Genomic DNA, 144179 nt, shown 5'->3' with positions numbered 1-144179 from the left:
AGAGCTTATCACACTAGATCATCACGTGGTGTCTCGGCACGACGAACTATAGCAACGGTGCATACTTAGGGAGAACACTTATACCTTGAAATGTAATGAGGGATCATCTTATAATGCTACCGCCGTACTAAGCAAAATAAGATGCATAAAAGATAAACATCACATGCAATCAAAATATGTGAGATGATATGGCCATCATCATCTTGTGCCTTTGATCTCCATATCCAAAGCACCGTCATGATCTCCATCGTCACCGGCTTGACATCTTGATCTCCATCGTAGCTTCGTTGTCGTCTCGCCAACTATTGCTTCTATGACTATCGCTACCGCTTAGTGATAAAGTAAAGCAATTACATGGCGATTGCATTTCATACGATAAAGCGACAACCATAAGGCTCATGCCAGTTGCCGATAACTTTTACAAAATATGATCATCTCATACAACAATTTATATCTCATCACGTCTTGATCATATCACATCACAACATGCCCTGCAAAATCAAGTTAGACGTCCACTACTTTGTTGTTGCAAGTTTTACGTGGCTGCTATGGGCTTCTAGCAAGAACCGTTCTTACCTATGCATCAAAACCACAACGATTTTTCGTCAAGTGTGCTGTTTTAACCTTCAACAAGGACTTGCCGTAGTCAAACTCGATTCAACTAAAGTTGGAGAAACAGACACCCGCAAGCCACCTGTGTGCAAAGCACGTCAGTAGAACCGGTCTCCTGAACGTGGTCATGTAATTTTGGTCCAGGCCGCTTCATCCAACAATACCGCTGAATCAAAGTAAGATGTTGGTGGTAAGCAGTATGACTATTATCGCCCACAACACTTTGTGTTCTACTCGTACTTATCATCTACGCATAGACCTGGCTCGGATGCCTGATACGTCCATTTTGCATCATGCTTTTATATCGAAATTTATTGCATTATGGGCTGTTATTACACGTTATGTCACAATACTTATGCCTATTCTCTCTTATTTTACAAGGTTTACATGAAGAGGGAGAATGCCGGCAGCTGGAATTCTGGGCTGGAAAAGGAGCAAATATTAGAGACCTATTCTGCACAACTCCAAAAGTCCTGAGACTCCACGGAAGTCATTTTTGGAAATAATAAAAAATACCGAGCGAAGAAAATACCAGGGGGGCCCACACCCTGGCCACGAGGGTGGGGGCGCGCCCTACCCCCCTGGGCGCGCCCCCCTGCCTCGTGGGCCCCATGGCAGGCCTCCGGTGCCCATCTTCTGCTATATGAAGTATTTTACCCTGGAAAAAAAATCAGAAGCAAGCTTTCGGGAAGAAACTCCGCCACCACGAGGCAGAACCTTGGCGGAACCAATCTAGGGCTCCAGCAGAACTGTTCTGCCGGGGAAACTTCCCTCCGGGAGGGGGAAATCATCGCCATCGTCATCACCAATGATCCTCTCATCGGGAGGGGGTCAATCTCCATCAACATGTTCACCAGCACCATCTCCTCTAAAACCATAGTTCATCTCTTGTATCCAATCTTTGTCCCAAAGCCTCAGATTGGTACATGTGGGTTGCTAGTAGTGTTGATTACTCATTGTAGTTGATGCTAGTTGGTTTATTTGGTGGAAGATCATATGTTCAGATCCATTATGCATATTAATACCCCTCTGATTATGAACATGAATATGCTTTGTGAGTAGTTACGTTTGTTCCTGAGGACATGGGAGAAGTCTTGCTATTAGTAGTCATGTGAATTTGGTATTCATTTGATATTTTGATGAGATGTATGTTGTCTTTCCTCTAGTGGTGTCGTGTGAATGTCGACTACATGACACTTCACCATTGTTTGGGCCTAGAGGAAGGCATTGGGAAGTAATAAGTAGATGATGGGTTGCTAGAGTGACAGAAGCTTAAACCCTAGTTTATGCGTTGCTTCGTAAGGGGCTGATTTGGATCCATATGTTTCATCCTATGGTTAGGTTTACCTTAATACTTCTTTTGTAGTTGCGGATGCTTGCAATAGGAGTTAATCATAAGTGGGATGATTGTCCAAGAAAGGACAGCACCCAAGCACCGGTCCACCCACATATCAAATTATCAAAGTACCGGACGCGAATCATATGAGCGTGATGAAAACTAGCTTGACGATAATTCCCATGTGTCCTCGGGAGCGCTTTTCTCTATATAAGAGTTTGTCCAGGCTTGTCCTTTCCTACAAAAAGGATTCGGCCACCTTGCTGCACTTTATTTACACTTGTTACTTGTTACAAATTACTTTATCACAAAACTATCTGTTACCTATAATTTCAGTGCTTGCAGAAAACACCTTGCTGAAAACCGCTTGTCATTTCCTTCTGCTCCTCGTTGGGTTCGAAACTCTTACTTATCGAAAGGACTACGATAGATCCCCTATACTTGTCGGTCATCAAGACTCTTTTCTGGCGCCGTTGCTGGGGAGAGAAGCGGCTTTGGTAAGTGGAATTTGGTAAGGAAAAATTTATATAGTGTGCTGAAATTTACTATCACTTGCTACTATGGAAAGTAATCCTTTGAGGGGCTTGTTCGGGGTATCTTCACCCCGACCAGTAGAGCAAATAGTTGCTCCTCAACCTACTGAACCTACTGAAAATGTTTACTTTGAAATTCCTTCGGGTATGATAGAGAAACTGCTGGCTAATCCTTTTACCGGAGATGGAACATTGCATCCCGATTTACACTTAATCTATGTGGATGAAGTGTGTGGATTATTTAAGCTTGTAGGTATGCCCGATGATGTTATCAAGAAGAGGGTATTCCCTTTATCTTTGAAGGGAGATGCATTGACATGGTATAGGCTATGTGATGATATGGGATCATGGAACTACAAACAATTGAAATTGGAATTTCATCAGAAGTTTTATCCTATGCATCTTGTTCATCGTGATCGTAATTATATATATAATTTTTGGCCTCGCGAAGGAGAAAGCATCGCTCAAGGTTGGGGGAGGCTTAAGTCAATCTTATATTCATGCCCCAATCACGAGCTCTCAAGAGAAATGATTATTCAAAAAAAATATGCTCGGCTTTCTCGTAATAATCAATCCGTGCTCGATACTTCTTATACTGGCTCCTTTATGATGAAGACTATTGAATTCAAATGGGATTTATTGGAAAGAATTAAACGCAACTCTAAAGATTGGGACCTCGACTACAGTCAGGTATAACACCTAAGTTTGATTGTGTTAAATCTTTTATGGATACCGATGCTTTCCGTGAATTTAGCACTAAATATGGACTTGACTCTGAGATAGTAGCTTCTTTCTATGAATCATTTGCTACTCATGTTGATCTCCCTAAGGAGAAGTGGTTTAAATATAATCCTCCCATTGAAGTAAAAGTAGTTGCACCTATTAAAGTTGAAGAAAAGACTATCACTTAATGATCCTATTGTTCCTACTGCTTATGCTGAGAAACCACCTTTCCCTATTAGAATAAAGGATCATGCTATAGCTTCAACTATTGTCAACAAAAGTAATATTAGGACACACAAACCCCCTGAGCAAGTTAAAGTTGAACCTAATATTGCTATGGTTAAAGATCTCTTAGCTGATAATATTGATGGGCATGCTATTTATTTCTGTGAGGAAACTGCTAGAATTGCTAAGCCTGGTGCTAAAGATAAACATAGACCTGTTGTAGGCATGCCTTTTATTTCCGTTAAAATAGGAGATCATTATTATCATGGTTTATGTGATATGGGTGCTAGTGCTAGTACAATACCTCATTCCTTATACAAAGAAATTATGCATGATATTGCACCTGCTGAGATAGAAGAAATTTATGTCACAATTAAGCTTGCCAATAGAGATACTATATCACCGATTGGGATTGTTAGAGATGTTGAAGTCTTGTGTGGGAAGGTTAAATATCCTGCTGATTTTCTTGTTCTTGGTTCCCCACAAGATAGCTTTTGTCCCATTATATTTGGTAGACCCTTCTTGAACACTTTTAATGCTAGGATAGACTGTGAAAATGATGTTGTTACTATTGGTCTGGGTGATATGTCTCATGAGTTTAATTTTGCTAAATTTCGTAGACAACACCATGATGAGGAATTGCCTAATAAATTTGGAGAAATACGCCAAACTAGTTATTGATCACCAATGACGTCTAAATCCTAAGATGAAAGAAGTGGTAAGAAAGGAAATATTAAAGCTCCTTGAAGCAGGTATAATTTATCCCGTTGCTGATAGTCAGTGGGTAAGTCCTGTCCATTGTGTCCCTCAGAAGGGAGGTATCACTGTCGTTCCTAATGATAAAGATGAATTGATCCCGCAAAGAATTATTACAGGTTATAGGATGGTAATTGATTTCCGCAAACTAAATAAAGCTACTAAAAAGATCATTACCCTTTGCCTTTTATTGATCAAATGCTAGAAAGATTATCCAAACATATACATTTTTGCTTACTAGATGGTTACTCTGGTTTCTCTCAAATACCTGTGTCAGCTGAGATCAAGAAAAGACCACTTTTACTTGCCCTTTTGGTACCTTTGCTTATAGACGTATGCCTTTTGGTTTATGTAATGGACCTGCTACCTTTCAAAGATGCATGATGGCTATATTCTCTGACTTTTGTGAAAAGATTTGTGAGGTTTTCATGGACAATTTCTCCGTTTATGGATCCTCTTTGGATGATTGCTTAAGCAACCTTGATCGAGTTTTGCAGAGATGTGAAGAAACTAATCTTGTCTTGAATTGGGAGAAATGCCACTTTATGGTAATGAAGGCATTGTCTTGAGACATAAAATTTCTGAAAGAGGTATTGAACTTGATAAAGCTAAAGTTGATGCTATTGAAAAGATGCCGTGTCCTAAGGACATCAAAGGTATAAGAAGTTTTCTTGGTCATGCCGGTTTTTATAGGAGGTTCATTAAGGACTTCTCAAAAATTTCTCGGCCTCTGACTAATATCTTACAAAAAGATATTCCTTTTGTCTTTGATGATGATTGTGTAGAAGCATTTGAAATACTTAAGAAAGCATTGATTTCTGCACCTATTGTTCGGCCACCTGATTGGAATTTACCTTTTGAAATCATGTGTGATGCTAGTGATTATGCTGTAGGTGCTGTTTTAGGGCAAAGAGTTGATAAGAAATTAAATGTCATTCAATATGCTAGTAAAACTCTAGACAATGCCCAGAGAAATTATGCTACTACTGAAAAAGAATTTTTAGCAGTTGTTTTTGCTTGTGATAAGTTCAGACCTTATATTGTTGATTCTAAAGTAACTATTCACACTGATCATGCTGCTCTTAAATACCTTATGGAAAGAAAGATGCTAAACCTAGACTTATTAGATGGGTTCTCTGGCTACAAGAATTTGATTTACATATTATTGATAGAAAGGGAGCTGAGAACCCCGTTGCAGACAACTTGTCTAGGTTAGAGAATGATCTTGATGACCCACTTCCTATTGATGATAGCTTTCCCGATGAACAATTAGCTGTCATAAATGCTTCTCGTACTGCTCCATGGTATGCTGATTATGCTAATTACATTGTTGCTAAATTTATACCACCTAGTTTCACATACCAGCAAAAGAAAAAGTTTTTCTATGATTTGAGACATTACTTTTGGGATGACCCACATCTTTATAAAGAAGGAGTAGATGGTGTTATTAGACGTTGTGTACCTGAGCATGAACAGGAACAGATCCTACGCAAGTGTCACTCCGAGGCTTATGGAGGACACCACGCTGGAGATAGAACTGCACATAAGGTATTGCAATCCGATTTTTATTGGCCTACTCTCTTCAAGGATGCCCGTAAGTTTGTCTTGTCTTGTGATGAATGTCAAAGAATTGGTAATATTAGTAGACGTCAAGAAATGCCTATGAATTATTCACTTGTATTGAACTATTTGATGTTTGGGGCTTCGATTATATGGGACCGTTTCCTTCCTCTAATGGGTATACACATATTTTACTTGCTGTTGGTTACGTTACTAAGTGGGTAGAGGCTATTCCAACTAGTAGTGTTGATCATAACACCTCTATTAAGATGCTTAAAGAAGTTATTTTTTCGAGGTTTGGAGTCCCTAGATATTTAATGACTGATGGTGGTTCACACTTTGTTCATGGTGCTTTTCGTAAAATGCTTGCTAAGTATGATGTTAATCATAGAATTGCATCTCCGTATCACCCGCAGTCTAGTGGTCAAGTAGAGTTGAGTAATAGAGAGCTCAAATTAATTTTGCAAAAGACTGTTAATAGATCTAGAAAGAATTGGTCCAAGAAACTTGATGATGCATTATGGGCCTATAGAACTGCATATAAAAATCCTATGGGTATGTCTCCGTATAAAATGGTTTATGGAAAAGCATGTCAGTTACCTCTCGAACTAGAACATAAGGCATATTGGGCCATTAAAGAGCTTAACTATGATTTCAAACTTGCCGGTGAGAAGAGGTTATTTGACATTAGCTCACTTGATGAATGGAGAACCCAAGCCTATGAAAATGCCAAATTGTTTAAAGAAAAGGTTAAAAGATGGCATGACAAAAGGATACAAAAGTGTGAGTTTAATATAGGTGATTATGTGTTGCTATACAACTCTCGTTTAAGATTTTTTGCAGGAAAACTTCTCTCTAAATGGGAAGGTCCTTACGTTATCGAGGAGGTCTATCGTTCCGGTGCCATAAAAATCAACAACTCAAAGGCACAAATCCTAAGGTGGTGAACGGTCAAGGAATCAAACATTATATCTCAGGTAATACTATAAATGTTGAAACTAATGTTATTGAAACCGTAACCTCGGAGGAATACATAAGAGACACTTTCCAGAACGTTTCAGACTCTAAAAAGGAATAGGTACGTGGTACGGTAAGTAAACCGACTCCAAAACAGTTCTAATGGCAATTTTTCTCCGTTTTGGAATATTTAAGAAAATAGGAAAATAAGAAGTAGTCCGGGAAGGACACAAGGCTCCCACAAGGGTGGGAGGCGCGCCCTACCCCCCTGGGCGCGCCCCCTGCCTCGTGGGCACCTCGTGCCCTTTCTGGACTCCGTTTTCTTGCACGATACTTCTTTTGGTCGGTAAAAAATCATTATATAATCTCCCGAAGGTTTTGACCACCGTACCACGCAAATATCCTCTGTTTTTGTTTCGAGTTGTTTCTGCTGCAGATTAGAGCAAAATGTCTTCTCAAGAGTCAGTCGGGGAGAGTCGTGTCTCATCCGACACCAGGTCCAGGGGCAAACAGCGATGCCTATCACTTTGGGCCCTCAACGGAGGAAGAGATGGAAGCTGACTTGAAAAGGATAGATGCCATGGAAGAGGATCAAGAAGTTACTTCTCATTTCCGGGTAGGATTCACGATGGGGGAACTACAGAGCCCAGCTATCCCAAACTCGGTCATCCCCTCCAATGTTAAATTTCTTCTTATGAAAATTTGAAAAGGAGTGTTACTTGTTCTCCCGCGGCTATGCAGCATCCATGGGTGCAAGGAGCTTTAACCGTCACGGGTAAGCTCCGGAAGGAAATAATGGATCTTAAGCGGCAAGTAAACAAGCTCGAGGAGGAGAATCATATCTTGAGGGGTATCATAGCTAAGAATATCACATCACCACCCCCGGAGAAGGATACATAATCACATGGGTATGGGCACTCCCCTTGGCAATTGCCAAGCTTGGGGGAGGTGCCCCGATATCGTATCACCATCACACTCCTATCTTTACCGTTTTTCTTAGTTCGATCCTATTAGTAATATCTTGATCTAGTAGAATAAAGTTTTAGTGTGATTTAGTTTTGAGTTTTGCTTTATGATCCCTCTATGTAATCGAGTCCGTGAGCTATATAATAAAGATTAGTGTTGAGTCAAGGGCTTGATTATCTTGCTATGATCTTGAGGGAATAAAAGAAAAAGAAAGAATAAAAAGGAACAAAGAGATCATATTTATCTTATGGGGAGTAATGACTTCACATATAAAGAGTATGATGATTAAAAGTTGTTGAGAGTTGACAAACATAGTTTTGGTCATCATTGCAATTAATAGGAAGTAATAAAGAAAGAGAGGTTTCACATATAAATATACTATCTTGGACATCTTTTATGATTGTGAGCACTCATTAAAATATGACATGCTAAAGAGTTTATGTTGGACAAGGAAGACAACGTAATGGGTTATGTTTTCTTATATCCAAAATAAAGTATATTGTCATGGATCATCCAACATGTTGAGCTTGCCTTTCTCCCTCATGCTAGCCAAATTCTTTGCACCAAGTAGAGATACTACTTATGCTTCCAAATACCTTTAAACCCAGTTTTTCCATGAGAGTCCACCATACCTACCTATGGATTGAGTAAGATCCTTCAAGTAAGTTGTCATCGTTGCATGCAATAAAAATTGCTCACTAAATATGTATGATTTATTAGTGTGGAGAAAATAAGCTTTATACGATCTTGTGATGTGGAAGAAATAAAAGCGACGGACTGCATAATAAAGGTCCATATCACAAGTGGCAATATAAAGTGACGTTCTTTTGCATTAAGATTTCGTGCATCCAACCATGAAAGCGCATGACAACCTATGCTTCCCTCTGCGAAGGGCCTATCTTTTACTTTTTTCTTATTCCTTATGCAAGAGTCATGGTGATCTTCACCTTTCCTTTTTACATTTTATCCTTTGGAAAGCACATTGTGTTGGAAAGATCCTGATATATATATCCAATTGGATGTAAGTTAACATGAGTCATTATTGTTGACATTACCCTTAAGGTAAAAGGTTGGGAGGCAACACTATAAGCCCCTATCTTTCTCTGTGTCCGATTAAAACTCCATACCCATAAGTATTGCATGAGTGTTAGCAATTGTGAAAGACTAAATGATAGTTGAGTATGTGGACTTGCTGAAAAGCTCTTATATTAACTCTTTCCAATGTTATGATAAATTGCAATTGCTTCAATGACTGAGATTATAGTTTGTTAGTTCTTAATGAAGTTTCTGATTCATACTTTACATTGTGAATAGATTATTACTTGAGCATAAGAAATCATATGAAAATATCTATATATGTTGCTGTTATAAGAATGATCATGATGCCCTCATGTCCGTATTTTATTTTATCAACACCTCTATCTCTAAACATGTGGACATATTTATCGTTATCGGCTTCCGCTTGAGGACAAGAGAGGTCTAAGCTTGGGGGAGTTGATACGTCCATTTTGCATCATGCTTTTATATAGATATTTATTGCATTATGGGATGTTATTACACGTTATGTCACAATACTTATGCCTATTCTCTCTTATTTACAAGGTTTACATGAAGAGGGAGAATGCCGGCAAATGGAATGCTGGGCTGGAAAAGGAGCAAATATTAGAGACCTATTCTGCACAACTCCAAAAGTCCTGAAACTCCACGAAAGTCATTTTTGGAAATAATAAAAAGTATTGAGCAAAGAAAATACCAGAGGGGGCCCACACCCTGGCCACGAGGGTGGGGGGCGTGCCCTACCCTCTGGGCGCGCCTCCCTGCCTCGTGGGCCCCCTGGCAGGCCTCCGGTGCCCATCTTCCGCTATATGAAGTCTTTTACCCTGGAAAAAAATCAGAAGCAAGCTTTCGGGAAGAAACTCCGCCGCCACGAGGCGGAACCAATCTAGGGCTCCGGCGGAACTGTTCTGCCAGGGAAACTTCCCTCCGGGAGGGGGAAATCATTGCCATCGTCATCACCAATGATCCTCTCATCGGGAGGGGGTCAATCTCCATCAACATCTTCACCAGAACCATCTCCTCTAAAACCCTAGTTCATCTCTTGTATCCAATCTTTGTCCCAAAGCATCAGATTGGTACCTGTGGGTTGCTAGTAGTGTTGATTACTCCTTGTAGTTGATGCTAGTTGGTTTATTTGGTGGAAGATCATATGTTCAGATCCATTATGCATATTAATACCCCTCTGATTATGAACATGAATATGCTTTGTGAGTAGTTACATTTGTTCCCGAGGACATGGGAGAAGTCTTGCTATTAGTAGTCATGTGAATTTGGTATTCGTTCGATATTTTGATGAGATGTATGTTGTCTTTCCTCTAGTGGTGTCGTGTGAACGTCGACTACATGACACTTCACCATTGTTTGGGCCTAGAGGAAGGCATTGGGAAGTAATAAGTAGATGATGGGTTGCTAGAGTGACAGAAGCTTAAACCCTAGTTTATGCGTTGCTTCGTAAGGGGCTGATTTGGATCCATATGTTTCATCCTATGGTTAGGTTTACCTTAATACTTCTTTTTTAGTTGCGGATGCTTGCAATAGGAGTTAATCATAAGTGGGATGCTTGTCCAAGAAAGGACAGCACCCAAGCACCGGTCCACCCACATATCAAATTATCAAAAGTACCGAACGCGAGTCATATGAGCGTGGTGAAAACTAGCTTGACGATAATTCCCATGTGTCCTCGGGAGTGCTTTTCTCTATATAAGAGTTTTTCCAGGCTTGTCCTTTGCTAAAAAAAGGATTGGGCCACCTTGCTGCACTTTATTTACACTTGTTACTTGTTACTCGTTACAAATTACTTTATCACACAACTATCTGTTACCTATAATTTCAGTGCTTGCAGAAAATGCCTTGCTGAAAACCGCTTGTCCTTTCCTTCTGCTCCTCGTTGGGTTCGACTCGCTTACTTATCGAAAGGGCTACGTTAGATCCCCTATACTTGTGGGTCATCAATGCCACTGTTGGGGAACGTAGCATGCAATTTCAAAAAAATTCCTACGATCACGCAAGATCTATCTAGGAGATGCATAGCAACAAGAGGGGGAGAGTGTGTCCACGTACCCTCGTAGACCGAAAGCGGAAGCGTTAGGTTAGCGTGGTTGATGTAGTCGAACGTCTTCATGATCCAATCGATCCAAGTACCGAATGTACGGCACCTCCGCATCGCGGGATATCCGTCGCGTGGCACAAAGAGCAGATCAGCACACGGCAGCACGTCAGAGAGCACACAAGCAATTTACCCAGGTTCGGGCCGCCGCGAGGTGTAGGACCCTACTCCTGCTTTGGTGGATTGATGGTGGATTGAGCATGGTGATGCATAGTACACTTGCCCGGCAGGGTTTGCCTTGGGGGCCGTAGCGACTACGCGCATATGGTGCCTTGGGTTCATCAACTTTCCAACCTTCTCACGCCTCCTACGAGTGCCATGGGCCTCCTTTTATAGATTAAGGGTCGCCACAGTGGCAAAGTGGTCATTATCCACTGATATGATAGCAAATAGTGCTATCATACCTAACTCTGCGGGCTGACAGGGTGCATTAAATGCGCTGCTTAGTGTCACATCACTGGTTGCCCGGCAAGACCTGCCGGGCTATCTTGCCAGCTCCATGCCTGTTCCCTTGACACGTCGTAGGACGGGTGTCATCTATGGGTTTCTTCTGTAGGAAATGGCTGCCATGTGGCGAATGGCTGCCACTTAATCATCTTGCGGCTTGACACTGCACTGATTGACGACGTGGGTCGTGCTTGAGTGGTTGGTGGGGTGGTCTAGCCCCCGCGACCCCCGGCAGGCTCTGCCGGGGAGCCTTGATTGCTTGCTTCTGGTGGTGGCCTCGCCCCTTGCCGGGCTCGCCTGCCCGGCAAGGGAGTCCCTTCTCTTGCCGATATCTTGCTCCTCTGGCTTGATCTTGGTCCCTCTGGGCTGCATGTTGGTTCTTCAAATCTCTTGGTTCTTCAATCTCTGACTTAAGTTGGTGCTTCAATCTTGATCTTGCACCTGTGCACAGTTGGGCAACAGAACCAGGGTTTGTTGCACCGACAGAAGCCCACGGGCCTGCCCCGAACGCGCTGCTGAGCGTCGTCCGGGTAGGGCCTAATAAGTGCACATGCAGAATAGCTGAAGGGGTTGGCCCCTTGAGGTTTCCTTTGCTTCTTCATTTTAGGCCAGTTTCCGGTTTCCCCGCGCGTTGTGCATGGCGTCGTGGAAGAACTTGGATCGTGGCCCGCAGATTCTCCTCACCCCAAGATCACGGGGTGGAAACTGCCACCCCACTCGCCCACATTCCGCACACACTCCGCCACGTGTCCTGCATGCATCGGGCGTGGTAGGTGGTAGATGCGGAGGACATGGGGGAGAGTGCCATGGCTGAAATCCGAGCATCGACGGTTGGAGCAGAAGGGCGGCTTCGAGCCTTAGAGTCACAGTGGGTGCAGTGAGGCCGTATTGGAGGAGAGGGGCGGCCGTTTCCCGTAGGAGGAACCAGCCACCTGCCCCGTTTCCCTATAAAAAGGGGTCGGGGCAGTGTTCTCCTGCACACACTTCTCCTTCTCCTTCATGATCTTTCTCATCCGGCCATGGTGCGAGGGCGAGGGCGTGGTGGAGTTCCGGTGGCGGTGATGAGGGCTTCTTCTCGACAGCGCACCCCTCCTCCCCGGACCCAGGGGCAGCATAATCGTCCGCAAGGAGAGGAGGAAGGGGGCGTGATCATGGTTGTCGCGGTGCTTGAGGAGGAGGAGGACGGGGCGGTGCCCTGGTGGCGCCTCCGCCGGTGGCTCCACCCCCGATGGAAGGCCATGTAGGCGACCAACCCCGGGAGTTCGTCATCAGGTTGTACAAGCCCGTGTGTGGTCACCTTCGCCTCCCAACTCCCTTTGCGCGGGAGATGGAACCTGAACAACCACGCGCTCTGTGGTTGCACATGAGGGGCTGCGGGAATGGAGGTATGAGAGTCGATGTCGACTTCCCCACTCCTCATGTGATGTATCTTCGCCGCGGCTGGAAGACCTTTACCCGTGCCCACGACTTCTCGGGGGGGGGGGCACGTTCTCCAGTTCAAATTAATGGAGAACGGCCTGCTCTCCGTCAAGATCTTCGGGCGCTCGGCTGGCCGCTTAGGGTGCTGCGCGGAGAGCTTGACCAATGACGAAAGCTCCTCCTCGAGCGAAAGCGACGAGGAGGACAGTGATGGTGATGACGATGGCAGCGGGCGGAGGAGCGACGACTCTGACTCCGGCTGATCGTCATCCGCACCATCTTCATCAGGCGGCAGCACCATCATCTGCATGTGCATCTCCTCCCTGGCAGTGCAATCTACCGGGGAGTTGGATGCAGAGGTGCGGATGGTGCTGCCGGGCTCCTCCAGCAGTCTTCCAGCTGGACCCTGACATGCTTCCTCTTGGGTTGTAGCTCCGTTAGCCCTGCCGGGTCCTACTGACCCTAGTGATGGTGGCCAACGGGGTCGTCTTCCATCGTGGTCTCCATCGAGGCGCTTCCGTTCCCCCCGGGCTACCTCTCCTGGAGCCCGATGAGAGCGGTCCGGGCCTCCACCCAGGCGCTGCTTTTGCCCTCCTCGCCTTCGACGGCTGCACCTAGGAGGAGAGGGACAAGAAAGGGCATCACAGAGCACTTATCTTTTTTCAATCTTAAATCCGTAAGCAATCGCCAAATTTTAATTCAAATAATGTAATCTCTCGAGTCCATCTTGCCGGGAATCTGTAATGCTTGTACTTGTGTTAGCATATGCATGAAAAAGAGGAACCTAGCCGGGAACCCGTGCATGTGTATGTCCATGCAGAGGAGGAGTGCCTCTTTAATAAAAATAAATGAGTTTTCCTCGGCAGGGTATCCTGCCGGCGCCCTCTTTGTCTGCCGGAGAGCTCCGTCTGCCGGGGAACAAACAGAGGGGCCAACCCCCCGCCAACTCCTTTTTACCAAAGGCTACTGCGACCATCCTGACTGAAGCAATGTTCGAGTCATAGATGGGAGCACCTAAGTATCAAAAAGAGAGGCGAGGTTTTCTCATGCAAAGTTATAGCTTTACAGAACACTAATGGACAAGAGGTAAACTTATCTGTTTGGCTTGTCGGGGATCACTGTGCTGTGCAATCTTCTCATCCCTTGTCGAAGTCAAGTTCATGGCAAGAACCTGCAACTCCATGTAGATGAGAATGAATGCAGGATGCAATCCTATCTATATGCATATGCAAATGCTCATGAAATGCTTATGCAGTGATCTGGGTGTGCTCGTGCATGCATGCAATCTTAGTTGGGGCCCCCTACAACGCTTCTTTATTTTCTCTTGCACGGGGTCATCGCCCCGGCTTCGTACAAGGGGTTACATGCAGCTGAGGCAAGGCCTGTACAAAAGGGTGGTTGCCAAGCAGTGCCCGACAGCCTCGCGCCTTACGGGTAGTACTTACGGCGATGCTCAATATTCCATGAGTTTTGCAACTGAGTGCCATCCCCGGTCTCCAGATGGACTGCGCCAGGTCTGGTGACTCGTACCACCTGGTAAGGGCCTTCCCACTTTGGTGATATCTTGTTTGTACCCTTGGCGGACTGAACGCGCCTATGGACAAGGTCACCTTCCTCAAAACACCGGGCATGAACCCTGCGGATATGATAGCAACGCAGGGCTTGCTGGTAGCATGCAGCACGTGTAGCAGCCCGGAGACGGTTCTCCTCGAGTAGCACAGTGTCGTCATGTCGGTTCTAATCTTGCGCTACTTCATCGTAGGCAAGCACTCGAGGGGACCCGTAAATGAGTTCCGTGGGGATAACTGCTTCTACCCCGTAGAACAGGGAGAAGGGAGTCTGCCTGGTAGCTCGGTTAGGTGTTGTTCTGAGGGACCAGAGAACTACCGACAGCTCCTCGATCCACCGCCTGCCATGCTTCTGCAGCGTATCGAAAGTTCTTGTCTTGAGTCCACGAAGCACTTCAGCGTTCGCCCTCTCAGCTTGTCCATTGCTCCGGGGGTATGCCACAGAAGCGAATGAAATCTTGCATATGAGGGCATTAACGTATTGCATGAAGGCGTGGCTCGTGAACTGGGTGCCGTTGTCAGTGATCATCCATGCCGGAACTCCGAAACGACACACCAATTCTTTCAAGAACTTGATAGCTGACTGAGCAGTCACCTTTCTCACGGCAGTCACTTCCGGCCACTTTGTAAACTTGTTGATGGCAACGAACAAGAATTCAAAGCCCCCAATTGCTCGGGGGAAGGGGTCGAGGATATCGAGACCGAAAATGGCCATGATAGAGGGATTGGCCGAAGGGCTTGGGCAGGCAGGTGTGTTCTCTTGTAATGGAACTGGCAAGCTTCACATGTCGTGACGATCTTGACTGCATCTTGGAGGGCTGTGGGCCAATAGAATCCTTGCCGGAATACTTTCCCAACTAATGCCCTTGATCCAATGTGTGAGCCGCACATTCCTCTATGAATCTCAGCCAGCAGTTCCTTTCCATCCTCCCGGCAGACACACCTCAATTTCACACCGTTGGGCCTCCTTCTGTACAGAGTGTCATCGACAAATTGATACATACTAGCCCTCCGGGCTACTTTCTCAGCTTCATCTTGGTCGCCGGGAAGTTCTCCGGTTTGGAGGAAGTGGACAATGTGCCTTGATCAAGTTGGAGCCTGGGGCTCGACAACGAGGACTAGTGGCACCTCCTATGCTGTGGGAGCACCAGCCTCGTTCGCGGGGTTTGTAGGCCTGGCTGGAGGGGGTGGTCCGGCAAGCTGTGAGGAGTTGTTTCCGGCAGGGTCTCTGCCGGGAGCGGACGACTCGACCGTGAGAGGCTTACCGTAGTCCAACTTTCTCCTTTTCTGGGCCATTGTGGCTAGTGATACGGAGGGCTGAGAGAGATGGAGAACAAAATTTCCTGGTTCCACAGGAAGCTTCTGCGCAGCACACTTTGACAGGTGATCAGCTATGTTGTTTTCCACACGGGGTACGTGCTCTGTTTGCAACCCATCAAAGTGCTCCTTCAGTCTCCTCACTTCCTCGACATATGCTTCCATCAATGGGATTTGATAATCCTTGTTGACTTGTCTCACCACAAGCTGTGAAGCTCCTCGAATGATCATCTTCTTAATTCCCAATTCTGCTGCAATCCTGAGCCCGGCAAGGAGCCCTTCATACTTAGCTGTATTGTTGGTGGCTTCTTCCCGAGCAAAGTGCATTTGGACGACATACTTCAAGTGCTCCCCGGAGGGTGCAACAAGAAGCACGCCAGCCCCCGCACCTTGTAGGGAAAAAGCACCATCAAAATACATAATCCATTCCTGGGGTGATGCCTTGTCAGGGAGAGCTGTTTTTGTCACTTCCTCATCAGGGGTTGGCGTCCATTCTGCAATAAACTCTGCCAGTGCCCTGCTCTAAATAGTTGATGTGCTCTCAAACTTCAAACCAAATCTGGATAACTCCAAAGCCCATTCCACTATTCTGCCGGTGGCCTCAAGGTTTCGAAGTATCCTTTGCAACAAAAAACGAGTGACAACCGTGATCTCATGGGCTTGGAAGTAGTGTTGTAGTTTCCTTGAGGCCATGATGAGGCCAAAGATCAACTTTTGCACGCCACAGTACCTCGATCTAGCCCCTTGTAACAAGGAGCTGACAAAGTACATAGGGCGCTGCACCACTTTCTTCCTTGCCGCGTCCTTGGGGTTGCTCTTGTTGCCGTGCTCATTGCTATTATGATCCTTTTCTGACTCTGCCGCGATCTGGCCACTCTCTGCCTCATCCACCTCCCGCTGTGCTACCAAGGCCACACTGACCACTTGGTTGGTTGCCGCCAAGTAAAGCAATAATGGCTCTTGGGGTTTGGGTGCAACCAAGGTAGGCACAGACGATAGATAGACCTTCAATTCCTGTAAAGTTGCATCTGCTTCTAGGGTCCACTTCATAGGCCCTGCTTTCTTCAAAATTTTAAAGAACGGCAGGCCACGCTCGGCTAACATGGAAATGAATCTGCTTAGCGCGGCAACCCATCCAGTCAAGCGCCTTACATCCTTAACTATCCTTGGGGCTTGGATCTGCTCAATGGCCTTGATCTAGTCGGGGTTGGCTTCGATCCCCCGATGGGACACGAAAAATCCAAGTAGCTTGCCGGAGGGAACACCGAATACACATTTCTCCGGATTAAGCTTCAAGTTGATCTCGCGCAGATTAACAAATGTCTCCTCCAAATCCGGGATAAGGGTGGCCTTATCCTTGGTTTTGACCATGCTGTCATCCATATAGGCTTCTATATTCTTGTGCAACTGTGGCTCAAAACAGCGTGGCAAGGGAAATGGGTCCTTCAGGCAAGCCTTGTTGAGATCTGTGAAATCAATGCAAAGCCTCCATTTCCTATTCGCCTTACGGACCACCACTGGATTTGCTAACCATGTAGGATGCAGTACTCCTCTGACCAAACCAGCTACCTCTAGTTTCTTGATTTCTTCGGCAATGAACTACTGCCGCTTGAAGGCCTACTTCCGAACTTTCTGCTTGACGGGTCAGGCATGTGGGCAGACAGCAAGGTGGTGCTTGATTACCTTCCTGGGAACACCGGGGATATCAGATGGTTGCCAGGCAAACACATTGATATTCGCCCGCAGGAAGGAAACGAGCGTGCTTTCCTATTTGTCATCAAGGGTGCCATTGATAGTGAAGGTACTGTCAGCGCCAGCCAGCCCTGTCGGGACCTTCTTCACTTGGGGTGCAGCAACCTTGGATCTCTTGCTGTTGGAACACTCCCTCTTGTCGTCAACGGGTGCTGTGCACTCGGAGGGGGCACATTTCTCGGACTCCTTGCCGGAGGCCCTACAATCCTTCTTCTTTCCTTTGCCTTCCTTGGCGGGAGCTACTGTTGCCGCAGCCTCTGCCGCGACTGCATCCTGGTACATCTTGTCCACGCAGATAATTGCATCCTTCTCATCTGACGGGATAGTGATGACTCCCAGTGACCCAGGCATCTTCAAAGTGTTATAATCATAGTGGGATGCTGCCATGAACTTAGCCAGGGCCGGGCATCCCAGAATCCCATTGTATGGCAGGGAGATCAACTACATTAAACTCAATCTTCTCAGTCCGATAGTTCAGTTCTCCCCAAAATGTCACCGGCAACATAATCTTCCCCTTAGGATGGCTCCTGCCGGCATTGACTCCTTGAAACGTGCCGGTAACCTCTAGCTCTTCTTCTCCTATCTGAAGCTTGTTGATGACTACCGGGGAAATCAGATTCAACCCGGCCCCGCCATCCACTAACATCTTTGTGACCTTGAGGTTGCGAATTGTTGGGGAGACCAACAATGGCAAACACCCTACCGCTATAGTGCGGCAAGGGTGATCCTCCTCATCAAAGATGATGGGCGTACGGGACCACTTGAGCGGCTTCCGGGCCTCTGGCACTGGTTCCACAGCATTGACCTCTTGTGCCCATCGCTTGAGTTGGCGATGGGAGGTGTGCAAAGATGCACCTCCGTCAATACATAGGGCGTCAGTGGCCTTCTGAAATTCCTGCTCACTGGTTCGCTCTTCATTCCCTTCATCACTCACATCATCATAGGCTTCCTTCTCTTGGCCCCTGGCGGGTTTTCCTTGGTTCTTCACCGCGTCGGCCCTTACCGCCAGCGGCATTCTGACCTTTTTCCTTATCACACTTATCATACTCCGCCCTCTGTTTCTTGACAAGCTGCTCAACCTGATAACACTCCTGAAGGTTGTGGCCTTTGGTCCGGTGGATCTTGCAGTACGGCCCATCACCTTTCCCGACTTTTTCCGCGGCACTGGCTTCCCAGCAGGCAGTGCACGCGGCACTTCCTTGCCGGGGGCCTCAGCCTTGGCCTTCTTGACGGTACTAGGTGTGCCCAAACCTTCTACAGTCATCACTGCCTTATCTTTTGGCTTCTTACTGTGCTTCTTGCCCTTTCTCTGACTAGTTGATTCATCCTCATCCTCTGAATCAACATTCATGCAATCCTCCTCTCCGGGAAACTTCCTTCCTTCCTCCATCCGAGCACACTTATCCACCAGTGTGTATAGCTCCTTCACAGTTTTGGGCAACCGCACATTCATCTTAGAACGAATGCGATGGTAGCGCACATTGGACTGGAAGGCGGCTATAACGGCTGCCGGATGGATATTTGGAATATTTCTATGAACTTTGCTGAATCTCTGTAAATACTTACGGAGGGTTTCTCCTTCCTTCTGCTGGAGAATCTGCAGGTCGCTGGGCCTGCCGGGCTCTTGGTGGCCACCGGTGAAGGCATCGATGAACTCGTGGCACAGATCTGCCCATGACGAAATGGAGTTCTCTGGTAGGTGCATCAGCCAAGACCTCACATTGGACTTGAGGGCCAAAGGGAAGTAATTGGCGAACACCTTCTCGTCTCTTCCCCCGGCAGCCTGAACAGCAATGGTGTAGATGCCCAGGAACTCTGCCGGGTTCAGCCTCCCGTCGTACTTCTCAGGTATCTCTGGCTTGAACGTGCGAACGGACGACCAATGGACTTGCCGCAGCTCTCGTGTAAAGGCAGGGTAGTCGACCTCGAAAGGTAGGCACCCGCCAACACCGAGCACAGGCTCATCGACGTTGAGGCCGCCGCACCCGTCGGTCTGGCGGAGGTCGTCGTGGCGCCGATCCACGACAACTCGCGCGTCTCCCTGCCGCCTATCCTCCGGGGCTTGACGTTGGCCTGGACGTGCTCGAGGGTCGGAAGAGGCCATCGAGACGTCGTCGTGGTCTTGATTCAGCTGCGCCCGCGTCGGCTGCCGCAGTGGGGACTGCATGGTGGGGACGGGCCCCTCCGTTCGGCCAGCAGTACGGGCTGTTGCTATCGCTTGGGGAGGTCGTGGCGGGCCAGCCCGCCGTGAGCCCCCAGCCTCGGTGAAACCGAGCAGGCTCTAGATAGTGGCACGCCATTCATCCATCTGCTCGGCCGCTAGCGAAAACCTCAGCAGCAACTAAGCTCGCACCATAGCCTCCGTGGCCGTGCTTGGCATAGGTGTTGATGACGTCGACCGCACTGCCACCCGGCTCCTGATGGTGCAAGCGTCGGCGACGGTGGGGGTGCCGCACCCATGCAGCTGTGGGACGACCACCTGGGCAGCGGGGTCGCACGGCGGGGTGCTCGAGGGTCAGCGGTTCCGTCGAGCGTAGCAGTCTGGTCGGCTTGTTCGGGAGGAGACACACGGGCCGCGGTCGCTCCCGTGGTGGGGGCGGCCGGAGGGTGATGGTTCACCCCAGACCGAGCGTCGTTGCTACGGCTGTGCTCGTCGGTGGGGGGAGAGGGTGCAGAGAGAGTGACTCCCTCGCCCGCAGCTTGCGGAGCATGACCGCCAAGGCGTTCCTGATCTTGTCCTCCTCCGACGTCTTCAGCCCCCGTGTTGGCCGCAGGGGGAGTGGCGACGGCGCCACCTGCTCCAACCACGCCCCTAGCAGCGTTCACGTCCTCGCTCGCCCCCGCATCCTCCGAGCCACCAGAGGCCGCGGGCGGCGGAGCCTTCGAGGTGGACGGGTGGGCCGAAGGGCCGGACTTCTTCTTCTTAGGCGCTATGGTCGATGGCGTCGTCGAAGATGAAGATGGCGATGAAGATGATTTGTTGTGCACGCTTTCAGGTTTGCAAGCGGGCCCCCTACCCGGCGCGCCAAAGATGTCGCGGGATATCCGCGGCCACCTATGGGACCAGGTGGCCCCTTGCTGGTTCGGTGGGGGGACGTCGTGTTGCACAAAGAGCAGATCAGTGCACGGCAGCACGGCAGAGAGCACACAAGCAATTTACCCAGGTTTGGGCCGCCGCGAGGCGTAAGACCCTACTCCTGCTTTGGTGGATTGATGGTGGAATGAGCATGGTGATGCGTACTACACTTGCCCGGCAGGGTTTGCCTTGGGGTCGTAGCGACTACGCGCGTATGGTGGCTTGGGTTCATCAACTTTCCAACCTTCTCACCCCTCCTATGAGTGCCATGGGCCTCCTTTTATAGATTAAGGGGTCACCACAGTAGCAAAGTGGTCATTATCCACTCATATGATAGCAAACATTGCTATCATACCTAACTCTGCAGGCTGACAGGGTGCATTAAATGCGCCACTTAGTGTCACATCACTGGTTGCCCGGCAAGGCCTGTCGGGCTATCTTGCCAGCTTGGCGCCTGTTCCCTTGACACGTCGTAGGACAGTTGTCATCTGCGGATTTCTTCTGTAGGAAATGGCTGCCATGTGGTGAATGGCTGCCACTTAATCATCTTGTGGCTTGGCACCGCACTGATTGACGGCGTGGGTCGTGCTTGAGTGGTTGGTGGGGTGGTCTAGCCCCCGCGACCCCCGGCAGGCTCTGCCGGGGAGCCTTGATTGCTTGCTTCTGGTGGTGGCCTCGCCCCTTGCCGGGCTCGCCTGCCCGGCAAGGGAGGACCTTCTCTTGCCGATATCTTGCTCCTCTGGCTTGATCTTGGTCCCTCTGGGCTACATGTTGGTTCTTCAAATCTCTTGGTTCTTCAATCTCTGACTTAAGCTGGTGCTTCAATCTTGATCTTGCGCCTGTGCACAGTTGGGCAACAGACCCAGGGTTTGTTGCACCGACACTCCGTGTTCAGCACACGTTCAACTCGATGACGTCCCTCGAACTCTTGATCTAGCAGAGGGTCGAGGGAGAGTTCCCTCAGCATTACGGCATGGTGATGGTGATGTGATCCGCGCAGGGCTTCACCTAAGCACTATGACGCTATGACCGGAGGAGTAAACTGTGGAGGGGGCACCGCACACGGCTAAGAAAAATTGATGTGCTATGGGGTGCCCCCTGCCCCTGTATATAAAGGAGGAGAGGGAGGAGGCCGTCCAAGGGGCGCGCCATAGGGGGGAACCGACTAGGACTCCTAGTCCTATTTCCCCCCTTCCTTTCAACGAAGGGGGAAAGGGGGAAGGAGAGGAGAGGAAGAGGGAAAGGGGGGCCGCGCCCCCTCCCCTTCCTATTCAGACTCCCCTTGGGGGGCGCCTCTCCCTTGTGGGATGTCCCCACTTCTCTCCCATGGCCCATGAGGCCCATGATTTCCCCCGGGGGGTTCCGGTAACCCCTCAGTACTCCGAAAAAATACCCGAATCAATCGGAACCATTTAGATGTCCGAATACAACATTCCAATATACGAATCTTTACCTCTCGACTATTTCGAGACTCCTCGTCATGTCCGTGATCACATCTGGGACTCCGAAAAAACTTCAGTCACCAAAACACATAACTCATAATACAAATCGTCATCAAACGTTAAGCGTGCGGACGATACGGGTTCGAGAACTATGTAGACATGACCAAGACACATCTCCGGTCAATAACCAATAGTGGAACCTGGATGCTCATATTGATTCCTACATATTCTACGAAGATCTTTATCGGTCAAACCGCATAACAACATACGTCATTCCCTTAGTCATCGGTATGTTACTTGCCTGAGATTCGATCATTGGTATCATCATACCTAGTTCAATCTTGTTACTGTCAAGTCTCTTTACTCGTTCCGTAATGCATCATCCCGCAACTAACTCATTAGTCACATTGCTTGCAAGGCTTATAGTGATGTGCATTACCAAGAGGGCCCAGAGATACCTCTCCAATACACGGAGTGACAAATCCTAATCTTGATCTATGCCAACACAACAAACACCTTCGGAGACACCTGTAGAGCATCTTTATAATCATCCAGTTATGTTGTGACGTTTGATAGCACACAAAGTGCTCCTCCGGTATTCGGGAGTTGCAAAATCTCATAGTCAGAGGAATATGTATAAGTCATGAAGAAAGAAATAGCAATAAAACTAAACGACCATAATGCTAAGATAACAGATGGGTCTTGTCCATCACATCATTCTCTAATGATGTGATCATGTTCATCAAATGACAACACATGTCTATGGTCACGAAACTTAACCATCTTTGATAAACGAGCTAGTCAAGTAGAGTCATACAAGGGACACTCTGTTTTGTCTATGTATTCACACATGTACTAAGTTTCCGGTTAATACAATTCTAGCATGAATAATAAACATTTATCATGATATAAGGAAATATAAATAACAACTTTATTATTGCCTCTAGGGCATATTTCCTTCACAACGTATATCGCATCATGTCTTGACCATATCAAATCACAACATGCCCTGCAAAAACAAGTTAGACGTCCTCTACTTTGTTGTTGCAAGTTTTATGTGGCTGCTACGGGCTTCTAGTAAGAACGGTTCTTACCTATGCATCAAAACCACGACGGTGTTTCGTCAAGTTTGCTGTTTTAACCTTCAACAAGGACCGGCCGCAGTCAAATTCAATTCAACTAAAGTTGGAGAAACATACACCCGCCAGGCACCTTTATTTAAAACTAGTTGCATGTCTGTCGGTGGAACCGGTATCATGAACGTGGTCATGTAAGGTTGGTCCGGGCCGCTTCATCCAATAATACCGCCGAATCAAAATAAGACATTGGTGGTAAGCAGTATGATGATCACCACCCACGACTCTTTGTGTTCTACTCATGCATATCGTCTACGCATAAACCTGACTCGGATGCCACTGTTGGGAAATGTAGCATGCGATTTCAAAAAAATTCCTACGCTCATGCAAGATCTATCTAGGAGACGCATAGCAACGAGAGGGGGAGAGTGTGTCCACGTACCCTCATAGACCGAAAGCGGAAGCATTTGACAACACAGTTGATGTAGTCGAACTTCTTCTCGTTCTAACCGATCAAGCACCGAACGTACGGCACCTCCGAGTTCTGCACACGTTCAGCTCGATGACGTCCCTCGAACTCTTGATCCAGCAAAGTGTCGAGGGAGAGTTTCGTCAGCATGACGGCGTGGTGAGGGTGATAGTGAAGTGATCCGCGCAGGGCTTCGCTTAAGCACTACGTGAATATGACCAGAGGCGTAAACTGTGGAGGGGGCGCCGCACACGGCTAACAACTGTTGATGTGTGTTCTAGAGGTGCCCCCCTCATATGTATAGGTTGGAGGGGAGGAGAGGCAGCCAAGGGGGCACCCCAAGTAGGAGGAATCCTACTTGGGCGCCTCCCTATTCGGCTCCCCCCTTCCATATCCATCCGAAGGGGGAAGGAAGGAGGAGGGAGGAGAGAAGGAAGGGGGGGCTGATACGTCTCCAACGTATCTACTTTTCCTAACGCTTTTCCTCTTGTTTTGGACTCTAATTTGCATGATTGGAATGAAACTAACCCCGGACTGACGTTGTTTTCAGCAGAACTACCATGGTGTTGTTTTTGTGCAGAAATAAAAGTTCTCGGAATGGAACAAAACTTCACGAGGAATTTTTATATAATAAAAGAGAATTTCTGGAGCCAAGACCAGCCGGAGAGGGGAACCTGAGTGGGCACAACCCACCAGGGCACGCCCCCTCTCCTGGCGCGCCCAGGTGGGTTGTCCCCACATGGTGGCCCCGCTGACCCTGAAAGCAACGCTATAAAATCCTATTTTCGGAGAAAAAATCAGGGAGAAAGAATTATCGTGATCCACGAGATGGAGCCGCCACCAAGCCCTGTTCTTCCTCGGGAGGGTAGATCTAGAGTCCGTTTGGGGCTCCGGAGAGGGGGGTCTTCGTTCTTCGTCATCACCAACCCTTCTCCATCGCCAATTCCATGATGCTCCCCACCGGGAGTGAGTAATTCCTTCGTAGGCTCGCTGGTCGGTGACGAGTTGGATGAGATTCATCATGTAATCGAGTTAGTTTTGTTAGGGCTTGATCCCTAGTATCCACTATGTTCTTAGATTGATGTTGCTATGACTTTGATATGCTTAATGCTTGTCACTTTGGGCCCGGGTGCCATGAACTCGGATCTGAACCGTTTATGTTATCATCATTATATCCATGTTTTATATTCGATCTTGCAAGTTATAGTCACCTACTATGTGTTATGATCCGGCAACCCCGGAGTGACAACAACCGGGTCCACTCCCGGCGATGACCGTAGTTTGAGGAGTTCATGTATTCACTATGTGTTAATGCTCTGTTCCAGTTCTCTATTAAAAGGAGGCCTTAATATCCCATAGTTTCCATTATGGACCCCGCTGCTAAGGGAGTCCTGGACTAAGGGGTCCTCGGGCGTCTGACCTGTTAGACATGGGCCGGACTGATGGGCTGTGGAGATGCGAAGACCGAAGGCTTTCTCCTGTGTCCGGATGGGACTCTCCTTGGCGTGGAAGGCAAGCTTGGTGTCCAAATATGAAGATTCCTTTCTCTGTAACCAACTTTGTACAACCCTAGTCCCCTCCGGTGTCTATATAAACCGGGGGGTTTAGTCAGTAGAGGATGAATGATCATAATCATAGTCATACAGGCTAGACTTCTAGGGTTTTAGCCATTACGATCTCGTGGTAGATCAACTCTTGTAATACTCATATTCATCAAGATTAATCAAGCAGGAAGTAGGGTATTACCTCCATAGAGAGGGCCCAAACCTGGGTAAACATTGTGTCCCCTGTCTCCTGTTACCATCAACCTTAGACGCACAGTTCGGGACTCCCTACCCGAGATCCGCGGTTTTGACACCAACATTGGTGCTTTCATTGAGAGTACCACTGTGCTGTCGTCAAAAGGCTTGATGGCTCCTTCGATCATCTACAACGATGTTGTCCAAGGGGTGTCGGATCACGGGTTCTAGCAAAACCCTTGAGGTTCGAACTCTGGGGTGCGCGCGAAGTTCTTTCCCCCCTATCGATCCACGCCCTAGCTGGCTAAGATCTCGCGGATGAACTCAATGAAATCACAACACAAGAGACACAAGATTTATACTGGTTCGGGCCACCATTGTGGTGTAATACCCTACTCCAGTGTGGTGTGGTGGATTGTCTCTTGGGCTGATGATGAACAGTACAAGGAGAAGAACAGCCTCCTGAGGTTGAGGTGTTCTTATGCTTGGTGTGTGGCTAAGGATCAGATGAGATGCCTCTGAATGATTTATCCCCTACGGTGGTGGCTAGTTCTACTTATATAGGCCCTGGTCATCTTCCCAAATATTGAGCGGGAAGGGAGCCAACAATGACCAATTTGAAAGGGGACAACTAGTACAACTTATCCTAACAAAAGCGGTCTTCGCCTGCAAAAGGCTCTGGTGGTGACGCCGCCTTGGGATCCATGGTGACCTCCGTCTTGCCGTCCTGCTGGTCCTGGTCTCGTTGCACCGATATGGAAACCTTTGCTTGACGCCTCGGTACTCCGCGCCTGCGCTTGCCTCCTTAGCACCAAAGAGGAAACAAGGACGCTGCGCGCGCTGGCGCCCGCCTGGCGCCCGCCTGATCTTGATCGTCATGGCTCACGTCACGAGAACCTCGCGAGGTTTGCCTTGCCTTGATCTCTCCGCCCCTCGCGAGCCAACCTGGTGAGGCCGCTCCTAAGGAGGTCTTGTGTCGTCCGCCTCGCGAGGCTTGGCCCCTCGCGAGGGTCTTGAATGCCTTGTTGATGAAGATGGGCCGTACAGGCCTGCTAGCACAGCCACGCTGTGGGCCGCAGGCAGGCAAGTCTAGGGACCCCCGTTCCCAGAACGCCAACAGTAGCCCCCGGGCCCAAGGCGCGCTCGGGCTTGGCTTCAAGGCAAAGCCAATGGTCAAGTGCGGAGCGCCGCGGGCCCCCAAAGCCTGCGGCCTTGGTCGATGTGTGGCGGTTGATTGGACGTGGGCGTCTCCGCTTCCCCACGCTGCCTCGGCAACCGCCCAACTTGACAAGTCCCTGCGACATGCAAGGGAAAACCATCATTACCTGTGATCGTGGGAGGCGTCGGTTGGCCTTCTCCCGCTAGAAATGGGGAGGGGGCAAAGCCCCCATCGTCCATCTCTTCCCAGTCCGCTTGCTTCTTCCTCCTTGCTCCCTTGCTAGCAACAATGGCGTCGATCCGAAGGTTCTCCGCCGAGGAGAAATGAAAGGCTCCCTGCGATGAGCCGGGGCTGCTTCCGCCGAAGAAGAGGTCGGTTTACCGCCGCGACGCAGCAGCGATGCGGGTGGTGACGAGGCCTTGGTGTGAGCGGCCTCCTCCTGGGTATCCGCCACCCCTGTACGCCCAAGCCGGTGGCTCAGGAGGAAGGAGCGACGAGCGGCGCCGCCCGCGGCGTGACCGCGGCCGCCGCGCGATGGCGATACGCGTCGTCGCCCCTGGAACCCATGCTGCGGACTCCTCTTGCGAGCTCGTGTTGTGGGCGGCGATGCCCCCAAGCACCTGGATCCGCTTCCCGTGGTTCTTCTCCGACGTGATGCCGCCGAGGGGACCCCTCGAGCTCTGGTTGCAGCATGCTGACTGCGACGCCCCAGCAGTCGGAGCAGAGGTTGAAGCGGTCTCCTCCGGCAAGATCTTCATGACCCACGGCTGGGGTGAGGTTGCGCGGGTTTGCCGTGCTGAGGGCGCCCTCGCGATCCACTTCGACTATGACAGCGCTTCCATGCTGTTCTTCAAGTTCTTCGATGCGGAGGGCCGCCGCCTGGAGTGCTGCCCTGGAGGGGTGCGCCAGGACGACACACGCTCGGCCCGCAACACCTCCAGCAGCAACGACTCTTGGGCATCCAGCGGTTCTCCCGAGCTCTACGAGACTCCGGAGACTAGCGACGACAGCTATGTGCCCCCAGCTCTCGCCGCGCCCGGAGCAGGGCTGCGACGTCCAGCCGCCGCCGTCGCTGATCTGGATGGGGTTGGCGCCGGCCTCCCGCGGCTCACTGTTGATGATGGGGTCGGCCACGGGAGGGTGTAGATAGGATTCTCCTAGGTTCTCGTCTTTTGTTCCCTTGGAGGTTTGGGGTCGATTCCTCGCGATGCGCCGCATTAATGCGTAGCTAGGCCAGGCCCGTGCGAGCCTCCCCCTCTTCTCCACGCTCTCCTTTATGCTCTACGTCCTTAGGTCCCGGCCCTCGAGCGAGCTCAGCCGCCGCTGGTATGCCAGGTCACGTGCCGTGGTCAAGGCTAGGGGTGAGGGCTCGAGAGCCAGTAGGAGCTCCTGAGTCGCGATGCTCAGGAGCCCCCCTTTTAACGCGCAAGCGGATCGCATGGGAGAAGAGGGAGCTCGTGGTGCTGCCTGCTGTCATTCTCATGAGATTCCTGCGAGCCAGCACAAGGAGAAACACAGTTTGCTATTATGGTTGCCAGTCCGCCACCGGTTGCCTTGCGAGGAGACGAAGGCACTGAGGGCCTGGTGAGGTGACGTGCGCGGGGCGTGCCGCGAGCCAGAGCTCGGCCGCTCAGATTTGTCGACATTGCAGGGACGGACCTGTGCACAAGCGTCGTGCCAGCGTGAGCAGCCCCCGTGGGGGGTGAGAGTCAAACAGGTGATAATCATAAGCAGATTAAGCACGGGAAGCATACTGGCTTAGGTAAATGCAGGGAAGATACATGCTACCGGGTCCGGCCCGAGCGGCTTGGGGATGATGCAGCCCGAGGGGCGCCCCCAACAAGGTAAGCTAAAGACATAATAAAAAGGGGTACATGCCACAGGGACGAACCCATGTGGCCTGGGAATGATGCAGCCCAAGGGGCGCTCCCAGCTAAACAAATTTGGAAAATATCACCTGGCTTTGTCGATGAAGGGATGTCGGGGCATCTGAAGGTACGCGGCGAAGGAATTGCTCCTCACGAGCCACCGGGGCCCTGAGCCACGGAGGCTCTGGGGGTCCAGGTGGTTCCCTGAGGATCGTCTCCATCTCCGTCAGGACGGCGTGATGCCTGGCCTCTTGAGCTGCTAGGGCACGCCGCAAGTTGCGCTGATAGGCGGATGACACGCTCGGCAGGGCAAAAGGCATACGAACGTAGCTGTGCGATGGACCTTCACAGCGGCCCACGCGCGAAGGCCAGAAGGGCTCCTGAGATGCGGCCCTGTTGAGCCCTGGGACGTCGATGCAGACGCGCAGCCCGGCATCCTCACCTGGATGGGGAGCTGCGCCTGGTGAGCGGTGGCCACCGCGCATGGCCCTTGCGTCTTGCAGTTCCTGAGTGGTCCTGGTGATGAACTCCTGAGCGGTGGGCACTCCTCGCCCTATGTTCTCCTGAGGGAAACGTGTCGTGAAGCACGCCTCCAAGTGGTGCCCGAGCACCTCCCTCGTGATGTTGGCAAGGTTTGAGGCCCTCCAGAAGAGAGCCCTCGAGCCCTGCCCGAGGAGGGCGCTGAGCACGCCTTCCTATGCGATGGAGGGAGACGCCCCTGGCGCGGGCGCTGATCCTGACGAGGTTCCAGTTGCGTCGCCACCCTCCTGAGGTCCTGCATGGCGCAGCTGCTTCTTCTTCTTGGGGATGGCCTCAGGAGGGCATTCGCCCTTGCTGTCGCGGTCGCTGATTGCTGCAGCTTGAAAGGCACGCTCAAGGGACCACACCGCATCTCTTTCTTCGCATGGGACCGTGATGATTCCGCCTCTTCCCGGCATCTTGAGGACATTGTAGCCGTTATGGGTCACTGCCATGAACTTGGCCAGGGCTGGGTACCCGAGGATGGCATTGTACGGCAGACGGATGTGCGCGACGTCGAAGTCGATGAGCTTGGTGCGGTAGTTCTTGCGTTCTTCGAAGGTGACAGGGAGGCGGACCTGCCCCATCGGTGTGGTGGAACCATCGGTTACTCCTGAGAAAGGCTTGGCGGGCTGAAGCTGATCATAGGACACTTGGAGGTCGTCGAACGTGTCGACGGACAGGACGTTGACCCCTGCGCCGCCGTCGATGAGGGTATTGGTAACTTGCATGTTGCTGATGACTGGGGAGCAAAGCATCGGGAGGGCGCCTGCGGTAGCTGCGCACTTGAGCTGATCTGCCGAACTGAAGGTGATGGCGCACTTGGACCACCTAAGCGGGCGTGTGGCCTCAAGCTTGGGGAGGACTGCATTCACTTCACGAGCACACTGTTTGAAGATACGCTACGAGGCTGCCTGAGCTCCGCCCAAGATGCAGGCGATAGCACGTGGCTCCTGGAAGCCCCCAGCCCCCTCGTCTTGATGATGGTCATCATTCCTTCTTGGCGGCGGCGGTAGTGGAGGAAGACCGGCGTTGCCTTGAGGACGATCCTCACGAGGCTGATCCCTCCAGGCGTCCTCGCGAGTCTGATCCCTCCAGCGGTCCTCACGAGGCCGGTCTCGCCACTCCTGGCGCGGGCCACGGTCGTCCCAGTGTTCGCCACTGCGTCCTCCTCCTCGGCTGTAGCCCCGGTCGTTGCGCTCGGGGCATCGACCGAAGCGTCCTTCTTGAATGGCTCTGAGCTCTTGACAGTCGCTGGTGTTGCAGGTATGCAGGTTATGGAAGGCGCAGAACGGTCGGCTGCTCTTGGATGACTCAGGCTGGTCTCTGCCGCGCTTGGTGTCCGGTTCCGCCGCGAGCACAGCTGCTCCCTTGCGCTTCACGTCCTGGCCTTGGCTTTCTTCTCCTCCGGGTCTGCAGTCGGGAGCCCAAGGAGGGAGAGGCTCCCTTCCTCAACTCTTGCGCACTTGGTCGCCAGGTTGAACAGCTCCAGGGACGTGCACAGCTCCTCGTGGATAGCGAGCTCCTCCTTCATCTTGACGTCACGGGCGCCATCAGAGAACGCGGAGATGATGGCCTCGTCCGTCACCTTGGGGATCTTGAGGCGAACGTTGTTGAAATGCTGGATATACTTCTGGAGGGTTTCTCCTGGTTGTTGCTTGACGCAGTGCAGATCACCCGCGGCCGGCGGGCGGTCGCGAGTGCCCTGGAAGTTGGCGATGAAGTGGTTGCGCATCTCGTCCCAGGAGGATATCGAGCCCGAAGGCAGGTTCAGGAGACACGAACGAGCGCCGTCTTTGAGCGCCATAGGGAACCAGTTCGCCATGACTTTCTCGTCGCCGTTGGCCGCCTCGATGCTCAGCTCGTAGAGCTGCAGAACTCCGCGGGGTCGGGGGTGCCGTCGTAGCGAGGAGGCAGATCTGGCTTGAACTTGCCCGGCCAGGCGACGCTACACAGCTCGGGGGTGAAGGCGCGGCAGCCGGCTGTGGTCACCGGGGCCCGTCTTGGAGGTGGAGTTTGGTCTTGACGCCCGCGCGCTGCGACGGCGAGCGGCGTGGGGCCTTGCCGCGGCAAACGATCCTGGCGTGGCGGTGCGAGGAGTGGCAGAGCATTCTCTTGCGGTCGAGGGACTTCTTGATAGCTTCTTTCTTCACGCGCGGGCGCCGGACGCGGTGGGTCGCACCGCGGAGCCACACGCCTTGGCACCAGGGCGCCGTCTTGGTGCAGAGGTGGTGGAAGCGCTCCATGAGCTATGTTGCCCGTAGCTGGCGGAGAGCGAGGCAGAGAGAGGGACGACGCAGGGGAGCCCCTGCGGTGCGGACAAGCCAGTCCTCGTAGAGGTCATCGACCGGGCGGTAGCGTAGGAGCTCGGGCGCCATGAGGAGCGCGGCGCGTGCGTCCATGGGAGCGCGACGAGCGTGGGACGACGAACCAGCGGGAGTCGGCGATGGAGTGGCGGTGTGGCCGTCCCGCCGCACTGAGGGGTGCAGCGAGGACGCTTGCTGCTCGTTCCCCACCGGGCCGGTGGCGGCGTTGGCGGCAGGCGAAGGAGAGCGACGGGGTGGCCCGCCGACAGGGGCCGTCTGAGCAACGCGGGTGGCGAGGGTAGCCCAGCGCTCGGCGCGGGCGCGGCGTGCGTCCGCCATGGAGACGACGAAGCGACGTGGCGCGGAGCGACGGAAGGGAAGCTTCGGCGCACCCCTACCTGGCGCGCCAAATGTCGGATCACGGGTTCCAACAAAACCCATGAGGTTCGAACTCTAGGGTGCGTGCAAAGTTCTTTCCCCCCTATCGATCCACGCCCTAGCTGGCTAAGATCTCGCGGATGAACTCAACGAACTCACAACATAAGAGACACAAGATTTATACTGGTTTGGGCCACCGTTGTGGTGTAATACCCTACTCCAGTGTGGTGTGGTGGATTGCCTCTTGGGCTGATGATGAACAGTACAAGGGGAAGAACAACCTCCTGAGGTTGAGGTGTTCTTGTGCTTGGTGTGTGGATATGGATCAGATGAGATGCCTCTGAATGAGTTATCCCCTACGGTGGTGGCTAGTTCTACTTATATAGGCCCTGGTCCTCTTCCCAAATATTGAGCGGGAAGGGAGCCAACAATGGCCAATTTGAAAGGGGACAGCTAGTACAGCTTATCCTAACAAAAGCGGTCTTCGCCTGCAAAAGGCTCTGGTGGTGACGCCGCCTTGGGCTCCATGGTGACCTCCGTCTTGCCGTCCTGCTGGTCTTGGTCTCGTTGCACCAATATGGCAACCTTTTCTTGACGCCTCGGTACTCCGTGCCTGCGCTTGCCTCCTTAGCACCAAAGAGGAAACAAGGACGCTGCGCGCGCTGGCGCCCGCCTGATCTTGATCGTCATGGCTCACGTCACAAGAGGAAACCCCAACCCGCAGACGAAATGGGGGATGAACACCACCCTCTCGTTGGGCTTCGGGGTGGGGACAATTTGCCCCTTGGCCGAAGCCGGTGGGCGATTTCTTTCGCCAGGTACCCGGCCTCCCGAAGCTTGGTGATGTCCTTCTCCTTGACGGAGGAGGCCATCCACTTGCCTTGCGCTCTAGATCCGGACATGGTCGAGTGCTTTCTTGAGGCGGAAAATATGAGGACTTGGGCGCTGGAGCTCGAGAATGGGAAGACAGAGATAGAGAGAAGGCGTGGGTGAAAGAAGGGAGTCCTTATCATCTTATAAAGGCAGTGAATGTCAAGCGCCTCCCCACTCGCCTTAAAACTCGCCTATTCCCAAGGGTTGTGCGAACGACACGGTTGGATTACCCACGCCCATATTGATGAGAAATCCCGCGATAGGGGGACACGATCTCTGCTTTGACAAGACGTGCCAATGAGACCGCATCTCGAAGCGGCAGGCCGAAAAATGGTTTGAAATAATGACCGGGTGATGGTGTGGTATCACATTACCAAAAGTTGTCAGCGGATGGGACACGTGAAATATTATACTCTTTGCGGTTGTGTGTGGGATTTGTTTTGCAGAGCCGGACACGTTCGTTGCATCCGAAGACTATGTTGGTGTATTCGGAGAAGGAACTCGCCTTGCAATGCCGAAGACAATCTGCGCACCGGACACCTCATCATTGAAGCCTGGTTCAGGGGCTACTGAGGGAGTCCTGGACTAAGGGGTCCTTAGGCGTTCGACCTGTTAGACATGGGCCGGACTGATGGGATGTGAAGATACGAAGACCAGAGACTTTCTCCCATGTCCGGATGGGACTCTCCTTGGCGTGGAAGGCAAGCTTGGCGTCCAAATATGAAGATTCCTGTCTCTGTAACCGACTTTGTACAACCCTAGTCCCCTCCGGTGTCTATATAAACTGGGGGGCTTAGTCCGTAGAGGATGAATGATCATAATCATAGTCATACAGGCTAGACTTCTAGGGTTTTAGCCATTACGATCTCGTGGTAGATCAACTCTTGTAATACTCATATTCAACAAGATCAATCAAGCAGGAAGTAGGGTATTACCTCCATAGAGAGGGCCCGAACCTGGGTAAATATTGTGTCCCCTGTCTCCTGTTACCATCAACCTGAGACGCACAGTTCGGGACCCCCTACCCGAGATCCGGCGGTATTGACACCGACAGCTGCCACAGCAGGGTAGGACAAAAGATGTCATGCAAGTTCTTTTAATAAAGCACGTATGACTATTTACGGAATACATTCCTACATTATATCGATGGACTGGAGCTAGTGCCGTATCGCCCTAGGTTATAACTATCTCATGATGAATATCATCCAACAAGTCACCGATCCAATGCCTATGAATTTATCTTATATTGTTTCTGCTAAGTTACTACTGCTATCATCACTGTTACACTTGCTACAAAACTACTGCTATCACTGTTACCGTTACCGTTACTACTGCTACTATTATCAAAACTATCAAACTACATAGCTACAGATCACTTTGCTGCAGATAATTAATCTCTAGGTGTGGCTGAATTGACAACTCAGCTGCTAATACCTTCAAATATTCTTCTGCTCCCCTTGTGTCAGGACCCCGATCCTAAGTCACCTCGATCTAGCATGTAACACATCATATCACTTTGCGGCCTCATGCACGGTATCCCCACGGGTGCCACCTTACCTGGCCCGAGACCGTTTGCGCCTTTTGGCTCACGTATATGATAGTGTCGCTAGCATCCATATGACAGAGAACCCGGGCCGACATGACTAGTCATAAACCCAAAGTGGCACTAACTTACAGGGACAGGCATACATGACCCAGCAACGAACGTGTCAGTCATCAGCGAGTGAATCCGGGCTGTAGCAGCTGGGCTAACAGGACTCCAGAGAATCAGGGCTGTAGTGGGCTAACAGGACTCCGTTAGACACCGCGTGACATTTCCCCGAAGGGACAGACACAGGAACGAAGAAGGACACATGCCGGCCAGCCTAAGTGTTTCGGAGCAGTAGCAAGCTACCATGGCTCAGTGGAAGCACTAGGAGACATTTCCCCATAAGAGAGGCTACCAAGAATAAACAACTAGGTTGTCGGATCCCACACATACCAAGCATTTCAATAACATACACACAATATGCTCGATGTGTGCAAATACAACATGGCATCACAACAAGACTCTACGACTCAAAGTATTTATTCATTAGGCTCCAAGGAGCCAAGTATTACAAACATGCGTCTCATGACCCAACATACAGAGCATACAAGCAACAAGCGGAAGCATAAACATGTCTGAGTACAGACAACTACAAATGAAAAAGGCTGAGAAGCCTGACTATCTACAAGACTCTGCCGAGGGCACAAGATCGTAGCTGAGGTAACAAGCTAAACGTCGAAGTCCACGCGGAACTACTAGTGAGACTGAAGTCTCTCTGCAAAAACATAAATTAAGCAAACGTGAGTACAAATGTACCCAGCAAGACTTACATCAGAACTACCTACATATGCATCAGTATCAACAAAAGGGGTGGTGGAGTTTGACTGCAGCAAGCCAGCTTTGACTCGGTGGCTATCCTGAACTACGACTGCAAGTAACTCTTTTGAGGTGGCGCACACGAGTCCACATATTCACCAATAAATACAGCACTATGGATCCGCTCCCGTCTCCCTACGAGAAGGCCATCCATAGCACTCACGCTTATCTTGCGCATTTTAGAGTATCCACTTTCACTTGTCTATGAACTGTACATGCAACCCAGAAGTCCTTTACCGCGGACACGGCTATTCAAATAGATGATGTTAACCCTGCAGGGGTGTACTTCTTCACACACGCTCTCGCCACTTACCACCATGTACACGTCGTGTATCTCGGCAACCTTCAAGCGGAAGCCTGGCGAGGGAGTCGGCCACGACCTGACTAACCACACAAGTCTCTAGTCCAGGTTTATCGCCTATTCGGGTTCCATCCGCAAGGAGATACGGCCGGTGTGTCGCTCACGGCCCCAAACGATGTGAGCAGGGTTCCCAAGCCCACCAAACGGGTGACGCTTGGTACACCGTGCCACTGCACCTAGTCTGTCCCAAGCCCACCTGTACCGGGTGTCACTTGGTAGACTACTAGCACTACCTACAAACACCAGAAACTAGTTGCAACTCCTGGACAGAGATCAGGTTGATTAATAAGTCGGGAGAGCTTGGAATGCCCAGAGCCCAATGTGTGGTAGTAACTGTTCATGGATAACAAACACAGAACTCAGTTCCTGAGGACGGTTTCAATGAGACAACCCACCATGTACTCCTACATGGCCTCTCACCGCTACCTTTACCAAATCGTGTTCACACACTTAGCTCACACACAGTAGGACATGTTCATCACCATTCCAATTCATCCCCGATGAATCGGACCTGACTCAACTCTAAGCAGTAGCAGGGATGACAAACAAGCATGACTGAGTAGGCACATCAGGGCTCAAACAACTCCTACTCATGCTAGTGGATTTCATCTATTTACTGTGGCAATGACAGGTCATGCAGAGGAAAGGGGTTCAACTACCGCAGCATGTAACAGTTGAACCGTTGTTGTCCTAATGCAGTAAAAGAGAGCAGGAGCGAGAGAGTGGGATTGTATCGGAATGAACAAGGGGGTTTTGTTTGGCACTTCTGAAGATAGTATAGCTCTTCATCGGTGTCATCGATCACATCGTCGAAACCACGTCTACTGAGAGGGGACAAACACCGGCAAACAAGAGAGAACACAATCAATGCGATGCAACAATATGATGCATGATCATATCATGGCAATATGCTGTTGATTGAGCTAATGCAACTAACAACGGTTTTAATGAAGTTGATTTGAACCCAAGGTTCAAATTCAAACTCCATATGTGAAGGTTTAAATGCCCTTTATATGATTTGTCCTAAACAGCAGCCATAAGTTGTTCTAACATGCATGAAATTGCTACAGATGGATAGATTGGATTTTTCTGATCATTTTTCATATATAATTTATTTCATTTGGAGTTATAGATTAATTTCTATGAATTTTTGAAGTTTAGGATATTTTCTGAATAAATAAATAATTTCTGATTTATTTTAAATCCTAGAAAATATTTACTGCGTCAGCCTGACATCAGTGTGACGTCTTCAGGTCAACAGCGTCAGCCCAAGTCAAACATGACGCTGGGACCCACATGTCATAGGCTCTGTACTAATAGAGAGTTAGTTTTTGTTAAACTAAATTAGCCAGGGGTTAGTTTAGTGTGCGGGGCCCGGTGTCAGTGGGTGTGGTTCAATTTGTGGCGCCATTAGCTGCTAATGACGCTGCCACGTCGGCACGGCCGGAGTTAAGCCGCCGGCGACCAACCGAGCGGCGGTGGCTCGCCGGAGTGGCGCTAGGGCAGCAGCTGGGGCGCGCTGAGGGCACCAAGAGCGAGCCTGTGATCCCGCGCATCCAGCGGAGGCAGCAGGGGGGCACAGGGTCACCAGAGTTGGCGAGGGCGTTGACCGGGCGGCTGCCGAAGCCACGGGCGCGAGGCAGGCGTCGCTGCGGTGCACAGGGAGGCCTACCGAGGGCTTCTACGGCTTCCTAGGGACCTGGAGAGCACGTGGGTGCTACGGAGACGAGCGGAAGAGCTCGGGAGCGCGAGGCTCGCCGGCCATGGTGATGGCCGGAGCTCGATGCTCGTGGGGCGACGACTAGAGGGTGCGAGGAACAGCGGGAAAGGGGGGAAACACAGCAGCAGCTCACAACGGTTCGGTGGAGAAGCACGGCGGGGTCAGGGAGGAGCTGGAGCAAGCGAATCGACGCCAACGGTCGTCGGTGCCGAAGCTTGAAGACGACAAAGATGCCGGCGATGAGGGGCTCCCGAGGTCGTGGTCGTTGGCTTGTCGACGTGTGGTGATGAGGCGGAGCCGATGGGCACGCTAGCTTTGTGAGGGAGGCCCTGTGGGCGAGGCGGCAGTGGACGGCGGCGGTGAGCTCCCCTCGGGCGCGTGCGGGGAGAGAGCAGAGGACGGGGAGGAGCGCGGGGAGAGTGAGAGGGCCGGGGGAGGTGCGTGTCGACGTCCCGAGAGGCCAGAGCATCGAGGGGGGAGGGGCAGGCAGGCAGGTGGCGTGGCGCCCTCGCGCGCGCGCCGTGCCCTCCCTCGCCTCTGCCTTCTGGCAGAGGTTGGGGATGACTGGCACGGGCCAGCAGTGCTGGGCCGCCAGGTGGGCTGCGCCAGGTAAGTCCTCTCTCTCTCTCTTCTATTTCTATTTCTGTTTTTTTTCTATTTCTGTAATTTGTTTCGATTTATTAAAAGTACTAAACCATTTTTAAAACTCCTGAAAATATTTGTGGGCACTGTTGAAATTATTCCCAACAACCCTCAACTAGTTTTCAGAATTATTAGAGCATTTAAAATACTTATAGGATTTAAATGCCCCAATTCAAATACAATATGAGTTAATTCAAAAATCCAGAATGTCCTAGAAATATGTTGATCATTTTTGGCAGAGGTTTTCACCTTCATAAAAAAATCATGAACTTTTCTAGAGGCACTTTGGGTTCATTGAAAATATTTGAATTTGAACCTAGTTAAGATTCATCTGGTGCTAGGGTTCAACATCCCCATTTCAAATTTAAATGGAATTTAGACATGATGCATGGATGCGATGCCACTAATTACAAGCACTATCCTAGGGTCTGTGACAACTCACCCCCACTAAACAAGAATCTCGTCTCGAGATTCAAGACATGAGGTAAGGAGACAGAGGGGGCACAAAGCTAACACAATCTTCATGAATCAAATTTCCCCTCTTGAAGATGTTGAATCATTTCTTCAAATTGATCTTGACGTCCTTGCTTTCGAGATCTTTATTCAACTATGACAACGGAAGAGAGGAAACTCTACAGAATTCGATCTTCACAAGGATCAAGTAATACACGATCAACGCATGGGAGAAGTGGGAGGATCTCTTGAGTTGGAACACGAAACACACATCGAGTGGGATGGAGGAAACAGATGACGAAGGTTCAAGTTGGTGGGCAACAATTCCGCACCTAAGTAAGATGGTGAACGGTTTTCAAAGTAGCGGGGAGTCAATTGCCATGACTCCATAACGGGGCACCTTAGGGAAGGTGACTCGTTAGATTTTTCCCTTAAGTGGCAAAAACAATTACTTTTGATATCTAGATCGTTGAAACTCTTTATAGCAGCCTAAGGCAAATCTCAATCGATCGCTTGAAGGAGTTCGGAAGAATGCCATACTCATACTAGAATGGATGATGTGGACTACCTTGTTGAAGACAACGCAACGGATGATTTTTGCTTACCATCAGAAATAGATGGGACCCATGGTAAGCCTACTTTTGAAGATGAACCTGAACAACAACTGCTGAGAAGGGCAGCCCATGGGAAATTAGCACAATGGCGGTGCAAGCTGGGAACAAAATGCTTGGGAATGTGCCAACCATCATATCTGCCTGAGATTCAGATCTGGTTAGAAACATGATACTTCAGACTCAACATGTCTGAAAAGAAGAGTTGCAACACAAATCGACGAGATAACGTTGCGAGATTCTCGGGAAACGAACTACGGTAGTAAGCTCCAAAACATGAGCTGGTTCTGCTACACACATGTGAACACGCTGTCCCAGACAAGCATGACCACATAGTAGTCTTACAACAAAACACTACCAAGTTCTGGTTGGGAACCATCATTACGGAGAGTGGAGCCCTTGCATAAGTCATATGATTAGCTCTTATGAAGGAACTTCTTCTCCTTGAACAAGTCAATCAGTGGCTTGGTGTGCTAGGGATTACATATGGAATGGAGATGATCAGTCTATCAGACCATAGAATGCTTCGCACGTGCATGACTGACTTGGGATGATTCCAAAGGAAGCACAACAAACCTTTCTCAAATTCATGGCGGCAACTTGCACCTGATGCACATGAATTTGGAGAAAGTCACTTCTCACACCAAACATATACTTCAGGAACGGGACATGAAGATAATTCTTACAAAAGTTTCCAACACTAGCTTGATGTTCAACATGAATCATGGAGAAGCTAAATGTTGCTGAGAAGCTCAACAATAAGTCATCAATATTCCCATGAAGATGGGATTCCACAACTGTGTGAACAAGGCGATAGTATTGGGCAGACCCAAAAGATATAATGGCGTATGCTCGAGGGACAACCGCGAGTAAGACAACATTACGAACATCGTTGGTTCTGAGTTGATTTGACAATAGCCCACACTCAAATCAAAATTTGGACAAGACAATAGATCCAGCAATTGGTCACAGAGATCAATCGATGAAGATATCATCTTTCTTCAACACACATATACAAAGATATATCCCTGTGGAATGAACTAAGTCGGATTAAGCTTTTATCTTCCAACTCTCCAAGTTGTTGTTTAGCTTAACCAACTAGCTCAGGCGTATCCAACACAGATTCTTGGAGAAGGGGTGGTTACAAGAAACCAACTTGATCACGAGCTCAACATAACAGTCAGGGGACAACCTGGTAACACTTTCGAGAAGATATTCAGAAAATCACGAACCACCGATATGTTACTAAGCTCGAGAACAATCTTGCTTTTCAGGGCAAGACGATGTGATCAAGAGAGTGATAGATTGACACAATCCTATCTCATTGATCGAGGAGTGCACCATGGAAAATGGACTAGGTCGCACGATAAGTCTCAGGATGATGATTCAATAACCAACACACTAAAAATAAGATTATTGTCCATTAACTACCAAGCAACGGAGTTGCTAGGAGTATTGATTTCACACATCACAGTTCACTTGTCAGCATGCCGGTTACAACCAACACGGAGACTGAGGAATTAACAATGATGGCAAGAAGTATCACTGCGTCAAGAATTCATAAGAGATGGTGCAATTCTCATGACAATCCTGACATGAAGAGGGCAACACTCCAAGGTAGAACAGAACAAAAGTTGGATTGGCATTTTGATCTGCGGAGTACAACTACTTTGACCCAATCCTGGATATGGATGAGGTACCAGAGTTTGTTTCTCCTAGTCATTCCGGAATAGAATGGCTTGACGGAACACAAGAATAATAGGCATCGATGAAAATGCACACATACTCTTGGCTATCAACTGATAGATGATGGTCGGGATACAACTAAAGAGGAACAACTCAAGGAACATATAACCTTCTGAGTTGTGGATGCATAGATTAGTATGTCGAGCAAAGCTCAACATTTCTTCCGGATAACCCATGCAGAAAGGTAGGACTAGCAGAGTCACAACATAGAATGTGGAACTCATTGGGAGCACTCTTGTTGTGATCTTTTGGTTCAAAGAACTTCTTCCTTAATGGTTCATGGTATTGGATGAACGATATACCACGGAACCTCGAGGACTATCACAAGGTTACTAATATCCTAAAGGAACGAGCAAACACTATCAATATGAATGAGTAGAGTGAATCTCGGGTTCAAAACCCAGGAATAGAATGCCTACTAACTAAATGGCATCAAGGGATGCTTTCGAGAATGATGGCTAGAATCATCACACTGCGGATATAAAGCATTGCTAGATTAGTGGGTGGTTCTCTAGGATGCCTAAGGTTATAATAATAACTTCAACATATATGTCGAGGCAATGAAGTACCTCAACACACTGATTAGTGTGGTTAATCTGGCCCAAAGGAACATCGGGAACGGAAAGAAGGGAGTTGCAAATGCATCAGACTATTTAGAAACCTGGGATGACTCGGACATCATAACGGCTGTAAATGTTCAAAGAGATTTGAGACATCCTGCAAAAATGGTGGTATAACCACTCAACATCACAAAATCAAGGTTCCGAGACCAGCTATGAACATATGGAAGTAATAGGAGCTGAACTAAGACTTGAATCCATCAATCTTATAAGTCTAAGGATTAGTCACACGTGATCCTGATAGAAAGATGAGAAGCCTAGTTCCTTAACCCCGTAGGAAAGATAGGATGACTCGGATCAGAAGGCATATGGTATAAGGAGTAAAAAGAGCCTTACGTTCCCTTCCACAATCAATTCCCTTATATAACTAAAGAATTTCTAGACTCAACTTCGACCAGTTTGGCTTGGTAATCCTACAGGCAGTCAGGCTCTGATACCAAAGCTGTCAGGACCCTGATCCTAAGTCACACTGATCTAGCATGTAACACATCATATCACTTTGCGGCCTCACGCACGGTATCCCCACGGGTTCCACCTTACCTGGCCCGGGACCGTTTGCGCCTTTTGGCTCACGTATATGATAGTGTCGCTAGCATCCATATGACAGAGAACCCGGGCCGACATGACTAGTCGTAAACCCAAAGTGGCACTAACTTACAGGGACATGCATACATGACCCAACAACGAACGTGTCGGTCATCAGCGAGTGAATCCGGGCTGTAGCAGCTGGGCTAACAGGACTCTGGAGAATCCGGGCTGTAGCGGGCTAACAGGACTCCGTTAGACACCACGTGACATTTCCCCAAAGGGACAGACACAGGAACGAAGAAGGACACATGCTGGCCAGCCTAAGTGTTCCGGAGCAGTAGCAAGCTACCATGGCTCAGTGGAAGCACTAGGAGACATTTCCCCATAAGAGAGGCTACCAAGAATAAACAACTAGGTTATCGGATCCCACACATACCAAGCATTTCAATAACATACACACAATATGCTCGATGTGTGCAAATACAACATGGCATCACAACAAGACTCTACGACTCAAAGTATTTATTCATTAGGCTCCAAGGAGCCAAGTTTTACAAACATGGGTCTCATGGCCCAACATACAGAGCATACAAGCAACAAGCGGAAGCATAAACATGTCTGAGTACAGACAACTACAAATGAAAAAGGCTGAGAAGCCTGACTATCTACAAGACTCTGCCGAGGGCACAAGATCGTAGCTGAGGTAACAAGCTAAATGTCGAAGTCCACGCGGAACTACTAGTGAGACTGATGTCTCTCTTCAAAAACATAAATTAAGCAAACGTGAGTACAAATGTACCCAGCAAGACTTACATCAGAACTAGCTACATATGCATCAGTATCAACAAAAGGGGTGGTGGAGTTTGACTACAGCAAGCCAGCTTTGACTCGGTGGCTATCCTGAACTGTGAGTGCAAGTAACTCTTTTGAGGTGGCGCACACGAGTCCACATATTCACCAATCAATACACCACTATGGATCCGCTCCTGTCTCCCTACGAGAAGGCCATCCATAGCACTCACGCTTATCTTGCGCATTTTAGAGTATCCACTTTCACTTGTCTATGAACTGTACAGGCAACCCAGAAGTCCTTTACCGCGGACACGGCTATTCGAATAGATGATGTTAACCCTACAGGGGTGTACTTACTCACACACGCTCCCGCCACTTACCACCATGTACACGTCGTGTATCTCGGCAACCTTCAAGCGGAAGCCTGGCGAGGGAGTCGGCCACGACCTAACTAACTACACAAGTCTCTAGTCCAGGTTTATCGCCTATTCGGGTTCCATCCGCAAGGAGATCCCGCCGGGGTGTCGCTCACGGCCCCAAACGATGTGAGCAGGGTTCCCAAGCCCACCAAACGGGCGACGCTTGGTACATCGTGCCACTGAACCTAGTCTGTCCCAAGCCACCTATATCGGGTGCCACTTGGTAGACTACTAGCACTACCTACAAACACCAGAAACTAGTTGCAACTCCTGGACAGAGATCAGGTTGATTAATAAGTCGAGAGAGCTTGGAGTGCCCGGAGCCCAATGTGTGGTAGTAACTGTTCATGGATAACAAACACAGAACTCAGTTCCCGAGGACGGTTTCAATGAGACAACCCACCATGTACTCGTACATGGCCTCTCACCGCTACCTTTACCAAATCGTGTTCACACACTTAGCTCACACACAGTAGGACATGTTCATCACCATTCCAATTCATCCCCGATGAATCGGACCTGACTCAACTCTAAGCAATAGCAGGCATGACAAACAAGCATGAATGAGTAGGCACATCACGGCTCAAACAACTCCTACTCATGCTAGTGGGTTTCATCTATTTACTGTGGCAATGACAGGTCATGCAGAGGAAAGGGGTTCAACTACAGCAGCATGTAATAGTTGAATCGTTGTTGTCCTAATGCAGTAAAAGAGAGCAGGAGCGAGAGAGTGGGATTGTATCAGAATGAACAAGGGGTTTTTGCTTGCCTGGCACTTCTGAAGATAGTATAGCTCTTCATCAGTGTCATCGATCACATCGTCGAAACCACGTCTACTGAGAGGGGACAAACACCATCAAACAAGAGAGAACACAATCAATGCGATGCAACAATATGATGCATGATCATGTCATGGCAATATGTTTTTGATTGAGCTAATGCAACTAACAACGGTTTAAATGAAGTTGATTTGAACCCAAGGTTCAAATTCAAACTCCATATGTGAAGGTTTAAATGCCCTTTATATGATTTGTCCTAAACAGCAGCCATAACTTGTTCTAACATGCATGAATTGCTACAGATGGATAGATTGGATTTTTCTGATCATTTTTCATATATAATTTATTTCATTTGGAGTTATAGATTAATTTCTATTAATTTTTGAACTTTAGGATATTTTCTGAATAAATAAATCATTTCTGATTTATTTTAAATCCCAGAAAATATTTACTGCCTCAGCCTGACGTCAGTGTGACATCATCAGGTCAACAGCGTCAGCCCAAGTCAAACATGACGCTGGGACCCACATGTCATAGGCTCTATACTACTAGAGAGTTAGTTTTTGTTAAACTAAATTAGCCAGGGGTTAGTTTAGTGTGTGGGGCCCGGTGTCAGTGGGTGTGGTTCAATTAGTGGCGCCATTAGCTGCTAATGACGCTGCCACGTCCGCACGGCCGGAGTTAACCCGCCGGCGACCAACCGATTGGCAGTGGCTCGCCGGAGTGGCGCTAGGGCAGCAGCTGGGGCGCGCTGAGGGCACCAGGAGGGAGCCCGTGACCCCGCGCATCCAGCGGAGGCAGCAGAGGGGCGCAGGGTCGCCGGAGTTGGCGACGGTGTTGAGCCGGGCGGCTGCCAAAGCCACGGGCACAAGGCAGGCGTCGCTGCGGTGCACGGGGAGGCCAACCGAGGGCTTCTACGGCTTCCTAGGGACCTGGAGAGCATGCGGGTGCTACGGAGACGAGCGGAAGAGCTCGGGAGCGCGAGGCTCGCTGGCCATGGCGATGGCCGGAGCTCGATGCTCGCGGGGCAACGGCTAGAGGGCGCGAGGAACAGCGGGAAAGGGGGGAAACGCAGCAACAGCTCACAGCGGTTCGGTGGAGAAGCACGGCGGGGTCGGGGAGGAGATGGAGCAAGCGAATCGACGGCGGCGGTCGTCGGTGCCGAAGCTTGAAGACGACGAAGATGCCGGCGATGAGGGGCTCCCAAGGTCGTCGCCGTTGGCTTGTCGACGTGTGGTGATGAGGCGGAGCCGATGGGCATGCTAGCTTTGTGAGGGAGGCTCTGTGGGCGAGGCGGCAGTGGACGGCGGCGACGAGCTCCGCTCGGGCGCGTGCGCGGAGAGAGCAGAGGAGGGGGAGGAGCGCGGGGAGAGTGAGAGGGCCGGGGGAGGTGCGTGTCGACGTCCCGAGAGGCCAGAGCATCGAGGGGGGAGGGGCAGGCATGCAGGTGGCGTGGCGCCGTCGCGCGCGCGCCGTGCCCTCCCTCGCCTCTGCCTTCTGGCAGAGGTTGGGGATGACTGGCACGGGCCAGCAGTGCTGGGCCGCCGGTTGGGCCGCCAGGTGGGCTGCGCCAGGTAAGTCCTGTCTCTCTCTTTTCTATTTCTATTTTTTTTCTATTTCTGTAATTTGTTTTGATTTAGTAAAAGTACTAAACCATTTTTAAAACTCCTGAAATATTTGTGGGCATTGTTGAAATTATTCCCAACAACCCTCAACTAGTTTTCAGAATTATTAGAGCATTTAAAATATTTATAGGATTTAAATGCCCCAATTCAAATACAATATGAGTTAATTCAAAAATCCAGAATGTCCTAGAAATATGTTCATCATTTTTGGCATAGGTTTTCACCTTCATAAAAAATCATGAACTTTTCTGGAGGCACTTTGGGTTCATTGAAAATATTTGAATTTGAACCTAGTTGAGATTCATCTGGTGCTAGGGTTCAACATCCCCATTTCAAATTTAAATGGAATTTAAACATGATGCATGGATGCGATGCCACTAATTACAAGCACTATCCTAGGGCTGTGACACCTTGTGTCGAATCTATAAATTTGGGTTAAATACTCTACCCTCAAAAACTGTTGTGATCCCCTATACTTGTGGGTTATCAAGACCTTTTTCTGGCGCCGTTGCCGGGGAGCATAGTTATATTTGTTGAGTCACTTGGGATTATTATCATTTTATCCCTATGAAGAATCTGAAGGATCCAAAGACTAAGATATTTCCCTCAAGTATGAGGGGAGGTAAGAAACTGCCATCCAGTTCTGCTTTAGATTCACCTTCTGTTTTGAGTAAACTTGCAACACCACCACATGCTATGAATTCTAATATGTCGCAAGTTATTGAGGATGCTACTTCTACTATGAATGATGCTAGTACCTTGCTTGATAATTATGATGTGCCACTTGGTGAATTTTTGATGAACAAATTGCTAGAGTAATACAACATGATATTGTTGAGTCTGATGATGAGCTTGAAACTGCATCTCCTGAAACACCTGCTAGAACTAGCCCTCCTAGATATGAATTGCCTAAGGTACCGGAAGGTTATGTTATGAATGAGGAGACAACTAGAGATATTGTTGCTTGTAAGGATAGAGATGATCTAGAGAAATTACTATGCAAGTATAAAGAAAAATCTCTGAATGCTGGAATGAAATGTGATCCTAAGTTTGCTACTTCACCTATCTTTATTGATGATAAGGATTATGAATTCTCTGTCGACCCAGAGTTAATTACTTTGGTTGAATCTGATCCTTTCCATGGTTATGAAACTGAAACTGTTGTGGGACATCTTACTAAGTTGAATGATATAGCCACCCTTTTTACTCATTATGAGATGTGACGCCCGGATACTTAAGCTACAGTGAACCTCTGCTAATGATGCCACGTCCCCTCCATTACTATTGCTAATCTCGCGTTAGTTCGAAACCGATTCAGATTCAAATTAAAAATCAGGCAAACAGCAAAAGTTTTCAAACTTTAAAACTAAAATGTTCGAGTTGTGCCAAAAGGATGCAAAGGTAATTGTGGTGCAGAAACCCCACTTTTGTAAAAAAAAATACTACTCTAAAAATGATTAAGACAGTAGTTCAAATGATTAAATAAGTGCCTTTGATATTTTAAGAAATGCTAAACTATTTTTATTTTGAGGTAAAACTATTTAGAATAGTGGATTATTTTGAAACCCTATTTTTGGAGCTATTGTCATATTTTACTAAACTAAAAATAAAGTGTAACTAAAATAAAACAGAAAAGAATAAAAAAAGCAATAAAAGAAAATAAAAGCCCCCCCCCTCGCTGGGCCTCGGCCCGGCTGGCCATTGGGCTAGCCAGCCGGCCCAGCCGGCGCCCCACTCCCCTCCTCCATATCCCCACTCTGGGGAAACCCTAACCCGTAACCCCCCCACTCGCCCCCACTACTCTCTCCTCCCCCGATCCGATCTGGATCGGGGCACCCCCCTCGCGTCCACTCATCGTCCCCGCCGCCATCTCGCCGTCTCCCACCCAGGCGCCACCCCACCATCAACGCCACCACCGGATCCCGAAGGTCGCGTCACCCGCCCCCGTCGCGCTGGACCGCCCGTCCCCGCCTCTCCCTCGCGCTACTCCCTCCCGAGCTGGACGCCATCGCCCCACCGCCCACGTCGCCGGCAGCCCAGACGCCGCCCCGTCCACACCACCGACGCCCTTCCGCTTCCCCGAGCCCATGGCCATGCCCTGCAGCTCCTCTGTGAGCACCCCGTCAGGCCCCTCTCCTCTCTCCCTCGCACGCCCATGCTCGCCCTCACCCTCGTTGTCCGTGCGCGAGGCGCCGCGTTCCTTGTGCCTGCTTGCGCGCTGCTCACTGCAGCCTGTGCACGCGCCCGTGCGTGGCCTCACTGCCGCTGGCCATCCCGCAGCCCCCATACGGCGCGCCTCCTCGCGACGCACCTATAGCCCCAGCCACATCGCAAACCGTCGCCGGAACCAAGCGTGCGGTCGTCGCCAGCAAGCTCGGCCTCATCGCCATTAACGTGCTGACGTGGCGTGGACTAACCCCTATTTCAGCACTAACCCGAACACCTAAACAAGCACTGACCTGTGGGCCCTCCCTAATTAACTTAAACGTAAATAATCTGCTTCACTAATCCAACAGCCTAGTGTAAATGACACGCGGGCCCCCACCACTATATAAAATGGCTAGTTTAAACTGTTAAGTTAATAGCCACTGACACGTCGGGCCCACTAGCTAATTAGTTTAAGTTAAAAAATTAAAAACCTGTTATTAAACTCTCTCACTGACCAGTGGGGCCCGCTGTTTTGCTGACTAGGCTGCTGACTCAGCCCTGGCCCACCAGTCAGCCTCTGATGACTGGGCAGTTGACCAAGTCAACTGGGCCCCCTGTCAGCCTCTGTTGCATATGGCTGGGTACACTTCCTATGTGCCCATAGCATTTAAATATTAATTTAATTTCGAACTAAAGTAAATCCAAAAATTAGAAAATCATTTAAAACTTTGAAAATTTAATATAAAATAAACCGTAACTCGGATGAAAATACTTTATACATGAAAGTTGCTCAGAACGACGAGACGAACCCTAATACGCAGCCCGTTCGCCCGCCACACACCCCTAGCATAGCAAACACGCAACCTTCCCCCTCCGGTTCATCTGTCCGAAAATGCGAAACACCGGGAATAGTTTCCCGGATGTTTCCCCCCTTCGTCAGTATCACCTCCTACCGCGTTAGGGCACACCTAGCACCGCGCATTGTCTTGTCATGCACCGTCATGCTTATGTTTGCATTATATTTATTGTTTCTTCCCCCTCTTCTTCTCCGGTAGACCCCGAGACCGGCGCTGATGCCACCGAGTACGACTACGTCACCGACGACCCTTCTCCCGGTACAACAGAGCTTCCAGGCAAGCCCCCCCCCTTGATCACCAGATATCGCCTATTCTTCTCTATACAGCTTGCATTAGAGTAGTGTAGCATGTTACTTCTTTCGGTTAATCCTATTCTGCTGCATAGCCTGTCATTGTTGCTACAGTTGTTACCCTTACCTGCTATCCTACAGCTTAGAATAGGATGCTAGTGTTCCATCAGTGGCCCTACTCGCTGAGTACCCGCATGTAATTCTGATGAGGGGGCTGAAAGGACAGGTGGCTCCATCCCGGTAGAGGTGGGCCTGGGTTCCTGACGGCTCCCGACTGTTACTTTGTGGCGGAGCGACAGGGCAGGTTGAGACCACCTAGGAGAGAGGTGGGCCTGGCCCTGGTCAGCGTTCGCGGATACTTAACACGCTTAACGAGATCTTGGTATTTGATCCGAGTCTGGCCATTTCATCTATACGCACTAACCAACTACGCGGGAACAGTTATGGGCACTCGGCGTCGTGGTATCAGCCGAAGCTCTTTTTGACGTCGGCGACGGAGCGGCGCATGCCTGATTGGACTGGAATGCCTGCTAGGCTAGGTCTGCTTCCGGCCGCCCTCGCAACGTGCAGGTGTGCAATGGGCGATGGGCCCAGACCCCTGCGCGCATAGGATTTAGACCGGCGTGCTGACCTCTCTGTTGAGCCTTGGTGGGGCTGCGACGTGTTGATCTTCCGAGGCCGGGCATGACCCAGGAAAGTGTGTCCGGCCAAATGGGATCAAGCGTGTTGGGTTATGTGGTGCACCCCTGCAGGGAAGTTTATCTATTCGAATAGCCGTGTCCCTCGGTAAAAGGACGACCCGGAGTTGTACCTTGACCTTATGACAACTAGAACTGGATACTTAATAAAACACACCCTTCCAAGTGCCAGATATACCCGGTGATCGCTCTCTAACAGGGTGACGAGGAGGGGATCGCCGGGTAGGATTATGCTATACGATGATACTTGGTGAACTTACCATCTACTCTCTTCTACATGCTGCAAGATGGAGGTGGCCAGAAGCGTAGTCTTCGACAGGATTAGCTATCCGTCTCTTATTCTGGCATTCTACAGTTCAGTCCACCGATATGGCCCTTTACACATATACCCATGCATATGTAGTGTAGCTCCTTGCTTGCGAGTACTTTGGATGAGTACTCACGGTTGCTTTTCTCCCTCTTTTCCCCCTTTCCATTCTACCTGGTTGTCGCAACCAGATGCCGGAGCCCAGGAGCTTGATGCCACCGTCGACGTCCGCTGACTCGTCTATGATTGAGCACTTGTATTCGAGCCCTCGAGGCCCCTGGCTTGTATTATGATGCTTGTATGACTTAATTATGTTTTAGAGTTGTGTTGTGATATCTTCCCGTGAGTCCCTGATCTTGATCGTACATGTTTGCGTGCATGATTAGTGTACGATTGAATCGGGGGCGTCACAAGTTGGTATCAGAGCCGACTGCCTGTAGGAATCCCCCTTTCCAACTCCTTGGCCGAAGTCGAGTCTAGTCATTGAAAAACTTTTACTAACATGGATGTGTGGCTTACGGGCCCACGTCGCCATTGGGTGGTATTAGGATCTTTTACTCCTTGTCTATACTCTGGGACTCTGATCTCTCTTCTATTCGGGTTAAGTGAATTTTGCTAAATCTAACATTAGGATCTCGTTATCACTTTCACCCGGAGAGCCCCTTATTACTGATGATCGTCTGCTGCACGTGAAGACCCTGAAGATACTCTCCGCTGATAACCCGAGAACTTGTGTTCATCGCTTTTGCAATTCCCTTTCATCGATAAACTCCTATGGATAACCATGTATACTTGCCATTCATACAATGTTTCCTAGTTGATCTTGTTATTACAAGATACCCCGAAATTCTCTCTGTTGTTCCGAGAATCCTTTGAGCTTACTGCCTTGCTGTTCTTTGTCACCTGAATACCCCTACGGATAATTCTTGCACTTACCGAGTATCCGCTCATCCCCAGTTGATTCAAGTATTTCACAAAAGTGTTCAAAATACCATTCGATCTTCCGAAAATCCTCAGGAGCCTTTTTGCTCTTGAAATTCTTGCTTACTTGCATTATGATTAATCTTAAGTCTCGTGATCTTAATGGCATCTCTTGTCATTATCATTTTGAGTCTGTTGATTCAATTTGTTGTGAATGCTCGCAGTCCTCAATCAGAGCCTAGAATTCATCCTTCCGGCTCGGACGTCATTTTGAACATGAGCTGGTTGTCGACCAATCAAATTGCCACCGTTTGTGCCTCTAAGTCTATTCAACTTACTTGTCTTTTGATCAGAGCATCTGCTTTTGATCCCCCAATTTGGAAATCATAATTCCTTGCATTTAAGGTCTCGAATTATCCAGATTTTTCTATAATCCGATGCCTTGGCATTATTTCTTCTTCTGGCTGAACATATATACTCAAATCAGTTTCTTTGCGGTCCGCCAGATCCTTTGGTGGATTATTATCCGACCGTTCCTGCATGTTCCCAAAACCTTGAGTTCTTCCCCTGATACACCATGCCTTTGGTAAATTGTATCCTCTGTTTTCTCAACCATGCTCTGTTTTCGAGCTGGTGGTATTTACTATTGAAGCTTGTGGTATATGTTTCCACGATACCCTGACGGGTTGAACCTATGCCTTCCTTAATATGTGTGAACTCGGAAGTTTTCACGAGTCATACTCATCTGGTATTTCACCAGGTAAAACTTTCAACACTAATGCCTTTATCAAGGCGAGAAGTGAATGGAAGGTTATACATTGAAGAAGTGGGAGTCGACCTTGAACCTTGCGTTCATGCCCATGGACACGATGTATAACTTATCATGGGAGCCGCTCGTAAAAATAATTACCCCCTTGTTATAAGTTCATCTTGTATCCGTGGTTCGATCATTTATGATCGTGGTTTCCGACCATGTTCTCCTTTAAATACCATTTCTTGGACAAGTTAAATCCCTTGTCTTCTGCAGGTCAATACGCCTGCCCAACCTCTATTATGATCTACCTTTGAGTATTACCCCTGGTATCTCGAGGATATCCTACCATTGCACTACATCTTATAAACTTCGATGAAGTAATACCTTACCTTGTCTTTGTCACTTCATGGGTTCTGGGTTTTTTGTCAACCGAGAACACCGAATAGTGAATCAAGTCCGCACTCCGATTCAATAACTCTAAGTAATTTTCGTTGCTTACGAGTTTAATAATCATTTAAGTCATTCCTAGCCTGGTCGGCTATATCATTAGTGTGCTAAATTTTAACTGTGCTACCTGGTCCTTAACCCTGGAGCACAACTTTCGATGATGAGCTAAGCTTACGCCGATCTTCCTCTCATACCATTTCACCTTGAACAACAAGCTTGACTTCAAGTTTGTGTCCTACCCATGGATCCAATAACCGTCTGCTTCATCATTCCTTTGACTTGATGTCGTCGCTGATTGATTACATCTTCATGAAATCTCTCGACAAATGTGTCGTGATCATTGTCAACAATTTGACTTCTTCCAAGTTGTGTGTCGAAATTCAGGATGAGAAATACCATCCTTGCCCCTCGATGAACTGTGTTATCATCGACAACATTCTTGCCTCCCGCCAACACAAACTTGTTCATATTTTGTGTTGTATCTTGATTTCCCTGCTATACAACTTATGCTATGTTCTACCGTGGAGTATTACCATCTTTGATGTCAAGAATGTCGTGAGCATTACTCCTCCTCTTAAGAATTCTTGGTATCGTGATACTTCTCACCATCACCATTCTTTCTTAGTCCCCGTGTTGTTTTTAAACGAAATACCGACAAATGGTCTGTGATGTGTAAATTCTAAACTTCTAGCAACCCTATTGCTTTGAAGTTATTGGTCTATAGTTTCATTCTACGTCTATGGCTTAATGAATCATCATTCGAACATTGATCGTGTTACCTACCCCAAATTTCGGGTGCACATTTCAACCAATGTTTAACTACGTATGTTTTCCTCGAGCATACATCATTAAGTCATTCGATCTAGCTAATGTTATCTCCTTGGTCACATAGTTGTGGAAATCCATCTTTTGGAAATCTAAATGGATTGTCGCTGAGTCAATCAGTCACCTCCTCACCTCTCCTTGATTTAATGATGAACCCTTGTTCGTAACTCGCTTCCGTAGTTCATCTCCCGAGAATCTTCGATGTCGTTTCGACAATTTGTGTTGCACCTTTCTTCTCAGGCATCCAGAGTCTGAGTTATCCTGACACCAATCAGATCTGAATCTCGGTCAGATATGATGGTTGGAACATATTTCCAAGAGTTATAACATTGGTCTATTTATGACCCGGTAAGGTGATGTCATGCCTAACACACCTGGCCGGAGGACCTATTGTTATAAGTTTTCCTTTTTAGCAAGGTTATCTATTCTTCCATGAGGAAATTGTAAGACTTACTCTATAAGTTGTTCCTGATGGATCCTTTGTGTATCCATAGCCTGATCTTACCTAATGACCATGTCAATGCTATCTCGAAGCATGTCTGTGGTACTCCGATCTTCAATAAAAACATTTGAAGCATAATGCTAAATTTTCGTTATCAATTATTCAAACACCGTTGTTTGGGTAATGTCATGAACTTCCTCTTCCCTAACCTAAGTGGTTCTCTTCTAACCATTGTCCTTGGGAAGGATATACCCCTCAAATATGTGTTTAAACACATTTTCCTTTCCATTGTTCTGTTTAATCTGATAATCATATTTTCCTTTCCATTGGTTGGTTTAACGTTTCTGGTGATCATTATGATCTAAGCAGTATTAATTCCCTGCTTGTGCAAACACCTCGGTGTACAACTCTGTCAGTAAGACCCTGTTACTATTGTTGGTGACATTCCGGTAACTACCGATGGACGAGAACTTTGCCTATTGGTCCGCCTCGTTTCAACGAGCAGGAAAATGGTTCTCTTCGTCCTTCGCCCTTGGTACCGACGATGTTGCTGACATATAACTGACAGGGTACCCTCTGACATGCCTTGCTATCATGATCGTGCAAGATGTCACCGCCCTTCCTACTTTAACCACATGGTGGGCCCATAACCCACAGTTCCACAGGATCAAAACCTGACTCTCCTGTGCACCCCCTGTTCCCAAATTTATTCATCGCGCGTGGCCTCGTATGTAATTCACGGACCACCGTCCTACTGATCTATACTGGCATCAGACATAATACTTATTCCGATTGCTTTGAACCCCTTTCACACTCTGTTTCAGGCATCGAACGATTGACTGCCGCTTGAAACTTCTCATGACACCTTCTTGCCTTACTCTCGATATTTTCTAAAGGTTTTTAATTCGAGAGTTAGTTCCCCCACCTTCCCCGATGTTATCAACAAGTTAGTCAACCTTGCAGAGGTCTGTTCTCCCAGCCCCTTTATTCTCTCGTAAGTACGATGGAGTTCCCAAAGAAAGGATGCCAACTTCATCATGAGAACTTGAAGCAGAGAAATGAAGACATCAAGGTTATGGATCGGCCTCTTCGAGAAGAGCAACCAAGACCGAGAACACTCGCTAGAGATTTGTAACCAGAACCTTCTCCCTCTAGTCCGCCTCTTAATTCTCGGGACGAGATTTCTTGTAGTGGAGGAGAATTGTGACGCCCGGATACTTAAGCTACAGTGAACCTCTGCTAATGATGCCACGTCCCCTCGATTACTATTGCTAATCTCGCGTTAGTTCGAAACCGATTCGGATTCAAATTAAAAATCAGGCAAACAACAAAAGTTTTCAAACTTTAAAACTAAAATGTTCGAGTTGTGCCAAAAGGATGCAAAGGTAATTGTGGTGCAGAAACCCCACTTTTGTAAAATGTTTTACTACTCTAAAAATGATTAAGACAGTAGTTCAAATGATTAAATAAGTGCCTTTGATATTTTAAGAAATGCTAAACTATTTTTATTTTGAGGTAAAACTTCTTAGAATAGTGGATTATTTTGAAACCCTATTTTTGGAGCTATTGTCATATTTTACTAAACTAAAAATAAAGTGTAACTAAAATAAAACTGAAAAGAATAAAAGAAGCAACAAAAGAAAATAAATGCCCCCCCTCGCTGGGCCTCGGCCCGGCTGGCCATTGGGCTAGCCAGGCCGGCCCAGCCGGTGCCCCACTCCCCTCCTCCATATCCCCACTCTGGGAAACCCTAACCCGTAACCCCCCCACTCGCCCCCACTACTCTCTCCTCCCCTGATCCGATCTGGATCGGGGCACCCCCCTCGCGTCCGCTCATCGTCCCCGCCGCCACCTCGCCGTCTCCCACCCAGGCGCCGCCCCACCATCGACGCCACCGCCAGATCCCGAAGGTCGCGTCACCCGCCCCCGTCGCGCTGGACCGCCCGTCCCCGCCTCTCCCTCGCGCTACTCCCTCCCGAGCTGGATGCCATCGCCCCACCGCCCTCGTCGCCGGCGGCCCGGACGCCGCCCCGTCCACACCACCGACGCCCTTCCGCTTCCCCGAGCCCATGGACATGCCCTGCAGCTCCTCTATGAGCACCCCGTCAGGCCCCTCTCCTCTCTCCCTCGCACGCCCATGCTCGCCCTCACCCTCGTTGTCCGTGCGCGAGACGCCGCGTTCCTTGTCCCTGCCTGCCCGCTGCTCACTGCAGCCCGTGCATGCGCCCGTGCGTGGCCTCACTGCCGCTGACCATCCCGCAGCCACCATACAGCGCGCCTCCTCGCGACGCACCTATAGCCCCAGCCACATCGAAAACCGTCGCCGGAACCAAGTGCGCGGTCGTCGCCAGCAAGCTCGGCCTCATCGCCATTAACGTGCTGACGTGGCATGGACTAACCCCTATTTCAGCACTAACCCGAACACCTAAACAGGCACTGACATGTGGACCCTCCCTAATTAACTTAAACGTAAATAATCTGCTTCACTAATCTAACAACCTAGTGTAAATGACACGCGGGCCCCCACCACTAAATAAAATGGCTAGTTTAAACTGTTAAGTTAATAGCCACTGACACGTCGGGCCCACTAGCTAATTAGTTTAAGTTAAAAAAATTAAAAACCTGTTATTAAACTCTCTCACTGACCAGTGGGGCCCACTGTTCTGCTGACTAGGCTGCTGACTCAGCCCTGGCCCACCAGTCAGCCTCTGATGACTGGGCCGTTGACCAAGTCAACTGGGCCCCCTGTCAGCCTCTGTTGCATATGGCTGGGTACACTTCCTGTGTGCCCATAGCATTTAAATATTAATTTAATTTCGAACTAAAGTAAATCTAGAAATTAGAAAATCATTTAAAACTTTGAAAATTTAATATAAAATAAACCGTAACTCGGATGGAAAAACTTTATACATGAAAGTTGCTCAGAACGACGAGACGAATCCGAATACGCAGCCCGTTCGCCCGCCACACACCTCTAGCATAGCAAACCCGCAACCTTCCCCCTCCGGTTCATCTGTCCGAAAACGCGAAACACCGGGAATACTTTCCCGGATGTTTCCCCCCTTCGTCGGTATCACCTCCTACCGCGTTAGGGCACACCTAGCACCGCGCATTGTCTTGTCATGCACCGTCATGCTTATGTTTGCATTATATTTATTGTTTCTTCCCCCTCTTCTTCTCCGGTAGACCCCAAGACCGGCGCTGATGCCACCGAGTACGACTACGTCACCGACGACCCTCTCCCGGTACAACAGAGCTTCCAGGCAAGCCCCCCCCCCCTTGATCACCAGATATCGCCTATTCTTCTCTATACAGCTTGCATTAGAGTAGTGTAGCATGTTACATCTTTCGGTTAATCCTATTCTGCTGCATAGCCTGTCATTGTTGCTACAGTTGTTACCCTTACCTGCTATCCTACTGCTTAGAATAGGATGCTAGTGTTCCATCAGTGGCCCTACTCTCTTGTTCGTCTGCCATGCTATACTACTGGGCCGTGATCACTAGGGAGGTGATCACGGGTATATACTATAAACTTTATATACATGACACTGTTGGGGAACGTAGTAATTTCAAAAATTTCCTACGCACACGCAAGATCATGGTGATGCATAGCAACGAGAGGGGAGAGTGTTGTCCACGTACCCTCGTAGACCGAAAGCGGAAGCGTTAACACAACGCGGTTGATGTAGTCGTACGTCTTCACGATCTGACCGATCAAGTACCGAACGCACGGCACCTCCGAGTTCAGCACACGTTCAGCTCGATGACGTCCCTCGAACTCCGATCCAGCCGAGTGTTGAGGGAGAGTTTTGTCAGCACGATGGCGTGCTGACGATGATGATGTTCTACCGACGCAGGGCTTCGCCTAAGCACCGCTACGATATTATCGAGGTGTAATATGGTGGAGGGGGGCACCGCACACGGCTAAGAGATCAATAGATCAATTGTTGTGTCTATGGGGTGCCCCCTGCCCCCGTATATAAAGGAGCAAGGGGGGAGGTGGCCGGCCTAGGAGGAGGGCGCGCCAAGGGGGGAGTCCTACTCCCACCGGGAGTAGGACTCCTCCTTTCCTTGTTGGAGTAGGAGAAGGGAAGGGAGAAGGAGAAGGAAGGAAGGGGGCGCCCCCCTCCCTAGTCCAATTCAGACTAGTCCATGGGAAGGGGTGCGGCCACCCTTTGAGGCCTTTCTCTCCTTCCCCGTATGGCCCATTAAGGCCCAATACGAATTCCCGTAACTCTCCGGTACTCCGAAAAATACCCGGATCACTCGGAACCTTTCCGATGTCCGAATATAGTCATCCAATATATCGATCTTTACGTCTCGACCATTTCGAGACTCCTCGTCATTTCCGTGATCTCATCCGGGACTCCGAACTCCTTCGGTACATCAAAACTCATAAACTCATAATAAAACTGTCATCGTAACGTTAAGCGTGCGGACCCTACGGGTTCGAGAACTATGTAGACATGACCGAGACACGTCTCCGGTCAATAACCAATAGCGGGACCTGGATGCCCATATTGGCTCCCACATATTCTACGAAGATCTTTATCGGTCAAACCGCATAACAACATATGTTGTTCCCTTTGTCATCGGTATGTTACTTGCCTGAGATTCAATCGTCGGTATCTTAATACCTAGTTCAATCTCGTTACCGGCAAGTCTCTTTACTCGTTCCGTAATACATTATCTCGCAACAAACTCATTAGTTGCAATGCTTGCAAGGCTTAAGTGATGTGCATTACCGAGAGGGCCCAGAGATACCTCTCCGACAATCAGAGTGACAAATCCTAATCTCGAAATACGCCAACCCAACAAGTACCTTCGGAGACACCTGTAGAGCACCTTTATAATCACCCAGTTACGTTGTGACGTTTGGTAGCACACAAAGTGTTCCTCCGGTAAACGGGAGTTGCATAATCTCATAGTCATAGGAACATGTATAAGTCATGGAGAAAGCAATAGCAACATACTAAACGATCGAGTGCTAAGCTAACGGAATGGGTCAAGTCAATCACATCATTCTCTTAATGATGTGATCCCGTTAATAAAATGACAACTCATGTCAATGGCTAGGAAACATAACCATCTTTGATCAATGAGCTAGTCCAGTAGAGGCATACTAGTGACACTCTGTTTGTCTATGTATTCACACATGTATCATGTTTCCGGTTAATACAATTCTAGCATAAATAATAAACATTTATCATGATATAAGGAAATAAATAATAACTTTATTATTGCCTCTAGGGCATATTTCCTTCAGTCTCCCACTTGCACTAGAGTCAATAATCTAGATTACACAGTAATGATTCTTACACCCATGGAGCCTTGGTGCTGATCATGTTTTGCTCGTGGAAGAGGCTTAGTCAATGGGTCTGCAACATTCAGATCCGTATGTATCTTGCAAATTTCTATGTCTCCCACCTGGACTAAATCCCGGATGGAATTGAAGCGTCTCTTGATGTGCTTGGTTCTCTTGTGAAATCTGGATTCCTTTGCCAAGGCAATTGCACTAGTATTGTCACAAAAGATTTTCATTGGACCCGATGCACTAGGTATGACACCTAGATCGGATATGAACTCCTTCATCCAGACTCCTTCATTTGCTACTTCCGAAGCAGCTATGTACTCCTCTTCACATGTAGATCCCGCCACGACGCTTTGTTTAGAACTGCACCAACTGACAGCTCCACCGTTCAATGTAAACACGTATCCGGTTTGCGATTTAGAATCGTCCGGATCAGTGTCAAAGCTTGCATCAACGTAACCATTTACGATGAGCTCTTTGTCACCTCCATATACGAGAAACATATCCTTAGTCCTTTTCAGGTATTTCAGGATGTTCTTGACCGCTGTCCAGTGATCCACTCCTGGATTACTTTGGTACCTCCCTGCTAGACTAATAGCAAGGCACACAACAGGTCTGGTACACAGCATTGCATACATGATAGAGCCTATGGCTGAAGCATAGGGAACATCTTTCATCTTCTCTCTATCTTCTGCAGTGGTCGGGCATTGAGTCTTACTCAACTTCACACCTTGTAACACAGGCAAGAACCCTTTCTTTGCTTGATCCATTTTGAACTTCTTCAAAACTTTGTCAAGGTATGTGCTTTGTGAAAGTCCAATTAAGCGTCCTTATCTATCTCTATAGATCTTGATGCCCAATATATACGCAGCTTCACCGAGGTCTTTCATTGAAAAACTCTTATTCAAGTATCCCTTTATGCTATCCAGAAATTCTATATCATTTCCAATCAGCAATATGTCATCCACATATAATATCAGAAATGCTACACAGCTCCCCCTCACTTTCTTGTAAATACAGGCTTCTTCAAAAGTCTGTACAAAACCAAATGCTTTGATCACACTATCAAAGCGTTTATTCCAACTCCGAGAGGCTTGCACCAGTCCATAAATGGATTGCTGGAGCTTGCACACTTTGTTAGCTCCTTTTGGATCGACAAAACCTTCCGGTTGCATCATATACAATTCTTCTTCCAGAAATCCATTCAGGAATGCAGTTTTGACATCCATTTGCCAAATTTCATAATCATAAAATGCGGCAATTGCTAACATGATTCGGACAGACTTAAGCATCGCTACGGGTGAGAAGGTCTCATCGTAGTCAATCCCTTGAACTTGTCGAAAACCTTTCGCAACAAGTCGAGCTTTATAGACAGTAACATTACCGTCAGCGTCAGTCTTCTTCTTGAAGATCCATTTATTTTCAATGGCTTGCCGATCATCGGGCAAGTCAACCAAAGTCCATACTTTGTTCTCATACATGGATCCCATCTCGGATTTCATGGCCTCAAGCCATTTTGCGGAATCTGGGCTCACCATCGCTTCTTCATAGTTTGTAGGTTCGTCATGGTCTAGTAACATAACCTCCAGAACAGGATTACTGTACCACTCTGGTGCGGATCTTACTCTGGTTGACCTACGAGGTTCAGTAATAACTTGATCTAAAGTTTCAAGATCGTCATCATTAACTTCCTCATTAATTGGTGTAGGCGTCGCAGAAACTGGTTTCTGTGATGAAGTACTTTCCAATAAGGGAGCAGGTACAGTTACCTCATCAAGTTCTACTTTCCTCCCACTCACTTCTTTCGAGAGAAACTCCTTCTCCAGAAAAATTCCGAATTTAGCAACAAAAGTTTTGCCTTCGGATATGTGATAGAAGGTGTACCCAACAGTTTCCTTTGGGTATCCTATGAAGACACATTTCTCCGATTTGGGTTCGAGCTTATCAGGTTGAAGTTTCTTCACATAAGCATCGCAGCCCCAAACTGTAAGAACCGACAACTTTGGTTTCTTGCCAAACCACAGTTCATAAGGCGTCGTCTCAACGGATTTTGATGGTGCCCTATTTAACATGAATGCAGCCATCTCTAAAGCATAACCCCAAAACAATAGCGGTAAATCAGTAAGAGACATCATAGATCGCACCATATCTAGTAAAGTACGATTACGACGTTCGGACACACCATTACGCTGTGGTGTTCCGGGTGGTGTGAGTTGCGAAACTATTCCGCATTGTTTCAAATGAAGACCAAACTCATAACTCAAATATTCTCCTCCACAATCAGATCGTAGAAATTTTATTTTCTTGTTACGATGATTTTCAACTTCCTCTGAAATTCTTTGAACTTTTCAAATGTTTCAGACTTATGTTTCATTAAGTAGATATACCCATATCTGCTCAAATCATCTGTGAAGGTGAGAAAATAACGATATCCGCCACGAGCCTCAATATTCATCGGACCACATACATCTGTATGTATGATTTCCAACAAATCTGTTGCTCTCTCCATAGTTCCGGAGAACGGTGTTTTAGTCATCTTGCCCATGAGGCACGGTTCGCAAGTACCAAGTGATTCATAATCAAGTGGTTCCAAAAGTCCATCAGTATGGAGTTTCTTCATGCGCTTTACACCGATATGACCTAAACGGCAGTGCCACAAATAAGTTGCACTATCATTATCATTCTGCAACTTTTGGCTTCAATATTATGAATATGTGTATCACTACTATCGAGATTCAACAAAAATAGAGCACTCTTCAAGGGTGCATGACCATAAAAGATATTACTCATATAAATAGAACAACCATTATTCTCTGATTTAAATGAATAACCGTCTCGCATCAAACAAGATCCAGTTATAATGTTCATGCTTAACGCTGGCACCAAATAACAATTATTTAGGTCTAAAACTAATCCCGAAGGTAGATGTAGAGGTAGCGTGCCGACCGCGATCACATCGACTTTGGAACCATTTCCCACGCGCATCGTCACCTCGTCCTTAGCCAATCTTCGCTTAATCCGTAGCCCCTGTTTCGAGTTGCAAATATTAGCAACAGAACCAGTATCAAATACCCAGGTGCTACTGCGAGCATTAGTAAGGTACACATCAATAACATGTATATCACATATACCTTTGTTCACCTTGCCATCCTTCTTATCCGCCAAATACTTGGGGCAGTTCCGCTTCCAGTGACCAGTCTGCTTGCAGTAGAAGCACTCAGTCCCAGGCTTAGGTCCAGACTTGGGTTTCTTCTCCTGAACAACAACTTGCTTGCTGTTTTTCTTGAAGTTACCCTTCTTCTTCCCTTTGCCCTTTTTCTTGAAACTAGTGGTCTTATTGACCATCAACACTTGATGCTCCTTTTTGATTTCTACCTCCGCAGCCTTTAGCATTGCAAAGAGCTCGGGAATCGTCTTATCCATCCCTTGCATGTTATAGTTCATCACGAAGCTCTTGTAGCTTGGTGGTAGTGATTGAAGAATTCTGTCAATGACGCTATCATCCGGAAGATTAACTCCCAGTTGAATCAAGTGATTGTTATACCCAGACATTTTGAGTATATGCTCACTGACAGAACTATTCTCTTCCATCTTGCAGCTATAGAACTTATTGGAGACTTCATATCTCTCAATCCGGGCATTTGCTTGAAATATTAACTTCAACTCCTGGAACATCTCATATGCTCCATACGTTCCAAAACGTCGTTGAAGACCCGGTTCTAAGCCGTAAAGCATGGCACACTGAACTATCGAGTAGTCATCAGCTTTGCTTTGCCAGACGTTCATAACATCTGGTGTTGCTCCTGCAGCAGGCCTGGCACCCAGCGGTGCTTCCAGGACGTAATTCTTCTGTGCAGCAATGAGGATAATCCTCAAGTTACGGACCCAGTACGTGTAATTGCTACCATCATCTTTCAACTTTGCTTTCTCAAGGAACGCATTAAAATTCAACGGAACAACAGCACGGGCCATCTATCTACAATTAACATAGACAAGCAAGATACTATCAGGTACTAAGTTCATGATAAATTCAAGTTCAATTAATCATATTACTTAAGAACTCCCACTTAGATAGACATCCCTCTAATCCTCTAAGTGATCACGTGATCCATATCAACTAAACCATGTCCGATCATCACGTGAGATGGAGTAGTTTCAATGGTGAGCATCACTATGTTGATCATATCTACTATATGATTCACGCTCGACCTTTCGGTCTCCGTGTTCTGAGGCCATATCTGTTATATGCTAGGCTCGTCAAGTTTAACCTGAGTATTCCGCGTGTGCAACTGTTTTGCACCCGTTGTATTTGAACGTAGAGCCTATCACACCCGATCATCACGTGGTGTCTGAGCACGAAGAACTTTCGCAACGGTGCATACTCAAGGAGAACACTTATACTTTGATAATTTAGTGAGGGATCATCTTATAATGCTACCGTCAATCAAAGCAAGATATGATGCATAAAAGATAAACATCACATGCAATCAATATAAGTGATATGATATGGCCATCATCATCTTGTGCTTGTGATCTCCATCTCCGAAGCACCGTCATGATCACCATCATCACCGGCGCGACACCTTGATCTCCATCGTAGCATCATTGTCGTCTCGCCAATCTTATGCTTCTACGACTATCGCTATCGCTTAGTGATAAAGTAAAGCATTACAGGGAGATTGCATTGCATACAATAAAGCGACAACCATATGGCTCCTGCCAGTTGCCGATAACTCGGTTACAAAGCATGATCATCTCATACAATAAATTTAGCATCATGCTTTGACCATATCACATCACAACATGCCCTGCAAAAACAAGTTAGACGTCCTCTACTTTGTTGTTGCAAGTTTTACGTGGCTGCTATGGGCTTAGCAAGAACCGTTCTTACCTACGCATCAAAACCACAACGATAGTTTGTCAAGTTGGTGCTGTTTTAACCTTCGCAAGGACCGGGCGTAGCCACACTCGGTTCAACTAAAGTTGGAGAAACTGACACCCGCCAGCCACCTCTGTGCAAAGCACGTCGGAAGAACCAGTCTCGCGTAAGACTACGCGTAATGTCGGTTCGGGCCGCTTCATCCAACAATACCGCCGAACCAAAGTATAACATGCTGGTAAGCATTACTCCACCTCTTAAGAATTCTTGGTACAGTGATACTTCTCACCATCACCATTCTTTCTTAGTCCCCGTGTTGTTTCTAAACGAAATACCGACAAATGGTCTGTGATGTGTAAATTCTAAACTTCTAGCAACCCTATTGCTTTGAAGTTATTGGTCTATAGTTTCATTCTACGTCTATGGCTTAATGAATCATCATTCGAACATTGATCGTGCTACCTACCCCAAATTTCGGGTGCACATTTCAACCAATGTTTAACTATGTATGTTTTCCTCGAGCATACATCATTAAGTCAATCGATCTAGCTAATGTTATCTCCTTGGTCACATAGTTGTGGAAATCCATCTTTTGGAAATCTCAATGGATTGTCGCTGAGTCAATCAGTCACCTCCTCACCTCTCCTTGATTTAATGATGAACCCTTGTTCGTAACTCGCTTCCATAGTTCATCTCCCGAGAATCTTCGATGTCGTTTCGACAATTTGTGTTGCACCTTTCTTCTCAGGCATCCAGAGTCTGAGTTATCCTGACACCAATCAGATCTGAATCTCGGTCAGATATGATGGTTGGAACATATTTCCAAGAGTTATAACATTGGTCTATTTATGACCCAGTAAGGTGATGTCATGCCTAACACACCTGGCCGGAGGACCTATTGTTATAAGTTTTCCTTTTTAGCAAGGTTATCTATTCTTCCATGAGGAAATTGTAAGACTTACTCTATAAGTTGTTCCTGATGGATCCTTTGTGTATCCATAGCCTGATCTTACCTAATGACCATGTCAATGCTATCTCGAAGCATGTCTGTGGTACTCCGATCTTCAATAAAAACATTTGAAGCATAATGCTAAATTTTCGTTATCAATTATTCAAACACCGTTGTTTGGGTAATGTCATGAACTTCCTCTTCCCTAACCTAAATGGTTCTCTTCTAACCATTGTCCTTGGGAAGGATATACCCCTCAAATATGTGTTTAAACACATTTTCCTTTCCATTGTTCTGTTTAATCTGATAATCATATTTTCCTTTCCATTGGTTGGTTTAACGTTTCTGGTGATCATTATGATCTAAGCAGTATTAATTCCCTGCTTGTGCAAACACCTCGGTGTACAACTCTGTCAGTAAGACCCTGTTACTATTGTTGGTGACATTCCGGTAACCACCGATGGACGAGAACTTTGCCTATTGGTCCGCCTCGTTTCAACGAGCAGGAAAATGGTTCTCTTCGTCCTTCGCCCTTGGTACCGACGATGTTGCTGACATATAACTGACAGGGTACCCTCTGACATGCCTTGATATCATGATCGTGCAAGATGTCACCGCCCTTCCTACTTTAACCACATGGTGGGCCCATAACCCACAGTTCCACAGGATCAAAACCTGACTCTCCTGTGCACCCCCTGTTCCCAAATTTATTCATCGCGCGTGGCCTCGTATGCAATTCACGGACCACCGTCCTACTGATCTATACTGGCATCAGACATAATACTTATTCCGATTGCTTTGAACCCCTTTCACACTCTGTTTCAGGCATCGAACGATTGACTGCCGCTTGAAACTTCTCATGACACCTTCTTGCCTTACTCTCGATATTTTCTAAAGGTTTTTAATTCGAGAGTTAGTTCCCCCACCTTCCCCGATGTTATCAACAAGTTAGTCAACCTTGCAGAGGTCTGTTCTCCCAGCCCCTTTATTCTCTCGTAAGTACGATGGAGTTCCCAAAGAAAGGATGCCAACTTCATCATGAGAACTTGAAGCAGAGAAATGAAGACATCAAGGTTATGGATCGGCCTCTTCGAGAAGAGCAACCAAGACCGAGAACACTCGCTAGAGATTTGTAACCAGAACCTTCTCCCTCTAGTCCGCCTCTTAAATCTCGGGACGAGATTTCTTGTAGTGGAGGAGAATTGTGACGCCCGGATACTTAAGCTACAGTGAACCTCTGCTAATGATGCCACGTCCCCTCGATTACTATTGCTAATCTCGCGTTAGTTCGAAACCGATTCGGATTCAAATTAAAAATCAGGCAAACAACAAAAGTTTTCAAACTTTAAAACTAAAATGTTCGAGTTGTGCCAAAAGGTTGCAAAGGTAATTGTGGTGCAGAAACCCCACTTTTGTAAAATGTTTTACTACTCTAAAAATGATTAAGACAGTAGTTCAAATGATTAAATAAGTGCCTTTGATATTTTAAGACATGCTAAACTAAAGCCCCCCCCTCGCTGGACCTCGGCCCGGCTGGCCATTGGGCTAGCCAGGCTGGCCCAGCCGGTGCCCCACTCCCCTCCTCCATATCCCCACTCTGGGGAAACCCTAACCCGTAACCCCCCCACTCGCCCCCACTACTCTCTCCTCCCCCGATCCGATCTGGATCGGGGCACCCCCCTCGCGTCCGCTCATCGTCCCCGCCGCCACCTCGCCGTCTCCCACCCAGGCGCCGCCCCACCATCGATGCCACCGCCGGATCCCGAAGGTCGCGTCACCCGCCCCCGTCGCGCTGGACCGCCCGTCCCCGCCTCTCCCTCGCGCTACTCCCTCCCGAGCTGGACGCCATCGCCCCACCGCCCTCGTCGCCGGCGGCCCGGACGCCGCCCCGTCCACACCACCGACGCCCTTCCGCTTCCCCGAGCCCATGGCCCTGCCCTGCAGCTCCTCTGTGAGCACCCCGTCAGGCCCCTCTCCTCTCTCCCTCGCACGCCCATGCTCGCCCACACCCTCGTTGTCCGTGCGCGAGACGCCGCGTTCCTTGTCCCTGCCTGTTCGCTGCTCACTGCAGCCTGTGCACGCGCCCGTGCGTGGTCTCACTGCCGCTGACCATCCCGCAGCCACCATACGGCGCGCCTCCTCGCGACGCACCTATAGCCCCAGCCACATCGCAAACCGTCGCCGGAACCAAGCGCGCCGCCGTCGCCAGCAAGCTCGGCCTCATCGCCATTAACGTGCTGACGTGGCGTGGACTAACCCCTATTTCAGCACTAACCTGAACACCTAAACAGGCACTGACATGTGGACCCTCCCTAATTAACTTAAATGTAAATAATCTGCTTCACTAATCTAACAACCTACTGTAAATGACACGCGGGCCCCCACCACTAAATAAAATGGCTAGTTTAAACTGTTAAGTTAATAGCCACTGACACGTCGGGCCCACTAGCTAATTAGTTTAAGTTAAAAAATTAAAAACCTGTTATTAAACTCTCTCACTGACCAGTGGGGCCCGCTGTTCTGCTGACTAGGCTGCTGACTCAGCCCTGGCCCACCAGTCAGCCTCTGATGACTGGGCAGTTGACCAAGTCAACTGGGCCCCCTGTCAGCCTCTGTTGCATATGGCTGGGTACACTTCCTGTGTGCCCATAGCATTTAAATATTAATTTAATTTCGAATTAAAGTAAATCCAGAAATTAGAAAATCATTTAAAACTTTGAAAAATTTAATATAAAATAAACCGTAACTCGGATGAAAATACTTTATACATGAAAGTTGCTCAGAACGACGAGACGAATCCGAATACGTAGCCCGTTCGCCCGCCACACACCCTAGCATAGCAAACACGCAACCTTCCCCCTCCGGTTCATTTGTCCGAAAACGTGAAACACCGAGAATACTTTCCCGGATGTTTCCCCCCTTCGTCGGTATCACCTCCTACCGCGTTAGGGCACACCTAGCACCGCGCATTGTCTTGTCATGCACCGTCATGCTTATGTTTGCATTATATTTATTGTTTCTTCCCCCTCTTCTTCTCTGGTAGACCCCGAGACCGGCGCTGATGCCATCGAGTACGACTACGTCACCGACGACCCTTCTCCCGGTACAACAGAGCTTCCAGGCAAGCCCCCCCCCTTGATCACCAGATATCGCCTATTCTTCTCTATACAGCTTGCATTAGAGTAGTGTAGCATGTTACTGCTTTCGGTTAATCCTATTCTGCTGCATAGCCTGTCATTGTTGCTACAGTTGTTACCCTTACCTGCTATCCTACTGCTTAGAATAGGATGCTAGTGTTCCATCAGTGGCCCTACTCTCTTGTCCGTCTGCCATGCTATACTACTGGGCCGTGATCACTAGGGAGGTGATCACGGGTATATACTATAAACTTTATATACATGACACATGTGGTGACTAAAGTCGGGTCAGCTCGTTGAGTACCTGCAAGTGATTCTGATGAGGGGGCTGAAAGGACAGATGGTGTGACGCCCGGATAATTAAGCTACAGTGATCCCCCGCTAATGATGCCGTGTCACCACGGTTACTGTTGATAAACTCTCGATAGTTCAGAACTGAAACAAATTCAAAATTTAAATAAAAGCAAACAATAAAAGTTTTCAAATATTAAAACTAAAATGTTCAGAGTGAACCAAATATTGCATAGGTAATTATGGTGGAGAAACCACACCTTTATAAAATTCTTAAATACTATAAGATGAATAAAACAGCAGTAAAAACAATTAATTAAATACCTTTTGTAATTAATAAAATGTCAAACTAAATTATTTGAGGACTAGACTATTTGTGGCTATGGACTAAGTTGAAATACTAATTTAGATGCTACGAGTATATTTTACTAAAACTAAAATTAGTAGGAAGCAAAACTAAAACAGAAAAGGTAATATAAATAAAAGGATAAAGGCAAAACAGAAAATAAAACAAAATTAAAAGAAAGAAGAAAAGACCCCCCCCTCTCCCTGGGCCGAATGGCCCAACTGGCCATCCAGGCCACTAGGCCGGCCCCCACTCCCCATAACCCCTGGGCAACCGAAACCCTAACCCCCCCACGACCGCACACTCCCCCACTCCTCACGTCTCTCTCTCGCCCCTCCTCTTCCCCCGATCCCTTCTGGATCGGGGCAGCAAATCCCGCCGCCGCCCCGACGACTGACGCCCCCCCCCGACACCGAACCGGCGCCCCGCCACCTCGACGTCGTCATCCTGGGCCTCGGCGCCCCGTCCGTGCCCCGCGCCGCTGCCTCCAATGGCCTCGTGCTGGCCACAGCTTCGCCACCGACCGCGCCCTCGCCGCCCGGAACGCCGCCTCGCCGGAGTTCCTCCCCAACGTCGCCGTCGTCCCCGACCTCCGTCAAGCCCATTGCCCCGACCCCTGCTCCTCACGGTGAGGCCACGGCCTCCCTCTCCTCCTCCCCCCCCCCCCGCTCGCGCACACGGCCGCGGCCACCTCCCCGCGAGGCCGCGCTCGCCCGCGCCCGCCGTCGCGCCCCGGCCCCCCTGATGCTGCTCCTCTGCCGCCCACTCGTCCCGCGCGTGTGCTCCACCGCGATGCCCCGCCTAGCCCTGCCGCGTCGCACCCCCGCCCTCGCTCCGCCCGCGCCTCGCTGGCTCCTCGAGCTGTGGTCGAGCCCGCGCCGCAGCGCGCCTCGCGCTGCCGACCCGCCGTTGCCTCGCCCCCCCCCCCCCCCGCACTGGCCTCCCCCTGCCTCCTTCCACTGACCACGGCTCGGCCGCGCCCGCGCCGGCCGGCGCCGAGTAGGCCCCGCTCCGGCCTCGCCTTGCTACCAGGCGGGCTGCGGCTTCGCCCGCACCCGCATGCCCGCTATGGCGCCAATGACTAGGGGGCGCCACCCCCAGAACGAAAAAAAAGAAAATAATAAATAATAAAAATAAATTTAATTAATTAATTAAATTAATTAAGTTAATTAATCCTGTTTAAATTAATCTAATTAATTAGTTAATTTAATTAAACAGTAATTAATTAGCTAAACCCTAATTAAACTAAGCAGTGTATGACATGCGGGACCCACACGTAGTTGACCCAGTCAACTGCACAGTTGACTGCTGACGTCAGCATGATGTCATGCTGACGTCATCTTTTACTATTCTGGATAATGTTGATTTAAAATGATTAAATAAATCCTAAAATGTTTAAATCTTTAGAAAATCATATAAAATAATCCGTATCTCGGATGAAAATACTTTCTACATGAAAGTTGCTCAGAACGACGGGACGAATCCGGATACGCAGCCCGTTCGTCCGCCACACATCCCTAACATATCGAACTCGCAACTTTCCCCCTCCGTTTCATCTGTCCGAAAATGCGAAACATCGGGAATACTTTCCCGGTTGTCCCCCCCCTTCGTCGGTATCACCTACTACCGCGTTAGGGCACACCTAGCACCGCGTATTGTCATGTCACGCTTTGTGTTGCTTTGATTGCTTTGTTATTTATTGTGTTCCCCCTCCGTTACTTCTTTCCGGTAGACCCCGAGACTACCGGCGACCCCCAGTTCGACTACGGAGTTGACGACCCCTCCTACTTGCCAGAGCAACTAGGCAAGCCCCCCCTTGATCACCAGATATCGCCTATTCTTCTCTCTACTGCTTGCATTAGAGTAGTGTAGCATGTTACTGCTTTCGTTAATCCTATTCTGCTGCATAGTCTGTCATTGTTGCTACAGTTGTTACCCTTACCTGCCATCCTACTGCTTAGTATAGGATGCTAGTGTTCCATCAGTGGCCCTACACTCTTGTCCGTCTGCCATGCTATACTACTAGGCCGTGATCACTTCGGGAGGTGATCACGGGTATATACTATATACTTTATATACATGACACATGTGGTGACTAAAGTCGGGTCGGCTCGTTGAGTACCCGCAAGTGATTCTGATGAGGGGGCTGAAAGGACAGGTGGCTCCATCCCGGTAGAGGTGGGCCTAGGTTCCTGACGGCCCCCGACTGTTACTTTGTGGCGGAGCGACAGGGCAGGTTGAGACCACCTAGGAGAGAGGTGGGCCTGGCCCTGGTCGGCGTTCGCGGATACTTAACACGCTTAACGAGATCTTGGTATTTGATCTGAGTCTGGCCATTTGGTCTATACGCACTAACCAACTACGCGGGAACAGTTATGGGCACTCGACGTCGTGGTATCAGCCGAAGCTCTTCTTGACGTCAGCGACTGAGTGGCGCGCGCCGCATTGGACCGTAAGCTCGCGCTTGTATTAAGGGGGCTAAGTCTGCTTTCGGCCGCGTACGCAACGTGCAGGTGTGCAATGGGCGATGGGCCCAGACCCCTGCGCGCATAGGGTTTAGACCGGCATGCTGACCTCTCTGTTGAGCCTAGGTGGGGCTGCGATGTGTTGATCTTCCGCGGCCGGGCATGACTCAGAAAAGTGTGTCCGGCGAAATGGTATCGAGCGTGTTGGGTTATGTGGTGCACCCCTGCAGGGAAGTTTATCTATTCGAATAGCCGTGTCCCTCGATAATAGGACGACCCGGAGTTGTACCTTGACCTTATGACAACTAGAACTGGATACTTAATAAAACACACCCTTCCAAGTGCCAGATACAACCCGGTGATCGCTCTCTAACAGGGCGACGAGGAGGGGATCGCCGGGTAGGATTATGTTATGCGATGCTACTTGGTGAACTTACCATTTACTCTCTTCTACATGCTGCAAGATGGAGGTGGCCAGAAGTGTAGTCTTCGACAGGACTAGCTATCCCCCCCTTATTCTGGCATTCTGCAGTTCAGTCCACCGATATGGTCCTTTACACATATACCCATGCATATGTAGTGTAGCTCCTTGCTTGCGAGTACTTTGGATGAGTACTCACGGTTGCTTTTCTCCCTCTTTTCCCCTTTCTATACCTGGTTGTCGCAACCAGATGCTGGAGTCCAGGAGCTAGAGATCCCGAGGATGATTCTACATGGAGTTCGGCTTCGAGTAGTAGTTAGGAGGTCCCAGGCAGGAGGCCTGGCCTCTTCGATCGTTGCTACTTTTGTGCTAGCCTTCTTAAGGCAAACTTGTTTAACTTATGTCTGTACTCAGATATTGTTGCTTCCGCTGACTCGTCTATGATCGAGCACTTGTATTCGAGCCCTCGGGGCCCCTGGCTTGTATTATGATGCTTTTATGACTTATTTATGTTTTAGAATTGTGTTGTGATAACTTCCCGTGAGTCCTTGATCTTGATCGTACACATTTGCGTGCATGATTAGTGTACGGTCAAATCGGGGGCGTCACAGGTGGTCCATCCCGGTAGAGGTGGGCCTGGGTTCTTGACGGCCCCCGACTGTTACTTTGTGGCGGAGCGACAGGGTAGGTTGAGACCACCTAGGAGAGAGGTGGGCCTGGCCCTGGTCGGCGTTCGCGGACACTTAACACGCTTAACGAGATGTTGGTATTTGATCTGAGTCTGGCCATTTGGTCTATACGCACTAACCAACTACGCGGGAACAGTTATGGGCACTTGGCGTCGTGGTATCAGCCGAAGCTCTTTTGGACGTCAGCGACGGAGCGGCGCGCGCCGGATTGGACTGGAACGCCTTCTAGGCTAGGTCTGCTTCCGGCCGCCCTCGCAACGTGCAGGTGTGCAATGGGCGATGGGCCCAGACCCCTGCGCGCATAGGGTTTAGACCGGCGGGCTGCCCTCTCTGTTGAGCCTAGGTGGGGCTGCGATGTGTTGATCTTCCGCGGGCGGGCATGACTCAGAAAAGTGTGTCCGGCGAAATGGGATCGAGCGTGTTGGGTTATGTGGTGCACCCCTGCAGGGAAGTTTATCTATTCGAATAGCCGTGTCCCTCGATAATAGGACGACCCGGAGTTGTACCTTGACCTTATGACAACTAGAACTGGATACTTAATAAAACACACCCTTCCAAGTGCCAGATACAACCCGGTGATCGCTCTCTAACAGGGCGACGAGGAGGGGATCGCCGGGTAGGATTATGTTATGCGATGCTACTTGGTGAACTTACCATTTACTCTCTTCTACATGCTGCAAGATGGAGGTGGCCAGAAGCGTAGTCTTCGACAGGACTAGCTATCCCCCCTTATTCTGGCATTCTGCAGTTCAGTCCACCGATATGGTCCTTTACACATATACCCATGCATATGTAGTGTAGCTCCTTGCTTGCGAGTACTTTGGATGAGTACTCACGGTTGCTTTTCTCCCTCTTTTCCCCTTTCTATACCTGGTTGTCGCAACCAGATGCTGGAGTCCAGGAGCTAGAGATCCCGAGGATGATTCTACATGGAGTTCGGCTTCGAGTAGTAGTTAGGAGGTCCCAGGCAGGAGGCCTGGCCTCTTCGATCGTTGTTACTTTTGTGCTAGCCTTCTTAAGGCAAACTAGTTTAACTTATGTCTATACTCAGATATTGTTGCTTCCGCTGACTCGTCTATGATCGAGCACTTGTATTCGAGCCCTCGGGGCCCCTGGCTTGTATTATGATGCTTTTATGACTTATTTATGTTTTAGAATTGTGTTGTGATAACTTCCCGTGAGTCCTTGATCTTGATCGTACACATTTGCGTGCATGATTAGTGTACGGTCAAATCGGGGGCGTCACAGGTGGTCCATCCCGGTAGAGGTGGGCCTGGGTTCTTGACGGCCCCCGACTGTTACTTTGTGGCGGAGCGACAGGGTAGGTTGAGACCACCTAGGAGAGAGGTGGGCCTGGCCCTGGTCGGCGTTCGCGGACACTTAACACGCTTAACGAGATGTTGGTATTTGATCTGAGTCTGGCCATTTGGTCTATACGCACTAACCAACTACGCGGGAACAGTTATGGGCACTTGGCGTCGTGGTATCAGCCGAAGCTCTTTTGGACGTCAGCGACGGAGCGGCGCGCGCCGGATTGGACTGGAACGCCTTCTAGGCTAGGTCTGCTTCCGGCCGCCCTCGCAACGTGCAGGTGTGCAATGGGCGATGGGCCCAGACCCCTGCGCGCATAGGGTTTAGACCGGCGGGCTGCCCTCTCTGTTGAGCCTAGGTGGGGCTGCGATGTGTTGATCTTCCGCGGCCGGGCATGACTCAGAAAAGTGTGTCCGGCGAAATGGGATCGAGCGTGTTGGGTTATGTGGTGCACCCCTGCAGGGAAGTTTATCTATTCGAATAGCCGTGTCCCTCGATAATAGGACGACCCGGAGTTGTACCTTGACCTTATGACAACTAGAACTGGATACTTAATAAAACACACCCTTCCAAGTGCCAGATACAACCCGGTGATCGCTCTCTAACAGGGCGACGAGGAGGGGATCGCCGGGTAGGATTATGTTATGCGATGCTACTTGGTGAACTTACCATTTACTCTCTTCTACATGCTGCAAGATGGAGGTGGCCAGAAGCGTAGTCTTCGACAGGACTAGCTATCCCCCCTTATTCTGGCATTCTGCAGTTCAGTCCACCGATATGGTCCTTTACACATATACCCATGCATATGTAGTGTAGCTCCTTGCTTGCGAGTACTTTGGATGAGTACTCACGGTTGCTTTTCTCCCTCTTTTCCCCTTTCTATACCTGGTTGTCGCAACCAGATGCTGGAGTCCAGGAGCTAGAGATCCCGAGGATGATTCTACATGGAGTTCGGCTTCGAGTAGTAGTTAGGAGGTCCCAGGCAGGAGGCCTGGCCTCTTCGATCGTTGCTACTTTTGTGCTAGCCTTCTTAAGGCAAACTTGTTTAACTTATGTCTGTACTCAGATATTGTTGCTTCCGCTGACTCGTCTATGATCGAGCACTTGTATTCGAGCCCTCGAGGCCCCTGGCTTGTATTATGATGCTTTTATGACTTATTTATGTTTTAGAGTTGTGTTGTGATAACTTCCCGTGAGTCCTTGATCTTGATCGTACACATTTGCGTGCATGATTAGTGTACGTCAAATCGGGGGCGTCACAGGTGGCTCCATCCCGGTAGAGGTGGGCCTGGGTTCCTGACGGCCCCCGACTGTTACTTTGTGGCGGAGCGACAGGGCAGGTTGAGACCACCTAGGAGAGAGGTGGGCCTGGCCCTGGTCGGCGTTCGCGGACACTTAACACGCTTAACGAGATCTTGGTATTTGATCTGAGTCTGGCCATTTGGTCTATACGCACTAACCAACTACGCGGGAACAGTTATGGGCACTTGGCGTCGTGGTATCAGCCGAAGCTCTTTTGGACGTCAGCGACGGAGCGGCGTGCGCCGGATTGGACTGGAACGCCTTCTTGGCTAGGTCTGCTTCCGGCCGCCCTCGCAACGTGCAGGTGTGCAATGGGCGATGGGCCCAGACCCCTGCGCGCATAGGGTTTAGACCGGCGTGCTGCCCTCTCTGTTGAGCCTAGGTGGGGCTGCGATGTGTTGATCTTCCGCGGCCGGGCATGACTCAGAAAAGTGTGTCCGGCGAAATGGGATCGAGCGTGTTGGGTTATGTGGTGCACCCCTGCAGGGAAGTTTATCTATTCGAATAGCCGTGTCCCTCGATAATAGGACGACCCGGAGTTGTACCTTGACCTTATGACAACTAGAACTGGATACTTAATAAAACACACCCTTCCAAGTGCCAGATACAACCCGGTGATCGCTCTCTAACAGGGCGACGAGGAGGGGATCGCCGGGTAGGATTATGTTATGCGATGCTACTTGGTGAACTTACCATTTACTCTCTTCTACATGCTGCAAGATGGAGGTGGCCAGAAGCGTAGTCTTCGACAGGACTAGCTATCCCCCCCTTATTCTGGCATTCTGCAGTTCAGTCCACCGATATGGTCCTTTACACATATACCCATGCATATGTAGTGTAGCTCCTTGCTTGCGAGTACTTTGGATGAGTACTCACGGTTGCTTTTCTCCCTCTTTTCCCCTTTCTATACCTGGTTGTCGCAACCAGATGCTGGAGTCCAGGAGCTAGAGATCCCGAGGATGATTCTACATGGAGTTCGGCTTCGAGTAGTAGTTAGGAGGTCCCAGGCAGGAGGCCTGGCCTCTTCGATCGTTGTTACTTTTGTGCTAGCCTTCTTAAGGCAAACTTGTTTAACTTATGTCTATACTCAGATATTGTTGCTTCCGCTGACTCGTCTATGATCGAGCACTTGTATTCGAGCCCTCGAGGCCCCTGGCTTGTATTATGATGCTTTTATGACTTATTTATGTTTTAGAGTTGTGTTGTGATATCTTCCCGTGAGTCCTTGATCTTGATCGTACACATTTGCGTGCATGATTAGTGTACGGTCAAATCGGGGGCGTCACAGGTGGCTCCATCCCGGTAGAGGTGGGCCTGGGTTCCTGACGGCCCCCGACTGTTACTTTGTGGCGGAGCGACAGGGCAGGTTGAGACCACCTAGGAGAGAGGTGGGCCTGGCCCTGGTCGGCGTTCGCGGATACTTAACACGCTTAACGAGATCTTGGTATTTGATCTGAGTCTGGCCATTTAGTCTATATGCACTAACCAACTACGCGGGAACAGTTATGGGCACTTGGCGTCGTGGTATCAGCCGAAGCTCTTTTGGACGTCAGCGACGGAGCGGCGCGCGCCGGATTGGACTGGAACGCCTTCTAGGCTAGGTCTGCTTCCGGCCGCCCTCGCAACGTGCAGGTGTGCAATGGGCGATGGGCCCAGACCCCTGCGCGCATAGGATTTAGACCGGCGTGCTGCCCTCTCTGTTGAGCCTTGGTGGGGCTGCGACGTATTGATCTTCCGAGGCCGGGCATGACCCAGGAAAGTGTGTCCGGCCAAATGGGATCAAGCGTGTTGGGTTATGTGGTGCACCCCTGCAGGGAAGTTTATCTATTCGAATAGCCGTATCCCTCGGTAAAAGGACGACCCGGAGTTGTACCTTGACCTTATGACAACTAGAACCGGATACTTAATAAAACACACCCTTCCAAGTGCCAGATATACCCGGTGATCGCTCTCTAACAGGGCGACGAGGAGGGGATCGCCGGGTAGGATTATGCTATACGATGCTACTTGGTGAACTTATCATCTACTCTCTTCTACATGCTGCAAGATGGAGGTGGCCAGAATTGTAGTCTTCGACAGGATTAGCTATCCCTCTCTTATTCTGGCATTCTGCAGTTCAGTCCACCGATATGGCCCTTTACACATATACCAATGCATATGTAGTGTAGCTCCTTGCTTGCGAGTACTTTTGGATGAGTACTTACGGTTGTTTTTCTCCCTCTTTTCCCCCTTTCCATTCTACCTGGTTGTCGCAACCAAATGCTGGAGCCCAGGAGCTTGACGCCACCGTCGACGCTGACTCCTACTACACTGGAGGTGCCTACTAATACGTGCAGTCCGCTGACGACGACCAAGAGTAGTTTAGGAGGATCCCAGGCAGGAGGCATACGCCTCTTTCGATCTGTATCCCAGTTTGTGCTAGCCTTCTTAAGGCAAATTTGTTTAACTTATGTCTGTACTCAGATATTGTTGCTTCCGCTGACTCGTCTATGATCGAGCACTTGTATTCGAGCCCTCGAGGCCCCTGGCTTGTATTATGATGCTTGTATGACTTAATTATGTTTTAGAGTTGTGTTGTGATATCTTCCCATGAGTCCCTAATCTTAATCGTACACGTTTGCGTGCATCATTAGTGTACGATTGAATCGGGGGCTTCACATGAGAAGACTTGCTATTACTTTATTCTTGAATTATTATTTTTTCTCGTTAAAGGGTGATGCTAAAGTTTGGTACAATACTCTTGCTCCTGGTTGTGTGCGCAGTCCCCAGGATATGATTTATTACTTCTCTGAAAAATATTTCCCTGCTCATAAAAAACAAACTGCTTTACAGGAAATATTTAACTTTGTGCAAATTAAAGAAAAGAGTCTCCCACAAGCTTGGGGATGCTTTGCCAGTTACTTAATGCTTTGCCTGATCATCCTCTTAAGAAAAATGAAATACTTGATATCATCTATAATGGACTAACCGATGATTTTATGGACTTCCTAGATAGTTGTGCTGGTTGTATTTTCACGGAATGAACTGTTGGACAAGCTGAAGAATTATTGAATAACATATTGAAAAATAAAACCCATTAACAGCCGTGGCAAGGGCGAGTTACCGTGATGTCCACGTGTCCTTTACAGTGAGCCATAGAAAAAAAACGAGGGATAGGAGATCAAAAGCACTTGGGCAAGACCTGGCCCCGGCCGCACAACCTCGTTCTCTCTCCTGGATCTCGCCTGGGACGACGAAGACCAGGTCGCCCGGCTCCTACAGTCCCAGCACAATGTCGCACTGCCCCGCCCCACGACGCCGTCTATGTCGACCTGAAGCCCACCGTGGACGGGGATGAGCTGAGGGTGGAGATGGGCCACGGCGGCAAGGAGGGGGAGGAGGCACGACAGAGTCATGGCGGCTAGCCCCCTGACGGAGGAGGTGGTGGAGTTGACGGAGGCGCTCACCAAGGAGGACCTCGTCGCCTACCTCGCATCTGGGTGTAAGCCCAAGGAGAACTGGAGGTGAGATTCGGCATGATGCTACTTGCCTACTGCTACTTACTGTTTGGAATTTGGTGCAGTGTTCCGGACTGGATTCGATCATCACCATCAGCCGCCGCATCATCCATCAATGTCCATCTTGGCGACACCAAGGGCTCGTGTCCGTCGCCGCGGCAGCCGCTAATCCAGCCACCAGCTCGCCGGTGCCACCCCACCCTAAGCTCTCGGAAGCCTTCTCTCTTTCCGTGGACCAGTTTTGAACCGTCATTGATCTATATGTATTGCAGGGAAGGCGTTGTTCACCATGGTAGTACAGGAACAAAGAAGATACACACACAGGTCGTGGAGCAGTTCTACAAGCTTGTTGATGTTATACAGATCAGCATTTCTTCTTCCAGTATTCCGTGATATTGAAAAGATTTGTTACCTAATAGTAACATGTAATCAGTGGAACCACACCTTTCAGTTTTTGTGCCTGATCAAGTCAACATAGTATCTGATATTTATAGTTTTGTATATCGATTGTACATGTTGATGATTTGTGAAAGTAACCACAAGTTGAAAGAGGGCTCGTGCTTATAAAACTAAATTTAGAGCCAGAACAGCGTCTTGAGGTCAAAACTTATAGATTTTAATTTGTACATGTGATGCTCAATTTTCCATCTTTCAGTTTGAGTGGTTGACACAGATATGGTTGGGATGGCTGTGTTAAAGCATACCTTTTGTTCATATCACATGTAATAGGAAACTAGCACAATATCCCACCGAATATTGTAGTCTGATTTGGTTGAGGATTTGCTTTGATTTACCTTGATTACCAAGGCATGTACTCCTATATATTGTGAATACAAGGCAGCCCCATGTGTGGCGTACAAAACACAAAACACTTGTTTTCTTGGTATCAGACAACTCGATCCTGCCTCCTCCAACCCCATCGCTCATCACCACCGATTCAATCTCGCATCCAGCTCATGTCGACCATCTCAGGCACCGCATCGGCTACCAGCCCCAGCCTCTCCTCCACCTTGCTCGCACCCATGAACTCCACCTCCGGCACCCTCGTCACCGCTGCTATGCCCGCCTCCGCCTCCCCGGCAGTGCATGTCGCTAGCATGCGCACTCATGTGCCCGTCACGCTCGACCTCCATGCCTCGAACTTCACCAAGTGGCAGATGCTCGTCCGCGTCCTCCTCGGCAAGTACGACTTGCTCCCTCACGTCAACGTCGTCACCGCCGCGGCGGACCGCACGCCGGACTGGACTCGCGATGACTACGTCGTTCGGTCCTGGCTCTACGGGTCCATCTCCGACGAAATCCTGGACATAATCATGGCGGAGGATCAAACTGCCCAGGAAGCATGGATGCTCATCACCAACCTGTTTCTAGACAATTAGATGACTCGGGCTGTTTACCTTGAGGCGGAGTTCCGAGGTCTCGTCCAAGGTGACCTCTCCATCACAGCCTACTGTCATCGCCTCAAGGCCCTTTCGGATGCTCTCAGCGACGTCGGCACCCCCGTCTCCGACCAAACTCTTGTCCTCAACTGCCTCCGTGGACTCAATCCGCACTTCTCCGACATCACGACGATCGTCACCATGCAGAATCCTCTTCCGTCGTTCAACCAGACGAGGTCCTTGCTGACCCTCCGCGAGACCCAGCTCGCGAACTCCGCCACGCTCGGGACCCAGACGGCTCTCTATGGTGGTGCGCCTCCCCACGGCGCCAGCGGCTCCACCCCCTCTAGTCCTCACCGGGGCAACGGCGCTCGGCATGGCTACAACTCCGGGGGTGGCTCCTCCGGTGGAAACCGCAATGGAGGCAACTGGCGGAAGAAGAAGGGCGCCGGCGGCGGGAACGGCGGCAACGGCGGCCGCTCCAACTCCCACGACGGGAATCTCCAGCGCGGGGCCTCCTCCTTTGTCAGTCCCTGGGTCTGCTTCAATCCCTATACGGGGCAAGCCCAGCATCTTCAGACGCCCCCAGCAGCACGGCCCAGTGCCGGGGCCGGCCTCCTCGGGCCACGGCCTCCAGTTCTCCCGCCAGCCCAGGCGTTCACCTCCCTGGCCCCGTTGCACGGCCAGGCCTTCGGCAGCAATCCGCCGCCAACTCCTGCATACGGCGGCACCCCGGCGTGGGACTGCTCCGCCCTCCTCGCTGCCCTAAACAGCACTGCGACTCCATCAACAGTTGGTGAGTGGGTAATGGACTCGGGAGCCACGGCACACATGGCCTCCGACCCCGGTATGCTTCAACACCTCACACCTTCTCCCTCCTCCTCTGTTGTCACCGTGGGCAATGGTTCGACCTTGCCCATCTCACACACTGGACACACATCTATACCTTCCTCCACTCGTTCTCTTTTCCTTCGCAACGTCTTGCTTGTCCCTCATATTGTCAAGAATTTACTTTCAGTTCGTCGCTTCACAATTGACAATCTTTGTTCTATAGAGTTTGACCCCTTCGGCTTTTCTGTGAAGGATCTTCGCACCAAGGCCGTTATTCTTCGCTGCAATAGTCTCGGAGACCTCTACATCTTCCCATCATCGGTCGTCAACCACTACGCCCATGGACTCCTCGCCACCACCTCCACCGAGCTTTCGCACCGTCGCTTAGGTCTTCCGGGACGCGACGCCATGTCCCACCTTCATAAGAACTCTTTTATTTCATGTAATAAAGCAGCCACGCATATTTGCCATGCTTGTCAACTCGGCAAACACGTGCGCTTGCCTTTCGCTAGGTCTACTTCAATAAGCGCCGAACCATTTAAGTTGATTCATTGTGATCTTTGGACTTCTCCACTTTTGAGTAATTCCGGTTTCAAGTACTACCTTTTTATCGTTGATGATTTTTCTCATTTCATGTGGACCTTTCCTCTCCGGAAAAAGTCCGATACCGTGGCGATTCTTCTTAATTTTGTTGCTTACATTCGCACCCAATTCTCACGTCCTCTTGTTGCCATGCAAGCTGACAATGGGACTGAGTTTATCAACTCCACGGTCACCTCATTTTTCTCGACTCACGGCATTCACCTCCGTTTTTCGTGCCCCTACACGTCCGCCCAAAACGGCAAGGCCGAACGTGCCATCCGCACGCTCAACGATGTCACTCGCACCCTCCTATTCCAATCCTCCATGCCTCCATCCTACTGGGCCGAGGCTCTCGCCACGGCAACATATCTTGTCAACATCCGCCCCTCACAATCCATTGGCTTTCAAATTCCCTACGTTCGTCTCTACGACGCCAAGCCAAACTATGCCGCTCTTCGTGTTTTTGGTTGCTTATGTTACCCCAACCAGTCCGCTACGGCCCAACATAAACTCGCCCCTCGGTCAACTGCTTGCGTCTTCTTAGGATATCCGTCTAACCACAAGGGTTTTCGTTGTCTAGATATATCTACCCGTCGAGTAATCATCTCTCGCCATGTCATATTCGACGAGACGATTTTTCCTTTCTCCTATTCTGCCCAACGCCCTACGAACCCCCTGGTCGAGCTTGATTTCCTTGTTGACTTGGTCGCTTCACAACACACACCATCCAGCCCTGTCCTACCCAACGTGCATGTGCATGCCAACCCCTCCACACCGGGCCGAACCACACCAGCGAGCACTCCGCCAACCCACTCCCCATCAGCCCGCACCCCGCCTGGCCCTTCCACGCGCTCACCTCCCAGCCATCCGCCTGGCTTTCCCGCTCGCCCGCAACCCGCCATGCCTGCCAACCCGCAACCCGCCATGCATGCTGATCCACAAGCCGCCATGCATGGCGGCTCCCCATCCACTCCCACGATGGACCGGCCCAGTTATCTTCCTGGTCCGCCCTTCCACTCTTCCACTCGCACGACGACGCCCGCGGTCGCTCCTAGCCGACGCCCTCTGACTCCTCGGCGTCCACTAGTCCATCTCCGCCGGTCGTGGTGCACCGGCCTCCTTCCCCGTCCAACACTCACACCATGGTAACTCGTGCTAAACGTGGCCTCTTTCAGCCCGTTGACCGTCTTAATCTCTCTGCGACTCACACCACTCCCTCTCCTATTCCGAAAACATACCGGGGTGCACACCATGACCCGCACTGGCGTCGTGCTATGACCGAGGAATTTGATGCTCTTGTCACTAACGGGACGTGGTCTCTTGTGCCACGTCCTCCTCGTGCTCATGTTGTTTCAGGGAAGTGGATCTTCAAACATAAATTCCACTCGGACGGCAACCTTGCCCGGTACAAGGCCCGATGGGTGGTACGAGGTTATTCTCAACAACAGGGCATTGATTTTGATGAGACATTCAGCCCTGTTGTTAAGCCTGCGACGATCCGCATCGTTCTCAGCCTTGCGGTCTCTCGGTCGTGGCCAATTCATCAGCTCGACGTCAAGAATGCTTTTCTCCATGGCACTCTTGACGAGGAGGTCTACTGCCAGCAGCCTCCCGGCTTTGTTGACGCTCGCTGCCCGGACTACGTGTGTCGCCTGCACAAGTCTCTTTACGGCCTTAAGCAGGCCCCACGCGCTTGGTACGAGCGGTTTGCCCTCTTTGCACATCGTCTTGGCTTTGTCGCTTCCAAGTCGGATGTGTCTCTCTTCATCTACAGGCGCGGCACCGATCTCGCTTACCTCTTATTGTATGTGGACGACATTGTCCTCACTGCATCGACGGATCAGCTCCTCCGATACCTGACACAGCAGCTCCACACAGAGTTCGCCATGACAGACCTCGGTTCTCTGTCATTCTTCCTTGGCATCTCTGTCACTCGGACATCCTCAGGCATGGTCCTCTCTCAGCGACAGTATGCCTTGGAGTTACTTCACCGCGCTGGCATGGTTGACCGTAACACCTCCGCTGCTCCCATCGACACCAAGTGTAAGCTGTCGGCTCAGGATGGCCCTCTTCTCTCCGATCCCACCGAGTATCGGAGCTACGCCGGTGCCTTGCAGTATTTGACACTCACGCGACCAGACATTGCGCACGTAGTTCAGCAGGCCTGCTTATACATGCATGCACCCCGAGAGCCTCATATGCACTTGGTTAAGCGCATTCTCCGGTACATAAAGGGCACCCTCGACCTCAGCTTACACCTCTCGAGTTCCTCCTCCACAGCGCTTACAGCCTACTCTGACGCTGATTGGGCTGGGTGCCCTGATACTCGACGCTCTACGTCTGGCTACTGCGTCTATCTCGGAGATAACCTTGTCTCTTGGTCGTCTAAACGACAGACCACCGTGTCTCGCTCCAGTGCCGAGGCGGAATACCGTGCGGTTGCTCATGTTGTTGCTGAGTGTTGTTGGATCCGTCAGCTTCTTGGTGAGCTTCATCGCCCTCTGACGTCTGCCACGGTTGTCTTCTGTGACAACGTTAGTACTGTCTACATGGCCTCTAATCCGGTCCAGCATCGTCGCACCAAGCACATTGAGATTGACATCCACTTCGTTCGGGAGAAGGTGTCGCTTGGTGAGGTCCGGGTTCTTCATGTGCCATCCTCGCATCAGTACGCTGACATCATGACAAAAGGATTGCCCTCACAACTCTTCTCTGAGTTTCGCTCCAGCTTATGCTTGCTTCCGTACGACGCACAAGCTGAGGGGGGATGTTAAAGCATACCTTTTGTTCATATCACATGTAATAGGAAACTAGCACAATATCCCACCGAATATTGTAGTCTGATTCGGTTGAGGATTTGCTTTGATTTACCTTGATTACCAAGGCATATACTCCTATATATTGTGAATACAAGGCAGCCCCATGTGTGGCGTACAAAACACAAAACACTTGTTTTCTGGCTGATTCTTATTGCCCAGCTTGCTGAATGTTGACATTTGCAAGATATTATGTGGTTGTCGTTGTTGCTTCGACATTGACGTCCCCTTCCTCATGGGGTTCTGACGACGTCACCAGTGTCCCCTCGTCATCGACAGCGGTTTAGGTGATTGATCTATATATCACAAGTAAAGTTGGTTTTAGCATTAGTTTGCAGTATATAAATTCTGAATTTCTTTTCATCATGTTCTATACTAAATATGAGGAAATAAGACGAGCCATGTATTTCTGTGGATTTGTGTGATGGGACCTTATCTCTGATTTATTTTACGAATGTACATTGCCAGTATTGCATTTCTGCTGGTGCACCAACTACTGAGCGCCGATGGAGACGGCAGAGGAGGACGTGGAGGAGTACAGCTAGAGGGTGGTGGTGCTGCTGCGCCTCATCCCGGTGGTGCCCCATGCCGCGCCGGAGCTCGAGCGCGAGACCAGGGAGCGGCGCCGCAGCAGGGACCTCCTCATTGCCGTCGACTTCGGCCCAAACGGCAGAAACGCCTTCTGCTGGGCGCTAGCGCACCTCTCGCGTCTCACCGACACCCCCACCTCGTCTACGCCGTTTCCAGTTGAGTCCTCCACCATCTCAGCTCGTCTCGTCTCACCTGAATCGCATTTCTTTTGGGCTGGCCGATTTTTTTAGTTTACTTTCGAGACGATCTAGGTTCCCCTAATCAAACATCATAGTGAATTTGATAACCTGAATTGTTAGATTATGCACAGTCAGGTTGTTGTCGGTCGGTACATATTTCTGGCTAAAAATGGAAGATGGTGAGTCTCACAGCTAAATAGTAGAGACACACTTTATGTAGTAAATGGATCTAATCTGGTGTCTTTCTTTGTACAATCCAGTATTGAGGTTGCTTCATGCGTGTAGTTATGGAAATTTATGAAAATAATATTTTGTACGTAATGTGGACAACTCAATTACACCATAAGGTCCAAAAGTTAGCGCGATGACTGCCTTTAGGTTGCTTTAACAATATTGAGTTTTAGACGCAAAACACATTCGTGATGGCTTACCTGAATTCGAAATTCATGCCTATATGGTTGCTGGTGACAAGAGTGTTGCTGTTGGCCTTAGTCATTAACACTAATTTTGTGTATGTGCCGTATTTGAGCGCTGAGCTATAATTTCCAAGTATCATTGAATTAAGTGCTGGCTGTTACCCATCGCTTCCTTCCGACACCTTATATGCACACCCAGTATGATGACTGACCGTGCCTTGTAAAAATCGGTCAGATCGTGCCTTGAGATCGTGCCTTGAGATTTTGCCTCTTCAATTGCATCTTGATCAAGGATAGCTTAAGATCCTCATGTGTTTCTTTCAGAATGACTCTTCTAACGACAGCTCTCATTTGCCTTGTAAAAATGACATTGTTCATATAATGAACACAACATATGGAAGCAGTACAATTGTAGATGAGGCATTACTTCCGTTCTTTCAGGTACTTTGGAGACTAAAAAAAGATCCCTTGATTTTTGTTTCTCATTCACCAGACTTAATATGGTTTACGTGAGAACTTTGTGCACTAACTAAACATGACTAAAAATTATGCACGTGTAATCTTGCAAAAAAAAAATCTACACATGTAGCAGAACATATTTTTACTGGTAGGCAGCAGGGTTTTGTATGTTTAGTAGGAATCACTGCGTTCAGTTCATCACATGAGTTTATGAGAGACGGCATTTGCCAGGAAAGCTTCAGTACCATTGTAAATGGAATGCCCAAATTATACTTAGAACTGCAGATTTTACTTCCTAATGCAGATGTCTTACTGATCGATTCTCAGCTAGAAATTCCACACCAGACATCTCATTGGTTTTATTTCTTCTCAACCTAACGGTTACAGTTCTAGGAACAGGGTGTAGCTTATCCACAATTTTCCTATAGCCATGCCCGTTCTTATATACTCTTGGGTGTTTAGTCACTCTAATCAACTAGGTCATAATGGAGCAGAGCCGAGGTAGTAATCATGTACAGTTATATGCTTGCTTGGTTGCCATTACATCACACCATCATGTTTGTAACATAGGCTATGTGGCTCCCTATTTTTTCATGTCTAAGTCTTGAGTTAACTGGACTGCTTCAAACAAACTTGCATCATCAGAAGTTCAAAACTGAACCTGTATAAAAATATCGTTTAAAGGGAATCCAGTGCTATAGAGGTGACTGAGCCTATTGATATGTAAGTTGAATGCAACAAAGAACTCTTTACTCTATAGAGTTGTTACAAATATGTTAGGCTTATCCGGACCTGGAATCGAAAATTGAATTCTTTTTCCTGCAGATACAACGAATGGATCGACGAGTGCGAGCGCCTCAACACTATCAACATGACGATGGTGGATCGACTTGCAAATGAAATGGTTACTATTTATGACTGTAATGCGTTGGTGTTACGCCTGGCACCTTCAACCACTGTGGGATCTGTCATGGCCAGGTATGCCCATCTCCCTCACCCTCCTCTGGATCCCCTGCCCTACTTTGTATTATTGTTCTTCTGATATACTGTCAAATTTCCATGGATGGGATCTCATGAATGAGTATCCCGTGTCTGCGGCAACTCGCATGGCCTGATCCGGAAGTACGGGTGTGCTGCAGGGATTGCTTCCGCAGCAACGCCAAGGACATTGGCTTCATCAAGGTATGAGCCACCCCACAGTTTATTGATTTTCTCAATCATGTGCCTAAGTGTGATGACTGCCGAGTAGTAATATGTTACCCCATGCTTTGCTTTCAACAATATATATGCTTTGTCTACAAGGCCTCTTGGTATGGCACACCCATTTTAATTTGTTGGAGACTACCATCTGGTAGTGTGAGTTATTACATAATGTAGTGTAATGTATGATATGTTAGATTCAGTTATTCAGAAGAGATCGCTGTGTTGCTCTCCTCATTCCGAGAGTAAACCGGGTTAAGTTCTGCAATCATCACCTCATGTTCTGCTTGCATTATTTTGTGTCTGTTTGAACAATGTGTAATTTCTACATACCGCAAGTCATCTTGGAATGGATGGAGTTGTTTGTGACTACATGATATTAGCTATGTCTGTTTGTTACTCCCACCTATATAAGTCTTACTCTGCTGCATCTATCTCCAGTCTCGGCAATTTTACTAATTGTCAACTGCCAAGTTTCTTCTGAGCATACCAGTCCATTTCAAAGCACAACAAATCGAGTGTATTGCATTTGCTCAAATATTTATCAAGTAGGTATATATACATTGTATATATTTATTTCCTGAGTAACGATAATTTATTAGAAATTGAGATGATTTTCCTTTTGAAAAATGTTGTTTCCATTCCCACTTTATCTCACTAACTGTAGGTTTTATGCTTCGGTTTTTAGGTTTGGGTAAATTATTCTTCACATGCACAGCTTGCCATAAATGAATTGACGGTGCGCTCCTCTTGCTTGTTGCTAGGTATGTCTAATTCTGGAGTTAACAAATCAACTTGATGTGATGATAATGTATGTTTGCTTTTCTCGTGTTCAAGAAAGTGGCTTGGCAACCGCCAAACTCGTACCCTGAGTTTTTAGGTTATCAGTTGACTGATCTTAATGTGAGTGCTATCTTAGTTATTGAAGTTCTTTCCTGATGTACATGAATGACACTTTCTGGTTTGGCAATGAATAATGTGTTGGTCTCTTGATAAGAGGTGTATGAGGTTTAAAAAATACCAAAAAAATGTTTGATTAGTGCTATTGTTTGCAGCTATCGGTAAAGTTGTGATATATCTTTAACCATTGTCGCTTGTCTACATTGTCAGCGCGTTATCAACTACGGAAACTTGATTAGTGCGCCCAATAACACCTCAAGAGGTGCCACCAGGTGGCGCCCCAATAACTAGTTATGATGATTGGACTTCTCCTAAACCACCGCCTAACCCCACTCCGAAGAAGAGGGGTATATTACATCTCAGTCCTGAAGATATGCAAGAGGCAAAGAAATCTATGAAGGAAAAAGATATTAAAGCTAAGGATGTTAAAAATTTACCTCCTATTGAAGAAACACATGGGCTTAAGACGCCACAAATGCCTAAGGTGGTAGAGGTAAATTCTCTAATGAAATTCAATGATAATGATAATCCTCACAATATGCATCCTAGCCAATGCCTTTATGAGTTTGAAAACTACATTAGATAACAAGATCACTTCAATGCAAATGTTATGAAACAATTGAAATATAATTCTGATATGATTGCTCGCTTGAGTGACTTGTTATTTAGAATATCAAATGATGTTAGAGGTGTTGGAAAACATGCTTCTATGGTACAAACTCAACTAGAACAACTTTTTAAATCACAAAGAGAATTGCTTGATGAAATGAATAATAATATGCATGACTTTGCCATTAGAGTTGCAACTAGAGGAGGTAAAATGACTCAGGAACCACTTTATCCGGAGGGACACTAATTGAACAAGATTCACAAAGAGTTAACACTGGTGCACCTAGTCCTTCTAGAAAGAAAAAGAAAAAGGTGAATTATAGGACTTTGCATACTTCTGGTGAACCTGAAATAGAAAAACCTCCTGATAATGATAATGAAACTTCTATCTCAGATGCTGAAACTCAGTCTGGTAATGAACACTCACCTAGTGATAATGAAAAAGATAATGATGAGGCTCATGAAGACACTCAACCAAATAATGAAAAAAAACCAGATAATGAGGTTGAGATAGGACCACCTGTTGATCTTGATAACCCACAACCTAAGAATAAAACATATGATAAAAGAGACTTTGTGGTTAGTAAACACGGTAAAGAAAGAGAACCGTGGGTTCAAAAATCTATGCATTTTCCACCCAAGTCAACTAAAAAGAAAGATGATGAAGAATTTGAACGCTTTGCTGAAATGCTGAGGCCAGTCTTTTTGCGTACTCGCTTGATTGATATCCTTAAAATGCCTCCTTATGCAAATTATATGAAAGACATCATCACAAATAAGAGAAAAATACTAGAAGCTGAAATCTCCACTATGCTGGCTAATTATACTTTCAAAGATGGAGTACCTAAAAAGCTTGGAGATCTAGGAATACCAACTATACCTTGCTCTATCAAAAAGAATTATGGGAAAACTGCTTTGTGTGATTTAGGAGCTGGTGTTAGTGTTATGCCTTTCTCTTTATATAAAAGACTTGACTTGAATAAACTCACACCTACTGAAATATCTTTGCAAATGGCTGACAAATCAACTGCCATAACTATCGGTATCTGTGAGGATGTGCCCATTGTTGTTGCTAATGTTACTATTTTGACTGACTTTGTTATACTTGAGATGCCCGAGGACGACAACATGTCGATTATCCTTGGTAGACCCTTCTTGAATACTGCAGGTGCTGTTATTGATTGCAATAAAAGCAAGATCACTTTTCATATCAATGGTAATGAGCATACTTTGCACTTTCCGAAGAAACAATTCCAAGTGAATGGTATTAATGTTATTGAAAAATCTCCGACAATTACTATTGGAAGTTTTCAAATACCTCTACCTACTGTCAAAAAGAAATATGAAATGCTTATTGCTAGGGACATTCATATCCCCATTGAGGTAAGTTAGTGATTTACGAAAATTCTTCGGTTTCATGCTAATCGTAAGTGGTTGTTAATAAGACCTGATCAACCTTATTAATGAATTATTTTTGAGCGGTATGAATTTGATGAATTTAGTAAGCACTACCTTCCGTCCCTACTTATTGTTTTATGTTTTTATTAGTTAAATAAAATAAAATGCCATGTTTTGTTTGTTTTCTGAATTTTCCGTGTAATAAAAAATGACCCAAAAATAAAAGTTCTCAGAATGCCCTGAAAATTGAATACGATTTTTTAAAAATATTTCTGAATTTCTGGTGCAAATAATATCAGAGGGAGGTGCACCAGGTGGGCACAACCCACCTGGGCGCGCCAGGATCCCCAAGCGCGCCCTGGTGGGTTGTGGTCCCCACGTGGGCCCCCTCACTTACCTCTTCATCCCACATCATCACTTACCTTCAGAAAAAATCTCCATTGCTCTCTCTCTCGTGTTCTTGAGCTCAAACCCGCGGATTTCGATCTCTTTGCTCGAAGCTCCGTTTTCGAAACTGTTTCGGGGGATTGTTGCTTGGTATGTGACTCCACCATTTGTCCAATTAGGTTTTGTTTTAGTGGTTTATACTTTGAATAATTAGCTACTCTTGGTGTTGCTGTAGATGTGCTTGCATGTTGAATTCTTAGTGTTCTAGGTAGTTTGAATGCTTGCTATGGCCACTATGTATCCCTATGAGTAGTTGCTATCAATTTAATAAAGTTTTGTTGACAAATTTTTGTCACCCAAAATTTTTATTTTCAGAAAATTGTACGTGAACATGAATATCTTTAGGAAATTTGTGTGGCACCCCGGCTCAGAGCGACCGGTTTACCCTGCATTACCAGCCCAGAGACCATGTCTTCTGGCAACACACAACATCTTGGTACAGAAAACAACCGCTTTATTGATGCTAGCGGATCAGAGTTTATATTACAACAGATGTCGAGGCCAAGCGGCACGCATGGTGCGGCTGAACAATATGTACATTATTTAGTGAACATAAAGGGGCCTCGATCATGACAACTACACGGCAGCGGAAACGACATCGTAGCGGAAGCTCCATAGCACAGGGACACCGATGTGGACACGATCTAGACCCGGACAACACTCCTTTCCAACGAGACTTTCCTGAAATCTGGCATGATACGTCAGGTCAGTACATTGAATGTACTTGTAAGCTCACAACATGCATAATCATAATGACAAACAATATCATGATAATTAACCAATTAATAATAATGCAACACCATATGTCCAACATGCTGTGATCATGCTCGAACGTCCCTCGAGACGGACTTGCCAACCGTGATCATTTACGGATCACAAACAAATCACCATCGTGGTCTTGACAAGAGTAACTCGTGATCCTTACGGCGATCACAACCACGACCAATATTTGGTCTCGAACATCTCGATGGCCTTTCCGCCATCATCAACAGTGCAAAGTTCATAACTTAGTGTGCAAATTTATTAAACGTTGACTCATGGTGGGACCTACTACGAGGCGTCCGTGACCGTGGACTCGGCTATCGATAGATTATACACTCTGCAGAGGTAGCACACTGTACCCACACCACGGAACCCATGGCCTCGCACTCCCATTCGGGTGGACCAACGACATTCCGACGAAACCCCTCCATTGCCATGACACTCTCCCGGCCACTCCGACCAAATCCCCAACGGGCTAGTCCTGGGTGGCCCCGTGTCTACCAAAGACACAACGACCACCGTCGTGGCCAAAACGATCCCACTCGGGGACCCGGTACCATAATCTCAACCACGGGCACACAAGATTATGCCTGCTTACCGGGCCAGGGTAAGCATGCCCATAACCTTCCCTAGTTGGAGGCACCGACCAGAGGCATGTCAATGGACCGAATCAAGGCCTTCCCACAAAGGCAAATGTGGGTGCACTGGGAAAAACTCGATTCAGCGGCACCATGACCTAGTCAATGATATATTCAAGTTGAGTTATATTCAGGTTCAACTTAAAATGAAAATGACCGGTGCCATAGCATGCCATGAAATGTAATACTACACATGCATCACATATTAACGAAAATGACTGATGTCAACCATATTCACACTAAGCATAACCATCAACAACTTATATTACTTTCCTGGTCAGGGTAACTCTCACTTTAACAAGATATTTTGTAGCAAGTTTTATTATTTTTCTCACGCAAGAAAATAACTTCGATTAATTTCTCATATGCATAGCAAAAATTATACTATCATCACCACAAGCAAATCCTAATTTCTTTACCAACAAAGTTAGGTTCAAACATTCTGTAAATCAAGCAAAATGGCTAAAAGCACTTAATAGAATATTTTCTAGCAAATTTTACTATTTTATTTGTGCAAGAAAATAACTTTAAGTAATTACTCATATGCATAACAAATCATTTTATCATTACCACAAGTAGATCTTAGCTTCTTTACCAACTAAGCTAGTTTCAAACATTCTGTAAATCAAGCATAATAACTAACAAACACTTAATAGAATATAAATAACATAATAGTTATTTAAATGCATGGATTAATCATTTCATTCAAGTAAGAAAATCATAAATATTGAAATGACACCATGAAAATGTTGCTGTGGCTTGCCTTAGTGCAGATGAGGTTCACAAGCCTTCTGGTGATCCTCAAGACAAGCCTCACCCTCTGAAAATAATTTTAAATACAAGAAAAATATATCAAGAACACTTCTGAAAATCACCAGAAAATCTAGGCAGCACAGAAAAATCTCATTTTTGGTGAGCTGCTAGATTTCTTTGCAAAGAACTCAATGCAAAAAGAATCAATTCATTTGGACTTAAGGTTGAAGAGTTATGGCTGTTTGAAGCTTTCTGTAAATTGAAATGAATTTGAATAAAAATAAAACAAACTGGGGGGGGGTGACGTCGAAGGCGTAAAGCCCAGGGGCGCCACCACTCGTACCGCTTCGCGCGCGTACAGAGTGGCTGACTAGCGGGCCCCGCTAGTCAGGTGAGGAGGAGGGGGAGAAGGAAACAGAGGGGGTCGCGGCTTCGCCGGAGCTCTCGCCGGCGACGAGGGCTCCTTGGCCAAAACCAGAGGGAGGGATTGAGAGAGGGGACGGAGGCGCACCTGCCCGTACCCGTAGCGTAGCTAGGGGTGGTCGGACGGCGTCGGAATCGACCTCGCAAGCGGAGGAAGAACGTGGTGGTCGCCGGAGATGAGGAAGACGACGAGCAGAGGCAACTCCAGGGGCTTCAAGTGGTCGGAACAGCTTCACCGACGAGAGGCGGAGGCTCTGGATGGGTCGCCCTGGCCTGAGAGGGGCTGGAGCTTCCGTGACGACCAGAGGGGATCGCCGACGAGCTCGAGCTCGGGGACGGCGACCCGCGGCCTGCCCGGCCGGGCTACGGTTGCCTACGTGCTAGAGGAGTGGGTGGGAGTGGTGGATGGTGCTCGAGGAGGCTGGGGTGGCTCCATTTATAGGCGAGCGGAGAGGGGGGTTCGGGCTCCGCCGGTGAACACCTGTCCACGGCGCCCGGCGACGAGCGGCGTCAGTGAGAGGGGGAGAAGGCGACGCAGCTCACGCGGCGACTGTTGGCGAATGGGGACGAGCACAGGAGCGAGGAGAAGGCGACGAGCACAGTGCGCACCACACTATTGTGTTGGCCGGACCGTGCCCATGCTCGCTGTGGCGAGCTCTGGCGTCCACGAGCGCCAGGGGAAAGTTAATGGCGTTGAGACGAGTATGGTGGCGAAGTTTGGCACGCTCGGCAGACGGGGGAAGCGAGCACGCGCGAACAGAGCGCTTGGCGGCACCCAGAGTGCGTCGACACGCAGGCATGGCATGGTGGACACGCGTGGTCACGACGCAAACTCTTCCCTCAGGCCAGCCTACGTCCAAAAATCATGTCTGGCTTGTTGTTCGTGGTGGTTTTGAAGTTTACCACGCTTTGGTTTGGATTCAGGTGCAGTAGAGGAGTTTTTAAAAGCCAAGTAAGTTTTTGATCAGTAACTTTGAGAGGTTACTGAGGTCAAATGGCTGGGAGTTGGGGGCTGTGCTTTGGAGGTTAGCCATGATCTACTAAGGTGAAGATGCACAAGAAAATCCAGGCACAATGGAGCAAGTAAAATGGTAGTTGCTGTAGAAACCACCATTTCTGTCCAGAACAGAAAATATTTTCTGTAGCAAAAATATTCCAAAAAGTGATGAAATATTTTGCTCAGGAAGGTGTCCTAGGGTTCAAAGAATATTTGTGAATTATCTCAGATTTGTCTGGGCCATAAAAATTGGGGTTGCTTTGGAGCATATTGAACTAGCTAGGGTTTTTTTTAGAGGAAAATGAATATTTTTCATTTAAGAAAAATATTCCAAAGATTATTTTGGGGTGGATCAGAAGGGAAATGATGATTAGGGAGGGAAATGAAGCACTTGGGTGAAAGCCAAGGATACCCAAGTGTTTAAGTCCATATGAAAAGATTCAAAAATTCCAAATTTCAGAATAACTCCAAATGAAAATCAGGCAAATAAGAGGGGGCAAAAACCAGGCTGTCACAAACCTCCCCCAGTTAGAATGAATCTCGTCCTCGAGATTCGGTTGCTTGGGAAAATCACTCTGGATAATGAGCCCTTAGGAATTCTTCCCGCTCCCAAGTTGATTCTGATTCTGTGTGATGCTCCCACTGAACCTTGTAGAATTTTCTTACTTTACTGCGAGTGACCCTTTCTATCTGATCCAAAATTCTAAACGGTCTTTCTTCATAGGTCAAATCATTTGCCAATTCTACCTCAGCCATAGCAGTCCTTTTCTCAGGCGGGGATATGCAATGTCTTAATTGTGAAACTTGAAACACGTTATGCACGTCTGCCAATTCAGCGGGTAGTTCCAACTGATATGCAACAGTACCCACTCGGGACATAACCGGGAATGGACCAATAAATCTGGGTGCCAATTTTCCATGGGTCTGGAATCTCTTGACGCCTTTCATAGGAGTGACTCGGAGGTGTACGTGTTCTCCGGGTTCAAAATTGATCTGTCGGCGCTTTGCATCATAATAACTTTTTTGTCGAGATTTGGCCAATTGCAATCTGTCTCTGATTTCCTTGACTTGTTTCTCAGCTTCCATCATGAGATCTGTTCCGAAGATACGGCTATCTCCAGTTTGAGACCAATTTAAAGGAGTGCGGCACTTACGGCCATACAGAGCTTCATACGGTGACATCTTTAGACTGGTCTGGAAGCTGTTGTTATAAGAAAACTCGGCATATGGCAAGCAGTCTTCCCATTTAGGTCCTTGGGCTAAAGAACAGGCTCGCAACATATCTTCGAGTATTTGATTTACCCGCTCTGTCTGTCCATCTGTCTGAGGATGATAAGCAGTACTATATTTCAGTGATGTCCCCAAGGCTTGATGGAGACGTGACCAAAAAGCGGAGGTAAACAGGGAACCTCGGTCGGAAGTGATGGTTCGGGGTACTCCATGCAGACTGGCTATTCTGGATACATACAGTTGTGCAAGTTGATCCGCTCGGTATCTGGTGCTGATCGGAATGAAGTGAGCAACCTTGGTTAAGGTGTCCACTATGACCCAGATTGCATCCTTGCCTCACTGAGTCTTAGGCAGTCCTGTAATGAAATCCATACAAACGTCATCCCATTTCCATTGCGAAACTGGCAGTGGTTGGAGAAGTCCGGCTGGCTTCTGATGTTCTGCCTTCACCTTGTTGCATATGTCGCAACAGGCCACAAAATAGGCAATGTCTTTCTTCATTCCATCCCACCAGAATATTTGTCTAAGGTCTTCATACATTTTCATACCTCCCGGGTGAATGGAATATGAGGATTCGTGTGCTTCCGACAAGATTTTCTGCTTTAAGTCAGGCTGATTGGGTACACAAATCCTTCCACGGAATCGGAGGGTACCGAATTTGTCCTTGGAGAAATCTGGGGTCTGCTCTGCCATTGGGCTCTTGGCACGTTTTTGCAGCTTGATGTCAGCTGTCTGGGCCTTGCGGATCTCTTCCTCAAGTGTGGGGGTAACTTCCAAAATATTAGCGAGGCCAACATCCACTATGACCAGGTTGAGCTGAGCGATCTTCTGTTGGAGTTCGGGAGATAAGGATTTCAATATGACATTTAAGCTGACAGGCTTTCGACTAAGTGCATTGGCAACCATGTTGGCCTTACCCAGGTGGTAATTTATTCCAAGGTCATAATCCTTGACCAACTCTAGCCATCTTCGTTGATGGAGATTTAAATCCGACTGAGTAAATATGTATTTAAGACTTTTGTGATCGGTAAAAATTTGGCACCTTTTTCCAATGAGGTAGTGTCTCCAAATTTTTAGCGCATGAACCACCGCAGCCAATTCCAAATCATGAGTAGGATAATTTCCCTCGTGGGGTCGTAGCTGTCGTGATGCATATGCTACTACCTTGCTGTCTTGCATAAGTACGCAACCAAGGCCTTGCCTGGAGGCGTCACAATACACATCAAAACTGCGATAAATGTCTGGAAGAGTCAATACAGGTGTGGTTGTCAGCCGTATCTTTAGCTCATTGAAACTTTTCTCACAGTCCTCCGTCCATTCAAACTTCTTATCCTTTTTGAGCAGCTCCGTTATGGGTTTAGCAATCTTGGAAAACCCTTCAATGAAATGACGGTAATATCCAGCTAATCCGAGAAAACTCCAGATCTGCGTCACGGTCGTGGGCGGCAACCAATCGAGCACATCCTTTACTTTGCTCGCGTCCACGGCTATACCTTCGGCGGATAGTACATGTCCGGGAAACCCAACTTGCTTGAGCCAAAATTCGCATTTACTGAATTTGGCGTATAGCTGATGGTCGCGGAGTCATTGTAGCACTGCTCGGAGGTGATCCTTGTGCTCTTCTTCACCCTTGGAGTAAATGAGGATGTCATCGATGAAGACTACCATGAATTTGTCGAGGAAGTCCATGAATACTTTGTTCATCATATGCATGAAGAAAGCAGGGGCATTGGTGAGACCAAAGGACATCACTGTATATTCATAAAGACAGTACCGAGTAGTGAATGCGGTCTTAGGAATATCTTCCTTTTTAATCTTGAGCTGATGATATCTGGTCCGTAAATCGATCTTAGAGAATACTTTAGCCCCACTGAGCTGATCAAACAGATCATCAATCCTTGGCAGCGGATATTTATTTTTGATGGTGACCTCATTCAGCTGGCAGTAATCTAAGCACATGCAGAGGCTGCCATCCTTTTTGTCCACGAAAATACCAGGTGATCCCCATGGTGAAGAGCTGGGACGAATATATCCTTTCTGGAGCAGTTCATCAAGCTGTTTCTTTAGCTCCACTAATTCTGATGAGGGCATCCGGTAATACTTCTTGTATAATGGTGCAGTTCCGGGCACAAGATCTATTCCAAATTCCAGCTCTCGATCTGGTGGCATGCCTGGCAGTTCTTCTGGAAATACACCAGGGTACTCGCTGACCACAGGAATTAATTTCAACTCAGCCACAGCGGTGAAAACCAATTCTTGCTTGGGTATATTCTTGCGAGCATAGAATTTGGTAGACTGCCCATTCAGACTGGTCAAAGTGACTTCTCGTGTTGCGCAGTTTATGCAAACTTGATATTGGGTCAACCAATTCATACCCAATATAATATCCAACTTTGCAGACTCAATAATTATCAGAGAGGTTGGAAAGTAGACTCCGTTGATATTGATTTCCAGATCACGGCAGACCAGATTGCTCTTGAGTAAAGATCCCGGGGTTTGTACCAGCATATTTTTGCCCAAAAGCGAACAAGGAAATTTGTTTTAGGCAGCAAAACTCTGAGAAATAGAAGAATGGGAAGCCCCAGAGTCAAATAAAATTACGGCAGGTATGTCATTAACAGAAAACATACCAATGACGACTTCGGGGTTCTCTTGGGCTTCATCGGCTGAGAGATGATGCATGTGCCCAGTAAAGTTTTGTTGGGTCGGGCATGACTCTATAAAGTTGACTTGTGGCCTGAATAGGGCATTCACCTTGTTGTTCTTGGGGCACTATCTGGCATAATGTCCGTTCTGCCCACAACTGAAGCAAGAATTATTGCGCTGACGCTCCTCGTGCATTGGGTTGGTCACGACATTCTTTACTTGAGTGGTTGTCTTGTTAACATTCTGTTGCCAATTTGGCTTGTATTCCACCTGAGTCTGCTGCCAGGTACGAGCCTTTTGCACTGGTTGCCCATCCTTCTTTGGCTCAAACTTGCGCTTGTGGTCGTTGTTCACAGGCCTATTATCTGATATAAGCTTGTGCTCCCGTTCAGCAATGAAAGCCTTGTTCACCAGAGTTTGGAAATCTGGGAAATCAAACATACCGAGAGTACACCGGAGTTGCGGATTTAAGCCTCCAAGAAATCTGTCAATCTTCCTTTCTTTGGTGGCCACGTCATAAAGCGAGTAACGGGCCAGATGATTAAACTTTTGCAAATATTCACCCACCGACTGACTTCCTTGGATGAGTGCAAGAAATTCACGCTGCTTAGTCTTCATAACTCCAGTAGGGATATGATATTTCCGGAACTGATCCCTAAATTTTTCCCAGGTGATTTCTTCATCAACAGGCCACATGGCTTTTGCATTTTCCCACCATATGGCAGCAGCGCCTTCAAGGTAATGAGTTGCAAATGGAACTTTATCATTTTCTTCAGTATGAGCAATCTCAAGCTTTTTCTCAATGGTACGCAACCAATCGTCTGCATCCAATGGGTCAACAATCTGACTGAAACTGGGTGGCTTGGTCCTTTGAAAATCTGACAGCTTTGAGTAATGACTGTTCTGATTTCCATTTTTTCCAACCATAGCTTGCACAGTTCTTAATATTTCAATCAGATCATTGTTCCCTCTTTCCTCAAACATACTCATAATTTGCTCGGTGGAGGGCGGATTTGGCGGTGGAGGCGGTGGCGGAACGTACGGCTCGGGAGAATGTCCTACCTGTCGTGCGGAACGACGAACAGGAGTTCCCTCACGAACGTTGCTACTGCTGCCTCCCCGCGTCATCCTATTGTGGATTTTTTCCAAGACAATGCAATCGAGATGAGAAACATCCAAGAATAAATTTGGGGAAGGCCAACAACAAATCCCGGAAGAAAACAAAAGAGCGAAGAAAATACAGTGAATAAAGTCCCAACATAATTATACATAGACTCATACATGAAAGATAAACAACATGCCAGGTTCAACTACTCTCATACATGCAACAAAACATCATGACTCGTACGACTACATCCGTACATCATCCTAATGACTCCGAATACTCAGAGGTACTACTGCTCTGCTGGTGCTGCGGTGTCCTCCCCTGAAGCGGACTCGGATCCTGAACTGACGAGGTTAACAGAAACCTCCGAGTTAAAGGTAACACGACGGCGCTGCCTCGAGGGATCTCCCTCAGGGGCAGGGGTAGGATGAAGCATCGGGGCTACAGGAGTAGTGAGAAGTGAAACCCACTCGGCAGGAGCACTGAGAGGATTCACGGCTGAGACGCCCGTGCTACTCGGAGGAGTAACCGGCGAAATAGGGGAACTAGAACTGACTGGAATATATGGAGTAAATCCCAGAGAAGATGGAGCAGTGCCAGATCTAGTAGAGACTAAAGCAGCGGCTAAAGCAGTACAGGCACGAGTTAGCTCTCGAGCCAGCTCGTGGATCAGAAGATAGCTAGCGGTGACATATTGAGCAAGGTGGCTAGCAACACTATCAGACTCCGGATCAATGATAGGGAAACGGACACGACCATTGTCGTGCAGAGAAGGATAGTAGTAGCAACCTGGGTTGTTGTGCATTCGGACCTCGTTGTAGCGAAGCTCGACAAGGACCTCGAATGCGGCAAACTGGACAGCCTGGGAAGTGGTAGAGGCGTAACCGCTCCGAGAAGTACGAGTGTAAGGGCCGGAATTGGAACTGGTGCGCAGAGTAACCACTGCGTGATACTCATACACTGAGTCTGCTAGACGCTCCCGGTACACATGATAGACTGGGTCGTCTCCGAGAGGGTACAGCCGACGCCACACGTTGCAAAGGAGGTGCGGTGACGTGTATGACATCAGCTGCAACTGGCACGGATACGGCACCGGAGCCATCTACACTCACAACCATTAGCAGGTTAGCATAAAAAAATAAACCAAATGCCTGCAATGCAACAACCAGCTATAACTGCTACCAGCATTCAAACTTACTCGTGTCTAGCGTCCAGTTAACACGTCATAGTCTAGCGTGGCCTACAGTCAGCGCGGCTCTGATACCAAGTGTTGTGGCACCCCGGCTCAGAGCGACCGGTTTACCCTGCATTGCCAGCCCAGAGACCATGTCTTCTGGCAACACACAACATCTTGGTACAGAAAACAACCGCTTTATTGATGCTAGCGGATCAGAGTTTATATTACAACAGATGTCGAGGCCAAGCGGCACGCACGGTGCGGCTGAACAATATGTACATTATTTAGTGAACATAAAGGGGCCTCGATCATGACAACTACGCGGCAGCGGAAACAACATCGTAACGGAAGCTCCATAGCACAGGGACACCGATGTGGACATGATCTAGACCCGGACAACACTCCTTTCCAACGAGACTTTCCTGAAATCTGGCATGATACACCAGGTCAGTACATTGAATATACTTGCAAGCTCACAACAGGCATAATCATAATGACAAACAATATCATGATAATTAGCCAATTAATAATAATGCAACACCATATGTCCAACATGCTGTGATCATGCTCGAACGTCCCTCGGGACGGACTTACCAACCGTGATCATTTACGGATCACAAACAAATCACCAGCGTGGTCTTGACAAGAGTAACTCGTGATCCTTAAGGCGATCACAACCACGACCAATATTTGGTCTCGAACATCTCGATGGCCTTTCCGCCATCATCAACAGTGCAAAGTTCATAACTTAGTGTGCAAATTTATTAAACGTTGACTCATGGTGGGACCTACTACGAGGCGTCCGTGACCGTGGACTTGGCTATCGATAGATTATACACTCTGCAGAGGTAGCACACTGTACCCACACCACGGAATCCATGGCCTCGCCCTCCCATTCGGGTGGACCAATGGCATTCCGACGAAACCCTCCATTGCCATGACACTCTCTCGGCCACTCCGACCCAATCCCCAACGGGCTAGTCCTGGGTGGCCCCGTGTCTACCAAAGACACAACGACCACCATCGTGGCCAAAGCGATCCCACTCGGGGACCCGGTACCATAATCTCAACCACGGGCACACAAGATTATGCCTGCTTACCGGGCCAGGCTAAGCATGCCCATAACCTTCCCTAGTTGGAGGCACCGACCAGAGGCATGTCAATGGACCGAATCAAGGCCTTCCCACAAAGGCAAATGTGGTTGCACTGGGAAAAACTCGATTCAGCGGCACCATGACCCAGTCAACGATATATTCAAGTTGAGTTATATTCAGGTTCAACTTAAAATGAAAATGACCGGTGCCATAGCATGCCATGAAATGCAATACTACACATGCATCACATATTAACGAAAATGACTGATGTCAACCATATTCACACTAAGCATAAACATCAACAACTTATATTACTTTCCTGGTCAGGGTAACTCTCACTTTAACAAGATATTTTGTAGCAAGTTTTATTATTTTTCTCATGCAAGAAAATAACTTCGATTAATTTCTCATATGCATAGCAAAAATTATACTATCATCACCACAAGCAAATCCTAATTTCTTTACCAACAAAGTTAGGTTCAAACATTCTGTAAATCAAGCAAAATGGCTAAACAAGCACTTAATAGAATATTTTCTAGCAAAATTTACCATTTTATTTGTGCAAGAAAATAACTTTAAGTAATTACTCATATGCATAACAAATCATTTTATCATTACCACAAGTAGATCTTAGCTTCTTTACCAACTAAGCTAGTTTCAAACATTCTGTAAATCAAGCATAATAACTAACAAACACTTAACAGAATATAAATAACATAATAGTTATTTAAATGCATGGATTAATCATTTCATTCAAGTAAGAAAATCATAAATATTGAAATGACACCATGAAAATGTTGCTGTGGCTTGCCTTAGTGCAGATGAGGTTCACAAGCCTTCTGGTGATCCTCAAGACAAGCCTCACCCTCTGAAAATAATTTTAAATACAAGAAAAATATATCAAGAACACTTCTAAAAATCACCAGAAAATCTAGGCAGCACAGAAAAATTTCATTTTTGGTGAGCAGCTAGATTTCTTTGCAAAGAACTCAATGCAAAAAGAATCAATTCATTTGGACTTAAGGTTGAAGATTTATGGCTGTTTGAAGCTTTCTATAAATTCAAATGAATTTGAATAAAAATAAAATGAACTGGGGGGGTGACGTCGAAGGAGTAAAGCCCATGGGCGCCACCACTCGTACCGCTTCGCACGCGTACAGAGTGGCTGACTAGCGGGCCTGCTAGTCAGGTGAGGAGGAGGGGGAGAAGGAAACAGAGGGGGTCGCGGCTTCGCCGGAGCTCTCGCCGGCGACAAGGGCTCCTTGGCCAAAACGAGAGGGAGGGATTGAGAGAGGGGACAGAGGCGCACCTGCCCGTACCCGTAGCGTAGCTAGGGGTGGTCGGACGGCGTCGGAATCGACCTCGCAAGCGGAGGAAGAACGCGGTGGTCGCCGGAGATGAGGAAGACGACGAGTAGAGGCAACTCCAGGGGCTTCAAGTGGTCGGAACAGCTTCACCGACGAGAGGCGGAGGCTCTGGATGGGTCGCCCTGGCCTGAGAGGGGCTGGAGCTTCCGCGACGACCAGAGGGGATCGCCGGCGAGCTTGAGCTCGGGGACGGTGGCCCGCGGCCTGCCCAGCCGGGCTACGGTTGCCTACGTGCTAGAGGAGTGGGTGGGAGTGGTGGATGGTGCTCGAGGAGGCTGGGGGCGGCTCCATTTATAGGCGAGCGGAGAGGGGGGTTCGGGCTCTGCCGGTGGACACCTGTCCACGGCGCCCGGCGACGAGCGGCGTCAGTGAGAGGGGGAGAAGGTGACGCAGCTCACGCGGCGACTGTTGGCGAACGGGGACGAGCACATGCGCGAGGAGAAGGCGACGAGCACAGTGCGCACCGCACTGTTGTGTTGGCCGGACCGTGCCCGTGCTCGCTGTGGCAAGCTCCGGCGTCGGCGAGCGCCAGGCGGAAGTTAATGGCGTTGAGACGAGGATGGTGGCGAAGTTTGGCACGCTCGGGCAGACGGGGGAAGCGAGTACGCGCGAACAGAGCGCTCGGCGGCACTCAGAGCGCGTCGACACGCATGCATGGCATGGTGGACACGCGTGGTCACCGCGCGAACTCTTCCCTCAAGCCAGCCTACGTCCAAAAATCATATCTGGCTTGTTGTTCGTGGTGGTTTTGAAGTTTACCACACTTTGGTTTGGATTCAGGTGTAGTAGAGGAGTTTTTACAAGGCAAGTAAGTTTCTGATCAGTAACTTTGAGAGGTTACTGAGGTCAAATGGCTGGGAGTTGGGGGCTGTGCTTTGGAGGTTAACCATGATCTACTAAGGTGAAGATGCACAAGAAAATCCAGGCACAATGGAGCAAGTAAAATGGTAGTTGCTGTAGAAACCATCATTTCTGTCCAGAACAGAAAATATTTTCTATAGCAAAAATATTCCAAAAAGTGATGAAATATTTTTGCTCAAGAAGGTGTCCTAGGGTTCAAAGAATATTTGTGAATTATCTCAGATTTTTCTGGGCCATAAAAATTGGGGTTGCTTTGGAGCATATTGAACTAGCTAGGGTTTTTGAGAGGAAAATGAATATTTTTCATTTAAGAAAAATATTCCAAAGATTATTTTGGGGTGGATCAGAAGGGAAATGATGATTAGGGAGGGAAATGAAGCACTTGGGTGAAAGCCAAGGATACCCAAGTGTTTAAGTCCATATGAAAAGATTCAAAAATTCCAAATTTCAGAATAACTCCAAATGAAAATCAGGCAAATAAGAGGGGGCAAAAACCAGGCTGTCACAGTTTGGCTCTAAGAAGAACTCCAAGGGTGTTATTGGGGAGTCTTCTGACGGTGATCTCCACCCTCGGAGGTTGGCGGAGGTACGACCGTGCGAATGGCCGCACACCTCGTTCTTGGAAGAGCCTGGAATTCTTCAGGAGTTCACACAATATGTTGCTAATGCCGGCCTCACCGACTTCATCACAGATGAGTGTGACCAGCACCAAATCCTCACAAACATCTTTGTTCAGAGCTTTACTTTCTTGCCTAGAAATAATCCTCCTGAAGTGAGCTTTGATTTATATGTTGAAAACCATGAGATACCACTCACTGAATTTTGTGACATATGCCTGATCCCTTCTGATGGGAGCTTAGCTGAGCCTAGGTCGGCTAGGTTTGAGGACTTTTATCGCACTTTGACAGTGGGAGATGAGAGATGGGTGTCAGCCACCACGACTGCTAGCATATAATTTCCTGCCGTACATTATTTTGCTTTATTTGTTGCTAAGTGCTTGCTTGCTAGAAAGAAATTAGGTGCGCTCAGCGCACCAGACTTTGTTGTTATACGTCGAGCACTAGAGGGTGACAACACTCATAGCCTGGGAGCTATTGTGGCTCGTCGCCTCCATTTTAATAAATCTCAGGGTGAAATACATGGTGGGATTTTTGCTACTCGTTTGGCGGCTCACATCAATGTTGAGATACGCCCTCATGATTACCCCCTGGCCAAGGTTTACTTAGACCGTGCAGCCTTGGAACACCATCATTTCTTGCAAAAGATTATCCTAATATCCCCATTCCTTATAACCTGGTCTTTAGTGTTAAGACTTGTGATATTATCCCCTTGCCTGCACCTGCTTTGTTTGATTCTGCTGCCAGGGGCGGATATAGGATTATGCCTGAGGACATCATCGCCTACCGGAACGCTCAGGCTGCTGCGGAGGCAGCACAGGAGGAGCCTCAGCAGTGGGATGAGTGGATGCCTGCTCCTCAGGATCCCTACTACCATCCAAGCTACTAATTGTCGGGGGTGTCGTGTGACATATGCCAAAGGATGGCTTATCATGGAGGGGGCTAATAATACGTCGCCGGTGCCAGGAAACATGATGAGGCGTAGGCATGCACGCCAGTGAATCTTACCAGGTTCGGGGCTCTCCTAGGAGATAACACCCCTACCCCTGCTCTGCGGGGTCTCCGCATGATCACTCAAGCAACAATGGTGACTACAAGCTTGCTCCTTGAGCTGTTTCTCTAGAGGGGGAAGAAGAACAAGGCTAGCCCTAGCTTCCTCTCTCTATATGGGTGTGTGGGTGAACTAGAGTCTGAACCCTTTGCATGGGTGCCCTGGGGGGTTTATATAGGCCTACCCCCAGGGGTACAAAGGTAATCTGGCTGGGTGGTGGCCCCGGCTGTCAGTGTCTACGGTCACCGGCTTCTCCGCCGGCCGCTGGGGCCCGCCGCCTGGTGGGCCCTACTGGCTGTCTCGTGCTTGGCCGACAGGCCGCGCCCGCCGCTCGCGGGTCATGCCGGCTGCTCAGCACTGTAGCGATGCTGGTAATGATGCATGCTTTGTCAGGGGAGGCGTGGCTACAGTACCGCTGCCTGGCGGGCGTTCACTGTAGCCACTTCCCTTCTCTTCTGGTTAATGGCGCACAAACTCTAAGGAGGGGAAGGCCGCCTGGTCAGGGGCCGGCCTTCCCACGAGCCGACTGGTCCGGGCTCGCCGCCTCTGGCTCCTTGTGGACAGGTAGGGCCCGCCGCCTGCGGGCCGTACCGACAGCCCGTCGTGGGAGCATGGTTCCCTCTGACAGGGGTGATGTCGTGGGCTGCGTGGCAACAGTGCCGCGCCGGACGGGAGATCTCCGTCTGGTACGACGCACTGTGGCCACGCCTGGCCCTAGATTCGGGGGTGGCAAGGCGTGCTGTAGCCGCGCCCTGTCTCATCGCATTTATGTGGGTGCAGACTTTGAGGACGCCTAGGGCCGCCTGCTAGGAGCCGGCCTCTCTGGAGACCGCCTGCTAGGAGCCGGCCCGCCTCGTGGCCGCCTGATAGGCTCTGCCGTCTCCTGGCAGCCGGCCGCTCGGACCAGCCAGCCGCGAGGTGGCGGCGCTTGGCTCTTTTGAATCTTGAGGGAGCAGCCGGCCCTGATGTCTTGAAGCGCCATGGGGGGCCGATGAGGCTACCCGTGGCCAATTACTCCGACACTGATCTACTACCAAGTTAGGCCAAAAGCCTAAGCTTGGGGGAGTACGTGTTTCCACCGACTTTACATTATGTCTACATATCATTTCATTTGTCGGTGTTCACACTTTTTCATTGTATCATCCATTCTTAGATTTATTTTCTTGCTTTCTTCTTGTGTGTTTGAAAAACTTTAGAAAAACCAAAAAAATTAGTTGTAGTAATTTACTTTCTATGCATGCTTAGTAGTAGTATTAAAAAGAAAACCCAAAAGATTTCCTTGTTCTTCTTTGCTTGTTGGGAGCTTTCGAGTGTAAATAGTTTTCTCGTTTTTGCTTTCCCTTTTATTTGCTTGTTGAAGGAAACCAAAAACTCCAAAAATATTTCAGTGTGTTTCCCTGAATTTCTTTTCCTTTTTGTTCGAGTTGCACCAAGGAGAAGACCACGATGAAAATGTTGAGTAGCTCTCATATGAATAATTGTTGATCTAATAAAGAGCCAAATTTACCTTGTCTTCTCCTGTTGAATAAAATGTTTGCAGATTCCAGCTTAGTCCACGACACTCTTGCATTATTATTATTTTCATATCGTTCGGTCGTGCAAGTGAAAGGCAATAATGACGATATTCGATGAACTGGCCGTGGCAGAGAGAAACTGATATGAACTCGACTTGTTTTGTTTGTGTAAATATGTTTAACCTAGTGTCCATGATTCAGCCCATTATGATTAAACATGTTTGCAATGACAATTAGAGATTATAGTTTCTCATGCCATGCATAAGTAGCCGGGAGTTGATAATGATTTATCTTGGATATCAACATAGTGTTAAGATGATTGTGATGTAGTACGATGATATGGTATCCTCCTCTGAATGTTCGAGTGGCTTGACTTGGCACATGTTCATGCATGTAGTTGAATCAAAACCAACATAGCCTCTATGATATTTATGTTCATGGTGTTCATATCCTACTCATGCTAGTGTCCAATGTTACTTAAGCATAATGCATGGTTATGATCATTGTTGCTCTCTAGTTGGCCGCTTCTTAATCTAATTGCTAGCCTTCGCCTGTACTAAGTGGGAATTCTGCTTGTACATCAAAAACCTTGAACCCAAAGTTATTCCAGATGAGTCCACCATAACTACCTATATACGGTATTACTCTGTCGTCCTAAGTAAATTTGCATGTGCCACCTCTAAAAACTTCTAAAAATTATCCTTTTGTGTGCCTGGATCGTTCATGGAATGAGGAGGTGGTCGGTATCTTCCATGCTAAGCGGGTTATTCTCAGGTCGAGTGTTTATTCACTCGCCATCGCACGAGAAAAGGGCGGTAATAGGGATGCCCAGTCCCAAACTGCAAACATGAAAACGAGTTAATCTCTTAAATAGTCAAACAAAAACTCCCAATGGAGTCAAAACCTACTTTTATCGCCTGGGAACCGCCACTAGCGTGCTTTGCATGGAAGATGTTGATAAGTGATGGTCGTGACGTAAATGAGAAGGGTGCATCTTTCAAAATATCATTTACCTTTGTTTTAAAACTTGAGCTCTGGCACCTCTGCAAATCACTGCTTCCCTCTGCGAAGGGACTATCTATTTACTTTTAGGTTGTGTCATCACCTTCTAAAACAAGCGCCAGAAACTGAGAAGAGCACAGTTGTCATGATTTATGCATTATGTGTAGCTAATGTTGGGCACATCATGACTGGATCTTTTCTACCATGAATTACAATGTTTAGTTGCTGCTCGAACTTTGGTTATATTATATGACTGCATTTATGTTTTGCGGTCTCAGAAAGGGCTAGCGAGATACCACTATTGTCATATTATATCATAGTTGTTTTGACAACGTGTTGCTGTTTGAGATATCTTATTATTGCTCGCTAGCTGATTATGTCATTGATATGAGTCATTATAATCTTTAAGAGTTATTGTCGACATGGTTAGTTATAATGATTAACTGAAAACCTGGGTGCTGTTTAAGCCTATTTATGCAAACAAGAGCAGAAGAGTTCGTAAAAGTTTTTTTTTCACTTTCAGTTTATCAACTGAATTGCTTGAGGACAAGCAAATGTTTAAGCTTGGGGAGTTGATACGTCTCCAACGTATCTAATTTTCCTAACGCTTTTCCTCTTGTTCTAGACTCTAATTTGCATGGTTTGAATGAAACTAACCCTGGACTGACGTTGTTTTCAGCAGAACTACCATGGTGTTGTTTTTGTGCAGAAATAAAAGTTCTCGGAATGGAACGAAACTTCGCAAAGAATTTTTATACAATAAAAGAGAATTTCTAGAGCCAAGACCTGCCGGAGAGGGGCACCTGGGTGGGCACAACCCACCAGGGCACGCCCCCTCTCCTGGCGCGCCCAGGTGGGTTGTCCCCATGTGGTGGCCCCGCTGACCCTAAAACCAACGCTATAAAATCCTATTTTCGGAGAAAAAAATCAGAGAGAAAGAATTATCACAATCCATGAGACGGAGCCGCCGCCAAGCCATGTTCTTCCTCAGGAGGGCAGATCTGGAGTCCATTTGGGGCTCCGGAGAGGGGGATCTTCGTTCTTCGTCATCACCAACCCTTCTCCATCGCCAATTCCATGATGCTCCCCACAGGGAGTGAGTAATTCCTTCGTAGGCTCGCTGGTCGGTGAGGAGTTGGATGAGATTCATCATGTAATCGAGTTAGTTTTGTTAGGGCTTGATCCCTAGTATCCACTATGTTCTTAGATTGATGTTGCTATGACTTTGCTATGCTTAATGCTTGTCACTTGGGCCCGGGTGCCATGAACTCAGATCTGAACCGTTTTTGTTATCATCATTATATCCTTGTTTTAGATCCTATCTTGCAAGTTATATTCACCTACTACGTGTTATGATCCGGCAACCCCGGAGTGACAACAACCGGGCCCACTCCCAGTGATGACCATAGTTTGAGGAGTTCATGTATTCACTATGTGTTAATGCTTTGTTCTGGTTCTCTACTAAAAGGAGGCCTTAATATCCCTTAGTTTCCATTATGGACCCCGCTACCACAGGAGGGTAGGACAAAAGATGTCATGCAAGTTCTTTTAATAAAGCACGTATGACTATTTACGGAATACATGCCTACATTATATCGATGGACTGGAGCTAGTGTCGTATCGCCCTAGGTTATAACTGTCTCATGATGAATATCATCCAAAAAGTCACCGATCCAATGCCTGCGAATTTATCTTGTATTGTTTCTGCTAAGTTACTACTGCTATCATCACTGTTACACTTGCTACAAAACTACTGCTATCACTATTACCGTTACCGTTACTACTGCTACTATTATCAAAACTATCAAACAATTTGCTCCTGATCACTTTGCTGCAGATAATTAATCTCCAGGTGTGGTTGAATTGACAACTCAGCTACTAATACCTTCAAATATTCTTTGGCTCCCTTGTGTCGAATCTATAAATTTGGGTTAAATACTCTACCCTCGAAAACTGTTGCGATCCCCTATACTTGTGGGTTATTAGAGGCTGAATTGCTCCCCTTCCTTTCTCTCTTCCCCTCTTTCCTTCCTCCCTTATTTGGCTTACATGGGGCGCACTAGCCCCCTAGGGGCTGGTCTGTCCCCTTCTTGGCCCATTAGGCCCATGTAGTTGCCGGGCGGATTCCCGGAACCCCTTCCGGTGACCCGATATGTACCCGGTACCCCCAGAACACTTTCGGTGTCCGAATATCATCGTCCTATATATGAATCTTTACCTCTCGACCATTTCGAGACTCCTCATCATGTCCATGATCTCATGCGAGACTCCGAACAACATTCGGTCACCAAATCACATAACTCATATAATACAAAATCGTCATCGAACGTTAAGCGTGCGGACCCTACAGGTTCAAGAACTATGTAGACATGACCGAGACACCTCTCCGATCAATAACCAACAGCGGAACCTGGATGCTCATATTGGTTCCACATATTCTTCGAAGATCTTTATCGGCCGTACCATAATACAACATACGTTATTCCCTTTGTCATCGGTATGTTACTTGCCCGAGATTCAATCGTCGGTATCTTCATACCTAGTTCAATCTCATTACCGGCAAGTCTCTTTACTCGTTCCGTAATACATCATCCCATAACTAACTCATTAGTCACATTGCTTGCAAGGCTTATTATGATGTGTATTGCCGAGAGGGCCCAGAGATACCTCTCCGATACTCGGAGTGACAAATCCTAATCTTGATCTATGCCAACCCAACAAACACCTTTGGAGATACCTGTACAGCATCTTTATAATCACCCATTTACGTTGTGACATTTGATAGCACACAAGGTATTCCGGGAGTTACATAATCTCATAGTCGAAGGAATATGTATTTGACATGAAGAAAGCAATAGCAATAAAACTGAACGATCAATATGCTAAGCTAACGGATGGGTCTTGTCCATCACATCATTCTCCTAACGATGTGATCCCGTTCATCAAATGACAACACATGTCTATGGTTAGGAAACTTAACCATCTTTGATTAACAAGCTTGTCTAGTAGAGGCTTACTAGGGACACGGTATTTTATCTATGTATCCACACATGTATCAAGTTTCTGGTTAATACAATTATAGCACGAATAATAAACATTTATCGTGATATAAGGAAATATAAAATAACAACTTTATTATTGCCTCTAGGGCATATTTCCTTCACTTTTGTGTTCAGCGTGTGTCACCATAACTTTTGCAATCTTCTACGGTTTCGCTTCATGTTGTAACCTAAAAGTGCACATAATTTATCACTTTAGGTTGTAGTCGTATTAAAGCTTGCAGATTATGTTTGACCTTCTCAACTCAGTTTTTTCGTGAAAATTCCACCAAATTATTGTAGTTTTTCTTCCGATGTTCATATTAGAAGACACGACTTATTTGAGTCCAAACAGAAAGAAGTTAATTGGCCATGATGTACTGCGAAACAAGAAACCCCTTCCGTTTAAGCATTATACACACAACCATCATTTTGAACTGGGTGATCAACTAAATATATCGATAGTTTAGGAGCTATACTTAGTTTTGATTGCACAAGCTAGCAACCTACTCAAATGTGTCAAAATAGTCTCATTCAGACTTATGGAAACCTATAAATTTTATCAATAGAACATCCAGCAACAACATCCCACAACAACGCGCGGGGAATCATCTAGTTAACCTAGTGCCCAGTGCCAGTTGTTGTTTTTTCCCTTGTTTTTGTCTTCGCAGAAAATCAATACCAAACGAATTCCAAATGAAACGAAACTTTTTGACGATTTTTCATGGACCAAAAGACACCCTGGAAGCTTCGGGAGGAGGCCAAAAGGGCCACGAGATGGCCACAAGCTCAGTGGGCACCCCCAAGCTTGTGGGCCCCTCGTGGCTCCTCTAACCCTAATTCTTCTTCTATAAATACCCAAATATTTCCGGTAGACCAGAGGGCACACAAAAAATATGTTTTTGCCGCCGCAAGTTTCTGTCTTCGTGAGATCCCATCTGGGGACCATTTTCGGTACTCTGCCGGAGGGGGATTCGATCACGGAGGGCTTCTACATCAACCTTGCTGCCCTTCTGATAATGTGTAAGTAGTTTACCACAGACCTATGGGTCCATAGCTAGTAGCTAGACGGCTTCTTCTCTCTCTTTGATCTTCAATACAATGTTCTCCTCAATGTCCTTGGAGACCTATTTGATGTAACCTTCTTTTGCGGTGTGTTTGTTGAGATCCGATGAATTGTGGGTTTATGATCAGATTATCTATGAATATTATTTGAGTCTTCTCTGAACTCTTTTATGCATGATTTATATAGCTTTGTATTTATCTCTGATCTATTGATTTGGTTTGGCCAACTAGATTGATTTTTCTTGCAATGGGAGAGGTGCTTTGTAATGGGTTCAATCTTCCGGTGCTCAATCCGAGTGACAGAAGGGGACATGAAACGTATTTGTATTGTTACCATTAAGGATAAAAGGATGGGGTTTGTTCATATTGATTGGATCTACCCCTCTACATCATGTCATCTTGCTTAAGGCGTTACTCTGTTCTTCTTAACTTAATACACTAGATGCATGGTGGATAGCGGTCGATGTGTGGAGTAATAGTAGTAGATGCAGGCAGGAGTCGGTCTACTTGTCTCGGACGTGATGCCTATATACATGATCATTGCCTTGGATATCATAACTATGCGCTTTCCTATCAATTGCTCAACAGTAATTTGTTTACCCAACGTATGATTTCTTTCAAGAGAGAAGCCTCTAGGGAAAACTATGCCCCCCGGGTCTATCTTTTGTGATATTATTTCCAGATCTGAAAAATCCAAAACACAAAAATACCTTGCTGCAATTTATTTTTATTTTATTTTGCACTTGTACTTATCTTTTATATCCTTCACTATCAGGTCGCATCCTTGCAAGTAACCGTGAAGGGATTGACAACCCCTTTATCACGTTGGGTGCAAGTATTTTTTGTTTGTGCAAGTGCAATTACTGGAGACTCGTGTGTTCCTCCTACTGGAATGATACCTTGGTTCTTAATTAACTAAGGGAAATACTTATCTCTACTTTGTTGCATCACCCTTTCCTCTTAAAGGGAAAAACCAACACAAGCTCAAGAAGTAGCAGGAAGAATTTGTGGCGCCGTTGCCGGGGAGGATCTACATCAAGCCTACCAAGTGCCTATCATAAACTCTCATCTCTTGCATTTACATTGTTTGCCATTTGCCTCTCGTTTTCATCTCCCCCACTTCTAAAAGGTTTTCAGAAAAATACAAAAATATTTGCCTTCTTTCTATTTGCCTTTTTCTCTTGTTTGATCTTTTTGTTTGCTTGTCTTGAGACTTTCATCATGAGTGATTTTGGTATGGCATAAAGGATGATGGTAGAACTCCTAAAATTGGGAGTTCCACTAATCTTGATGCTAAAACTTTTGTCTTGGAATGTTATAGGAAAAAGTGTCATCCAAGAATTCTTTAATTGCATGGAAATTTGGCTTGTGGTGATGCTCCTACCTATGCAGAAGCTATTTACGCACTTGTTCTTAAGCTTGAGAGAACATTTATTCGTATTCATCCTACCTTGCAAAGATTGTTTTATTAGTTGCCTGTTATAAAAGATCATAGAGCTAAAAATATAGCCACTCTTATCCTGATGAATGAGTTTGATCACATAGTGCGGGAAGCTAGGGAAATCTTTGACTTTTATGGTATGAACCATGAAAAACAAGTGACATCCCTTATAATAGTGATTATTTATTAAGGTATTTAATGTGCAACGATCGCATCTTTGATGAGAATCGTAAAAAGGAAGTTCCTCCTTTGAGTATGATCCAACAAGTTTTCAATGATATTAATCAACAATATTCTTGGATTGTAGCCAGTAATCAAGGGGGATCTGCAGATGGGCAACTTGCTAATGCTAAAATCTCTATGGATGATGTGTTTCATGTTATATTTGAAAAACCTCCCAAAAACGCATCTATGGAAAAGAATACCAAAGATGACAAAACCTAAATCTATGCAATATGCCTAGCTCGGAGCGTAAAACGATAACGCTTGTTGGGAAGCAACCATTTTTTGTTTTTTCTTGCCTTTTTTTGCAATAAATATACCATTATACTTCTGTTATGATGGTGTACTTTTGTTTTAAATTAGTGGTTGTGCCAAGTAAGACCTTTGGGATGATTTGGAAGATTGTTGATTTGATTATGTGAAAAGACAGAAACTTTTGCATACAGTAGCAGAATTGTTAAAATTTGCTGGAGCGTGATAAAATTCTGAACTTTTTTCACAAGATTTATATACAAATTGCCCACATTTTCCTATTTTTTATAATTTTTGCAATTACAGAAGTTTGGCTAATATCCAGATTACTACAGATTATTCTGTTTTTGATAGATTCTATTTTCATTGTGTTGTTCTCTTGTTTTGATGAATCTGTGGGTTGTATCGGGGGTATGAACCATGGTGAAGTTAGAATACCGTAGATATAATGCAAATATAAAATTGGAATGAGTTTACGATAGTATCTAAAGTGGTGATTTGCTTTATTATACTAATGGATCTCACGAGTTTTCTGTTGGTTTTGCATTGTGAAATTTTCAAGTTTTGAGTGAAGTTTCGATGGGGTAAGGAATAAGGAGTGAGAAGAGCCTAAGCTGGGGGATGCCCATGGCACCCCAAGGTAATATACAAGGATAACCAAGCGTCTAAGCTTGGGGATGTCCCGGATGGCATCCCCTCTTTTGTCTACAATCCATCGGTAAATTACGTGAGGCTATATTTTCATTCACTACATGATATGTATTTTGCGTCATGTATTATATGAGTCTTTGATTTATTTTCTTTTTAGTCTGCCACAATCATCCTTGCTGGACACACCTTTTTGAGAGGGACACACATTAATCGTGAATTTATTAGAACTCTTTGAGCTTCACTTATATCTTTTTGAGCTAGGTGGTTGCTTTAGTGCTTCACTTATATCTTTTAGAGCACGACAGTGGTTATATTTTAAAGAAATTGATGAACTCTCATACTTCACTTATATTATTTTGAGAGTCTTATAGATAGTATGGCAATTTTCTTGGGTTATGAATTTAGTCCTAATATGATGGGTATTCAGGATAGATATAATAAAAACTTTCATAAAGGTCATTGAATATATGAGAAGTTTGGTTCCTTGCATTTGTTTTGAGATATAAAGATGGTGATATTAGAGTCATGCTAAGGAGTAATTGTTGTTTAGTAAGAATATTTGTGTTAAGGTTTGTGATTCCCGAAGCACGCACATATGGTCTCTCATTATGCTATGAAATTGGAGCATGATTTATTATTGATTGTCTTCCTTTGCGTGGAGGTCGGGGGCTTGCGATGGTTAACTCCTACCAACCTCCCCCCTACGGGCATGCGTAGTAGTACTTTACTTTGAGGGCTAATAAAATCTTGCAATAAGTATGTGAGTTCTTTATGACTAATGTGAGTCCATGGATTATGCGCACTCTTACCTTTCCACAATTTGCTAGCCTCTTCGGTACCGTGCATTGCCCCTTCTCACCTCGAGTTGTGGTGCAAACTTCGCCGGTGCATCCAAACCCCGTGATATGATACGCTCTATCACACATAAGCCTACTTATATCTTCCTAAAAATAACCACCGTACCTACCTATTATGGCATTTCCATATGTAACTGCATCTAGTGCCCCTTAGTGATTTTGGTGTATTGAAGACTTATAGGTTAAGGGACTAATGCGTTTGTAAGTGTACACAGATCTATAAGTCTATGAGGAGTTTGATAATTACAGAGAAAGTCGACCCCTAAAAATGAAGTTCTTCGACTAAAGACTTTGGATTTCTGAAGACTTTCTGAAGACTTTGAAGGTGAAGAAATTGGTGTGACCTTGAAGACTTGGTATTCATTTGAGGAATATGAAGCGTGAAGACTTTTGTTTTCGTAGTTTCATTTTCTCTTTCTTGAGTCATAGGAAACACCGTACTGTTAAAGGGGGTCGAGGAAATACTAAGGAAAAATTTCCATGTGATGCTCAACTCAAAATCCTACACCTACCAATCCCTTCGAGTGAAGCCATTGGAAACCTCATACAGTTCAGTCATATTCTTCAGTGACAGAGACGAAGTTCTTCTGGTCTCTGAGGAATTTGTTCTGACTGAGGAGTTAGGAATTCGCCAGTGCAGATTGCCTACACAGTGAGGAACATGATAGCCCGGAGGAATTTGAACCTCAAATTTCCAACCGTTGCTGTGCTATGCGCCAGCTGTCCCAAAATATCTACCCACCTAACGGTCATATCATTGAAGGGCATTTATGTTTTATCATGCGGGCTGCTCCCTAGGCTATAAATAGCCGCCCCCTACAACCACTAGCTGGTTGGCTGCTCCGAGAGAAACTGACACTTGTCATCTGAGAGCATCCCATCCTCCGAGGACTTTGAGCGAAAATCATCAAGTGAGGAAAAACCCCAAACCCAAACACCAACAAACCCAAAGTGATTGAGCATCACTGAAGAGATTGATCCTGCGTGGATCCGACGCTTGTTACCTTTGAAGACTGTGCTTCTTCCAGACGGTTAGGCGTCATGGTCTAGAGCATCCAAGAGGAAATTGTGGATCGCAAGTGACCGAGTTTGTGAAGGTTCGGAAGTCACCTGAAGACTTACCACAAGTGATTGGACGAGGTCTGTGTGACCTTAGTTCAAGGAGAATACGGTGAGGACTGTGTGTCCGGGACTGGGTGTCCTCAGGTTTAAATACCTAGCCGCTCCAACCAGACGTACAACTGAGACAACAGTTGGAACTGGTCTACCAAATCATTGTCTTCACCAAGCCAACTGGTTCTATTTCCTCAACTCTTTCATTTCCTCATTCCTGTGTTGTGCAATTGTTCATATCTGTGTTTGAAGACTTTGACTGAAGACTTTCTCAATTTCCTCAGTTCAGTTTCCTCAGTCTGTTTGTCTTCATCCTGTGTTATCCTGTGTTTATGCTTTCTGTACTCTGTGCTTGTTTTCATTTCATCATGATGACTATGCTTGTGTTCTGCTATGCATACTTTTGAGTACTTATTCCGCTGCAAGTAGGTCTTCGCTAAGGAATTTCCTCACCCACAAATTCCTCAGTGAATAATTTATAAAAATCGCCTATTCACCCCCCTCTAGTCGATATAACGCACTTTCAATTGGTATCAGAGCGGGGTACTCCCTTGTTCTGTGTGATTTTGGTTTAACCACCTGGAGTTTTAGTTATGTTGACCGCAGGTATGATCAAGGTCTCTGCTGGGTGTCCTACCTTCGATGGGACGGACTACCCCTACTGGAAGAATAAGATGCGAATGCATCTTGCGGCAATTGATAACGATCTCTGGTATGTTGTGGAAAAAGGTGTTCCCTCTGTCTCACCCTCACTGAACGCTGCCGATGTGAAGAGATTCAAGCAACTCGATTCTCAAGCGAAGAATACCATATGTGGCCATCTGAGCAAAGGACAGTATGGAAGAGTGAGTGCTTTGGAAACTGCTAAGCTTATCTGGGATAGGCTGTCCAAAGTAAATGAAGGAGACTCAACACAGCGTGACTCTCGAGTTGATGTTCTTCGCAATCTCTTCAACCGCTTCAAAAGACTCGACAATAAGAATGTTCAACAAACCTTCGATCGCCTCACTGACATCTCAAATGAGCTTCAAGCACTTGGTGCCACTAACATCACTGACCACGAGGTGGTGAAGAAACTGCTGAGATCGCTTGATTCCTCATTTGATACTCTGGCCTTGATGATACAAGAGCGTGCTGATTACAAGTCACTTGATCCCGCTGATATCCTCGAAAGGCTAAACACTCATGAGTTCCAGTTTGCTGAAAAGAGAGATCTCTATGGTTCGAGCGATGGCAGATCACGTGCACTGAAGGCCAAGGCAGTTTCTGAGTCTGAAGACTCTGAAAGCAGTCTTGGTGATCCTGAAGAACTGAGCCATGATCTAGCACTGCTTGTGAAGAAATTCCAGAAGCTCTCAAGACGTGGTCGCTTTGGAAGACCCTCAAGGAGCAATGATTCCTCATCCAGTGACTACAAGAAGAGGCTTTGTCACAAATGCAAGAAACCAGGACACTACATTCAAGATTGTCCTCAGTGGGAAAAGGAATCAAAGAAGAAGAAATACAAGGATTACAGTTCTGATGATACGAAGAAAAAGAAGAAATCCTCAAAATCTTCATCATCAAAATCCTCAAAGTCTTCATCTCACAAGAAGAGTAGCTCCAAGAAGGCTCGGACATTCATTGGCAAGGAAATGGACTCTGAGGCTGAATCTGAAGAAAATGAGGAAGAGGACGCATATGAGGATTCCGAATCCGGTGTGGCGAGCCTAGCCCTCGCTACTGCATTCGTCAGCAAGTCTATCTTCAACTCTGAAGAAAATGACCTCACCAACAAGGTTGATGAAGGCAATGATGACTACGCTCCCACCTATTGCTTCATGGCAAAGGGTGCCAAGGTACTCAAATATGCCTCATCTGAATCAAGTGAAAATGAATCTAATGAAAACCTTAAGCCTAGCTATTCTAAACTTGCTAAGAATGCTGTGAAACAACAAAGGGCCCTTGAAAAGGTTCAAAACATGCTAGACAAGAATGATGATATGTTGGGTGAAGAAATGGATCGCACTAAAACCTTGACTGAAAATCTTCAGACTTCAGACTAGGTATGACAACCTTCAAGGTCATCATAACACTCTTTTGTCTGATCATGAGAAGCTTTCTTATGAATTTCTTCAAAGAAAGCAAGATCTAGAGAAGCTAAAAGTGAGTTATGAAGATCTTCAGAAGGAGCGCGATTTATTACTTGCTCAACAAATCAGCGCTGCTCAAGAAGAATTTGTTCCTCCATGTTTGAAATGCATTAAACGTGAATCTGCTAATTCTTCACCTGAATGTTCAAATGCTCCTAATGCTACAAATTCCTCAATTGTCTCTGCAATCATTAATTCCTCATCTGAGGACATTGCTAGTATCACTAACGATGCAGGGCTGAAGGAATTGTACATGACAGGCATGTACAAAAGTCTCAAAAGGGCATCAGACTCTTTGTGATGTGCTTAAAAAGCAGATCCTCAACAGAAACCCTAGGAAAGAGGGTATTGCCTTTGAGAGAAAACTCAATGCTGATGGTACATATTGGAAGCCTGAGCAGTACCCCAAAACCTCATGGGTTGCTGCAAAGGGACCTCCAGTTGATCCATCTAACTGATCTGGCTTTACATGTGAATCTCCTCATTCTTCTGATGAGTCATTTGACTCCAACTATAAACTGTTCAAAAATCAGAATGGTGAAGTATTTGCTAGATATGTTGGCACTAACTGCAGGAACGGTTCTCCTATGAAGAAAATCTGGGTTCCCAAAAGATGCCTTGAAAGTCTTAAGGTGAATGTCCTCATGACACCACCTGTGAGGAATAGGAACCCCAGATCAAATTCTTCATATGGACCAAATTCTTCATATGGATCAAAGTCCTCATACGGACCAAATTCCTCACATGGATCAAATTCCTCAAGAGGATCAAAGTCCTCATATGAGCATCATTGTGCTAACAACTCTGTTTCGCAGGGAGGAGCCAAGGGCTATGAATATGAGCATTATTCTTCTAATCATTATGTTCATAAGTCCTCGAAGAATTTCTCTGCTTATTCATATGCTTACCCTAACTTCTCTTATGTGAAACGAAACGGATTGGCTTCTATGCCACCTTTCTCATATGGAGCTCGCAGAGTGATGAACTCTTTGCCACCCCTTCAGATGTGGGTGGTGAAGAAAAAGAACTAATCTCTTCTGCAGGGTCAGGTCTCCAGACGTACTTGAACGTCTGAAGAATTTGCTGGAGACCTGAAGTTTGCCTGAAAGGACGCATGCTAATCATGAAGAAATGAACTTTCATTTCTCACGTCCTCATACTGTTTTTAACTGTTGCATTGCTTGATGAAATTGGTCTGATGAATTGTGATGTCATATTCTTCACTGATGAAGTATATGAGGTTCGTAAGCTGCACTAATTCATCTGCAGGATGATCAACCCAAAGCCACTGAGTGGGTCCTCGATAGTGGATGTACAAATCACATGACTGGTGACAAGAATCTATTGATTGATGCTCCCTTATCACCATCGCATCTGAAGCATATCATCTTCGCTGACAAAGGAAAAAGTCAGGTATTGGGTCTAGGTAAGGTTGCGATCACAAAGGATCAACACATGGACAAAGTCATGCTTGTCGAGTCCTTAGGATACAACCTCATGTCTGCCGCAATGCTTTGTGATCTTGATATGGTAGTTGTCTTTGGCAAGTATCGTTGTGTTGTGGTTATGGAAGCTGACAATTCCAAAGTCTTCGAAGGCTTTAGGAGAGGAGACTTGTATATTGTTGATTTCTCTACAGGACCGCAACCAGCCGTGTGCCTACTTGCAAAAGCTTCAGAAGGATGGCTATGGCATCGACGACTTGGTCATGCAGGCATGAGGAATTTGCACACGCTTGCGAAGAAGAAGCATGTCATTGGCATTGAGAATGTCAAATTCCTCAAGGATCACCTATGTGGAGCTTGTGAAGCTGGAAAGATGACCAAGGCTAAGCATCCAGCAAAGACTATCATGACCACTACTCGACCATTCGAATTGCTTCACATGGACCTCTTTGGTCCTAACCATTACTCAGCTGTCACAAATGACGCATCTCTCTATGGGCTTGTTATTGTTGATGATTACTCTCGTTACACATGGGTACACATTGTTACTTACAAACATGAAGTGCAGGAAGTCTTCAAACGATTTTCTTCGAGGGCTTCAACCAACTTTGGTGTGAAGATCAAGCATATCAGAAGTGACAATGGAACTGAGTTCAAGAATTCTGGTCTTGATGACTATCTTGATGAACTTGGTATTACTCATGAGTTATCTGCTCCTTACACTCCTCAGCAAAATGGCGTCGTGGAGCGCAAGAACAGAACTCTTGTTGAGATGGCTCGCACTATGCTTGATGAGTACTGTCGGAGTAAATGGCCACGGGTAGCCTAACCGACTCCCCCTGGCTCTTCGAAAAATTATCAGGCCAACCGAGCCTTCAAGCATCCAGAGCATGGGGCCGCCTTCCTCTGGCCGGCTATCCCCGGGGCCGACTACCAGAAGGCGACCCGGCCTCAAAAACCTTCCCAAAGAAAGCTACGAGATGGCCTACGCCAGGAAGTCGGCCCTGAGAGGTCCGACTCCCAGAAGCTGGCCATGAAGATGGCCGACTCCCAGAAGCCGGCCAAGACTGCACCCACCAAGACTGCACCCACATAACGGTGATAAGACGGGGCATGGCCGCAGTACAGCCTACCACCCCCGAATCCCGGGGCATGCTTGGCCACAGGGCGCCGTACGGGTCAGCCATCCCTCGTCCGGCGCGACACTGTAGCCATGTTGACCTCGATGTCACCCACGACAGGCGCCAGTGCGGCCCGCGGGCGGCGGGCCCCTTTAGCCAGAGAGACGCTCGAAGGCGGCCTGGCCTCCCCTAGTCGGCCTGGGGCGTAGCCGGCTCCCAATAGCCGGCTACCTCCCTCCCTCGAAACATGTGCATCATTAAGGAGACAAGACGAGGTGAGGCTACAGTGAGAGCCCGCAAGGCGGCGGCACTGTAGCCATGCTTACCTCGACAAAGCCCTCGCCATCAGGGGCGAGGCAACAGTAACCAGCCGCCGACAAGGCCCCCAGGCAGTGGGGTCGGCCTGTCGGCCAAGAGGCCGACAGCCGGCGGGATCCACCAGTCGGCGGGCCCCAACGGCCGGCGGAGAAGCCGGCGAACACAGACACTGACGGCTGGGACCCGCGCCCAGCCGGATTACCATTGTACCCCTGGAGGGTGGGCCTATATAAATCCCCCGCGACACCCATGCAAAGGGTTGATCTCGTAGAGTTTTACACACCACATAGAGAGAAAAGGAGAGCTAGCCTTGCCCTTCTTCTTCCCCTAGCCAAACAGCTCAAGGAGCACTTGTAGCTACTCGTGTTGATCTAGTGATCATGCAGAGACCCCGCACGCAGGACTAGGGGTGTTATCTCCACGGAGAGCCCCGAACTTGGGTAAGATTCGCCGGCGTGCATGTCTTCGCCTTATCCCGTTTCCAGGCACCGGCGATGTCTTACTGGCTCCCACAATGATAAGCCACCCGTTGGCATATGTCGCACCTACCACCCGACATTTGGCGGCCACCGTGGGGCCAGGTGCACCATCGTCCGGAGACCTGTTCTGGACGGGAACCCTTTTCCTCCCCCGCGAGCGTAGCCAGCCCGCTACGCCCAATGGCGCTTGCCCTGACGCGCAGCAAGGCGTCGACGACGCCTACGCGGCGAGCTGCCTCGCCGACCTTCTTGGCGAGACTCGCATCTCCGACGAGCCCGCGTCCGACGCGGGCACAGACTACCCCGAGAGCCGCCTCGTCAGCCTCCTCGACCAGCTTCACGTCTCAAGTGAGCTTGCTGTGGACTTGGAGTCGGTTGGCTCCACCGACCCGATGCTTGTCGACTTCGACACGGCATCGCTTGACGCCTTCCCCACCGACGTGGTAATCATCGACGACCCTCTCCCTCGAGCCGACAGTGGCAGCAGCGCTGTCACTGAGGTGCTGGTCATCAGCCACGGCACCGTCTCGGGCGAGAACGCCCACGACGCCCTACAAGCGGCGCTGCACGACTTGTCCGTCCCCATCCCGGCCGACGCCGACGCCAAGACTCTGGAGGCACGCCGCCTCGCCCTCATCGCGGAGGGCCAGAAGATAGCATCCATGAGATGCCTCACTGAGGCTCACCAGCGCGAAGTCGACCGCGCCGCCTTTGGTATGCCACCTCCTGGCGGGCCAAGCCGAGCCGGCCTCGTCAAGAAGCGCGACGCGGCCATCGCCAGCATGCTGGGAGCAGACCGCCTAGTCTACGCCACGCCACTCGAGAACCTGCGTGCCACTCAGGCGGCCGCAGAAGAGCTGAACGGGCTGGGGGCTGATGAGCTCCCCTACATGACTAGACGCATCCAGTAGCTGATCGACGCGGCCGCAGAACGGCATGAAGCCGGCGCCCGCGTTGAGAGTCCTCCCCCACGCTGAGAACATGCCGCGACATCCGGGACACCGACTGCAAGCGGCGCCCGCGCAAGGAAAGACAAGGAGCCGGCTGCTAGCCGCAGCCGGACTCGGATCACCATTGAGCGCGACGCAGAAGGCCGCCCCCGAGCGGTGGAACGATAAGGCAATCTGCCTCCCCCCCCCCCGGCCTCGTGGGGAGAGATATCCCACCCCGCCACCTGTCACGCATCCGACTCTCGGTGCCCGACTAGGCCACCGCGAAGGAGTCGGCGAGAATGATGCCCGCCACCGGATCGACCGCCTAGCGCGATCCCTAGCGCTAGAAGAAGAAGATGATGTCGGCCCGCCTTGCTTTGGCCCCCGCATCCGCGACGAGCCCTTCCCCAAAGGGTTCTCACTCCCCAAAGACACGCCAAAATACAACGGCTCCGTGAAGCCGGAAGATTGGCTGATTGACTACTCTACCGCAGTCAACATAGCAAATGGCAACAGGCGCGTTGCCGTGAAGTACGCCCCTCTCATGCTTCAAGGCACGGCACGCACCTGGCTGAACAGCCTCAAGCCCTAGAGCGTCAACAGCTGGCTAGACTTCACGGAAGTCTTCGTCCGCAACTTCACCAGCACATACAAGCGGCCTCCCAAGCCCCGCCAGCTCTCCTTATGCGTCCAAGGGCCCAGCGAATCGACTCGCGACTACCTCACGCGTTGGGCCGAGCTCCGCAACTCCTGCGAGGGGGTGCACGAGGTTCAAGCCATAGAATACTTCACCACCGGGTGCTGAGAGGGCACCCTCCTCAAGCACCGACTCCTCTGCGACGAGCCGACTACCCTCGACGAGCTGCTGATCATAGCAGACAAGTACGCCACAGCCGACTCCTCGATGAAGACCGAACTCCGAGTGGACGCCTCTGGAAAGGTGCTTGCTCCGGCTCCCAAGACGCCGGCTGGTGACTCCAACCGACGCCCCTACCAGAACGACCACAAGCGCAAGGCCCCCATGCCGCCTTCCACCAGTCGGCAAGTAGCCACCGTCGAAGACGAACAGCCCAAAGAGCGGCCCGCTCCCAAGAAGAAGGGCGGCAGGCCAGCTTGGCAGCCGGCCTTCTCCTACGAGCAAACTCTCGATGCCCCGTGCAAGTTTCACAGCGCCGCGAAGCCGTCCAACCACACGACCCGGAAGTGCCACTGGCTCACGCGGATCTCCAAGGGCGAGGGGCTGGTGCCGCCTCCGCCTCCCGGCCCGCTGCCTCCAGCCCCTCAACAGCCGGCTGTTCGACCAGCAGTCGAGCCATTCAGGATGAGTTCCTAGATGAGCACGCTGCCTACGTCGTCTTCACGAGCCTGATTGAAGACAAGCGCAGTCGGCGCCGACAGCACCCAAGAAGTCAACGCGGTCGCCTCCAGCAACCCCGAGTTCATGCATTGGTCTGAAAGGCCTATCAGCTGGAGTCGGGCCGATCACCCAGAGGTGATGCCGTCTCCTGGCTCCTACGAATTGGTGTTGGACATCACCCTCGCGACGGAAAGGCGAGCTGCCCGTTTCTCCCGCGTGGTGATTGATGGTGGAAGCAGCATCAACATACTGTACCGCGACACCATGGAGAAGTTGAACCTCAAGGCGAAGCAGCTCATGCCAGGCCGGACTGTGTTCCATGGCATCGTACCCGGCCTGTCGTGTTCCCCAATCGGCAAGATCAAGATGGATGTTCTCTTCGGAGACAAGGATCACTTTCGCCGAGAAGCGATCTGGTTTGAAGTAGTGGATCTAGAGAGCCCTTACCACGCCTTGCTTGGCCGACCAGCCCTGGCCAATTTCATGGCTGTGCCCCACTACGCCTACCTCAAGATGAAGATGCTGAGTTCAAAGGGGATCATCACTATAGCCGGAGACTGCAAGAAGTCCATCGAGTGCGCTGCAGCCAGCAGCCGACTGGCCGAGTCCCTCGTGGTTGCTGAAGAGAAGAAGATGCTGGATCAAGTCGTGGCCATGGCCGGCAAACAGCCGGCCCTGTCCCCTAGCCCCAAGGAATATGATGCTCAGGGATCCTTCCAACCGTCCAAGGAGACAAAGAAGATACCTCTGGACCCGGAGAACCCGGAGAGGTTTGCTGTCATTGGTGCAAACCTGGACAGTAAATAAGAAGGCGAGCTCGTTGACTTCCTCCGTGAGAATCGGGACATCTTTGCATGGTCCCCAAAGGACATGCTGGGTGTTCCGAAGGATTTCGCCGAGCACAAGCTACACGTCCGAGCGGACGTGAAACCAGTCAAGCAGCCGCTCCGCCGACTGTCGGAGGAGAAGAGAAGGATCATAGGAGAAGAGATAGCCCGGCTCCTGGCCACCGGCTTCATTATGGAGGTGTTTTTTCCAGAGTGGCTTGCCAACCCGGTCTTGGTGTTAAAGAAGAACAATAAATGGCATATGTGTATAGATTACACCAGCCTCAACAAAGCCTGCCCCAAAGATCCGTTTGCCCTACCATGGATTGATCAAGTGATAGACTCCATAGCCGGATGCGAGCTATTGAGTTTCTTGGATGCTTACTCAGGATACCACCAGATCAAGTTGGACCCAGCCGACCGCCTGAAGACCGCCTTCATCACACCATTCGGAGCTTTCTGCTACCTGACTATGACATTCGGCTTGAGAAATGCCGGTGCCACTTTTCAGCGTTGCATGCAGAAATGCCTCCTCAAGCAACTCGGCAGAAATGCCCACGTCTATGTAGACGATATTGTGGCGAAGACGGAGAAGCGCGCACCCTGCTGGAAGACCTCAGAGAAACATTTGCCAACTTGCACCGATTCCAGATCAAGCTCAACCCCGAGAAATGCGTCTTCGGAGTACCAGCCGGCCAGCTTCTAGGCTTTTTGGTCTCCAAACGCGGCATTGAGTGCAACCCAGTGAAGATCAAGGCCATAGAGAGAATGGAGATTCCTACCAAGTTGCGAGACGTTTAGAAGTTTACCGGGTGCCTGGCCTCCCTAAACCGCTTTATCAGCCGGCTAGGGGAGAAGGCTCTCCCCTGTACCGACTCATGAAGAAGTCCACCCACTTCGAGTGGAACGACCAAGCAGACCAAGCTTAACACGAGTTGAAGAAGATGCTGACCACACCACCTATCCTGGCAGCGCCGACTGAGAAAGAGCCCATGCTCCTTTACATTGCTGCGACTAGCCGAGTGGTCAGTACAGTCATCGTGGTCCAGCGCACAGAAGAAGGCCAAGCTCAGTTAGTCCAGAGGCTGGTATATTATTTAAGTGAAGTACTGTCCACCTCGAAGCAAAACTACCCGCGTTACCAGAAGATGTGCTATTGAGTGTACTTCGCCGCCAAGAAGCTGAAGCCCTACTTTCAAGAGCATCCCATCACGGTCGTATGCATCGCCCCGCTTGCCGAGATCATAGGCAGCCGGGATGCATCCGGCCGGGTGGCTATGTGGGCCATTGCGCTGGCTCCTTACACGATCTTCTACCTGCCCCGCACCACCATCAAGTCCCAAGCATTGGCCGACTTCCTTGTCGATTGGGCCGAGACCTAGTACCTACCGCCGGCTCCCGACTCCACTCATTGGCGGATGCACTTCGACGGATCCAAGATGCGCACCGGCTTGGGAGCCGGCATCGTCCTCACCTCTCCCAAGGGCGACAAGCTCAGATACACGTTGCAAATCCATTTTGCCGCCTCCAACAATATGGCTGAGTATGAGGCGCTCATACACGGGCTCCGGCTAGCCAAAGAGCTCGGCATACGCCGGATCCTGTGTTATGGCGACTCGGATTTGGTGGTCCAGCAGTCATCTGGCGACTGGGACGCCAAGGACGCAAACATGGCGAGCTATCGGTTCCCCGTCCAGCAAATCAGCGGATACTTTGAAGGGTGCGAGTTCCTCCACGTGCCACGGGCCGACAACGATCAAGCAGATGCCTTGGCACGGATCGGCTCCACCCGACAAGCTATACCAACCGGGGTCTCTCTCCAGCGCCTCCTCAAACCGTCTGTCAAGCCGTCTCGAGAATCGGACTCTATCTTCGTACCGCCTGCCCCTGATGCAGTCGGATCCGACTGGGGGAACCCAGCAGGCGGCTCGGGGACTTCGACAAGCGGCCCGGGGACTGCCGTAGTCGCACCCAGCTCGTGGACTTCAGAACCCGGCCCGGGGACTACAGCAGTCGGCCCGGGGACTGCAGCAATCGGCCCGGGGACTGCAGCAATCGGCCCGGGGACTGCAACGACACAACAGGCGGTGGCCGACTCCAACTCTCCACCACCCAACCCACCCACCCGGGTCACAGTAGCCGTACTTACAACAGAAGAAGTCACAGCTCCATCATGGGCCCAGCCCATCCTCAACTTCCTAGTAAACAGAGAGCTGCCGACTGATGAGATCTCGGCAAGACTAGTCCAACGCCGAGCCGGAGCATACGCAATAATAAACAGAGAACTTGTTAAGCGTAGCGTCACTGGAGTCTTCCAGCGCTGCGTCGAGCCAGAGAAGGGCATAGCAATCCTCAAGGATATCCACCAAGGCGAATGCGACCACCACGCGGCCTCAAGATCACTTGTCGCCAAAGCTTTCCACCATGGTTTCTTCTGGCCGACTGCTTTGGAAGACGCCAAGGAATTAGTCAAATGCTGCAAAGGATGCCATGTCTTAAGCTCCAAGCAACACCTGCCGGCTTCTGCACTCAAGACCATCCCCCTCACCTGGCCCTTTGCCGTTTGGGGGCTGGACATGGTGGGCCCACTCAACACAGCCCGCGGCGGCATGACACATCTGCTTGTCGCCGTGGACAAATTCACCAAGTGGATCGAAGCGAAGCCAATCAAGAAGCTGAACGGGCCGACTGCCGTGACATTCATCGCAGACATCACTACTCGGTATGGTGTACCACACAGCATCATCACCGACAATGGCACGAATTTTGCCAAGGGAGCACTGGCACATTTCTGCGTGACACAGGGCATCCGACTGGACTTAGCGTTCGTTGCCCACCCGCAGTCAAACGGCCAGGTCGAGCGAGCAAACGGCCTCATCCTCTCTGGCATCAAGCCCCGATTGGTCGTACCACTGGAGCATTCTGCCGGCTGCTGGCTCGATGAGCTGCCGGCTGTCCTCTGGAGTCTGCGTACTACCCCGAACAAGTCAACCGGCTTCACTCCTTTCTTCCTTGTATATGGTGCCGAGGCTGTCATCCCAACTGACATCGAGTTCGACTCGCCTCGGGTCACCATGTACACGGAGGCGGAGGCCAAGGAAGCGCGAGAAGACGGCGTCGACCTGCCGGAAGAAGGCCGACTGTTAGCACTCAGCCGGTCCGCCATCTACCAGCAGGGTTTGCGCCGTTACCACAACTGGAAGGTCAAGCCAAGATCCTTCCAAGAAGGCGATCTTGTGCTCCGGCTGATCCAGTGAACAGCCGGCCAGCACAAGCTCTCGGCCCCTTGGGAAGGCCCTTTCGTCATCAGCAAGGCCCTAGGCAACGACTCCTACTACCTGGTCGACGCACAGAAGCCGAGGGCACGCAAGAGGGATGATTCCGGCAAGGAGTCGGAACGACCATGGAACGCCAATCTCCTGAGAAGATTTTACAGTTAAAAGCAGTATGTATCATGCTACCTTTTTGTATTAAGTACAAGACAACGGGCCCCCCGAGGCGCACTCGGGGACTGCCCTCCTTTATTTATGAATGACGAGTGTCATACCCATGAATGTACTATTACATTTGATTCTCTATCTGGCACCGGGTTCGACTAGTCAGCCCGGGGACTGGCCGCCTTGAGTTATATTAAAAGTTCTACCTGAAGTCAGACAAGTAGTGTGCCAGCACCCGAGCCCTCTCTTGTTGTAAGTCGCAGCTCGAAGAACCGACTATCCTACTAGCAAGAGCCAAAGGCAGGAAAGGATGCCCACACAAAAAACGGCTAAGGACTAACGAACTTATATAACACAAGCCAGCCTCCAACCATGCCTACCGGCTGTCAAAACAGCCGGCTGGCCGGCTTCCCAGTCACTTCTCTACAATCCAAGAAAGCTAGAGTACTTGCCCTCCCAACAGGCCAAGCACTTCTCCAGCCACAGATTGCAGAGCAGCTGTCCGGCTAGGAAGGCGGCAACCAAGGGAGGGCGGCAAAGGAAACAACCAAAGGATGAAAAGCAAGAACAATGGAAAGCCAAACACATGCATGATTATATTTACACATAAGGCCTTCAACAGGCCGACAGTCAATATAGTTTGAATACACCGCTAGTGGGTGAAACTGCGCAAACTTAACGAAATATTGTTCAAAGAGTAATAAAATAGGAAAGTAAAGGCGACAGATTAGACTAAAGGCGCAGTAGGGGAGCCGGGCCGGTCGGTGAAGAAGGCAGCGCCGGCTGGAGGAGTGGCCGACTGGCGAGTCTCAGCTTGATCATCGCCGGCTGCAGGCGGTGCGCTCGCACGCGCCTTGTTGCTGGAGGCACGGTCAAGCTGAGGCTGGCCGGCTGCTCCACCATCTGGCACGGCGTCTTCACCCTCCTCCTCCTCCTCCTCGCCCTCGTCGCTGGAGTCGATCTCCTCCGCTGAGTCCTCGCCATCTGCTGGGTTCAGCCCGAACCACTCCTCCGGCTGGGAAACATCGTTATCATCCACCTCAGCAGCAAAGGTGCTGGTGTCGGTGTAGTCGGCGATTGCCGAGGCACGCTGGATGATAGCCGGCCGCACCGGCTCCAGCTCCGTGTCGGCCTCCTGCCGCCAGGTGGCCAGCTGGTCCAAACTCAGCTCAGGATACCAGGCTTTGACGAACTCCAGCGCCCGCCTGCCGCCTGACCGAGCCGCAGAAGCCTTCCAGGCCTCGAAGCGGCCGGCCGCTACCTCCAGCCAGTCGGCAGTCCGATTGGGGGTGCCGGGAATCACCTCGCCGGACCAGAGAGCGGCCAGCACCTACGCCCCAACACGCTGAAGCCGGCGGAGCATGCGGTGAGCCGGCTGGAGGTGGGCTTGAATCACCAGGAGCTGTTCCTCAAGCGACCGGCGAGCGTTTGGCGCGATCTCAGCGCCAGCCTGCCTTTGCGCCTCGCGGTGGGCCTCGATGACCTGGTTGGCGGCAGTAGAGTTGCCAGGGAAGTACTCTGCACAAGAAAGAAGAGAAAAATACCAAGTTAGAGAGTGAACCAAACGGCAAGCGGCAAGCAAGGAACGAAGAAGAGGGCGGCCTACCGTCAACCAAGTCTTCGATCTGGCCGTAGCCATTGATCAACGACTGCCTCGCCTCGGCCCAGCTCGCCGCCTCAGTCTCATATTCGTCTTGGAGGGCGGACTCGCTATCCTGCACCGCCTTCAGGGCCGCCTTGTGGCTCTCCTCATGGTCGGCCAGCTTCTTGACCAGGCGGTCACACTCCTGAGCCCAGGCGTCGAACTCGGCTTCCTTAGCGCGAAGGGCGGCCTGAGTCCGACCCAGCTGCTCCCTCAGTTTGGCGTTGGCCGCTGCAGATATGGCAGAGAAGAAAAGAGCAATAAGAAAGAAGTCGTCAAGAAAGATCCGACCCGACTGCTCAGCAGTCGGCCTGAATCTCGGGGACTACACCCAGTGGGTGCGCTGACGCGCCCCCACGTGAGATAAAAGATGAAGCACTTACCCCGGCTCTCAGCTAGATCAGCAGTCTTCTGGGTCAGCTCCCGAGCCTGGGAGTTGAAGGCAGCCGCACGGAGGTTGTGGTAGTCCTGCAAGTCGGACAGAGACGCGAATGAGAACAAGATAGCAAACCAAGCCTACTAAGAAGTTCCAAGCCGCCTGCTCAGCAGCCGACTCGGAACACGGGGAATACACCCAGTGGGTGCATTGACGCGCCCCCACAGAAGAAACCAAGATCAAGAAGCAAAAAACGGGAAGACTTACCTGAATGGCCGCCCGTGTCGCGAGGAACTCGTCATTATACTGCCTCAGCACTGCGGCCTGGGACTGAAGCCGATTCCGGACTTCTTGCGCCGCCACATTCACCACGGCCGTCCCACCACCTGGCGTCCACCCCGAGCTGGCGCTGGCCGTCTCCACGTCCTGGGCCGACGAGCTGGGGCCCACGGCCTTCTGCGGGTCCGGAGCCAAAGTTGCCTTCCCCGCGCGCTGGCGCGATGGCGATCGGACCACCAGGTCCGTCCTCACAGCCGGCTCGCCTCCAGCCAATTGCGCAGGCGGCGCGTTAGGCCGGCTGCCTTGGGCCGCCCCAGTCGGCGAGGGCGGTGCCGCCTCCCTCTCCTGGACGATGACGTCATCCTCCCTCTCCAACCCCGGCAGGTCGCCGCCGGCTTCCTTCGGCGGGGGCTCCGGGATCTCAGGCGCCGCGACACGCAGGGGAGTGACAAGCAAGGCCCCTTCCGCTGCCGCTGCAACCTCCGCCTGGGCCTTAGCCGCCGCGTCAGCCCGCGCCTTCGCCGACTCCTTCGCCTCCTCCTGCGCCGCCTTGGCGGCGGCCGCCCTCAGCTCTTCCGCCTCCCGCGCCTCCCACGCATTTCGCTCTGTCGCTGCTTGAAGCTCGGCGCGGGGGTCCACACGGCGGGTACTCCCGGATCCTCCCGGCGATCCAACCACAGAGGCGGCAGCAACCCGCTCAAGAGAAAGCGGAGCCCTGATTTTTGAGACAAGACAAGGATTCAGAAATCAACAAGGAAAGAAGAAGGAGTATGCAAGAGAATCTACACTTACGCCGACACCATTTGCGGCTGCTTCACCACCTTGCAGAAGTGGGCCGCCTTCGCGGCCGCCTCATCCCGTCTGGTCGCCGCCGCCCCGCCCTTGGGCTTCTTCGCCCGACTGCCGAACAAGCCCGACGCGGCCCGGCGCTTCTGCGCGCCGCCCCGAGAAGGCGGCGCGGCGGAGGAACCCGCGCCATGGTCAGACGCCGGCTGGCGGCGTGGGACGATTTCCGCCTCGTCGTCATCCGGCCAGTCGTCGAACCTGGCTCCAAGCCCGGAGACGCCTGCGTCGCCGCCTCCCGCCTCGGTGTTGTCGTCCATGGCGGCCGCCCCCAAGTCGGGGTCCTCCAAGTCATGCTCCGCCCGGTCGGGGAGAAATCGGCGATCCGCCCCCGCTGTCCCGGCTGCAGGTCGAAGGAGAGGGTTCTGCCAAGACGTGCCGACTGGTCAGAGTCGGCCAAGAAAAACTTGGTGACAAAACTAAAAGAAGAAAGGATAAAGAAAGCATACCGTAGGCGGGGGATGAGCACGGGAGTACGGCTCCTTGCCAAACTACCACTCTGCGGAGAGCTTGCAGTTCGCGAGATAATTCACTATATGAGCCACCTTGTCATGAGGCATCTCCTTGGTGCACATCCGACTCGGATCGAGTTGGCCGTTCATCTGACAGATCAGATGAGGGCGGCTTTGAAGCGGGAGCACCCGACGCATGACGAAGGCGGCCAGCAGGTCGTACCCAGTCAGGCCCTCCGACTGGATCATTACCCGGAGTCGGGCGACGGCCGCGGCTCCAGCCGGCGACAGCGTCGCGGCCCGATAGGACCACTGGGGCCGCCTCCCAGCCGGCGGGCCGGCTACATAAGCCGGCAAGTTGATGTAGTCACCTTGCGGGGCGATGTTCTTCATGTATAAGTATGATTTCTTCCAGCGCTTCACCGACTGGATCAGCGTGATGACAGGGAAGGGGTTGTCGGCTGCCGGCCTCCGCATCGCGATGAAGGCACCGCTCTGAGCCAGCACGCCTTGCATGCGGGTGCCGAGCTTGGTTTGGAAGAATTCCCCCCAGAGCTCAAGGGTGGGGAGAACGCCAAGAAAGCCCTCACACAGAGTGACGAAGGCGGACAGCAGCACCACCGTGTTTGGAGTGAGGTGGTGCGGCTGGAGTTGATAAAACTCGAGGAAGGAGCAGAAGAAGGCGCTCGCGGGCAGACCGAGGCCGCGCAGGAAGTGCGAGCGAAAGATTACCCGCTCGCCTTCCTCTGGTGCCGGCGTGATCTCCTTCTCCGGCGCGAGACGGACCCGCACCTGGTCCTTGCCGAGCAACCGTCGGGCCTTGCGGAGGAAGTCGATGTGGTCCGTATGGACGTTGGAGCCGTCCCAGTCTCCACCATACTGCATGATGGCGAGAAGCTGACGAGAAAGGGTGCGGCGGCGCAGAAAGCACGGCCCTGGGGCGGCAAAGCTGCGGGGTGGTGCGAAGATTGGCGGGACGGCGTGGCGGCGAGATGCTGCTGCGATGGAAAGGAGGAGGAAGAAGATGGCGGGGAGAGGATGAGCATGCGAGCGTCTGTCGCTTCCCCTCCTCCCCCTACTTATAGCCTCGTACGGCGAAGCCGAGGAGGCGAGGCATGGGGGGAACATGGGATTAACTGCGCCCACTCCCCCACGTCCCGTGATTATTGCGCCCTAACGACGTGCAGAAACTGCCGCCGGAAGGCGTGCGGCCCGCTTTGGGCCAAAGAGAATCCGCGCCTTTGCCTAGGCGTGGGAGTGGTGGGCCCACGGCCTGCGGCGACGTCCTGTCACGTGTGTGGGTTGGCAGGCTTTTTCCAGCCGGAGGATGCCACGTGGTACGCGGGCGGCGAGCGGCCGGCCCGCAACCCGGCGTGCGCACCAACTGAGTCCCGCCTTCAGACCTCAGATGTCTCGCCAAGACGGCGCGCCCAACCGAAGCCGGCTCCCAGCTGCTAGCTCGTCAAGATAAGAAGCTGACCGAGCTTCTCGACCTCCTCTCAGCCTCGAAGCCCAACCAGCTTCGGGGACTACTGTCGGAGTAAATGGCCACAGGTAGCCTAACCGACTCCCCCTGGCTCTTCAAAAAATTATCAGGCCAATCGAGCCTTCAAGCATCCAGAGCATGGGGCCGCCTTCCTCTGGCCGGCTATCCCCCGGGCCGACTACCAGAAGGCGACCCGGCCTCAAAAACCTTCCCGAAGAAAGCTACGAGATGGCCGACTCCCAGAAGCCAGCCAAGACTGCACCCACCAAGACTGCACCCACATAACGGTGATAAGACGGGGCATGGCCGCAGTACAGCCTACCACCCCTGAATCCCGGGGCATGCTTGGCCACAGGGCGCCATACGGGTCAGCCATCCCCCGTCCGGCGCGGCACTATAGCCATGTTGACCTCGACGTCACCCACGACAGGCGCCAGTACGGCCCGCGGGCGGCGGGCCCCTTTAGCCAGAGAGACGCTCGAAGGCGGCCCGGCCTCCCCTAGTCGGCCTGGGGCGTAGCCGGCTCCCAATAGCCGGCTACCTCCCTCCCTCGAAACATGTGCATCATTAAGGAGACAAGGCGAGGTGAGGCTATAGTGAGAGCCCGCAAGGCGGCGGCACTGTAGCCATGCTTACCTCGACAAAGCCTTCGTCATCAGGGGTGAGGCAACAGTAACCAGCCGCCGACAAGGCCCCCAGGCGGTGGGGTCGGCCTGTCGGCCAAGAGGCCGGCAGCCGGCGGGACCCACCAGTCGGCGGGCCCCAACGGCCGGCGGAGAAGCCGGCGAGCACAGACACTGACGGCTGGGACCCGCGCCCAACTGGATTACCATGTACCCCTGGGGGTAGGCCTATATAAATCCCCCGGGACACCCATGCAAAGGGTTGATCTCATAGAGTTTTACACACCACATAGAGAGAAAAGGAGAGCTAGCCTTGCCCTTCTTCTTCCCCTAGCCAAACAGCTCAAGGAGCACTTGTAGCTACTCGTGTTGATCTAGTGATCATGCGGAGACCCCGCAGAGGAGGACTAGGGGTGTTATCTCCACGGAGAGCCCCGAACCTGGGTAAGATTCGCCGGCGTGCATGTCTTCGCCTTATCCCGTTTCCAGGCACCGGCGATGTCTTACTGGCTCCCACAATGATAAGTCACCCGTTGGCATATGTCGCACTTACCACCCGACATGTACAAGACGCCTCGTCACTTCTGGATTGAGGCAATTTATACTGTGTGCCACATCATCAACAGGGTATATCTTCACAAATTCTTCAAGAAGACTGCCTATGAACTCCTCACTGACAAGAAACCCAATGTAAGTTATTTCAAAGTCTTCGGTGCTAAATGTTGGATTGGAGATCCTCATCACAATGCTAAATTTGCACCGAAAGCACATGAAGGTATTATGCTTGGTTACGGAAAGGACTCGCACACCTACAGAGTCTTCAACACCGTTCTTCACAAGGTTGTTGAAACTGTAGATGTGCGATTCGATGAAACTAATGGCTCGCAAAGAGAGCACCTACCCTCTGTGATAGATGAACCAGCACCTGAGGAAACTATCAAGTTCAAGGCTACTGAGGATGTCATTCCTACCGAAGAATCTGCTGAAGAATTCATTCCAGAACATGAAGAACGTCGAGCTAATGCACCTGAAGAAATTGCTGAAGAAAATGGTGCTGAAGAAAATGCTGATCAAATTCCTCGACGACAACCTACTCATCCTCGCGTTGCAAAAGAAGTGCAAATTGAGAAGATCATCGATGACATTGAAGCACCAGGTCCTCTCACACGCTCAAAAGCTTCACATTTATCTAACTTTTGTGGGCACTATGCTTTTGTCTCTATCTCAGAGCCCACTAAGGTAGATGAAGCATTTCTGGAGCCTGAGTGGATTCAGGCCATGCAAGAAGAATTACATCAGTTCGAGCTCAACAACGTTTGGGAACTGGTCAATCGTCCAGATCCTCGCAAACACAATATCATTGGCACAAAGTGGATCTACCGCAACAAGCAAGATGAAAATGGCCTTGTGGTGAGGAATAAGGCACGGCTAGTAGCTCAAGGCTACACACAGGTTGAAGGAATTGATTTTGATGAAACTTTTGCACCTATTGCTAGACTTGAAGCTATTCGCATATTACTTGCTTATGTTAACCATCATGATATCACTTTATATCAAATGGATGTGAAAAGTGCATTCCTCAATGGTAAGCTTGAGGAAGAAGTATATGTTGCTCAACCCCCAGGTTTTGAAGATCCTAAGCATCCTGACAAAGTCTTCAGACTAAATAAGGCCCTCTATGTCCTCAAGTAGGCCCCTCGGGCGTGGTATGATACTTTGAAGGAATTCCTCCTGAAGAAAGGCTTCAAACCCGGTTCACTCGACCCTACTCTTTTCACTAAATCATATGATGATGAATTGTTTGTATGCCAAATATATGTTGATGACATCATCTTTGGCTGTATTGACCAATGTTATAGTGATGAATTTTCCTATATGATGAGTGAAGAATATCAAATGTCTATAATGGGAGAGTTGAAATTCTTCTTAGGTCTTCAAATTTGTCAACATCGCAATGGCATATTCATATCTCAGGAGAAATACCTCAAGGATGTACTGAGGAAATTCGGCATGCAAGATTGCAAAGGCGTCAAAATTCTGATGCCCACAAATGGCCATCTGTGCACTGATGAAAATGGTATTGACTTCGATCAAAAGGTATACCGCTCCATGATTGGTTCTTTATTGTACTTATGTGCATCTAGGCCAGATATTATGCTTAGTGTTTGCATGTGTGCCCGATTTCAAGCTACACCGAAGGAATCACACCATAAGGCTGTGAAGCATATTCTTCGATATCTAGCTCACACACCAACACTAGGATTATGGTACCCCAAGGGCTCGGCTTTTGATCTCGTTGGATATTCTGACTCTAACTATGCTGGTGATCGTGTGGATCGCAAGTCAACATCTGGTACATGTCATTTCCTCGGACGATCTTTGGTCTGTTGGTCCTCGAAGAAACAGAACTGTGTATCACTGTCTACTGCTGAAGCTTAGTACATTGCTGCTGGTTCTTGCTGTGCTCAATTGCTGTGGATGAAGCAAACTCTCAAGGACTATGGCGTCAACGTGAAGAATGTGCCTCTCTTCTGTGACAATGAGAGTGCCATCAAGATTGCTCACAACCCAGTTCAGCACTCAAAGACAAAGCACATTCAGATTCGTCATCATTTTCTTCGCGATCATGTGTTGAAGGGCGACATTTCTATTGAGCATGTGAAGACTGAAGAACAGCTAGCCGATATCTTCACAAAGGCCTTGGATGGGAAGAGATTTAGCAAGTTGCGGTGTGAGCTAAATATCTTAGAATCTTCGAATGTTCTTTGAAAAGGACACTCATCCTAACACTTATGCAAAATTGATGACTTAGATGTGCAACACATGAAGAAACGTTTTTCTTCAATCAATGAAGAATAACACTTTAAGTGTGAACAAATTAATGAAGAATTTGATTCTTAGAACCCTACGACAATTGTACGCAGTGTCTGAAATCATCATTCTTATACGGTGGGTCACGCCACCACAGAAGTTGAAAATCTTCAATTTGAGTTTTTCCTCAGTTTTGAAATTCCTCAGTTGTTCATATTCTTCAACTTTGCAAAATCTTCACTGTTTCCGTCGTTTCTCTTCATTGTATATATATATATATATATATATATGAGTTTATGTCCTCTACAGCTGTAACGCCCCGAGACCGACGCTCCAGACGCCTTCCATATATTTCGTGTTCGGCGTGTGTTTTATTTGTGTGTTGCATTCATCATCGCATCATTTGCATTGCATCGGCACTTCGTTGCCGTCATGTTCTAAAAATTTGCATTCGTTCGTAGTTGCCGCGTTCCCCCCCCCCTTGTCTCCGTTGACCTTTCTCAGTCCAACCGTTCTTTGTTGTCCGACCGTCTGAGCCTCTCTACTCAATGCATAAAGCCCCTTCTCGTGCACGTCCGAAAATTGTCCCGAACCCGACCCGGGTTTGTTGTTACCGTTGGATTCGGATCATCCCCAAACATCTATAAAAGATCACCGTTTTCTTCTTTGGACTTCCTAAACTATATTTTCTCAGCCATCCGATTTTATCAAATGATCCAAAATACCCCTTTATTTCCCTATATTAAGACCCCTAGTCTAAATATGGACAAACCCTAACTTCTAGGGAGATGTCCCATCCATCCTCCTAGCCGCCGCCACTCTCTCCAAAATCTCCCTCGGGATCCTCCCAGATCCCATCGACCAACCACCGTAGTTTCCTCCCTCTGCCTCGCGCGTCCGTTCTAGAGGAGTGGAGTTCCTCCTCTGCTTGATCCCCCCTCCATCCTCCTGCCGAGCACCCAACGAGCAGCCTCCCTCGCGCGAGCCCCGCAGGAGCTCGAACTCGAGTGGATCGAGCCAGCCGTCCCCACCGGTGATGAGCAGCATCAGCTCCCGCAGCTCCGGCGAGCCCTGCCGTCGGTGACCCCCGCAGGAACCCTCCCCTTCCTACCCTGCTTCTTCTTCCTTCCCAGTGTCTCTCTCCCTCCTCTCAACATCTCGGTCTTGCCTTTTTATAGGAGCACACCCGCGCCATGGTTGCCCTCCCGAGCTCCTCCCGCGCCAGATCCGGCGAGCCACGCCGAATCCATCTCCTGCACCATGTAGCTCGGCGTCCCCGCGCTCCTTGTCGCCGGAACCCCGCCGCCCAAATCCTGCAAGAGCCCGAGCTCCTCTCCACGTCGCCATGAACGCCCACAGGAGCACCAACACCACCAGCAGCCGTGCGCCTCCTCCCTCCTCCCAGCGGAGCCCCGTCCTCCCCGCGCCTGTCCCGTGCGCCCGACGCGACGCCGGCAAGCAGCAGCAGCAACTAGGTCGTCGTGCTTCCTCCTCCCGTCCTTCTCCTGCTCGCCTTCTCTCTGCTTCCCTTCATCTTTTCCCTCTCTGAATCCTCTCTCTGTCTTTTCCTTCTTCAGGAAACAGCAACAACCACCGCCCTCCTTGGAGCTCTCATGGCCCACGCCTCAAGCTTGTCTCCGTCGGATCCGCGCCCGCGCCCTGTTCCTGGTCGCCTCCACCTGGATCCGTTCCACCTCGCCTCGCCGTCCCCGTCCTCAAGTCCGGCCGTGGTCATCGCCCCCTGCATCCTCTGCTTCGAGCAGGAGGACGACCGCATGTCCGCGAGCGTTGACCTCCCCTGCCACGCCTAGCTCCTGGAAGGCCCAGCTGCCTCTCCGCTTCCGGCTCGAGAGCCCGATGTGAGCAGCCACCCAAACCTGTTGCACTGTTGGGCCTGTTAGATTCGGCCCAGTTCTTGTTTTTTTCCCTCCGGCGATTTTAGTAATTATCCGAGGATTTACAGTTTTGCAGAAAAACCCTTGATGTTCATGCATTAATAATTAATTAACCGTGCATCTTTTGTAAATAAATTATATATGAAAAATGTCTAGAATTTCATCTAGTTTAATTATATGCCACTTTCACCCATGTTAAAATTGTTTAAAATGTTGTTTGATTAATTTTGCTCGAATAATATGTTAAAATGATTTATTTCATAACTAAATAACCGTAGCTCGGATTTTAATAAATTATATATGTAAATGGGGTAAAAAATGCCTAGTTTAACCTGGTGCACTTCATTTTGCTGTTTAACAACATTAAAATTGTGTTTATGGTAGAACAGTACCAAATCTAAATTATGGACATGAGGATTTTCCGGGAATTGTTGTTTGTCCTTCCGGCCTCATTTAAATTGCCTAAAATGTGTAGATTACTTATGTCTCACCTCTTGCCATGGTAATCAACATTTAACATTGTTGGGTACATAAACGAGAGAGAACTAAATAATTGTTGTGGTGTTTCGTCAATAGGCAACTCGTTGCATATTGAGCTCCACTTAATTTGTAGTATTGTTTGTTGCACTTTGCCATGCCATGCATCAGTAAACCGGACATGCATCATACTTGATTGTGCATCATGCCATGTTTCTGTGATGGTTGTTTACTATGTTGTTTGTTTCTTTCCGGGTTGCTTCTCTCGTTAGCTTCGGTGTCGTTCCGGAGTTGTGAGGATTCGTTCGACTACATCCGTTTGTCTTCTTCATGGACTCGCTCTTCTTCCTAGCGGGATCTCAGGCAAGATGACCATACCCTCGAAATCACTTCTATCTTTGCTTGCTAGTTGTTCGTTCTATTGCTATGCTGCGCTACCCACCGCTTGCTATATCATGCCTCCCATACTGCCATGTCAGCCCCTAACCTTTTCACCCTTCCTAGCAAACCGTTGTTTGGCTATGTTACCGCTTTGCTCAGCCCCTTCTTATAGCGTTGCTAGTTGCAGGTGAAGATGAAGATTGCTCCATGTTGGATTATGTTTATGTTGGGATATCACAATATCTCTTATCTTAATTAATGCATCTATATACTTGGTAAAGGGTGGAAGGCTCGGCCTTATGCCTGGTGTTTTGTTCCACTCTTGCCGCCCTAGTTTCCGTCATACCGGTGTTATGTTCCTTGATTTTGCGTTCCTTACGCGGTTGGGTGATTTATGGGACCCCCTTGACAGTTCGCTTTGAATAAAACTCCTCCAGCAAGGCCCAACCTTGGTTTTACCTTTTGCCTACCTAAGCCTTTTTCCCTTGGGTTCTGCAGACTCAAGGGTCATCTTTATTTACCCCCCCCCCCCGGGCCAGTTCTCCTTCGAGTGCTGGTCCAAACTGAGCGATGTCTGGCACCCCCTGGGCAACCAGGGTCTATGCCAACCCGACGTCTGGCTCATCCGGTGTGCCCTGAGAACGAGATATGTGCCGCTCCTATCGGGATTTGTCGGCACATCGGGCGGCTTTGCTGGTCTTGTTTTACCATTGTGGAAATGTCTTGTAACCAGGATTCCGAGACTGATCGGGTCTTCCTGGGAGAAGGAATATCCTTCGTTGACCGTGAGAGCTTATAATGGGCTAAGTTGGGACACCCCTGCAGGGTATTATCTTTAGGAGGCCGTGCCCGCGGTTATGTGGCAGATGGGAATTTGTTAATGTCCGGTTGTAGAGAACTTGTCACTTGACCCAATTAAAATACATCAACCGCGTGTGTAGCCGTGATGGTCTCTTCTCGGCGGAGTCCGGGAAGTGAACACGGTTTCTGGGTTATGTTTGACGTAACTAGGAAGGATCACTTCTTGATCTTTGCTAGCTTCACGACCGTTCCGTTGCTTCTCTTCTCGCTCTTATTTGCGTATGTTAGCCACCATATATGCTAGTGCTTGCTGCAGCTCCACCTCACTACCCCATCCTTTCCTATAAGCTTAAATAGTCTTGATCTCGCGGGTGTGAGATTGCTAAGTCCTCGTGATTCACAGATACTTCCAAAACAGTTGCAGGTGCCAGGGATACTAGTGCAGATGACGCAACTGAGCTCAAGTGGGAGCTCGATGAAGATCTTGTCCGTTGTGTTGTTTCTTTTCTTGTTGATCAGTAGTGGAGCCCAGTTGGGACGATCGGGGATCTGGCAGTTGGGTTGTCTTCTTTTATTTTGGTCCCGTAGTCGGACCTATGTGTGTACTCTGAATGATGTATGATTCATTTATGTATTGTGTGAAGTGGCGATTGTAAGCCAACTCTTTATCCCATTCTTGTTCATTACATGGGACTGTGTGAAGATGACCCTTCTTGCGACAAAACCACAATGCGGTTATGCCTCTAAGTTGTGCCTCGACACGTGGGAGATATAGCCGCATCGTGGGCGTTACAAGTTGGTAATCAGAGCCATCCCCGACTTAGGAGCCCCCTGCTTGATCAAATCGCTGATGTTGTTGAGTCTAGAACAAAAATGTTTTGAGTCTTAGGATTATATATATAGGAGAGTAGGATTCTTTTTACTCCTCAGTCCCTTCGTCGCTCTGGTGAGGCCTCCTGACGTAGAAGTTTTGACTCTTCTCTCCTCAAATTTCACTAAAAAAAAATTTAGGATCACGCAGGTATCTTAGAATCGTTCCGATGGTTTTGTGATGAGAACATTGTTCTTGGTGCCTCCTGACATTTAGGAGTTGTGGCAGTGTCCCGGGGAGTTGAGCTCCGAGGTGTTGTCGTCACAATTTTATCGTTGCAGTTCTGGAATACCTGAGTTTCGCCGACATCGAAATCTCTTTTATGCAGTTGTTGGTGAGATCACCTCGACGCCACCCAGTACTGGGGCGGGAGTTCGGGAGTATTGCCATAACTAGTATAACGGATGCTTTTCGAAGGTTGAGGTAAACGATTTCCGGAGTTTTCTTGGTTATGTGTTGACGGATGGATACAGCTGGATCTAGGTATTGTTAGTTTGGGTGATATATTTTGTGTCCCCTGTATCCCCAACACCTGATTGCATAACCGGAAAGTTTCGGGAGTTTATAAGTGGGAATTCAAGTAGCTCCTAGGATATCTTTCCGACAGATGCATGATATGAGATTGGGGTTCGACGTCTAGTGGTCCGCCTTTCCACGGTTGGTTTTACAGTGGTCTCGTAGTGTCTTAAAGAGTCCTTGGCTATGCCGACTCGGGGACGCTTTGTATGTCATGTGCACTGCCTTGTACATGATGGTGCTGTACGATCGAGCCCGTGTGGGCCCCACCACAAAAACTTCGGACGAAATCTCTATCATATGTTTGTTCCGGCTTATTCTGCGAGCCAATCCTTTGTTTTGTTTTATTTGTGGTATTCGAGTTGCTTCGAAGTCAAATGTTGAATCCATACCTTCCCTAAATGGTGTTCTCATATTGCTATGTGAATACTAATCCTTCTTGATCATCGAGGTCGTCATGTTAATTCTTTCCAACCGACGTGTTTCTCTTCAAGTGCATCCAGTCATTTCAACATCCGCAAGATCAATTCTAAGCTTTTCTCAATGGTGTTTGTTTCATCCGCCCCAAGGTGCCTTTGTTTTTCCCGCCCTCCCACCCTTTTCCTTCAAGGAATCAGATGTCTTAACCAAGTATCCATTTTATTCATGTGAAGTCCCTTCTTTCTTTTCAATCAATGTTCTTACCCGATGGTTCTCATGAAGATGTTCTTCAAGTTTTTCATCCTTCATTCTTTTTCTTCTCCGGTGGATTCAATTCAAGCTTTGTCGATCATATATTTTCCTCATTTCAAATGTTTTTCTTGTACCGGTGCACCTCTTAATCTTCCACGTCTCGCTATTCAATTGTTCCGGAATGATGAAGATATCTCAGAAGATTCAAGTTTCCATTCTCAATTCACTCAAGTTCTTTTGAGGATGCTATCTCATTCAAGCCATTTAATTCAACTAGTGCGATCTCTCTTTTAAATCATTCCAACGGTGTATCTTTTGAGTGGGCCCTAACCCACAGGTCTTTTCCCAGGATCTTACCTGACTCTTCTAATTCTTTTAGGAGTTATTCTCAAATTCATTGCAAAGGTTGACGTAAGAATGAATTATCATCAGTCAAATGTTTTTCTCCAAGATCTTTTAAACTCTTCTCATTGTTGGTTCAATCTTTCTAATTTTTCATCCCGGAGTATCTCAATAATTCATGGTGGTGTTTCTCATCATCATTCTCCACATTTGAAGACCGAAGAAGAATTTCTCGTGAATCTTGGTCCGTTCTCTTGAAGATTCATGGTTCTTACTTGTTTCCATCCTCTCAAATTGTTTCCAATCGCGCAATTCTTTTCTTACCCATACGGAGCATTTTCATGAGTTGTTTTGTTTCTTGATCATCCAAAGGCCATCATTTCAGAAGATTTCTTCGTTCTAAGTTTTCAGCTTTGTTCTCTAATTATTCTAAAGTGATGTCTCTTCACTCATCTCCATATTATTCCGGTGCATCGTCCAAGTATCCTCTAATCAGTTCACGATCTCTTCGTTCTCATGTATCTAAATCCCCTCAAGTATCTTCATTCGTTTTTTCCAATTCTTCCCGGTGAATTGCGCCTTTGCTACTTTCTTTTCCAATTCTCGCGGTGGTTCGTTCAAGAGTTCTCTTTCTTGGTTATCATATTAATTCATTCGTTGTTTCCAAGTCCCACCGGTGGTACCATCAAGACCTTATTCAAGTTTGTGTTATATCTCTCTTAATCCTTTCTACGAGGATAAGTAGTATGACAAATCCATTGGTTGTCATCAATTAATTGGTGAAGGATGAGCATAATGTAATTCTTATTCTTGTTTCATCGAGTAAATTCAATTCCTTATTCCGGAGGTTCATCAAAATTCTTGATTTCATTTGTTCATCTTTCTTTCCGGAGTTCCAAGTTATTTCAATTATATCATTTCAAAGCTTCATCTAATCATTGCAAGGCTTCTCCCGGAGTTCTTTTCAACTTTCCCTTTCATTTGATCATCCTTTTATTACCGGAGTTCTTCATGGAGGATCAACATGGTGGTTCGTCAAGGATTCTTTTCATTCTTCAATTGTTCTTCAAGATTTCTCTCGGAGTTAAGACCCGCCAAGCTATACTCTAAAATTAACATGGTGCTCAACACATGTTTTGTTTTGTGGAGTCCAAGCATTCTTCATCTTGCATTCTAAAGTGCAATTCGTTCTACCTTATCATTTGAGGCGGTGTTAGGTCATTCTTGACAGTTTGAGTTCGCGTTTCATGATTCACATGTTGTCAAGAATGAGATATTTTAAATCCACCAATCTCTTCGTTGGATTTATCTTGTGTCATGTTTCACCTAAAGCTTTCCCTAAGGATTTTTGCTATTTATGGTGCTCATAAATGACCCAAGTTCTTCATTTATCCTCCCGGCGAAATAAGTTTATCGTCTCCTTGTTCATATCAATCCAATCTATTGTTTTCCGTTAGTGGCAGAATTTCACCTCAAGTTTTTGAGATGTTTTCCTTAAGCCCACAACAAGCTTGTTCTTTCGTTGTTGATTTTTACAACAACTCCGTTCAATCCTACTTCGTAAGGATGCTCCTTAAAATTCAATTATGGTAGGAGATGTTGGTTTCACTCTTTGTTCTATTCACTCCAACTATCTAACTATCATGCATTGTTTCCGGAGGTTTTGTGATGTTGCTCTCTTCGACCAATCATCTTGTTTTGTCAAGATCATGTAATTTTTCCTTTCTTATCCGTTTAACCGGAGTGTCGTGCCCTCTTTTCAAGTTCTTCCCATTCTGTCAAGTTTTGTCTCCTTCCTCAACCGGAGTGCTGTCTGAAATCTTTCTTACCCCTTGTGCCATTCTTTCATTAGTTCCGAAAGCAATGTGTTGGTAAATTCATCGAGTATCCTCTCATCTTGTCGAGATCATGTTCAATTCCTTCCATTTACAGCCGGAGTGCTGCCCAAATTATATCATTCTTATTCCTTCTCTATCTTGTTTTAACCAGAGTGGTTTAAATATCTGTTGTGTCACTTAACCTCAAGGTTCTCATGGAGTTCCTTGTTTCTCTTTTCTACCGGTGTGTTTTCATATTCCTTTTGATCCGTTAAGCTCTTTTCCATGCTTTTCAACCTACAAGGTTCTTGTAAGGTTCCTTGTTCCTCTTTGATAACGGAGTGTTTTAAATTTTGTTCAACTCCGTCGTATTCTTCTTTCAAGTTTGCAACCTCTCAAGGTTCTTTGGTTTCACTCATTTATCTAAGAAAAGAAGCAATTAGTTTTACATCTTCTCTTCCTCTTCCGTTTTTCTCCGGTGCCATCCTAGATCTCGGGACGAGATCCTCTTGTAGTGGTGGAGTGTTGTAATGCCCCGAGACCGACGCTCCAGACGCCTTCCATATATTTCGTGTTCGGCGTGTGTTTTATTTGTGTGTTGCATTCATCATCGCATCATTTGCATTGCATCGGCACTTCGTTGTCGTCATGTTTTAAAAATTTGCATTCGTTCGTAGTTGCCGCGTTCCCCCCCCCCCTTGTCTCCGTTGACCTTTCTCAGTCCAACCGTTCTTTGTTGTCCGACCGTCTGAGCCTCTCTGCTCAATGCATAAAGCCCCTTCTCGTGCACGTCCGAAAATTGTCCCGAACCCGACCCGGATTTGTTGTTACCGTTGGATTCGGATCATCCCCAAACATCTATAAAAGATCACCGTTTTCTTCTTTGGACTTCCTAAACTATATTTTCTCAGCCATCCGATTTTATCAAATGATCCAAA

This window comes from Triticum aestivum, chromosome 3D (genome assembly GCF_018294505.1).
Source record: "Triticum aestivum cultivar Chinese Spring chromosome 3D, IWGSC CS RefSeq v2.1, whole genome shotgun sequence".
Taxonomy (NCBI): domain Eukaryota; kingdom Viridiplantae; phylum Streptophyta; class Magnoliopsida; order Poales; family Poaceae; genus Triticum; species Triticum aestivum.
This window is presented reverse-complemented; position numbering follows the sequence as displayed.